General features: G+C 40.3%; 2 protein-coding genes across 2 annotated transcripts; one reads left to right on the top strand and one right to left on the bottom strand.

The window, feature by feature from the left end:
* Window positions 1-6,045: 6,045 nt before the first annotated feature.
* On the bottom strand, window positions 6,046-28,871 carry DNAAF5 (dynein axonemal assembly factor 5). Its single transcript, XM_069870450.1, has 13 exons — window positions 28,340-28,871; window positions 27,724-27,908; window positions 26,791-26,915; window positions 26,268-26,383; window positions 22,954-23,186; window positions 21,758-21,970; window positions 20,027-20,170; window positions 17,355-17,523; window positions 15,087-15,234; window positions 10,563-10,713; window positions 9,139-9,295; window positions 7,591-7,782; window positions 6,046-7,079 (listed from the first exon to the last, which is right to left on the bottom strand). Exons 1-13 carry the CDS (start codon window positions 28,869-28,871, stop codon window positions 6,940-6,942), a joined length of 2,505 nt encoding a protein of 834 aa, XP_069726551.1. The 3' UTR covers window positions 6,046-6,939.
* Window positions 28,872-31,120: 2,249 nt separating this feature from the next.
* On the top strand, window positions 31,121-124,525 carry PRKAR1B (protein kinase cAMP-dependent type I regulatory subunit beta). Its single transcript, XM_069870474.1, has 11 exons — window positions 31,121-31,205; window positions 31,753-31,956; window positions 44,399-44,569; window positions 48,339-48,430; window positions 84,657-84,718; window positions 85,448-85,494; window positions 91,644-91,802; window positions 100,391-100,451; window positions 103,755-103,876; window positions 121,599-121,680; window positions 122,112-124,525. Exons 2-11 carry the CDS (start codon window positions 31,780-31,782, stop codon window positions 122,282-122,284), a joined length of 1,146 nt encoding a protein of 381 aa, XP_069726575.1. The 5' UTR covers window positions 31,121-31,205; window positions 31,753-31,779; the 3' UTR covers window positions 122,285-124,525.
* Window positions 124,526-125,177: the final 652 nt, after the last annotated feature.

The raw sequence follows: 125,177 nt of genomic DNA, 5'->3' as shown, positions 1-125,177 counted from the left end.
CTCACCCAGACCCCCACCCAGACCCCCCATCTCACACCTCCCCTCACCCAGACCCCCACCCAGACCCCCCATCTCACACCTCCCCTCACCCAGACCCCCCATCTCACACCTCCCCTCACCCAGACCCACACCCAGACCCCCCATCTCACACCTCCCCTCGCCCAGACCCGCATCCAGACCCCCCATTTCACACCTCCCCTCACCCAGACCCCCACCCAGACCCCCATCTCACACCTCCCCTCACCCAGACCCCCCATCTCACACCTCCCCTCACCCAGACCCACACCCAGACCCCCCATCTCACACCTCCCCCCACCCAGACCCCCCATCTCACACCTCCCCTCACCCAGACCCCCACCCAGACCCCCCCATCTCACACCTCCCCTCGCCCAGACCCCCACCCAGACCCCCCATCTCACACCTCCCCTCACCCAGACCCGCATCCAGACCCCCCATTTCACACCTCCCCTCACCCAGACCCCCACCCAGACCCCCATCTCACACCTCCCCTCACCCAGACCCCCACCCAGACCCCCATCTCACACCTCCCCTCACCCAGACCCGCATCCAGACCCCCCATTTCACACCTCCCCTCACCCAGACCTGCACCCAGACTCCCACCCAGACCCCCCATCTCACACCTCCCCTCGCCCAGACCCCCACCCAAACCCTTGCCCCCTCACTTCATACTTGCCCTCACCCAAACCTGCACCCAGGCCCCCATCCCCACCTCACACCTCCCCTCACCAAAACCAGCACCCGAACCCACACCCCCCGCTCCACACCGCCATGTGCCCAGATCTGAATCCAGACCCTCACCCCTCCACTTCACACCTCCCCTCACACCTGCCCTCCCCAAACCCACATCCAAACTTTCACCCCCCTTCACACCATCCCTCCCTTCTCGCCGCCCCTCGCACCCCCAGTGGGGCTCTCCTGCTCCTCAGCGGGCACCCCCCCCCCCCGGCTCCCCCGCTTCGGGCTCCCCCCAAGCCCCGCAGCCAAGCTGCCTCCTGCCTCGGTTTCCTCCTCCGCAAAATGGAGCCGTGGGTGTCCTTGGAGTGAGAAATGCTGAAGAGATGAGGGGAGTTACCTCTGGTTTTCACTTGGGTCTCTGCTGGATTCTCACTTACTTTCCTAGTATTTCTGTGTCTCTTCTGTTTCCTTCCCGCTCAGTCCTTTTTCGGTTTTCTTTCCCTTTCACTTGCGCTTGCACAGTGGGATTGAAGACTTTTGTATCTCATGTATTGCTCAAGCCAGCTTCGCCACAGTGACTGCTGGACAACCACACAAAAAAGAACTGTCACCAGCCTGCTTTCAGCAAATAAAATGGGGTGAAGCAAGCCCTGTTGTTCAAATACTCGGGGAACACATGTGAATACGTTCAGTTTGAAATTGGTGTCTGAGCCAAGTTTGGTTAAACCTTTAGTCTGCAGGCAAGGACAGTTCAGATGGCAGTAAACAAAAGAACAGGGAATGTGTCACTGGAGAAAGGGTGGCCAGGCCAAAAACTGTTATTTACTTGTGTATGCGGAAGAAATGACTCAGCCTGCTCAGTCTTAACTGGGTAATAAATATGCATCAAATAAGTAATTAGGCTATGTGTACTTGTTTGGGAGCCAAGCGACTAAAAGCAGATAATCCTTAAACAGAAAAGGATGGAAAATAAAGACATCCACGTAGGACACTAGCTGGTGTCGATGTAGCACTGATTTTAGGTAATTACTGTTTATAAACCTTTGCTCTAGCAATGTGCATGTTTTAAGATCCTGCAGCCGGTAACGCCGTAACCCTGATCGCAGTTGTGCTGGAAACCAGCCCATCATTTGGTGAGACCTGCAGCCCTCGCCAGCCGCCTCTTCCTGGCCAGCAGCTGAACACGGTCACTTCTCTGACCACCCCTTCTCTTCCTGTACTTATTCCACACCTTTTTTTCTTCTCTGTAGAGTAGATAACGTTTACAGGCTTAAGATAATCAGAACAAAATCACTTCCTAATTTAAATCTCCCTGAAATTCCTTGGTACTGTAAGGCCAGGCTGTCTCAGGGTGTTTCTCCCCCCACCACGCTCCCCAGCAGAGGCTTCGTTCCGCTCTGGCAGGATCAGGCATGTTGCGCTCCCCGGGCATTGCTCCAGCTTCCCGCGCTGCTCTGACTTGTCCCGAGCAGTTGTTTTTCCATCAAGACCAGGCCAAGAGGCTGGAGGAGGATGGCTCAGGCTCAGCTTTCCCTCTGCCTCTCAGCTATGAAGAACAGTAGAGCCTTTGGCTTCTAGGATTTAAGGGGAACCTGGTCAGATGTTCCAGTTTTGTTAAAAGAAGCTGGTACAGACAAGAGTTAATTCTTCCACGTTTTGGAAGAAACATCTCTGAGGCAAACAAATTCAAAGTTTTTCACTATCCGACAGTGAGCTCTGAACATCAAGTGGGCTTACATAGTTTTATTGGCTAAGCTGAAGTCTGTAGAAAAATGCTCAATAAGTATAAAAATGGATAATTTCTAAAAACACTTAAGTTTTAATGCTCTAGAGGTCAGTTAGAAATTTATAGGCAAAAAAGCTTTCTTAACTAATACCAAGTACAGCGAAACTGTAATACAAGGCCAAACTGATCCAAGGTCCACATGTCTTTAGTATTACCCCTTCTTTCCATCCCTTCCCACTGAGATTCCCACGTTTTAATTCTTTCCCATCACAATGCCCATTCCCAGGGCACTCCTGCACTCACACCTAGCAAACCTGCTCTGCTCTGTGTTCTTATCCTTGCTGCAAAGGATACCGATGCCCACAGTGATAGAAGGTACGGACTGAATGTGACAGAAACCAGCGTGGTGAGGTGTTTCTGATCGGTAACGCTGGGAACTGGGCACCGCATGCCGCTGTGCTGGTTTGAAAGGGTGAAACACTTCCCAGGGTTATGGAGGGCCAGCACTCCCTGGGTATGAACATCTGCATTGCACTTTATGGGTAAACTCATGAGGGCACTTTCTCTGCACCATCCTTACTGTCAGCCAAAGGCAACGGTGAGCCTTACAGAGCAATTAGGTGATCGTTTGGAAGGGGGCTGCAAAGAACTTCAATACCACTTTGCCACTAGGTCCAGCCGTTGTCCTGACTTACACGGGATTTCAGACATTAGCAAGAAAAGCCGATTATATTCCAGGCAGGCTGACAGAGCAGCCGTTCTCCTCACAGCTCTCATCTGCTGCTTCATCTCAGTTGATGCTGTTGGTGAGCTACCCTGGGTGATTCATCTCAGTAAATGGACAGAAGCCTGTTAACTCTAATTTTTGTTGACCCCTCAGCTACCTAATAATGAAGATTTTTTTTTTGCTTTACTTTTTTTTTCTCTCTTTTTAAAACATGCTTAGAGCTTCACTTGAAGAGCCAGACCACAGAGCAGCCCATTGTGTATCCACCAGGACCAGCTCTTATCCAGTCTGCTAGCCAACAGTTGTTCCCCTTTCCATGCAGTGATGCTGACACAGATTCTGCAAATGATACAAAAACTCGGCTCCTCTCAAATCAGCATTTGCCTTCCACGAGCCAAGATACTACTTTATTTCAGGGGCAATGCTCTAATATGTTTGTGTTGTACGGACAAGGGTTGTACAAACATTGGAACTAGAATCTAACTTATATATTGAGAACTATAGCTATCATAGTATAAGAACTTATAGTAAAGAAAATGGTAAATAAAATAACTTAGAGTGTAATAACATAAATAACTATTATGGTTATAACAGTATAGTTTTACTGTAGTACAGTATATAGTACAGTAAAACTATACTATAATAATTTTTTCTGTTTATTTCTAGTTATAACCGGAAAGTTATTATACTATAATATAATAGCTAAAGTTTTATATGTAGAGATTAGAGTTCTGACAGGTTATTATACCTCATAATAACTTTCCAGTTATAGCTGGAGTTTAGTCTTCAGGGAGCACACTGTGTACAAGCCAGCAGACACCTAGGTGCATTAATGCACCTTTATGGTGTGCTCAGATGGCACCTGCAGAGAGAATGTCTGCAAACTGCTTAAAGTGTTTCTGAGGAAGCCTGCAGATGGCCTGTAAGGATCTGCGTGGATGAGAAGTACCTAACCTCCAGACTCTCCTAAAAATGCCCTCCGACGCAGACTTTCTCTCAAAACGCCTCATTTGACAGTGCCTTCTCAATGTCTGATTAGTTGATTCTATTTAAGGTAGCCAACAAATACTTAGAAGATTCCATATTCAGTTAGATGAAAGCATGCACGTACCAAAAAAAAGTGTTTTGCTGAGAATCCAAGTCCCAGGGTCCTCCACAACAGGTCTTCCAGCTCACAGGGACAAAGACAGAAGCACATCTGTTCCTCACAGGAAGGGCAGGGCTAGAGCCTGCTTATCTAAAGAGTCTGAAAGTTCTAGATAACTGTTTGGCCCAAAAAAATTGTCCTTGCTTAAAAGTTACGTAAAAATATGATCCTAATAAAATTACACAGTGAACACAAATAAGAATTGTAGAATAATATATTAGTATGTAATAAATACAATCTAGTACATATAATAATTTACCTAGCAAAACAGAAAAAAAGAAGTAATAATTCTAAATTGTGTTCTACTGATGTAGTAAAAGGCTGAAGCTGAGAAAGCTGAGTCTCACAGAAAATAACTTTAAAACTCAAGTTCATATACCATCCACAGCAGATTTGATAATAGAGAGATTTGAGACATTTGGGTTATATACGCTGAAGTATGACACATTATAAGCAGTGTCAGCACATTGCTCCAGACCTACGTCTGGAACACTTTCTAAGAAAAGAACATAGAGGAAAATATCCAGTTTGTCACACACACATCAACTAGGATCAGGTTGCTGTTTAACATGTCTCTGGAGGGACTATTAGTTTATCCAATTCACAAAGCTCTCCTGGCTCTGAAGAAAAAAGCTGGCTTGTTGGACGATGCGGAGATTTTTCTTTGGGAGGCATCCCACGATGGCTTGTTCTGAAAGATAACAAAATGCTCGCTCTGCGCAGAAAAAAAAAATTGCCCAGCCTGCTGAAGGTATCAAGCTTGACGAATACTTCAGCTCTTAGTTTTTGTGTACCAGCTTTAGAACGTCTTGAAAATCTTTGATGAGATTTCACCTCAGCTAAGAAGGTGCTCTTCTTTAATCCCATGTTTGAAGATGGGTTTTCAAAGATCTTTTCTTTAGGTCACAAGAGTAATAAAGAGCACCTGCATAACATTTGTACTACAGCTAGTGTGGGGCTGCAGTCAGTGGTAAAGTAAAAGTATCTAGGTTTTGCCACCAGAGGAAGCTGAAAATATTTTGCCTGTAGTAATGTTGGCAAGTAGGGTTTGGTGGAATTTCCAGGGAACTTTGCAATAAGAACTGGGTTCGTGTTGCAGCTCTGGGTTGCATTAGAAGAACCTGCTCCTTTGTAGCACTTTGAAACATTATTCTTTTGAGAAAAGTAGTGAATGAAAACTCTTAGGGCTCTGCTAGGATAGTTACATGGTCTATTTCCAATATAATTAAAGTGGCTTTTAATCATTGATTAGACTAAGAAAAAAAATTCACAGAATAGCTGAGGCTAGAAAAGGCCTCTGGAGATGATGTAGACCAAATCCCTGCCCAAGCAGAGCCAGGTAGAACAGGTTTCCCAGGACTGTGTTAAGCCAGCTTTTTAATATCTCCCAGACTAGAGACTCTGCAACCTCTTCACTCCATTTAATGTGTTCTAGGGATCTTTATTTCATTCACATTGCACCTTCTAGGAATTTCAGCTCTGCTGTAAACAGGTCATGCTTTGGTTAACAATTATGTCACAGTTCTGAAAAGGTAAAGTTAGCTCAGAAGGATAAACATCCAGACTTCCTACAGCATAAGGAGTATTATCAAACCCCAGGGAGTCTGTTTTCAGACTTGGCACAAAGCCAAAGCACTCCAGAGTCAGAAGCCACAGCACACTTCTTGTGTGTAACACAGATAATAAAAAAAAATAATCAAGATCCTGATTTTCCATGATTTGTGTGTGCAATAAATAGCACGCTACCCCACAATAACTTATACAAGAAACTTGGAGCTCACTTACTTTATTACATAGCTGAGAATATGAGACGATTCTAAAACTTACTACAAAGGTCTTTTAAAAAAATAAATCAAGCTTCAACCTCATACAGGAGAATTTCATTTTAAAGTAATACACAAGCAAATATTGCTTGCTTTCCAAGGCACAACCATATAAACAAAAACTGCAGATGTGATATATTTAATACAAAAATAAATACTGTTAATCTAAATGACAAAACAGCACATTTCCTCCCATGTGTAAATCTTAATTTAAAAAGTTTAGCTTTATTCTCAGTCATGAGATATAATGCAAGGACAATAAAAACTATTCTTTTAGTGACACCTACTCAGAACATGTCCCTATTATACCAGCACAGTAAACATCAGTACCTAAAACATAAAAAGTTTGCTGCATTATGGAAAAGAAGTTTCATTGCTTTTTTTCTGATAATACTGATCCTCACATACCTGACTCTGCAAAGTCTGAGTATTACCCAGAGTCTGAAATGCTCCTTGAAAGACTGAGTCCTCGCTGAATTGCATTAATAACTTTGAGCTTAGGCTATTACGTTGTTAAATAAATTACCTTTCATAATTATAAACAGTGTCAAATTCCTGAAAAACATTCTTCACCTTTAAACCTTGAATCTGAAAAAGTTCCAGTGCAGAGTGAATTAAAACATTGTTTTATTGCTAGCAAGTACAAAGAACTGTAGAAATAGCAGAGAACATAAAATGTGCCAATTTGACTTTCAAATGAACTTAAAAAGAAAATAAATATATTTATTGTTCAGCCTTTCCTCAGCAAATGAAAACGCAAAAGTAATCCAGATCATACAGATTTCACGTACAGCTCGCTAAGAAGAACATCAGCATTGATTCATGAAGCTGATTCTCCGGCTGACCGAATGTGATGTAGTAGTTGATTACAATAGGCTGGTGTTCGATGTTTATGTACAACCCCTTCAATTTCTTTCACAAGCAGTTCTGGGTATAAAACACTTCCTTCTTTTAAAACTTCTGTAAAACAAAAATATGTTTCATAAATCATTAGCCACTCTGGGTTTCTCTACCTAAGTTCCTTCAAAGCACCTGAAACCTAACTTGGAAGTTGTTTTTCTACAAGTTGTGCAGTCACGGCAACGTGATTCCTCCTTCACTTGCCAAGGTCTGTATGTTGATGTTCATGTACTTGAACACAGACACACTGATGAATTCCAAAGAAGCCATCAGGCAAGCTAGGATACGGCCACATCCTGCTGTGGTTAAGTGTTTGTGCTCCATATCCTGTTTAACATCTATGAAGTCTTCTAATACAAGCAGATATGCTGATGTTCCACTCAGGTGAGTGCTAGATAAAACATTACAATCTGCAGACAGGTAAAAGGGCTGAGCTCATACTCACTGAAACCCAAAGGAAAGCTTCCAGCCTGTTAGGAGTAGCCTCTAGTTGTATGCCCAACTTTCATATAACACCTGAAAACATGGTTTTAAAAGCGCTGTTGAAAATACACATGACTAGAAGTCTTACCTAGGAGTGCATTTTGAGTGTTTTGATCTGGGTCATCGAGATGTATCAGCAGTTCTTGGTACAGAAACTCAATATGATTTTCCATCGCAAATTTCACATCACTGTCCTTGAAGCATTTAAACCAATTAGTTAAGGTGTGAGCTGCTGCCAGTCGTACATCAGATGAAGCATCATCCAGACGCTTTAAAACTTCTGAAAAGGAACACAGACATAACCAAACAGCATTGGGAGCAGTGAAGTGATATTTTGCATTATGTAAGAAAACAAATCAGTCTTTAAGATGCTGAGTTTGGGAAAGCCCAATTTATTCGTTTATACCTCTGAGAACACAAACCCTGTTACACAGCATAGATTGTACTTCTGAGTCATTGTTTAGCATTTAAACATCATCCTAAGAAGCATAACAGATAACTGCTGACATTACAGCACTCTAGCTTAGGGTTTTCTTCCTTTTCTTCTTCCAACTCAATACCTACTCAGGTCTATTTACGGTACAATGAAATGGTTTGCTCTTGGCACTCAAACACACCAAAGAGAACAACATGACTACCATTTATATAATCTATTACTGTTCTGCTTTCACTATAGTTAGAACATTATATAGTCTAAACCAGGAAGCGATGAAGATGAAATACTAGCAAGCCTTGTGAAGACCGTAATATTGAGTGAAGTTCCATCTAGTGGTCTAATGCATGAAAACGTTGAGAATACTGCTCAGTTCTCAACTGGGAGTGAAGGCATTTCCAGAGGACGTTAACAATGTTATGCAATACACCAATTGTATAAACCAATACACCACCTCAGTGAAATGAAATACTGCAGTTAGAAAGCAGAAAGGCCTTGCAGGAAGCGAGCGCTGTTGCAGTCACACCCAACACCACCTACTCAAGCGCTTAACACTTCGATTTTCTAAAATGTGTGTCCTTTACATACTTAAAGCATTCTCATGTATCAGTTTAAGACCGTGTCTAAGTCTCTGCAGGATTAAGACATTAAATTGCCTCTCATATACAAAAATACTGCTAATGGTATGATTTTGTACAGCACTTTACTTTTTCAATTTATTTAGTATCTATAAAATTACTGTGGGAGAACTACCCAAATAGTTAAAATACCAGATAAGAGAACACAGAAATAGCATTAGACTTTATGTATGGGAGTGAAGTAAGAATGGCTGAGAAACTGAGCCTACATAAAATCTGCCTCTATTTGCACCTCAAACTGTTTAAAGCCCTTTTGCTTGCTCTTTAGGTGGGATTAAAGCCAGATGCCAGTGACATACAGCAGTTTTTGTCATTCCCCAGCCTGCATTAGTGCTTTCACTGTTACCAGCTGCAGTGAATCTGCAGGTGAGGTGAACAACCTGCACAGTGAGTCTTAAAACTATACAGTGAATCTGCTCACTGCTCCCAGACAATGATTTTCATCCTTAAAAGCTAAGCTAAGCTAACTATGATACTTCAGGTAAAAAAGGAACTGTAATTCTTCAACACAGAGAACCTGATTTAAACAAACAAACAAACAAACAAGCCAAACTTTTACACTTGCCTGTGTAAGTGTTGGTAAATTTATCTTCATCAAACTGCCTCCCACAGACTTTTAAAAAAACACCAACAATACGACAAGCCATCAGTCGAGCAATTTTAGAGTCTTCATCCATGGCAGCAATAATTTGGGGCATTAGACCATCTTTGACTTTTGCGATCTACAATTAACAGGAAAAGCATAGAAGAAAGATTTTCAGTTTATCTAAACAAATACGCTTATTGGTTACATCAGCTACCGTTAGGTCTCACCGATACTGATTTGCTTAATTTAAGAAGTTAACTATAAGAGTTAACCTGAAAATCTTGGAACTTACACGGCTCTATTTTTGCCTCTAAGCAAGCTTGGGAAATGAAAATCCACCAGTCGATCACCCTCTTCATGAATGCTCAGTATATATGCAGATGAGCTTTATATAACTTCTAAAAGCTTTAAACTTGCTTGCCTCTTTATTAAATAAAATTTGTCGGCAAAAATGTAAATAACTTGGAGATGAGGATTATGTTTATTTACCAGTAGATGGTGCTCTTATTCTAAAGGGAAGCTTTTAATTAAAGACTTGTAATGCTATGTTTTAGTAGGTTTCACTTTAATATATGCCTTTTGTATATGTTAACGTAAAAAAGGCATTAAGGCACTGATTCAGAAAAAATGCTTAACTAGAACAGTATAGGAGAACTCAACATGTTACTTGTTTTAAGTTCAATTAAGGTCTGATATAAAGACAATAAATACTAGGAACATTTTATAACATATAATTCTATTTATTTTTCAAAAATGCCCTTGTATGTAACAGATTTCAAGTGCATCATTTCCATATGCTTTGTTAGCAAAAAAACTTCAACCCCCCCCTCAAATTCAATTAATCCTTAACCACTACAGTGGGTAACACTTCTTTCAGTGTACTCCTAGTTAGCTCTCCGTTTCAGTTTCTACAGATACCCCTGAAGCTCCACCTCAAATCCTCCTGCCCCTTCCAGGATTCTTTTAGATTTTATTTTCCTGAGTGGACCTGCGGGCTCCAAGGCAACCAGACAACTTGTCTTGGACACTTTGTGTAAAGGCGTGTCCTGGCTAGTTCCAGAGCTGCTGCAGAGGCGCTAGCAAGGCATCCAATAATGCCAAGTACCCCAGTTGTGCTAAAAGCAGCTAGTGTTTTGGGTTACAAAACTGATGTTCTGCTAGAGCAAAGATCTACAAAATCTGGCGATGGTCAGTTCTACAGCTCACCACATAGTTGGCCTCAGGTCTCTTATCAGGGTGTTATCATCCCTCCACTACTAACGATTTAAATCATTGACACTTACGAAATCTAAAAATATTACTTACAAGAATGATTTAGTCTCCCACCCCCCTCCTCCTCTGCATTTAATTTGTCTTCCTGCCTAAGATATTAAAGTACATTTGATGAGAAAGAGAGAATTTACCTCTTCTGGTGAAAGCATTTCACTGTGAACAAGAGCCCAAAGGCATGATACAGCTGTAGTGCGGATGGCAGCTGCTGTTCTTCCAGCATGCCACTGCAGATTAGGAGCGAGGATGTCTTTTATCAAAGTCTCAAGGTAGCTAGGGAACAGCCTGAAGCCAAAAATAAGAAAGCAAAAAAGCAAAATAAATTAATGAGAAAGTGATAAAGAGACTGACAGGATCTAAAAGACAGTTTTCTGTCATGGAAACATAGGTAGAAAAGAAAAAAGTACTCTGAAAAGAAATAAGAAAAAATTATATAAGCCAAAGTGATACTAATGCATGTGATAAGATTTTCATAACTTAATTTTTCTAGATAATATTTAAACAAGTACCTAACATGCATGGAAAGGGGAGGCCAGACTTTCTCGCACTTCAGACGATGCCCATGACTCACTGTGTTATCTTGGTAAACTACTTACCTTCTCTGTGTCTCATTTTGTCCATCTGTGAAGTGGAGATAACACCTCATATGAATGCTGTGAGGCTTCATTAATATTTGTAAAGCCCTTTGAGACTGTCCAGTGAAAAGTATTTATAATGTGAAAAGTATGAATGCTATTGATGAATACTGATACTGCAGGGAGTCTGCATGGAACACTTCAGCTTTCTTTTGGCTCAGAAACTAGTCTCCCTCAAGGATGAGAGGTCTGTAGGACTTTCTGATAGTGCCAGTCCCAATACTGGGGTTTTTCACTACAAACACACAAATGCATGATATTTTTGCTAATGTTTCTTCCCCATCCAGTACTGAATGTCTTGTTATAATACTAAAAGTTGTTGCAAGAGTCAGCAATCCTCTACATCCATTTTATTCCAGCTCAAACTATTTTAAAATAGAAGAAAGATATAGATCTTACAAGTTAAAAAAGACTTTTCTGCATTAAAAAGACACGTGTGCCTGGCCTGTAACTACATAACTAAAGCTGTAGTTATTCACCGTGCCTTAGAAAAGCAGCCGGCGGTGTGCAAAACAGACTGACAAATAACAGGCTAAATCTATATTGACTCATGTCCCACTCTGTTCAAACTTCCCGCAGACCTGGACTGCAGCCACCTGAGCGCAAACAGCACATCCCTGGTGCCTGGCAGAAAGGGAAGAAACTGTTGCTGACTTTAAAAAGAAAAATATCCTGCATTTCCAGGATGAATAAGTGGCTTGTGTAGAGTTGTGCCAAGCCCCAGGAGGAACATAATGGGTAGATGTTAACAAAAAACAATTATCATCAAGTACTTAAAAAAAAATCCCCACAACAGCAAACCTGAATAATCCAGCAATGATACTCTAGCATTAAAAACTTCCATAATATAATATGATATAATATTATACTATTTTTTCAATGTAATACAAAACATAATTGTATCTACTTCTTCCCTGTAACTACCCTTTACCCACTGCAGTTAGACCTGGTCATCCAGGTGTAATCTGACTAAAGTACGACCAGCTAGCCTGCCAAATCTTAATCATCTGTTGCATATACACAAACCTGAGAATATTTATTTTCAATCTGATGAAACCAGATATCCCTGGCTGCAGCTTAGCCCCTTGGCCAAGTGAGCATTCAGTGTCTGAGAGTCAGAGAACCACTCTTGCTTCCCATCCAGCAGATGGCACTTAAGATTCAGTAATAACAAGAAATCTGATGTCCCACTATACATGTCTAGATTTGTCAAAAACCTTTATTATTTTAAACATTCTTGAAAATTAATAATTTTCTATTTAAAAAGTTGCCAGAAAAAAATACAACTAATGATCGCTATCATTCCAAATTTCCTTTTAGCTCCTAAGCTTAACCTGCCCCAAACTATCTGTGCTACTGTGCTATCTGACCAGTAGCCGCTTCTGTTTTCAATAAAGCCTTTCGTTAAACTGTGAAGAAACACCAGTCCATCACAACATAAATTCCATCACCATTATGTTAACCATAATGCTATGCTATTTGTGAGAATATTTGTTCTAATGCCTTGAAATGGAATCAGTAAAGCAATACCTGGCAATTATGTGACTCAGTTATTTCAGATGCAAGCAAAATTAGATGACCATACAACTGTGTTTAGCTTGATAAGTGAAAGCCTTCCTATCTAAACTGTTAGAATGTTTTTAAGGAGCTAAACCAATTACTGCCAGCAGTGAATGTAACTGTGTAACCAGAACTCATTACTACTTCACTACACTATCTCTCATTACCATGAAGTTGTATTTTTTGCTGTTGCTGATGCAATTAAATTCTCCCTCTTTCCATTTTCAAATCTTACTGCTGTAAATCTGTGTAACTTAATTCTAAAAGCAAATAATTTCCATGAAAGAATATACCCTGCACTATTTGTATTTACAGAATTGACACTTTATTCTCAACTGGATATGAAATAACTCAAACGTGACCTGTGCTTACAATAATACCTAGCTCTTTAGCAGCTATAAAAATCAGACCTTGGGCTTGCATTAAAATTGCTACTCCCATTTTATGGACTTACATACTTAAAATTTCATTCTACATTAATTATTTTTTATAGGTTTTTCTCTGGACTGGCTTCTTTCTGCTTTTATGGCACTGCTGCACTTGGCTTTATATGTTTGTGGATTGTTGCATTCTGGTTATTTTTCCTGTGTGTTTTTCTTTTTTCCAAACTTAAGAGCCCAAAGCTAGGTAATTCTAAACAAAACTGGATTTGCTTTTACAAATCAAAACCTCCAAAAATGTTTTGGAAACAACTCTTCAAACACAGAAACTCTATATGTTCTTTCCTGCATTAAAGCATTTGCTTTGACAAAGGTAAGTAGGATCAAGACTTCAAAGAGTCATTTAGCTCCCTCTCCCGCTTTTTAGCTTCTGAAGATAAACCTACCGGTAAAATTCATTGCATTGCTCTTGTTCCCAGAGGACAGGGAGCCTCACTATGAACTAGACCGAGCCATCCTTAGCCAGGAGTCCTTCTTCACACAAACAGGTCGATTAGCCTCACTGGATGTACCTAATCTTGACAAAAGGCCATTCACTCTCACCACCCTGAGCTAAACAGCTTCTGCTATTGCTGTCTGTGAAGGGCCGGTGTGATGTATGGCTATATTCTCCAAGAGCATTACTTTGAAGCATATTCTTCTATTTTTTCCACACTGGTAATTTCCTTTTCCTGGGAATCCTACTGCAGCTGACACATCATTGGGTTGGTTTTCTTTCTCCCCTTTTTGGTTCCTTTATTTATACAAATGACTGGGTTGCAGATGAAAAAAAATAATTCATTCATCCTATTTTCTTGAACTACTGCCAAAACAAAAGTTTACTCTTCGATGATATTCTCCGTAGGGCCCTGATTATCTCTTTCTACCAGCGGTACCTACATGACCTGCCTTAATATACTTACCTGAGTATTTCAGATACAGTCCTGCTGTACACGTGAGAAATAAAGAAGGGCTATGGCTGTGTGTTAATGGAGTGGCCCTTCCTACTTCCTTGCCACCCTAGTCAGGAATGCTGCGGGTCAGGACTCCATAGCATCCCACATTATTCATACTAACATGGCCTCACGGAACCCAAATGAACATTCAATATACCAGAATCACCAATTTGCTCATCAGAACCGTGCAAAGAAATTTCAAGTATAAATGACCATTGCTAACAAAGTGCTTTTAAGAAGAATGCTTACTGTGATTGATTTTTATTGGTTTTTTTTTTTTTAAAGAGTTTAAAATGGAAAAAACATACGTCAGAATACTTTTCCATCCTAAATGCAGCAGGCAGTGGAAAAAGCATAGCAGACAGTTTATGCATTCAGGACAACCTTGCAGAAGTGTTTGCACTACAAGTTGGCCTAAATTAATGATGACAAAAGACTCAGTGTTGGCACTATTATAAATGCAGGGGTTTTATAAGCACTGTAAATTATAGTTAGATTGCACTTGCAATGCATAAATAGTGGAAACAACAGGAGATTTCCATCATCAGTCACTGAGATTAATAACAGTTCCTTATCAAACATTTTAAATACTCTGCTATATCATGGGCATTTTTACATGCTCATTTTGGGGTGTTTTATTGTTTCCTTACAATGACTACAGGCAAAATTTAAGGATTTAGGAACTGGCTGGGAGGAAAAGACCACCTCTCCCCCGCTTTCTTTCTTAAGAATCTCCATTTCAGCTTTAAAATATATATTATTTTCAACTACAGCTCTTTATTTTTTGAAAACTATCCAGATCTGTATGACAGCCATTTTAATTCTCCACAGTGGCAGAGGTAGGAAGAGTGCAGTGGAGGAAGTCCAGATTTCAATACTTTTAAGTTACTGCACTCAGGCTTTCTAAGCATTGTTAAAAAACACTGCAAGAAAAATAAGCTGTGGAAGATGGTGGGAAAGTCTTTCTTATCCCAGATGTGCTATCACGGACACAATTATAGGGGCTAAATGCCATTGCATTAAATATCATTTCTTCTGATTGCCACTGTAGTGTTCAAATAGCTTGGCAAAATTAGAACATTGCTTACCCCTGAGAGTTGACCGTTTCACTCGCTTGCTGGAGTAACTGTGATAAAACAGTGAAAAGTTTTAAACGCATCTGGGGATCTTTATTTGGCTGAAGGCACGTCTTCAGAATGAGAATAAAGTTATCTAGAGCTTCACCTATGACAGGACCTAGAAAATAAACACATAAAACTTATTGCAAAGTACTAATAAGTTCTATTTAGATGTTCAATATGTGAGTGCATTAAAATTTGTAATATGCCTGGTATTAAAACAGTACTTAACTTTCCAGTCCTGCACAGCAGCTGTTGATGTATCCCTGTTACATCATATTAGGCAGAGTACAATCACCCAAGCTAACTCTCCGTGGGTTTAGGTGCCTGTAGTCTTAGCCATGGCAGCATGATGCTCCCTGAAGATTGGTTTACCCCACATCTCACTTCATAGAATGATAGACTGGTTTGTGCCCAAAGGGACCTTAAAACCCATCCAGTTCCAACTGCCCTGCCATGGGCAGAGACACCTTCCACTGGACCAGGTTGCTCAAACCTGGCCTTGAACACCTCCAGGCATCCACGATTTCTCTGGGCAGCATGTGTCAGCACCTCACCACCCTGACATCAAAGAATTTCTTCCCAATATCTAACCTAAACCTCCCCTCTTACAGCTAAAAAATTTTACCCCTCATTGCATTACATAGCATGGACATATACAGGCCATACACATGCTTTACTCTAAAGCTTCTTGCTGTAGAATGCTCCTTCTGCTCTAGGTCTGCAACCAACTACTTTCCTTTGGGCTCTTCTTCAGCTTTGCCTCCTTGTGATGCACATTCCATTCAATCCCAGTCACTCCGAAAAACCTCCCAGAAGGAGATACGACACTTTGGCATGCCCGATGACAAGAACATTCCTCACACATAGAATGGACAGACTGAATCCATAACAAGTTCACTAGCTTTTAAAATAGCTGGAAATTTAATGTTTACAACAATAATACCCCAACACCCCCCAAATCTTCCCTGTCTAGACTGAAATAATACAGGGTGTTGAACTGCAGTTTGCTAATTTTCTGTGCCAACAAATAGGTCTTTATTTGCATAGCACTTATTCAAAATACATTCATGTGAGTTCTGAGACGTTTAAAAGATAATACTATTATATCCAACTGATAACACCAAATTCAACAGATGGAAAATAAATAAACTACATTGCTAATTTCAGCTTAAGCATACATTCCTGAAAAACAGTAAAACCAGAGAAAATTGTAATGAGTAAATCCAATTACATTGATTAAAACCAACATTATATGTCAGAATGAAAAGAAAGAAAAAAAATAGGTCTAGGAGCTGCTGTGTCAGACAGAAAACACAGACAACAGCATATTACCAATATTGGATGCAAGCCAAAATGTTTGCCCAGACATTTGATGATTTATTTAGCATTAAGGAAAACAGAGACAACTGTCTAGAAGTCCCTCGGTCACGGAAATGGAAATGCAAATATACAGAAAAGTTGGCCTCTCAGATCCTGCACCGAAAAAACCTTTTGTTCTTTCCACAGATTCAAAATGAAAAGTATTTATGCTGTTTGCTGCACAAGCCAGCAAGTGTGTGCTTTACATAGGTTTGTTGAGGATTATTAGAGGTTCAAGGATCAAATGCAGATGATACAGTCCCTTAAGACATACCTGTCCACATTTAATTATCTCCAGCAGCAATAATATGTCACCTGTAACTCAAGTAGCTGTCTACATCCCCTTTTTAACTAACAGAAAGGAAAAAAAACCCCAAAATTTCCATTTTAATCATCTTAAAATGGGTGTCTAGGTGAAAAGAACTGCCTATCACTGCATCCCTTGCCTGTAGATGCAATCTGGAGAGCTCCATCAGAGGAATGTTCACTGCACAGATCTGAAGTTAGGTGAAATGTATGCCAAAGTTTCACTAACCTAGATAACGTAATGTGTTCAAGAACATAAGTGAGGAAATGTTCATACATATGTATATATATATAGTACCTTTTATAAGACTAGTAAATAGACTGAATAATAGACAAATCTATGGACACATAAGCTACTTCAGTTTGTCTTCCCATAATCCTTACCTGTTTCATTTACCTGTAAGCGTACTGTTCCTTGCAGCCAGGAAGTCTTTCAGAATTTGAGCTGCTTCGACATTTTTGGTTTTGCTTACCATCGTATTCTCGTGAAGTTTCTAAATGTTATTACTGTTGTCTGCAGGCTACAGAGATTGTTACCTTATTTTTTTAGAACTAATAAATAAATTTTACCTGAATGCGTTGCGATGACTTCTAACTGTAATATTTCTGGAGAATAGCAGGTCCAGCAATCATGTGATACTGAAACCCATTCCATAAGCTGATTTATATGCTGTTTGTAGAGATAAAGAAAACCATCCAGTTGCTGCACTTCTGCTAATGAAGACATTGTTTCCTCTACCTGTTAACACAGAGACAGGATACAACTTAAAAACCATCACAATTATACTACAAGAAGAGAAGGGACACAAGATTTCTATAGTTTCTACCTGGACAGTCAAGACTGTAAATGTCTGCCTATACTACATCCATAAACTTTGATTAAAAGTGAAACAATTACCCTGATTTAAAAATGAAATCCTAAGGAACACAGCAACATAACAACAAATCCATATGAAAATCTATCCAAAAACTAACCACAGTTCTCTCTAGGAGAGGAAAAAAAAAAAAATGAGGTTTTGCTAAGGACAAAGATTACTTTTAAGCAGGTTTGCCTGCTTCAAGCACAATAGATTTCTCCTTTCTGGAAGCATTCTGCCAGCCAGCCAAAACCAATTCAGGATAACTTATAGGTAAAATATTAATTTATCTGTAAATTAATTGGAACATTTTACAGGACAGAATATGTCAAGATGGGAACTGTTCTCCATTATTAATCCAAACAGAATCTGCAAGATGTTTTAAAATAAACTCTTCAAGTAGTTACAAGAGTGCAATTACAAAAAAGAGAGTAAATTAAATATGCCAATAGACTGATGCATATCTTCTCATTAAGAAGGGTCTCACAGTTAAAATAAAAACCCAACCAACCCCCCCAAAAAATAGCAAAGGTGATTTTCTTTCCTATATTTGAAAGCTAACTAGTTTAATGATACATTATGTAGGTGCTAATAATCAACCTGTGCTGCAAGAAGAGCCAAGATAGCACAGGCTACTGATAATGAAACAAAATCTTATCTTTAAGTCCCAGCTAAACCACTGACAAGCCCACCACAGGCTTAACAGGCTCTAACAACTGATATGGCTACAGCCTACTTGAGGCTGTAAACCATGCTCCTCATCGCGATACTGAAGTGCTCTGTTGGTGGTCTTGGTCTTTCTCCTTTGCCCCTGGGAACGAGCCACACTGATTAACACAAAGCAAAGGGGCCAAAAATCAAGCAAATAGGACGAGTAGCACCACTTGCAATCAGGTCACGTCACTTGTGCTCTCTGATACGCTTGTGATCTTCTTTCCGTCCCCTTATAGTAAAGCCTGAATTGAAGTTCTGTAATGCAAAGTTTTGAATAACTTATATCTATACTCAAAATCTTTTGATCCTGAACACAAACTATCCTGAACAACAAATTTATATCTGTGACGCTAGATGCAACATGTTTGTTTTTTATGGTCTTAAGCTATTTAACAGGGATGACTTGCTTTCTGCAAGTTGTACATCTTACTTTGAGGTTTTAGAATGGTCAGTAACTGGCGCATTATGTTTATAAATCAAGTCATATTTGTCTTAGAAAATCTGGCAACAAGATTACATAATTGCAATATTTCAAATTTGTCAATCTCCTAACTAAAAGAATGGCTAATGAGAAAAAGGATTCCCTTCCAAAGTACTGTCAACTTTAAAAATCATCTGTAACTGCAGGAACGTCTTGAACCTTAAGAAATCTTCAGAGATTAACTTCTCTGTATATGAAAATCAGGATTTATCTCCATGAAACTGTTTTCTTTGTAGGAGTATAAATTTGTAAGGTTTTAAATAGATATTACTGACTTCATACACTACCATAGGACTAAATGGATAAGATACTGCAAAATATACCAGATCCATCTGTCCAAGGTTTACTTGGACAGTCTGTTAAAAAAAACCCAAAACCAACAAACCAAAACTCAAAAAATCCCACTCTTGTACTGTCTTTCCATAAGACATATCCTCAGGCCATACCTCTCTGGCTTGCAAAGTCTTTTCAATACGTGTTTCAAGCTTTGTTCTGTTTTACTTCCTTTAGAATAGGTTTTTATGTGCATGCCTCCTTAGAGGTTGTCTGACAGCTCTGGGGCCATAAATACTGATGCTATGCAGGCTTTCAGAATACCATGCCTGGGAGCAAAAGAAAAGGAAGCAGAATAGCCATCGCTATTTCAGGCACACGTTTGATAGAAGACAACCTGGATAGGTCACAATTGTACTACATAAGGACGGCTTGCTGATTTATTTGATATTTAGCTTGGGGAAGAAAAAGGAAGAGAGAAATAAGGGGGTGAGATAATGATTAGCCAAAGAAGCTCATCTGTTATCAGGGTATCTACAGATGTCCTCGATTTTAAAGCATTCCTGCAACTTCTAAGCTTTTGGTTCTCGTGGGGAGGTAAAAAGGTCAACTACTGTAAAGTCAGTCTGATCTTTGCCTAAAGATAAAAAAACTGATTATGAAACTGTCACATTTTAAGGTTAGTAGTGCTCTTGATGTACTAGTGAATTGTTCTTTAACAGTCAGAAAATAAATTCGAGCTTTTCCCTGGCTACTTGTTGATGTTAGTTTATATGCAGGAGCACACAATAATCCAGTGATTTATATCCACCTAAAAAGTACGCATCAACTGTTCAACCTAGACAACCCAAACAAAGTGTCTCATCAATAGTAAAAATCAGAAACACAAGGAAACATTAAACCAGCTCACAGTTTACCTTTTCTTTAAGGTGTTGAGAACTTGGTACTGCCATTATTGTCACCAAAACCTTCATTAGCTGCAAGCTAATTTCTTTGCAGTCTTCCTGGCATACTTCAATCAATGCTTGTATGCAACAAAGCAACTGCTCCATATAGAAGACCTATTTTGTAATGAAAGCATACATTTATTATGTTTTGTTAGAAAACACAATATTCTTTTAAGGGACAGATATGGGAAAACGTAGTAATAAAATCTGAGCACTGCATAATCCCCTAAGTGGGTGACATTAAAAAAACCAAAACCTAACGTGAAATTATCAATTACCTACATTCTGCTTTCTATACAACACAATGTAATCTTCCTCCCACACCACTTATTTGTAATTACCTTGTCCCGTTAACAAAACAAATGACCCTGCTCTTAATCACACAATGGCTCCAATGTGAACAAAACCAACAGCATTTGGAAGGCTTACTGATAACGCTTTCTCTTTCTGAAGCGCAATTTGTTGATTAATAACATATTTTTTACAACTCTTTCAGATTTTATTCCATTTGACTATGTTGAATAGAAAAATAGTGATTAACTATATAAACCAAGTAAACCTGAGCATCTGCTTTTCTCTCAACCAATTAATCCCATTTGATGCAATATAATGCACGTTATCTTGATCCAGCTGATACCAGCTGAAGTCAATATTGTTGTCAATTAGTTTGCAATAACTTCTATGACGAAGCGCATCAGATATTCCATGTAGCTGTCAGATTACATTCAACGAACAGAATGTGCCATTGTTACAAATTACCTTCCAAAAAACAAACCAAGTCTAGGAATAGGTTAGCTCTAAATGTTATTAATCTCAGGGACACGGTCAGTCCTTAGCTAGCCAGTGGCTATGCAGCATTTGCCATCTAAAATAGAGAAAAGATTGTTTTCCAAGACCAAAGGCTAGAAAAATGCTACCAAATGCTTTGGCTGCAAATGAATGTGTCTACTGTATCTAATGCCAAATGGAAGTGGTAAGCTTAAGACCTCATAGCAATTTTGCAGATATATTTCAGGGAATTATTATTTGAACAATCAGGTTATAGTGCTCCCAGTTATATGAGTTCTTAATCAGCACAGACCTCATGGAGATTAAGGTTAATTCCCGCATCACTGGTACATATTCCATTAGGGAGAGAAACTAATGAGGGAAGAACTTCAAACGTATATCTGATATTGGCTCAAAAAGACAATTACACTAGGTTCAGTCTACACACATGAGTAACTGTTTTAAAGGGAAGCCTGCATCTGACATGAAGTCAGTTTTCTGGCCTTTTTTTGTTAATCTTAAAAGCAGAGGCCTAACAGGCTTTTGGTGGCCAATACAACATAAAAATAAGAGTACATTTAGAGGGAAACTTTCCTGGGAAATCTGACATGCCTTTTCACTTCTCTCTCACTATCTGACACCTTTTGCAGCAGTTCTCAAACTGAAACCAACACCTGCAGAGAGGATGGAGGGCTAACAAGGTTTTGGGAATAGCAGATCTGACCAGGAATCCACAACACAGATGAGGGAGGACAGGGAAGCTCCTGTTTTGTCCCAAGACACATGTCCACAACTATATCCTGAGATAGGGCAAGGTAGGTGTACAAGGGAGGGATAGGAATGAGAGCATTAGGGAGAACACAGGGAAAAAATAAGTTGGAGAATGACCAGTCTAAAACTTTGTTTCGTTGTGTGTTGTCCAGTTATCCTTACCTCTTCAGATTGTTGACAAAGTCCACCTCGTGACAGTGTGTTGCCAAGATCGGTCAAATGAGGCTGTAAGATTTCTTTTGGGCTACCTCGAACCACTGCAGTTAGAACCATGATACAAGATGGTTTAGCTGTCTTCCCGAAGGCTGACGTGATTAATCTCAATGACACCTTAGGGCTGACAAATGTTCCAATCAATTCTGCTGCTGTCACACACTGAAAAAAGAAGAGGAAAACCTGAGGATTTTCCTGAAAACACAGACCATTCAACATATCATGGGCTTTTTCTTGGTTCCATATCATGGTTCCAGCTGTTATTTTAAATGCTTCAGCAGTTGCCTTTTAGGCCTTTTCCACTCGCTAAGTAATGATTATATGCGTGAATAAATTTTCTTGACATGTGTTCAGTAAGCACATAATAAGGCATGCAAGCAGTCTTATCAGCATCTGACAAACTTTCATGAGAAAGTAATGTACAGAAATGAAGTGTACAACTTCCAGTGTAAAGAAGTCTCTAGTTTAGAATAACCAGATGTTGCAGATTTAGTGGTTTAGTGTTTTGTCCTCCAAATGCTGTTGTGAGGAATGCTCTCAATGCACCCACCACCCGTCTATTAAAAGCAACAACAATAAAACCTTGGAAGAGGAATTTTTTTGGTTTTGTACTATATTTTGACACTGACAATACAGATCTGGTTTAGGGTGGAAGCACTACCATGAGTGAACCGCCCACTGCTTTCAAACTCTAACTTCAACTGAAAAAGTTTAAATTATTGTGTATTCCCTGTGACATTCACATTAACTTGAAATTAACTTGAAAGGGTGTGACCTGCACATTTTTTTAAATGGAATTTGTTGCCCCAAGGCTTTTATGCTTTAATCCACTGCCTATGGTTTTTAAGGAGATCATTATCAATGCTTCATGAGGTTGGCATATAAACTAAACAGTATTTAATTAACCTTACTATTGGTATTCATACCAGTAATACCATAATACATTTATTTTAACATAGTAAGTATAACATTAACATGTTTTTAACATCCATAAAAACCTGAGCCTGATCCTTCAGTCATGGGCAATTTCCAGTGACCTGAGGTTCGGTCAAGCCTCAGGAATTAGGTTAGGTCCTAGACTTAGAAATATAAAAGATAGAGTCTTAATTCAGTGTACAATAGATACTTTAACAGATTAAACTTACATTTTTAACCACACTACTTTCTTCATCCAAGCATGCTTGGTACAAAGTCCTAAGCAGCAGTTCCATGTGCTGCGTTATGTGATCCTCTGCATGTAGCAATAACGTATACAGAAGCTGAGATGCTTTTATTCTTGTGCTTTCAACCCAGTCTGTTATATCATGACAGAGACCTGGAAGAATTTTGGAGAGGTTTCTGGACACAAGTTCCCGACAACCTAGTCCTGGCCGGGCCACTAAAAGGAAAAAGTAAAACAAAACAAAGAAAAATCTAAGGAAAAGCCAATGCACATTAATCCTTAGAAAAGTTTTAAGGCTCCAAGAGAAGAGCCTTGTCTGCTTCAGCATGGAACAAAATATTCCAAATACTGCCGAGGAGTTTACCTGTGCAAGCTGTATTTCTTTAATATAGAGTGCAGAATTTAAGCTCCACACAGCTCTCTGAAAACTTATAAATTTACTACTGGATGGTGATTTAGATCACTTGTTTTGAAATGTTTACAGAAGGGGAAGAGAAAGAGAACTTGAATGAATATGGAACATTACCCACTTTGGAAAACACGATTTAATAATTTCCTTTTAATTTTTATAGCAACACAAATCCCACTAAAAAAACTGAAACACACGAAAGCAAGACTTTTGCATACAAACATCACAGTAACACGAAGTTAAATGTAATCTGGAGGGAGAAAGAAAGGTAGAATTTGCAAATAATGTAGGAGACGTGAACTGCAGTAAACCAGGCATGTCAATTGTGCCCTCTAAAGGAAAAGGTTAAAAGCGTACCTAACAAATTAAAAGCACAGGTGCTGTGTAATAGGTGATACTATTATTTTATTCTAAAATTCACAGCTATTTTACAACCATCAGCACACGAATTGTGGCTTCTTTTGTCAACAGATGATAATGGTTTGTATTATGAAAACTGACAATGAATAGCTAAAGGTCAAATAAAGAAATCGACTTGAGACAGCAAATACAGCCTGGCATCCTATTTGGCCTGAGGGACAATTTTGTTTAAAGAATTTGGACCATCTTTATCAGTAGTTCTTTAATTTCAGATGTTTAAATGCTGGCATTTATCCCTGTAGCTACTCCTGTCAAAGACTTCCCTGCTATAAACTCTCTGCACCTTTATCCTAAGGCAATGACTGCTGTTGCTCAATGGAAAGCTGCTCAGTTGGTTGGATGACAGCAGGTATGAGGTCTAACTCCACTCTTCCCCTGACCTGCAAGATCTGTCATCCTGAGATCAAAGCATGAGGGGCCCATACGTCAGCTTCATTAGGCTGACAGATGGGCAGATAGTTAAGTAAAATGTATTATAAACTCACAGTCATAAAAAGATAATTTAGGACGTTAAGTAAGTCAGAAGAACGGACAATAAAGTCAATAAAGTGTTAAAACACATCATTACCATATTATAGAAAAATACAAATGTGCGTGGAGGGGAAAGATGAGGGAAGGACTCACATCATAACTCATTCATATACAGTCTGGGGTATGATACCACAGATTATTACGTAAGACTAAGATACACTAATGCCTTTGATAAAGTTTCATATCTGTAAGACTAAGTAGCCAATCACCTTTTCTTCTAATTTTTCTTCTCTTTTGACACATAAAGCCTGACTATTAATAAAACATACAATATGTAAGTAAAGATAAGCAGTAGGAAATTATATCTTAGAGTCACCAATCACTTTGGACCCAAAAGAAAAATTATCAAGTCATTCCTTTAAAATGTACGTAAACACACACACATATATGTCACATTCAGGCCTTAACTGCATCATCCTATTGAGCATGATGCATGAAAAGTCAATTAAATGCTGGGCTGGAATGTTGCCCAAATTTGTGAAGCATATTCATAGTGCCAAGAAGATTATTTCAGAAAGTACATATCATTTAATTATGATGTACTTGATAGATGTCCCTTTCAAAAAAATCCCAAAAACAACAACAAAAAAAACACCACAGAAAAACCCCAGTATACACACACAAAACCCAACACAGACCGATAGAAAACTGAACAAGTTAACAGTATTAGCAACAGAAATGCAAACAACTGTTTCAAAGAACCACACAAGAAGCTTTTATGAACTTCATTATATCATGGTCATTACAAAGTAAGTGACTGGACTTCACCAGTTTATGTATGTTAAAGAATTCTCTGTCTGCCAAAAGAAGAAATAAGTTTCTGCCATCACTAGTGGAAGTAAAAGCATTCTTTACCATTTACAAATCCCTAAGGTAGTATTATACATAAGGAAGAAAGGAAAAAAAAATGGAAAGGATAACAGATCAACTTGACTGTCTTCAAAGCTAAACATCTCTGTCAAACCAGTCACCATTATGAAGTGTTTCCCCTTTCATTCAAGCATTACTGAGTAAAATAACTTTAAAGAGGAGGGGGAGGAAGTGCAATTTCAAAGAAGAAAGGACTCCGGAACCCACTGTCATGGAAAGGATTTTGCTGCTAGGTACTCTGTGATGTGATTGTCAGGTAGGCACAAGTCAAGCATGAACCTGTTCTTTCACACCAAGAGAGTTTTTGTTCTGTTAAACATGAATGTAGAAATCAATAAATGACCCATTTAAATCCTCTCTCTTGCCAACACCCATGTGCGTATTTTTAAACATTAACTTTATGAACCTGAGACAAGAAAAAAGCTTCAAGCTACTGCAAACACAGTTTTAAAGCTACCTATAAATCATATGCTACTATAAAGAAATCTCTGCTGCATATCTTGGTTTTTTGTGTGTAATAAAGGAAATTGCTTCTGTTCTCATGTGTTCACGTACGCTGGTAGATTTTAATTACTATCCTGGTGTCTTAGAGAGAAGTTTGAAATCATTCTACTGCAAATTTTCCTTCCATGTCAGTTCCGTGAATCATTAATGCTGTGTCTGGTTCTCATTATTCAAGGACTTATCTCACAGGTTCTTCCACCCTGCCCTCCTTTCTGGCCATCTCTATGCCCCTTCTCCACCTGGCTGCTGACTAATGTAGAACTGCTGCTCTGCATCACTGCTTTACCTCTTTTTCAGCACAGGCATTTTCATTTACTCTCTCCAAAACGCATTTTGGAATTAATGGAAAAAATGAGGGTAGTTAGTGAACAAACGACTTTTAAAATTAATACAAGTAATTTAATGTACATATATGCTATATATTTGTATATACATGTTACTCTTATACATTAAATAATATTATATTGTGTAATGAATATTACACACCTTGCCCTGCTGTCATTACTGCACTGCAGCTCTCAGACTATTCAGGAAGTAAAAGTCACTTTCAGTGCAACACTTACCTCCTTTGGGATAATGAGATGGTGAAACACTAAAATCCATCTTATCTTTCAGATCTTCTTCATTCTCTTTCTCCCACTGCAAGCCTATCTTTTCCCAGTAAGTCCAGGCCAATTTCCTAGACATAACATAAAAGTCTTATACCATTATGACTCCAAAGTAAAAACATTCTAAAATGAGACTTCCAGAAACTCTGACTTCTTAAATTCAAATGGGATGATGGGAAACATTCCTGCCATTTAACCTAGATGCATCAAATTGAGAGATTATATTTCTTCTGCAGTTGGTGGACAGAGGTTATCACTTCCAAGGGACAATTCTGTCTCTGTCTCCCTCTCTGTCTTCATCTCTCTCGTACTAACTTGAATGTAAGGACAGTATAACAAAAGTTACTGAAGATAATGCTATAATTTTGGGTTTAAGGAAAAAAAAAGAAAAAAATGGGGTATTTTTTCCTCCAAGCAATATGTCTGAGAAAACAGAAACACTTCCATATGTGACAGAAAAAAAAAAAGTTCTGCTTACATATTTTCAGGAATTTCATCAGTAAAGCTGCCAAGTAACAAAGGGATCAACTTGTGAAAATAGGAATATCTGTCTCGTAAGTGCAACAACCATTCTCCAATGACAGTTGTCACAGCGTGCCGAACCTACATGGATACAGAAAGACGATATCAAATATGTCAGAAAAATACCAGAAAAAATAGTATTTGCTTTTAGTTTAGAAGACTTGGTAAAGTACATCAATAGTCACAAGAAATGACAAGAACCCAGAATTTCCTCATTTGCAGCAGTTTCCTAGGCAACACACAAGGTATCATGCTCCCTCTTGTGTTCTCACTCTGGCTTAGTCTTAGACTATGTGCTGCACAAAACCACTTATTTGAGAGGAAGACAACACATTGGCCTAACTCAAAAAACTCTAAACTCCTGTGGCCAATACCTCTCTGGGAACGTACAAAATGTACGTTTCTCTGGAATTTGATGCTTTCCTACCACATCTCCAGAAGACAATTTTCTCTTTTCATTACAAAGGAAGCCTAACAAGTTAAATAACGTGAATATATCCTCTCAAAATTTAAAATATTTTAGTTATGATCAAGTTGCATATTCTAATATTACTTCTTCAACTGCATCTAAGGGATCAATCCCATAAGGGTTTGCTAAGCATCTTAAAAGGACATAGCTACAGAGAGATTTGACAGAATTAAAGGCACCTATTAAAATAAAAAGGTGCCTACAAGCTTCAACAGCCTGCAGAATAAGACAGCAGCTGAATTGATCATACTCCTTGATTTTGGATAGCTTACAACTGACAAAGCTTGTATGCAATACATTTAAATATTTTGACTGAATGGATGAAAGTTAAAAACTAGGGGAGAGGAGAAGAGGAAAACACACATGAACACACAAAAACCCAAACGGATTTAAAATAAATCCAAGAGAAAAAAAACACACCTTGGGAATCTCATCAAATAACCTCTGGGCCAGATGAGACAGAACATCATCCACAGACTTTCCATTTCCAAACTGTATCACTGTTCCGGTAGCCTGAATTACATCAACACGAACTCTGTAGTGCTGGTGTGAAATTGTTTGCATTAAGGGTTTTATCAAAGATTCTGACTGCATATGGAAGTGCTCTGTTAGGGCAGAAAGACAGAAACTTCTTTCTCTATGTGGGTGACAGATCCTGTGCAACATGATTTCTGTAACACTATGAACAGCAGCCCACTGAACAGCAGCCCACTGAACAGCAGCCCGATTAACATTTCTGCATTTACACAGCGTGCAGATTTAACTTCATTCTGTGTTAGAGGTGAACATTGGCCTGCTTGCACTCCCCTAACCCCCTTCCACTATTACCCACAGGCTGTAATTGCTCAGCATCCATCCCTGGAAGGGCTCTTCTCCAACAGATCCTCCACGGCCTGCAGAGCACACCTGCGTGTGCCACTTCTCATCTCCCTTCCTCTCTCCTGGCTGCATCCCTGCACCCTCCCACCGGTCCCTACCCGTCTCCCATCCCCTCGGGAGGCCGCAGGCTCCCCCCGCTCCCATCCCCAGGCCCCACCTGGCACGGCCTGGGCGCAGGCCACGGCACACCTGCAGCTCTCTCGCCTGACCTCGGGGTAGGGGTCGAGGAGGGCGGCCTGGAGGACACCGATCACGTCGCTGAGGAAGGGCCCCACGGAGGCCCCGCAGCGCCGCAGCAGCAGCCCCAGCAGCCGCACGAGGCCGAGGCGCAGCTCCTCGCTGGGCTCGAAGCCCTGCGGCGGGCACAGGCGCTGCGCCAGCACCGGCAGGAGGACGGGCAGCGCCTCGTCGGGCCGCTCGCCGTGGCTGAGCCCGTGGCTGAGGAGCTGGAGGGCGAGCTCCCGGCACCGCTCCGCCGCGTCCCCCGCCACGCACCGCGCCAGGGGCCGCATCAGCTGAGCCACGAAGACGTCCCGCACCGCGGCGGGCTCCTGCACCTCGGCCCGGATCGCCTCCAGCGCCCGTACCCGCGCCGCTCGCCCGCTCTCGGGCTCCTGGAGGCAGCTCAGCGCCCGGGCCAGCGCCGGGGCCCCCTGGGCCAGCGCCGGGGCCCCCTCGGCCGCCGCCATGCCGCCTCGTCGCTACGGAAGTGCGGCGCCGTTGCTAAGGACGCGCGAGGCTTTTACGACGGCGGGCGACCGCTTTACGGCTAAGCAGAACTGGACGGCAGAGAACGGCAGCGGAGGAGGGGGCGGCTCCGGTCTCGCCGCGTCCCCCGGGCTCGGAGAGCCGGGCCCGGCCCCGGCTCCAGCCCTCCCGCGTCCCCCGGGCTCCGAGAGCCGAGCCCGGCCCCGGCTCCAGCCCCGCCACGTCCCCCGGGCTCCATGAGCCGGGCCCGGCCCCGCCGCACAGCAACGAGGAGGCAGGGTTGAGGTTTCCGTAGGTACCGGAGGGAGAAGGACCCGTTACCCAGCGGGCAAAAGGAGGCGCAAAGCCGAGAGAAACCCCCGTGGGGATGCGCAAGGCACAGCGCAGCGCCGGGGGAGGGAGGGTGTCACCGGGGAAGCCTGCGCATCTGGCAGGCTGTTTGCATCACTTTTCCCTTGTGGTTTTCTCCGGAGGGATCGGTGCCGCCGTGGCAGTAAGTCACCGGCTTCTAGAACAGAGTTTCAGTGTGTTGATGTGTCTCTGCGTTGCGTTGGTGTTGTACTTGCCTGCCCTGCACAGAGCATCGTGTTTCATGCAGTGCTTTCGTGACCCTGCAGTCAACAGATATGAACCTCAAAGGGTCATCAAGGTCTTTTTCTTGACTAATCATACTTTCAAATGCAATAAACTACATAACTAATTTAAATTACCCTTTTAAAGTAGCGTTGTATTTACTTCATTGTCTTGTTATGCTGCGTCTAGCCTGGCTGCAAACCTTTGGATTTACAGAATCATAGAATCATTTAGATTGGAAAAGACCTTTAAGATCATTGATCCGGTGGGTCTCTTCCAACCTGGTTATTCTATGATTCTATGACTGTAAACCAAACACTGCCAAGTCCACCACTAAACCATGTCCCTAAGCACCACATCTGCAAGTCTCTTAAAAACCTCTAGAGACACTGACTCAACCACTTGCCTGGGCAGCCTGTTCCAGTGCTTGGTGAAGTAATATTTCCTAATATCCAGTCTAAACCTCCTCTGGCACAACTTGAGGCCATTTCCTCTTGTCCTATCATTTGAGAGAACACCTGCCTCACTACAACTTCCTTTCAGGTACCTGTAAAGAGTGACGAGGTCTCTCCTCAGCCTCCTTTTTCACCTTTATTCTGTGGGAAACACAAGTGTAAAATCCCTGGGAATAGAGGAAATATTAGTATGTGTTGGAGTACTCCTGACAGCATGCACTGGTCTCTAGCCCAGCAAAAGAACTGGGCTGTGGAAGAGTCAACCCCCTCCCTGGGCAGCCTGTTCCAGTGCCCAATGACCCTTTCTGTGAAAAATTTTTACCTGATGTCCAGCCTAAACCTCCCCTGGCGGAACTTGAGGCCATTCCCTCTCATCCTGTCCCCTGTCACTTGGGAGAAGAGGCCAGCACCTTCCTCTCTACACCCTCCTTTCATAGAATCATAGAATAACCAGGTTGGAAGAGACCCACTGGATCATTGGGTCCAACCATTCCTATCAAACGCTAACCCATGTCCCTCAGCACCTCGTCCACCCGTCCCTTAAACCCCTCCAGGGAAGGGGACTCAACCCCCTCCCTGGGCAGCCTGTTCCAGTGCCCAATGACCCTTTCTGTGAAGAATTTTTTCCTGATGTCCAGCCTAAACCTTCCCTGGTGGAGCTTGAGGCCATTCCCTCTCGTCCTGTCCCCTGTCACTTGGGAGAAGAGCCCAGCTCCCTCCTCTCCACAACCTCCTCTCAGGTAGTTGGAGAGAGCAATGAGGTCTCCCCTCAGCCTCCTCTTCTCCAGGCTAAACACCCCCAGCTCTCTCAGCCGTTCCTCATAAGGCCTGTTCTCCAGCCCCTTCCCCAGCTTCGTTGCTCTTCTCTGGACTCGCTCCAGAGCCTCAACATCCTTCTTGTGGTGAGGGGCCCAGAACTGACCACAGGATTCGAGGAGCGGCCTCACCAGTGCCGAGTACAGAGGGAGAAGAACCTCCCTGGCCCTGCTGGTCACGCCGTTTCTGATCCAAGCCAAGATGCCGTTGGCCTTCTTGGCCTCCTGGGCCCCTGCTGCCCCGTGTTCAGCCGCCGCCACCCACCCCTGTCCGCACGGGGCGGCGCTGCGCGGGGCGGGGCGGAGGCCCCGCTGAGTGACGGCGGCGGCGGGACTTCCTGCGGGCGAGCGGCGGCGGGGCCGGAGCCTCGGGGCGGGGGGAGGGTCCCCGCGGGCCCGGGACTCGCTAGGCCGGCCGGGCAGCGTCCTCGCTCCGCCGGGGAGGGACAGAGGAGCCGCCCCCGCCGCTCAGGTATTTCCCGGCCGGGCCCGGGGCCGCGTTGTCGCGGGGCGGCCAGATGCTCGCTGGGGGGGACGAAGAGAGGGGCTCGGGGTCGTTCCTTCCCCCCTCTAATTACCCAGCTTTGCTCGGGCAGCTCTGCCCCGTCTGCCCGGGGAGGGTCGCCCGTGGTCAAAGGGGGAAGGTGCTGAATATCCAAAAATCCTCTAGTGCCCCAGACTGGGTCTGTGGGGATGGGGAGGGTGTCCCTGTAAAAAAAACCAGGTTTTACGCCGTCTTTTAACAGCTTGTCTTTGAAACTCGTGGCCTTGTATGATTCATCGCGCCGTTATTTCCAAAGGCGAATGCCTCGGAGTTAAAATGCTCTTTTTGTGTGTCGATTGTACAAAGATGACACGGTTCAGCATCTCCACGCACCATCCCTGGATGTCCCAGCGCTCAGAATCAATAACCCTTCAATAGGCTATATTAAAGCATCTCTGCTGCTTCAGATCTCGCCGACAAAGCATTTGGGAACTGTCTCATCTCTTTTTTTTCTTTGCTCCATTTTCTTACCTAGGTCTGTTTTCTATTTACAAGCCTGAAGATGGCTGCTGCTTCTTCCTGCAGTGTGGAAGAAGACGAGAGCCTGAAGGGATGCGAACTCTACGTTCAGAAGCACAACATCCAACAGATTTTAAAAGAGTGCATTGTAAACCTCTGCATAGCAAAGCCAGACCGACCCATGAAGTTCCTCAGAGAACACTTTGAAAAATTAGAAAAGGTCAGTGATTTTCAGGTGGTCTATAATTTTTTATTTTTCAGCTGAAAAAGATTGTTTAAAAAGTTTCTGGTGTTTTGCTACATTTTTCTTTTAAATTAGAATCATAGAATAACCAGGTTGGAAGAGACCCACCAGATCATCGAGTCCAACCATTCAATTCTCATGCTACTGTTAAAAACAGTTTAAAGAAAAAATCCAAACCCTTCATTTGCTAATGTGTACTATAATATTGGCTATTATATACAAATTTTTGTACATAACATCGAGACTATATCCTTATCAAACTGAGCTTGTGAACATGATCCACAAGATTATGAGCGTACTTTGTGTTACGATACATCATGTCCTGAACTTTCAGCTATGGGAAGAACCTGCTTGTGGGAGCAAAAGATGCTGCTCTCTGCTTATTCCAGTGTCAGGTGATGCGTTTTTCCCTTAATGCAAAAACTGAACAACGTTAGGGAAACGGCAAGTTTGGAAAACTATGGCACAGTTTGCTGTTTAATTTTACTGCTCTCGCCTGTCTTTAAGGGTTATCGCAGGGTTCTCCAACAAGAGATGTGTTCAGAGAGACTCCATATACTGTGGCTGCCTTCAAAGCAGTGTAGAGGGGAAAATGTTTTAAAGCGTTCTCAGACAAATTCTTACTAAAGCCTATGGGTGGGTTTTGCAGGAAGAGCATGTTGTGTGAGCGCAGCTTTTCTCTCAGGATGAGATATCCCTCCAGAAATAAAGGGGAGCACAGGGCTGCGAGTGTTGATTGTACAAGTCCTCAGTCTGCCAGAAACTTTATTCCTATACTTAGTTTAAGAAGAGGATTATTAGCTTTTTTCAAAGAAACATTTAAAGTGTGTAGGCTTAAGATATGAGTTTTATGTAGTTTTTCATTCTAGAGACAGAATTTCGTAAGGATAAACTAAGAACAATAACTAGTGAATAATACATAAAGCTGATATATTACAGGTGATATAAGCATTTTATTCATCTCGTTGTCGGCTCTTCAGGTAAATTTTTATATAGGTGAGTACATGCCAAATTTGTGTTGCTTTAAAAAAAAAAAAAAAAAGCAACCATTGAATTTTGGCGGAAGCCTGGTAAGAATACCTGGAAGATCAGGGAGGGGCAGGAAGTACAAGATGTCTTTTAACTGGAGTGCTTATTATTAAGAAAACCCCAAACCCTCTTAGTTCTATATATTCTAAACTTCTGAGAGCCAAGATCCGTTTTGAGGGAGTGAAATACGTTGAATTTCCTTCATCATGTTATGAGTTGTTATCCATCTCTATATGTGCAATTCTGGACTTTCTGGCAAGAAGGATGAACACCATTTTTGCAAAAAATGTTGAAATATTCTGTAGTTTTTTAGAATATTCTCCGTATCTAGTGGGGTAACTCCAGTTGTACTGGGGGAGTTTGTATTTATTGATCTAAACACAGTACACAGAATTGAGACAGGAAGGCAGTTTCTGCCCTTGAGAAATTATATATTCTTTCACGTAATTTCCTATTATTTCCCAAAGAACAGCAGATACCAGAATTCAGTAGCCGGACGTTGATCAGGATGCAGTCTCAAAAGCTGATGGATATCATTTGTCACAAACCAAAAGGAGGTGATTTAGAAACAACCAGTCTCAAGATATCAAATTCAGCAAATATCATGCTTAGTATGGAAGGAAGCAGTCTTGCTGCTGACTCCTGTAGAGGAACCTGAGATCTAAGCCTGCTGAGTCTCAAGGCCTTGGGATGCTTCTGGAGATTTCCAGCATTCAAATTCTTCTTCCTACAACAGCTTGACCTCCTTGCCCAACCACCTTTGAGGACTGTCTTGAAGGGACTTGCACTGTAGGGGATTTTCTGCTGCAGGATAATATTTTGACTTGATTGGTTGAGTAATAACAGTTGAAGGGAGGCTTGTAAAGACAGAGTAATAATTTCAATAGGTTTCAGTCTATTTTTGGAAGACACTTGTCATGTGTAGATACTCTGAAGAATCTTAATTGAATTGTGAATTTAGCAGTTGACTGTTAAGAGTTTTTTGTATGTGAATGAGCAATACACTGACGTGGCATGTTCGCTATAAGCTATGTTAATTTTGGTTCTGTGTAGGGAAAGGAGTGAAAGTCTTTGGGTTTAAGCACAATTTTCTTAGCAGTCATACATTTTCCCTCCTAAGTGTGGTATTTTGGGGGTTATTTTCCAAACTCATTAAAATAGACAACGTGTTCCACTGAAGAGAGCAGTAGAATAACAGTGTATCTGTCAAAGCATCATGTGTGCAGTTCAGAGGTGGAGCGTGGGATATTTTCAAGTGATTAAAAAGGGAGCTTATGGAAAACATGTAGAGCTCTATCCTCATCAGTGTACTGGAGCTACTGAGGAGGTGAATACAAATGTTTATTTCATTTTGCTAATTCTTAACTACATCTCATAAAATCAACTCGGAAAAGCAACAGTTATTGTCATATGCAAGATCAGACCAGATCATAAGTGCTTTTCACCTTACTTTTGATGACATCAGAGTCAGGTCCGTTGCCTTCAGTCTTCATCTTGCTGCTAAATGAAGAAGGGCCAAAGACTCACCTCACAACGCTGACTGGCCCCAAATATAATTCTTTGGCCTAACATGTCTAGGAGCAGGTTTGTTTTGGCAGGAGTTGGTATGAGCAGCTCAGAATTCAGCCAGAGAATGAGCTAATATGTTTTGGGCTAGTGCACAGGTCCATAGCTGGGCTGTTTTTTTTATTTTTCACAGTGTAGACATGGCCTGAGAGGACTGTAAAGTGAGAACGTGAATAAATACTTAGGAATAAAGTGCTGTGGATTGAGGTTTGATGTTTGAGCCTGCAGCCGTTGTTTTCAGCTGGAGAAATGCCAAGGTTAGGAAGAAATGCCTGATGCCTCTTTAAGTTTGCAGCTTATTTGAATCAAGTACTAATATTAAAAAACATAACTCTGAGAATAATTGTAGGAGAGCTTTAGTTGATATTTTTCTGTTCACTTTATACTGGCAAGACCTGCTTGTCTTAAGATGCCAGTAATTGCTGGGAATCAGGTGAGTTTATTCTGAAGTTTGCAAGTCATTTTTCTTATGCAGCGACCTACAAACTTCAAGATGTCATCTACTCTGATCACATTAACGGTTATTTTGTAAATATCTTCAATGTTCCATTGCACACAGAGAAGAGCTGAAAACAGTTTAGATATGTGAGATTTTAAAAATTAAGTAATGTTTGCTTTTTAATAACTTGTTTTACATTTCCTTGTGAATGTATAGAACTTCATGTTGTTGAATGGGGAGAGGAAAACCTGTCCCTTAGGGGTGTTAATTGGCTTTTTTTTGAGTGGAAAATAAATGTTAGCTAAGAAACTGTGGCATTATTTTAACAGCTGTAATTAGGTCCTTCTTACCTGAGGACTAAAGAAGCATTGGTGAAAAAACAGGGAACCCGTCTTTTATCTCCAGTTCTTACGTTATATGAAAAAGTTAATTACTAAGAAGTTGCAGGCAAAGCCTTGTATTTCAGCTATACCAAGACAGCAAAAATTTCATTAGTGTCAGGCTGTTTGGTGCTGCAATTATATGATCAAAGGTGGAGTTGTCTTGCCAGGCTAAGACAGACTGTTTTTCAGCAGAAAAAGAATTAATAAGGACCAGAACTAATGAATAAAATGGCACAAAAGAAGGGGAAGCAGCAGGGATCTGCAGGATATGTTTAGGCATTACCAAGCACTTTGAACAGTGTATTTCAGAGCAGTGGCTTTGCTGGCTGAGCTAAGTGGTCTTCATTGTTACCTCCTGGACATCAGCTTTCTCCTGGTCCCTTCTGTTGCCCTGTGCACATACAGGAAATACTTGCACATATTGAACTTACAGTCTTGGATTGCTTTGGGTTGGCAGTGTTTTTTTGGACCCAGACTGATGCTGCGTGTCTTAAGGTACCATTCAAAAAGAGAGTTTTAGAAAAACCTGGACTCAACTGTCTGTAATTAAACAAAGCAAAATGAGATTATCTGCGTAGCACCACCTGGTGATGTTAGACAGCATCGCACATAGATCCGATCAGAAAAATAAAGGCATCTGTGTGACAGGTTGGTGTAAATAAACACTGAAAAGAAAATGTGTTGTAAACTAGGAATTCATTCACTGTTGGTAAAACACAGTTTGTTTATTTATCATAAAAATTTCCAGGAACAAAGGTATAGAAGCATCAATTTGAGCATTGGGCTTTTCTTCTGCAAGGGTCGTCTTTCAGAGTGTTTACATTTTGTCACAACAAGAAAATTTTCAATCAATAATTTATTGGCCAAAACAATGAAATTAAATTTTAAAAGTACAGGTGATTATGATAAGTCTAACTCATTCCTTCCAGATAAGCTGGAGAGAGGTTATGGTTTGGAAGGAAAATCCTACTGAGGAAAAGCTATTGAAAAAATGCATTAGCTAAGCAGTTTGATGAAGGCTAATAAGACAGATACTTCTGTGTCTTTCAAAGCTGGTGGAACAGTGCAGGGGTATCTGCCCAGTGGTCAGAAATGTTGTTAAAGCCTGTGGGAACATACCAGAGCTACCCGAGATGCTGATGGCAACGCAACTGTGGGAGCACCGGGCACCCTTGCTGTGTGCCTCTGGTTCTGAGTAGACTTGGGCAGCCTCAGCTCCTGCCACTCTTCTGATGTCAGTACCAGAGTGAGCTGGAGACACATCAGCTCAGGTTGGACCTCTCTGATTGCTGTAGTCAGCCACAGGCAGAGTCACAGGAGGTGATGGTTTTCGTGGGTGAATTTTTCGTAGGTGAATTTTTAAGACTCCTCAGTCAAGCTTTCCTACGTGCTGGAGGTTTAGGGAATGGTCAAGGATGAAGGGGATGAGAGTGGAAAGAGGAAAAAAGGTTTCTTATGAGCTTGTGCAGAACATGTTGGAGCATTGCTGAGCTCCCTCTTACTTTGTGTGTCTACAAGTCTGACAGCTTTCCTGGTCTCAAACTCAAAAACTAACAAAAATGGAGCACATTGATGGAAGGAGCAGGGAAATCTGTGTGGTTGTCATCTTTGTTTCACACCTCAAGCTGTCATGTTTTACATTCGTAAGGATACTTAATCCATGTTAATCTTTAAGCATCTAAGTGGCTTTAAAGGAACAGGTTCATACTTAGCTTTAAACACAGGAATGAAGTACCTTGCCAAGTTTGTGTAAAGTTAACAGTGATGCTGGGTTGGGCGCTGTCTGATGGCAGATTTCACTGGATCACATCAGACTTTGGGAAATCTCTTGATGCTAATGGGCCTTTACAGCAAGAAACAGGGGCATACACATATTTGCCCCCAGCTGACTGCAGCCTTTTATAGGTTCCCAAATAGATGTAGGGGCCCTTAAGCCTTATGTTACCAATCGATTTTTGAAAAAGAGTTTGCCTGGGCTTAAATCCTGTCTGTGTTGAGTCTGTGGCTGCAGAACTGGCTGGGTACCTATCTCCCTGCTTGTCTGCCGCTCAGCAAATCCCTCACTAATCTTTTGAGACGCCTGTCAGACTGCATAGCAACTTGCCTCGGAAGAGGCAGACGTCTGGATTCAGGGATGGGAGGGTTTTGAGCTGCACTCCTGTGATTCCTCCTCATTCTCTGTGTTTACAGTCATTAGAGCATCGGGCAAGGCTCTCTGACAGCTACTGACCCTTTCCATTACCGCTGACACCTTAGCCAAGGCGAGGCAGTAGCTCTTCTTGAAAATTGTTTCCGCAATAATTTCTTCATAATCTTGTCTGTCTTCCCATAGTAATTATTCTAAACTGAGGGGCATACTGAGTAGGAAGGATAACAAGAAGGACTAAGTAAAAAAATGATACAAATCAAACCACATTTCCTGTATGAATTTTGGTTTTGCTCTGTTTTTAAAGTTAGTTTTCCAGTATTTCCTTGTTAATATTCTACATGCAGAAAAAGATGACTCCTTGTTTTTAAACACCTTTTTAATTCTGCATGAATTCATTTTAATTAGGCGAGTAGCATGGGGGGTGAGACTGGGTAGAAACTGCAGTTTTCCGAGCAGCTTTAAGAGTATTTGAGATTTGACCTTATTTCAATTAAGAAAAGGACCTTACATTTTGAAATGCTGGAGGCAGGGAAATTAATTGCTTTCCAGTGTGCTCCGCTGAGGTCTGTGCCTCTGTGGTTGCCCGTTTGGCAGCCTGTGTTGGAGCTGTACCCTGACAGCTTTGTAAGCTCAAGCTGTTGAGGTTCTGCAACTCCCGGCAGCTCAGCCTGCCAGCTTCATCACCCCTGGGCAAGATGTTAGGGAGCTGAGAACGTGAGCTATGGCAAACTCAAAATAAAACCACGTCCATTATTACTTTAGCTTGGATTTATTGCCAAATTGTGAAGAAAAGAATTCTTAGTGAGTTGTGAGCATTCCACTGGAGGGTTAAGGAAGGCACGTGATTCTTGCCCGAGCAAGCAGTTCAAGTTGCTACCTAGCCTTAATACTCCTGTACCACTGAAGGCACTCAGTGAAATTGTTTTGGGTTTCAAAAATGAAATGCGTGTGGAGGGGAGGAGGTTAAAAGAGCTTTTCTACAGGAAAGCTGGGGAGGGGCCCTTTGTCAGGGATATAGCGATACAAGGAGTAGCAGTTTTAAGCTGAAAGAGAGGAGATTTAGTTTAGATTTTAGGAAGAAATTTTTCCCGTGAGGGTGGTGAGACACTGGCACAAGTTGCCCAGAGAAGCTGTAGATGCTTCATCCCTGGAGATGATCAAGACCAAGTTGTATGGGGGCTTTGAGCCACCTGATCCAGTGGAACGTGTCCCTGTCCATGGAGAGGGATTGGAACTAAATGACCTGTAAGGTGCAACCCACACCGTTCTATGATGCTGTGATAATTTCTTAGAAGAGAGAATAAGTTGAGTAAAATTTTATTGAAGAGTGGAAAATGTGGAAGTGTTTTAGAGACAATTTCCACTCTGAAATGACTGAGGGAACACAAGGTTTTGAATAACCATCCTTGCTGTCAGTGGCACTTTTGATCTAAGGGAATCGGTATGCTCCTAGATGTTAAGAAGCCTACACAAGAGAAGTATTTTAAGGAGCAAAAGGGCAGATAGCATTTGTGATTCCCTCTTTGTTGATAACCTCAAAAAGCAACTATCTCTTCCTATGCTTTGACGGTCCATTTCTGACTCTTATATGTAAGACTCGCTGAAGACTGGTGGTGTTTCTCTTGGATTAAGGGTCTGCTCTGTTAGAAGGCTGGAATAAAAAATAAATAAGCAGCTTTGGCACTACATATCCAATGATTAAAAACTTCAGAGTGACTTAGGTGTTTTGTTTGTTGCTGAATAATATGGCATAATATTTAGTATTTTAGTTTAAGTTACGTTTGTTTAGTAGAGAGAGAGCTTTTCTGTGGGCACGTTTTTTCTTATATAAGGTATACATGCATACATTATTTCGCTGGATTTTAAAAAAATGGAAGGGTTGGCTATATTTGATTTTATAAGCTTTTAAGCATCCAAATTATGTAACATAACCTCTTGTACTTTACTGGGAGGATATGTGAAAAAGTAGGAAAGAGGTGATGATGGATTAAGATACTGCCAGACACTGGGGTGGAAGGCAAGAAATGTTAACATGTTGCAGGAGGTAAAAGGACATCAGTAAAGGGACACAAGAAGGCAAGCGATGCTGTCAGAGCGGCAGAAGGGTAGGTGGATTTTTAGCAGGAGGATTTTGCCTAGATTGGAAATTGGTAATGAACTGAGATGCAGAGAGGCCACCGAGGGAGCAGTCGTAGTGGTGGATAACTATGGCGTGGATAAATATGTTAGTGGGAGGGATGGATGTTAAAAGTATTTCTTAGTGATGCTGTAGGGAATAAAGTGGCATTTCACATCGGGAAGACTGTGGAACAATAACTGGGATTGTGTGAAAGTCTCCGATTACAAGGCTGAATGGTCATGAAGATAGTAGTGTTGTCCAGCGCAACAAAGACAAGGCTGGAAAAAACATTAAGACCTCCCATATTTCAGCTTTCAGTGATGGGATCAGTCAGTCCTGTGCTTCCAACAAAGCGTAGCACTTTGCCTTTGGCCTTTATTAGTTGCTGTAAATCATTGTGTCAGCCTCCAGGAGTGATGGGGCGTCGTTAGAAACCTTCCTGTATTGAGAGCATCTCCCTTGGGTCAATTCCAGTGCAAAGAGAGATTAGCTATGTGTGCATGAAGTATCCTGCCCATTTTCTGTGCACAAATAGAAAGCAGATTCCAGACCTGTCAGTCAGAAAACTTTACAAATGCACTTGTGGGGAAAAAAAAAAGAAAAGAGACAATCTTTCATTTGGAGTGTACCTTGTCTTGTTGCTTTTGAATGCAATGAATAAATTGTAGGAGGCAGAGCAGAGATAGTGAGCAGTGATACCAGTGGCTGACTTGCTTTTAAATGTCTCTTTGGGATGGTGTTGTGAAGCTGCACCATGATTTGGAGTCTTCTTAGGTACTGTCCTTTCTTCAATTGAAACATCTGAGTTATCAGGCAGTGCCAGAGCCTGAAAGGAGAGACCAGGAGAGGAACAACTGGAAGTGGACTTCTGTTTGGAAATGCTTGGGCTGGTAGAGAAGAAAGCTTCTGGGTCAGGGAGCATGTGTGTTCTTCAGCAGTGGTCTGAAAGGAAGGGTGAATGTAAAACCTGTCTTGGCATTGTGGCTGCTTTGCAGTTTAAACTTGCTGAAAACTTGTAGAAACATTAATCAGGAAAGGCGATGACCCCAGACACTGAGAACAGCGTGCTAAATTTCTGTTCTATACCCTGGCCTCTTGTGGGACAAATGTCTTAACTGAAGGGAGACATTCAAGAGATAAATGGGATGCTGCAGTTGTATTATTGGTTCCTCTTTCTTTCTTTTAATTTGGGACAATGATTGTATATTGTTTTTCCTTTCCAGCTCATTATCAGTGAAGTCATGATGGCATTTCAGTTTCACCATCTATCTCCCACAGAAATCCCAGGAAAGACATTTGTTCACAACTTTATATAGGTTTTTGGTCACTTGCAACACGGTTTGAATAGAAGTAGGATTAGATTATGTATATATGAAACAGGGTGTTATTATCACACAGCAATGCTGGCTAGTAGATTTGGGGTGTGCTAATAAATCATCATACTGGGCTGTGACAGTGATGCTGGAGGCTTCAGTCAGTGACTTGCATGTGGTGCCCTCCTGCCATTTAAGACTCTCTAAATTATGTGTGTTGTCCACTGGGGCTGGTAGATGTGACACAGGACAGCTTGTCCTCCTCAACTGGTAGATGAAACATGAGCAAGGTCACTCAAAATGACACTGGACTACAGATAACTGGATCAGACCCTGCATGTTCTACAAGTCCGGAGTGTCTCCACTGAAGCCAGTGCAGTTACTGCTGTGAAGGGAGGATTCTCACTGAGACTTGCTCAGAGGCAAATTACACTGTGTTGCAGTTATGTCTTCCATGTGTGTTTTCTCGTTTTAAGATGGACATAATTGGGCAATATGATTGTGAATTATCTGTGCCATCCGAATCGAGAGTGAGATTGCTTGTTGTCATGACAACAAAAGATGGTGAGGTGTTTACTTGAAAGTGAGTTCTGCACAAGCCTTCACATCAAGCTGTGTCTGAAGATCAGTGTTTGAAGAACTATTCTTCAAGGAGAGTCCATTCCTCCTTTAAAATATTTGCTGTATTTGTGCAGTATTACCCCAGGATATACGGAAGATGGCTTTTTGAAAGCTTAACCCAGGACAGAGCATATGCTTTTATTTTCAAAAGGCACTTTTTAGTTCGGTAATGGAAATCCTACCTAGACTACAAATAGCGGCATATGGAAAAGCCAGCCAGTCCACTATCTGCTGTTTATATAAAAGGAGTTTGTAGCGAAGAGACTTCCTTTTAAAATGAATCATATGGTAACTCACTTTTATAATCCTTTAATATCTTTTTGGCTTTAAAAGGTATTTGGGTTTAAGAGCATGCTTTGTGATATTAATTTTATCTCACTGAGCTTTCTTTCATGTATAAATCTGTGCTGAGGCAGAGGAGATATTATTTATTAATTCCTTGGAAGTGCCTTTTATAGAATGTGTACTGAAAAAGAAGTGTGTATTTGATATTCAAATGGGGCAAACTGCTCCTCTTCTCTATGAGTATATATGCTATGTATAAAAAAAACTGTAAGTGCTGCATATTGTTAGATACCTGATTGCCTTCTTGTTTTAGTTACCTTTTAGTATACTTTCAGCTGCTTACTGTCCAGAGAGTTCTTCATTACATTTCAGTTAAGCTTATGAAGAAGGTACATTTGGTTGTGTTTATTTAATTTAGAGAATATTAAGACTATCAAAGAGATACGTAAGCTGTAATAGCCAGTAATATTATTTGAGATTCTTCATTCATACGTTTGGTTTCAATAAATAGATATTAAAGATAAGGAGTCTATGCAGCACACATTTGTATTTTAAGTAGTTGTGTTTCTACAAGTCCATAATTGTACTTAAGGAACCTAGAGACGGAGAGGAGTTGGGAAGAAGTTGATGAGAATGTTTAAATAGGACTTGCTGTTCTTACATTATAAGAAAATCTAGCTGAGTCATTTTTTGCATATCTAATGCTCCTATCTAATATTTGAATTGGAAATGAAAAAGTTTCATTGAAGCTTTAATATATCTGAAATCAGGTTTTTTTTTGTTGTTGTTGTTTACAGCACCTGGCTCAACTGTGTTATGGCCCAGGAGTTGTGGTGTTGTAATCTCAATTTAAAAAAAATACTTATGTCAGAAACAAATGGGCACTTTCTGAGCCAGGTCAGGACCTTGGAAAGTCAGATCTTTAGTCAGCCCTCTACATCTGTGCTTGTCTCTTAAATGTTTCAGCAGTCAAAATAAGACAACTTGCTGCTTTGAATTGTGCGGCATGGGATTACTATTTAGTTACATATTTCAAGGAGCAATAATAGATCAAAGATTGGTGTCAAAGGCTCCTTAGGCTAATGAGAGGGGCAGTGTCTGTGATGGTGAGGAAAGGAACTGGAGTAAGACCAGAAAAGACAAGTGGCATAACTGGATTTGTCAGACATTTGTAAACATCACTGGCAAAACATATATTAATCATCTGTTTTTCTTGCAAGCTTAAAAATTGTGAACTTGTGCCAGTTTTCTGTACCACTCTTTTATGGTGTCATACCTGATGAGTTAACTATAACTCATTTCCTCTGTCAATGAGACCAACTGGCTATGTTGGTAATCTGCCGCATGTCTGGCTCTGGTGCTCCCAGATCCTGCCTCGTCCACCGACTCCACGTGTTGGTTCTGATTGGAAAGTCTCCTTGGAAATTAACTGTGTAAACCAGAGACCAGGTTCTAGCATCTCTGTCAAAGGAACGTTGGTTTTATGGGGAGCACAGGGACCTCAGCGTTACTGCGTTTTATTTTGGGTACCCTGCAATGCTGCTGATCTGGATTGTCTCAAAAGTACTGGAGTTGTTTAGGGAGTTGTTGGATGTGTGCATTGATGAACATATCCCTCAGACTATCAGGATGTGGGTTATAGAATCACAGAATAACCAGGTTGGAAGAGACCCACCAGATCATCGAGTCCAACCATTCCAGGCAGTATAATATGTGACAGCAAATAAAATTCTGGGACTGTTGCTACACAAGACAGCTTGCCTCCTCACTGTGCTCGTGTCTCTCCTGCATGTGCCCTTCAGTTCCTCGGAGAAGCTGAGGACAGGACACGTGGTCCATCCCATCTACTGTCTCTTCCCTTTCATATTTTATTCTCTGTTCCATGAGTGTGAAATTTGGAGAATAACCTCTCTGTTGGCCAGCTGATGCTCGACCAGGCATAATTTTTCATAGTCCTCTGGAGCCCACCTTGGATCTCATTTGCTTGGAAGAGGTGCCATTGATTTTAAGTCTGTTATATGGTAGAAACTCTGGAGTAGGCAGCAGCTTTGTTCTTCCTGTTGATAGTAAGCCTGCAAAGCAAGATGAAGAAATCTAATATAGTCTTTTCTGAATTCTAATATGTTCTCTGTGCAACCGACAAAGATCTGTACAAGGCGTACATCACAGCTGTGATGTTGGGCAGTAAGCTGAAGAGGCTTGTTCTTTTGCTTTCTCAGCCAGGAGTAGCAGCAAAGATGTGTCTGAACTTTGTAACACATTGGTTTCCAAGAGAAAGTTGAACAGGTCATTTACTGGAGTGACGGTACCTGTGCACACATTGCAGTGTCAGCCCTTCATGCTGCTCACATTAAATTTTGAATTTTCTTTCAGCAGTATGTGTGTAGATTGACAGTCATCCAAATGTAGAAAGGAAGGGGTTGGCGAGAGTTGTAAAAGAAGAGTGAATCCAGCGTAGCCAGCAAGTTAACCACATGGATAAGAGATGTTTCATTGTCTCTTTTTGCTTTGCAGGAAGAATGCAAACAAATACTGGCTCGTCAGAAATCCAGTTCCCAGTCTGATTCCCATGATGATGAGATTTCTCCTCCTCCTCCCAACCCAGTGGTAAAAGCCCGACGCAGGAGAGGTGGAGTCAGTGCAGAAGTGTACACGGAGGAAGATGCTGTTTCTTACGTCAGAAAGGTAATGCTTTGCCATCTATCTAGTCCTGAGATGTACAGAACAACTAAGTGACTCATGTTTTACTCACAACTTGAAATCATGGGTCATCCTGTAGGACAGTGTTCTTATGCTGGCACAGGCATGCTTGACCGTCTTCTACACACTCAAGTCCTTTTGCTATCTCCTTGACTAAGTATTTTCCCCATCAAGGTTGCTTCAGTATTCTCTGTTCTTCTTGAGATGGGCTGCTTAAGGTGTTTTCCACTTTAAGAGGGTGGGTAATTCTCAGCCCTTTTCTTGATATTTGGACTTAATCATCTTCTGAGTTTTGCCAGAATCTCACAGTTTTAGAAAACAAGCCTTTTCTATTGCTGCATTTCCTGCTTTTTTTCCCCAAAAAGTCACTTTTAGCTTAAGTTTTCTTTTAACCTAGGTCATTTAGGTTCCCTAGACCATTCAGGCACATGGTGCCCATGTTGATTGTGTCCCACTGAACCCATATTTCTGTGATTTTACGTGACCAGTCTTTGAAGAAATGTCAATTCTGAATTAGGTAACTTCAGTAGGAACACTAATTTGGGCTTCTTTTTTTTTTAAGCTGCCTTTTTCACAAAACTACCTAACTATATTGTATCGTTTAAATCTTAATAACCCTGTATTTTTTTTTAAGTGGCCAAAGCTTTCAAAGGTTATTAAAAGACAGACATTACAGTAGTGTATGTCATATTTGTTTAGGGAGTGAAGCTAAAAATGTATTTCATAAGGTTGACAGATGCTACTAATGTGCTTTTGTGCATGCCTGGAGTAGCTTTAACCCAAAGAGCTTTTTATTTTATAGGAATACATTTTGTCAGTCACTGTTTTTTGGCAGAATACTTTAGCCTTTGCAGTCAGATGTGCTTTTGTCATCCGTTTATGATCCACTGACTGCTCTGGGGATTTCTGTCCCGAGGAACAAAGAATTAAGAGAGCCTTTCATCTGAAAACCAAGTATGGAAGAGTATTCTTGTGGCAGTTAATTCTTGCAAGTATACAGTAAATTTTAGCCACACTGTAGTCAAGCTATCGATGCACTACACTTAAAAAAACTTGCATGATAACTTAAAAGCCACTTTCAAATGCTTTTATTTCTGTGCAGTTTGCTAGAGCCCCTTTAAAAACTTCCATGAAGAGATCACATTTGTTGTTGCTTAATATGGACTGCATCTGACTCTTCTGACAATCAAAGAGAATATTCCTTCCTACACCCCTGAGTAATTCTGTGTTTATAATGGAACCTGAAGTTAACTTCTTCTTCCTTTTTCAACTGTGATGCCAATAAGCCCTGACAGTAGGATGGGTAGGCAAGAGCCAAAAGCAATACAGATCATATTCTGTGTGTTTTGTGATCAGGGTTGTTACAATTTTAATTTCCTAGGAACTGACTGAGCTTAAATAATAATAATTTAGGGGATGGTGTCTTGTCAGGCTACAGATAGTGCAAGGAATATAGAGCTAGCACCGGGGGGGTTTGTTTCAGTGCTTTGTCTTCTGCCATCAGCAAATGAATCCCATAATGAATCCCATGGACGTGTGTTTGTGACAGAGATTTCTAGAATATAGTAATAAAGGGAGACGCTGAAAGGACAAATTATGAAACTAATTTAAAAGAGTAAAAAACAAGGCAAGGGTTGTGTTAGACTATTGCAAACAGATGGATTTTGAGATAGTAGCCAGGAAGAACCATTGGCTTGAATTCAGGAGTTGGATAGAAACGCATCTGAGTCATAAGCCAATTTAAAGGATCCCTTGAAGGGGTGAGCTATAGGCTGGGTAGTGCTAAAGGCAGCACACTGAGTTATGTCACTGGAGAGAAAATCAAAAGAGGTTTAGCTTTGTGATTTGAGCAAGCACCTGGCATGTCTCCATTCTGAGAGGCGCAAAAGATCTCTGTGGAGAGTTATTTCGTTGCTTCATTCCTGACACTAGAGAAAGCAATATTTGTCAACACATCTGACATAACGTGTATTTATCAACTAACAGCATAAGAATCTTGCTGTAAAGAGGGTTATTGGCTTGAAAAGAACATTCAATGATTACTTGGAAGTGTGATACAAGAAATGGTCAAGAGTTTCTTCCTGCCATTTGATTTCAATCGGATGCCCGGTTACTATGACACCTAAAGAATCTCTCCTGTGATTTCTGTGTCCCTGCCCCAACAGACCCACTGTGGTCTCTGCCTTGTGACTTTCATAGTTTTTCAAGGCTAGTCTATGCTATCCATAATCAGCCAGAGAGGCTGGAGTTGAATGTCTTCGTGATTTCATTATCTGCTCTCTTGGCTCATCAGCAGTGAGCTTAACAGCTCGGGTATTCTTAATAGAGCAAAGGTTCAGGACTGCAATTCAGTCCAGGCTTTATGTGATAGGGTGAAGGCCAAGAATAAAGGGGCCAAATGCTCATTTTATTTAACACCAAGGGATCCAAAGTTGTGGTTAAATTAGATTGTGTTTCTCTCTGATTCATATACACTAGACCTAATTTGAGTAGCCTAATGACTACAACAGTCAGTATAAGTTATGTTTGAAGTCAGAGTTTAACTCTAGATCTTCACAGGGCAGTATTTTCCCTTAAAATAAATCTAAATAAATTCGCTGTGAGAAATAGTTCTACATCAGTTGTCCCATTTGAGATATCCTTCTTTGCTTGGATAGGTATCTTGCCTTGCCAGAATGAGGAAAGGACACTACCTACCTACACATCAGCTTATGTAGTAACTCAAATCAGACAGGTATGTTATTTCTAACATAACAAAATGTGAGGGATAAATGCCCATTATCAGACCTTTTTTGTATAGTAATTAAAACAGGCAAATGGGTGTTGATTTTTCAGGTTGGAGTAAGGTTTAATAAACACTTAAAAATTTTGCGGGGCTTAATTCTGTCCCGTTATAATCAAACTATTAAGGAAAATCACAGTACTAAAGTCAAAAAACATCTTTTATGAATCATAATCTTGTTACAAATGTCTCATGTCTTTCTAATCACAAAGTCTCTGACTGGCAGAATGAGACGCTTGGCAAATACGGAGATACAGTGTCTTTACTAGTATCTTACCGAAATGCTTATCAAAATGGAAAGCCTAACTTGCAAAAGTCTTAAAAAAGAACTTCACTTAATATGAAAACATACTGCTGAATTTCAGCATGTAGAGCAAATCATCTACAACAAGACTTTTGCCTTCTCCCCAGTTAACAAATAAAAATGCCTCCTCATTCTCAAATGCAAGTCCTTCTTTACCATGAATCAAAGGCACAGGATTTTGACCCAGGTAGTGCCATTCCTTGTACCACAACCAGTACAGAAAAATATGGTGTGATCAACACACTTTCACATTTTACCTAAAGAAATGTTGCTCATTCTGTAGTTTTAAAAATAGATTGCTTCTGATATTGTTTGTGGGGGAGGAAGAATATGAAATATGTTTTCCTCAGTCCAAGAGATTTGAAAGAAGACTACGTAGCTGCCAGTGCCTGCTAATTATAGTATTTTATGGATGTCCTTCTCCTCACTCATCCTGGATCTTACATTTCTTTCCTGGTTGTCATACTAAGAACATAATTTCTTATCCTCACATTATCAAAACTGCAATTTATTACTTTCTTAGTGGCTTTATATTATAGTCTAATCCTGTCTCATTATTTGAAATCAAATTGTATCCTTTATGTTGAGCAGCGGAATTTTCAGCAGATTTCAAGATCTATGAAGAAATACAACCAGGATGTAATTACCCTTCATTCTTTTCTCTACAGGTTATTCCAAAAGACTATAAAACTATGACTGCTCTGGCAAAGGCCATCTCCAAGAACGTGCTCTTTGCTCATCTTGATGACAATGAACGAAGGTATGAGGCACTTCATGATTTAAAGGAATCTAAAGCTTTACGTGAGAGCAAGAAATTAGATTAAATTTTAACTGAAAGATCAGAACTATTCTCACTAAGGTATTTGAGTCATACTAGATGCACGCTCACACACACTTATGGTATTATGACAGAGGGTAGAATCACAAGCTAATAAAGGCCAGTGACAGGTTAGAATGTATTCATACATGTCCAGTATCTTCAAATCAGTTGTGCCTGGTGATGTTCATTCTAAGTTACTTAAGGAATTGGCTAAAGCAATCTCAGAAGCATTCGTAGGTACTTCTGAGAACTCAGGGAACACAGGTCAAGTGCTGGAAGAATGAAAAGAAGCAGCATAATGTCTATAAAGAGGTAAGAGAATAGCAGTTAAATTATTTTGTTCTTTGAAAAACTAGAACAAGCAAATTAAGTGTAACCATCTGAAGGAGACCAAGGAGTTCAGTAACAGCCAGTGTGACTTTTAAATCTTGAAAATGTCTTTACAACTGAGTAGGAGGTCTTGTAGCTAGGGAAGGCACAACAGAGAGAGCAAACAGCTTGACTTCTGGTAATGCTTTCGACATTAATGCGTATGACAGTTTCAGAGAAGTATACATAGTCACGAAGAACACCTTTATAACTGTAAGACCATTTTCCAGTTTTGGTAGTTCCTTGAAAAACTCTGTGAATTGTGGTCTGAACATTAGTCCCTAATGTTAAGCTGCTTTGAAAATTCTAGTGCTTTACTGGGATATATAAACAGTTGGACATGCAAGATATGGTGTTGGAAAGATTTCAACTGGAACACAGTGTCCAGTTTTGGGCACTGCTCTTCAAGAATAAACAGTTGGATGAAGTTCAGGGAAGAGCAGTGGGAATGATCATGGATTTAGATAACATCACTTCAGAAGAAAGAATGGGATTGGTTGGCCTACAGAGGAAACGTCAGGGGCAGAAGGACACGATAATAGCTTGTAATTGTGTATGAATAATGGTATATGAGGAATAAACTGCCTTGTGTGCCAAAGGGTAAAGAATAACAGATTTGAAATGAATCAGAAAGGAGTCAAGATACTAGGAAGAGGTCTCTGACTGCTTGGGTAGGTTGTGGAGTTTCCACCACTTGAGGTCTTTAAGAAGAGGTTAGACTATGGTCTGCCAGGAATGACATAAGTAGGGTCAGCCCTGCCTTGCAGCAGATAGGCTAGGTGATGTTGCGAGTCTCTTGCCAGCCCTGCTTTTCTATGATTCTTTGGTTACAAAGGACGAAGACTTTGTCTACTCTGACGTTTTTAGTACTGGCAGAACATCATCACTACAGTTCTTTGGTGGGGCTGCTCACAGGCTTTCAGTCAAAGTATGTTCCAAGTGAGCAGATTTTGCTCCCCCTTGCATGCATTTACACAGTTTAATTGCTTTGCAATCCCAATTACTGTGATATCACATTAGCATGCAGATTTCTGGAGTAATTAGAAGAGGATTAACTTTGCAAATTACTTCTAACTTTTTCACCCACAGCAGAGGATTCTTGTACAGAGCTAATGCAACAAGCACCGGAAGGGTAGGTTTTAGGGCTGGCAAAAGGACATTTTGGTACTATGTTATCACAGTAGGATGAGAAAGAAAAACCGAAGAAGTGCTTTTTGCACAGTCCTGATTGTACATCATGGTCATGGTCTCTCCTATGTTCCTCATGTCCCATTTTCCCCTGTTGACCAGACTGTCCTATTATGGATATGTGTTAGGAGCAAAGAGATGTGCACAGATTCCCATGCATGCTCTACAGATGGGTTGTAGACTATCTACTTCTGCAGTCCTCAAACTGTGGCTTGACCAGGTGTACACTGCCTTTGCTGTCAAAAGATTTAGAAGCTTCTTGGTGTCTGGGTTGTGCATTGAACCGTATTCAGCTATATGCCATCTTCCTTGCTCGTTCAGGCCTCGTGATGAGTGCAGCAAGCTATTCCTGACATTAGGAAAAATGGAACTCACAGAAGGACACATGCATTCTGCTTTTGCGGACAGGATTGTGATGAATGAATAAATTTTTCTCTCTTTGCATTTTACTGAGCTCACTCTTGACATTGTGCTATTGCCCTTGTCTGGTTTTGTTTATCAAGTATGGAGAAGTCTGCAAATTGGAGCATACCATTGCCGTCATTTTGAGTTTGCATCTCGTTGATGTAGTTCAGTAAAGCATGTGGAGTTCTGTCCTCTTGCAATAATGGAAGGGTAGGTGAGGAAATTTTGTTTTTTGTGCTGCAGTGGTGGTGTTTTATTTTCCTCAGCACTCTCTACCCTGAAGACAATATCAACATTTCAATTATTTTTTGTGGTGGATCGTTTGCCAAGATATAGGAGGTGTTCAGGTGGGGAAAGGGTGGACTAGCAGGGCTTAGTTCCTCATTTACAATGGATGACTTACATTTTTCCTTCTGCTCCGAAAGGATATTTATGGTCGTCTGCTCTGTGGCTGTGCAGGCTGTGTGACCTGTGTTGCTCTTGCTGCTTGGCAGCTCTGAAAGTCCATACATTTGACATAACCCCCTACTTACAAAGGCACTGTGTATTATCTCTGTGTCAAGTATTCCATGTGAATGATTAATTGCATAAGAAGTCGTGCTGAATTTAAGTATCTTTTTGCACTGCTGTCTGAGATAGTTTTGTTCAAGTCTTATTTTAGAGAGCATCTTTTCACGTGTTGTTCCTAAAAAAGAGTTGCCATCTATCACATGCACACACACATGCAGAGTCTCTGGTGTAAAATGACACTGAAATGTGCAATAAAAGGAAAACTATAACTGCATCAGTACTAAAAGCAGTAGAGCTAGTTGTCAGCAACTTCTGTGAAAATTTTCATTTCAGGAGTTGTTAATTTTCTAAAGGACACTGCTGCTTTGCAAAGTGATGTGACAGCCCAGTGTTTTCTTGTGAGACTCTTCAACTAACTTCAATAAGAGCCTGATTAAACTCTGGAGTAGGGTCCTGGTTCTCACAAAGCCAGTGGCAAAATGCCCATTATCTGAAGTGGAAATGTGCTCTTAACTGTTAGGGAGCTGCTGTTCTCATTTACTAAAGCAAGAATGCATGGCTTTTTAATTGTGTTTCAACATTGTGTACCTATTGTATATTTTATGTGCATCCTCCCTTGCCTAGCACCGCTCTGTTACGTGCTCATTGACAACAAAACCTCTGATTTACATGCATTTATCACATGCTCATTATCCAAAAGTTTTTTGAATTGATGAGCAACTGCTGTAAAAAGTTAAAGCAAAATCAAAGCTTCACGAAATTTTTATCTTATTTGGTTTAATAGGTATAGTTTGACTTTGATCATTTATTAAAGTATCGCACATCTAACAAAAATACTGTGAAATAGTCACAGGCAGGGTAGATCTTTATGAGCTGTGGGGAGTAGAGGGATTTTAAGGGATTGATGAGCCTAATTATGAACTTAATGGCTTAGTGATGCAGAGAGTACATGGATGTGTGTCAGTGTGCAAACCTTTGGGCTTATCCTTGTTTCTTGTCTTGTTATTAGCCCAAACTCAGTTACAGTCTTCTCAGTGTAGCCTCATGTCATATGTGCTCTCATGGGATTTGCTTCTGTGGTTTGGATGTGTGGCAAAGCCCTTTTACTTTGTTCAGGCTTGATGTATGTACTTTGCAGTTAGGATGTATTTAATGTCTGTGAAGTCCAGCTTGGATTTTGATAGTGCTATCATCCTGCAGGTCCTTAGGCACATGTGCTCTAACTTCTCTCTCCTTTCTCCCACCCCCTGTGATGGCTTACTGGATGGCTTTTGTCCACATGGGGTTTTTCCCCTTCATTCTGTATTTCTTCTGTACTCCAGTTCCTTCGTGACTCCGTTCAAAAATGCTTGGAAGTCTGCTCAAAGGGTTTTATGAGGTGGGCAATGGAGCTTGTCAGTCAAGCTCAGATGTGAGGGCAGCAAGATGTTTTGGAAAAGCTTAGATCATGCTGGTGTGCAAACATGCAGAAGCTGTGAAGATAGTCACCAAGGGAACGGTTTTCCCAGACAGAGAGAGCTCTGAAGACCTGCTAGTTATGATTGCTGCAAGATCAGCAGCACCATTCCTATCTGGTCTTGACTTGGTGCTTACAGAAGCCTCGCATGTACATGCACAGTTCTTCAGACCAGCTTGTTGTGTGGTAGTTTTGAAAGAGCTCCTTGCAGCACAGGATGACTTCTGATACAGATGGTGGTTCTGTGCAGGCTAGGGACCCAGAAGAACTAGGAATTGCTCTGCAGTCTGTTCAGGGATGAACAGCCTTGAGAGAAAACATCAGTGGAGCTGGACCTACGGCCAGGTAAGAGGCGTTCACCCTCTCTTTCATTACACTGGGGAGAAGTGAAATGTCAATATTAAGTGTGAGGGATTTTTGCATTATAAGCATATATTTTTTTTTTTAATAGATTATGCTCTTTGCAACAGTTTGTGGTTAGTGTTGCCAAAGCGTTGTCTTAGGTGGCTGGTGCTGTAGATTCTAATAGCTGAATAAAGGCAAGAAGTTCCTTGCAGATCTTATCGTGATCTTGTGATTCAGGTCCATTCTGAAGATGATGAAGATTCTGCATGAACTTTCCCCTTTCTTTTGGTCTGTGACGCTTGAATTTTGCATATGGGAGAAATCAGCAAGGCAGGGTGCATTGCATCGATGCCCTCTCTGCTGTTTTGATTTTGTTCAGTCAGCAAGCAGTAAATGTTTTCTATCTGCACAAAGATAGAATTACACCCATAACTTGGCAGCATTTTATTTCCTTTCCCACTCTTGGATTTCCAGCAGATTAACATCCTGTAAGGCTTCCTAGTTGTGAAATGGTGTATAAAGTCAAAACTGGTGACAAGGGACTAGTCTGATTGTCCTAAAATCTTCTAACCTGACAGCGTAGCTAGCAAGAATTTTTATGGGTCAGCATGTAATTCTGGAAAGCAGTACACCCATTTGCCTTTGGCATGATAGTAAAGAGGAGGAAAATAGAAGAGATTTTTAATTTTTCTTCTGTGGATAAAGAGAAAAGATACTTTTTCATCATTTCATTAACAGGATGTTCTGTCTCTGCTCAATGGGAGCAGCCACTGAGAGAGGAGCAATGAGAAGGTTCAGAGGTGACATGCTGTGGGAATGGAAGTTGAACCTAAAGCTTATAATTGGCAAGGAGGAGAAAGAAATAGAGCTGAAGCATAACCAGTGGGTGAGAGAGCAGGACTGAGAGCAGTAGGAGTGTTAGTCTTGGTGCCAGTGCTTGCCTGCTTTGCCTGCTTTACACCTAGGTATTGTCTTCAAATTCAGAAAACACACTCTTTATCCAGGTCAGTAATGACCTGGGTACATTTTTTGAGTACAGGCATAATCTAGCATGAGAAAAGTGGCTATCGGTGGCTAACAGATGCATTGTAATTGTTTTCCTGTTGATCTTAAAATATTCTGGAAACTTCTGGTGATCAGTGAATTTCAAGGACATTATTATTGCTATAAGCTTTATTCACTTCTGCATAATACCATGTTTTATTAAAGCTCTGGCTGCAGGCCAGCTGGAAAGACTCATACATGTGGAAGAAACCTAAGACGGCACCATTCAGGAGCAAGATATTTTAGAAACAGGATGCCACGGTGATGACATATTCATTACACATCCTGTATTTTCCTTGCATATGTAACTTAACTCTGTTGTTAAAAAACAAACACAGACCTAGCTTCTGCCTGTGCTTCGTATGTGCAGAACACTGCAAGAAAAATTCCCTTCTCATGATACTCCAGTAGTATTTCTGTATCTTCAGGAGTCTATGTTGTGCTAATACCACATGGATGTTAAGGGGGGATGTGTGGTGTGCTTGCTGTAGATGCTCAAAACACCTCAGTTAGGAGCCTCAGTATGGTTTCACTATGGATTTAAGCCAAATTCTGAGCTGGTTCCAAAGGAGGAAGTTAACACAGTGGACCTGACTGCATGTTCCTATTGCTCTCATGGCTGGGGTTAGCCAGATCAGCTCTCCGAAAAGTGGTCCTCCCCTGGAGGGTTAGTTTCCAGTCAGATCAGGTCATTCCTTGCACTCTCTACCTGGCTGCAGAAATACTTTGGCTGGCTAAAGGGAGGTGGAGGAAACATGCGGCTGGGAGAAGAGGGCAGGGCAGGACCTTCCCTTTTTGCAGTAGCTGGGGCTGAAATAAAATTCAGTGATAGTAGAGCTGTGCCTTAATTTTCCTTACTAGTCATTGGACAAAGTCAGAAGGTGGAAATAGGTGGTGTGAATACCTGTACAATGAGCTATTGCTTCTTGCCTCTTAGAAGGCTCAAAATTTAAAGCTAAGCCACTCAGATGATGAGAGGTGAAAAGAAGATAAGGCATGGGAGAGAAATTGCAGAGCAAGGCATAGCAGAGTTGGGGCGGAGGGCTTCGTAGAGTCAATAACATGGCTTCTTTGGGTTATATTGGGATGTTCTATGGCCAAAGAGTTTGATGTGTTTCTTTCCCCTCCTTTTTGGGAAAGAGAAGGATGATAGCATCGTTCCAATGCAGTTTGTGCAGGGTGCACAGCAGGGTGGGCTGCTTTGGAGAGGTGTGAATGTCCCACCTGTAGTGGAACTCCAGGAGAGGGTCAGCAGACTGAGGTAACCTGGGGAGATGTGTATATACAAGTTATAGGTACATGGAACAGATTGGGTACTGAAGAGACTGGTGCAAAATGTCTCTGTGTGAGTTTTTTACTGATCAGCTTGTTAGATGATTAGCCTGTTCTTTGAATTCTGCTTGCAGGCAACCATTCACCTCTCAAATCAATCAAGGCATGCTATACAAAGCTGTCCCTCTTTGGATAGCACCAGGATGTTTTCCAGGTAAACTGCTCATCAATTCAGCTTTTCTTTGTGCCTTTTATGCCTTGTTTATGGCCTTGATTCAGTGTGATTGTTTAAAAGAGCGTGTTTAACTGCGAATTGTTCCATTGTTATGGATGTCAAAGGAACTCTTCATGTGTGTAAATGGAAGCACCTCCAGTCCAGCTGAATTGGAGCTTGCCAATGAGGAATACTACTTAAATTTGCAACACTTACAGATTTTTGAGACAATTGTCATCTGGCAGCAGAGATGGAAATGAAACCAGGTGGAATTGCCCAGCCGTTTGGCAAATAAATGATCCAATTCTCTGTTCAAGGATTAGCCATGAATTTAACACTGACTTTATTTTCCAGTTTTCCATCACATTTACCCAAGAATTATTGTCTTTAATTGGCATTGTGGTGCCTGCAGGCAGCAGTCTTTAAATTAGTTATGCAAAAATTCTGCTCTCAGCAGTTGTCAGGAGAGATTGTATCTGCTTTAGTATCAATCCCCTTACAGCAGCCTGACAGTGTACAGACTTGGTACTCGGGATGTACTTTTTGTGATGTCAGTTTTTGGCCTGGTAGATAGTTTATTCTCTTAAACAAACTAAAAGCACACACGTTTGGTATTTATGGGTATTTTTATCTTGAGAAACAAATACTGTCAGTTCATAGCATTTTAGAGGTTGTGATTCAACCTCAGTGTTTTGTTAGACAGTTTATGCTCCTCATCACAAATGCTAGCGGCGCCATTCCTAATGGTAGTTATTTTTAATTCTGCATGAAGTAGTGGTTTCGTACGGGCAGTATGTCACCCATTCTGAAAAACAGAGTTAAAGCAGAAAAGGAATTTACATAAATCCTTTTTAGAAATAAAAAAAAAGCCTGATACAAATAGTATTGATGCATGCTCATGAAAAAATCTTAAGTCTAAACTTATCTCTCTCTATATATAAAATGGAAAAATTAAGGCTACTGCAGAGTTTACTAGGCCTTGTAAAATCTTCCTGCCACTGCAGTATATATGATGCCTTTTTGTGCTTCTTTACACAACAATTAGCTGGCAATCGTTCTGAAAACGCGTTACTCAATGCTAAGTCTTTCCAGAATTAAACATAAAGGTTGAATAAAAGAACATCCACTCTTCTCAGCAAATCTTTGTCTTCTGTGCCAGAGCAGCTGGAAGCTTGTTGGGAGCAGTAATTTGTCTTTGTGCATGGACGAACAAGGGTTTATTTCATTTAAAGCCCTATAAAACGATGCTTCCTTCCTCCCTGCCTACCACCAACCCTGAAGGATTGTAGGTAGCCTGTCAACAGTTACTCCTACTCTAAGAACTCTTCGTTAGGTGACTGAGTCTGCAACCTTGCATGGCTTTGAAAGCCTGCGTGTCTTCAAGTGGGTGTATTAGTGGTACCGGTGCTGGAGGATCAACTGTGTGATTAAGTTGCTTAGTTATGCATTTAGAAGAGGATGTTCAACAACCTTAAGGGAACTAGATATTCATGTTGATTGATATATAGTGGGAAGTGAACATTTAGCTCCTATCAGGTTCTCTTGAAAATCCCTGTCTTCTGTTGTGAATGGTTAGACCTCTGCATTTCCATTACGAGGTGACATATGCTTAGTAACACTACGTTTGCGAAGACAGAAAGAAACCGACCTTCAAACAAAATATAATCTATAGTACTGTGAGGTTTAGTGGTCTTTTTTTTCTTTACAGGAATAGAAGATCCAGCTCAGCAAGCAGCTGAAATTTCTCTGTCATTTCAGTGCACTTAATAGAAATACCGAGTATAAATTATTTGACTATTAGGCTGCTAGGTCTGTTTTAATGAAAAAAAAAAAATCTGAAAACCCAAATAATGATTTAGTTCTTGTTTTACAAGTTCCTTACTAAAGACTTTGACCTGAAGTATATCGCATCTTGTGAGGTAACAGCTGGTCTATCATTGTCTTTGGGAAAAAGTAACAGTTGCTAAGATTTCAAGAAACAAAGATGGTCTTTGAATCAACTGGAACAGCTGTAAGGGACTGACACACCATGCACTGTCAGCTGCTAAATTCAGATGTTCAGACTGCCCGAAATGGGATACTTTAACCCTTTGGCACCATCAGATTCCTTTTCTGTCTGTTTTTCCTTTTTAAAAAAGCCAGAAAAATAAATTAGGATTTCAGTTTGCCTTCTGATTTCAGAAATAAAAGAAAAAGTACTCACTTTCTTTGTAAGGATTTTATTTTTTATATTTATTTAACTTCTGACTTATAAGCAATATGAAGACATGTTTTTTGACAGATGAAAAAGTATAACACGTGCCTCTGTGTGGTGTGTTAAATAGAAAATATAATAGTGTGTATCTAGAAAACAGTGTCAGATGCTATTTTAGAGCATTCAGCATCTTCCCAGTTTTGCATACGGAGAGTATTTAGTTTAATGAAGCAGAAGGAAGATGAATTGATCATATCTAGTAGGGAAAGGTGGAAGATAGCAATGGTCTCTTTAAGAGACAGAGGCATATGAGATCTAAAAGCTGGTGGCTGAAGTTGGGTGCATTCGACTGGAAAAGTTTAGTTTTTAATTTTAGAGTAATCGGGGAACTGATCCATAATTTGAATTAGCTCGGTATGTGGCAGATTTTCCATTGCATGAAGTCTTCAGATCAAGCTTGGCTCTCTGCTATTGCTGGTTCTTGCAGCACTGTCTGAAGTGCTCCAGAATATGTGGTTTGTTTTTTTTTTTTTTTTTTTCTCTCAAAGATGGCAAAATGTGATGACATGAAAATTTATTTGACTTAATGTAGAGTCAGCAACCATCTCTTGTGAACAAAAGGCTTGTATGACTTTGGTACGCCTGAAAGCCAAGCTGTTACAACTTGGAGCCTGAGTTTTGGACGCCTGAAATAGGCACATATTGCGTCTCTTGCTGAACTATTATTTTAGTCCAATTAGAAAGGATGGAATAGTATTCAAGAGCCCATGAGATTTTGTAGTCTGTTAGATAGCATCAGGAAAGCTGTGGTTGTCTTAGCATCTACTCATCAGTTAAATCTCAGTGCTGTGCTGCACTTTATGTAAAAGACTCATAAGAAGACTTTGCTGCTGTCTTTGAAATGTTCATTCTTCTCTTCCCTAACACAGTCACATCACGATCGTAGGAGATCGATGGGAATTACTTCTTAATATCAGAAACAGGCCTTGGCCTTTTGACATCCTAATAATTCCCAGAACAGCCAACGGAACCTTCACCGTGATAGACTGAATTTGCCATTAAAATATTGTAGTGGTGCCCCGATTCCAAGTGCTGGCAGTTTCATCACCGTGCTTGACCTGTGTTCCTTGTACAGCTCCTTTCAGCAGTGTGGTTACAACATCAGTATGGATTTATCTTTGCTTTTAGAAATTTGGTTTAAAATAGTGATTTGACATAAGCTGTGTCTTGTCCAAGTTTACTTGCTGTTCCGTAGTGGTGTGTTGTGTGGCATGTTTTCTCTCTTATTAAATCCCGTGCTTTGACTAGAATTTATTCCCCAGAATATGAAATTATTGCTCTGTTATTAGAACATAGGGTTTTTCCTTGACAGGTTGACAAGCGCTTTGCAGCACGTTGCAGGAACAGCCCTTCCTAATCAAAATTGTCCTCAGCCACATCAGTCGCTTTACCCTGGTACTGAAATAAAGCTGATTAATTCCTTGGGGGATGTGTTATGGCACCTGGGATTTAGTGGTCTCCTTTTCACGTGCACCCCACCCTCTAATACTGACACATGGTTTTTTAATGTCTGATCCCTTACATACATGTCCTAATCGAGTTCTTCATAGATTCCAACATCTATCAAGTTTTCTTGGCCCCATTAATATAGGATCTTGGTCATCTGACTCCTGGCATTGTTTGGTAACTAGTAAATTACATTTAGACTAGAAAGACAATAAACCTACTAATTTGTCACACATTGGAATCTTCTTTATGTTGCTCTTAGGCCTTGAGATTTCCTCCCTCTTCTGGTTTAGGTTTTTAGCCAAATTCAGCACTTGAAAGCTGATCTTCACGTTAAGGTGCTCACTGTAGGCTCTTTTTAATTGCCCGGGCTATATGTCATTATATCAGAAAAGCTAAGATTTCTTTTGCAGCAACTTCCTATTAAAACAGCTGTCTGATGAATATGTTTATTGTGAATGGGAATGATGTGCTTTTAGAATAGTTTTCGAAGGATGCTTTCATGGAAAAGAATGCTAAATTTTGATAGGAATGGTTGGACTCGATGATCCGGTGGGTCTCTTCCAACCTGGTTATTCTATGATTCTATGATTCTAAATTATGTGGGAACAATGGAGATTCTGCAAACAGCTATAATAGGTAGTTCCTTTCTTCCTCCCAATACTTAGTGTTAGAAATCAGAGCATGAGAGGTACAGGGAAGAAAAGGAAATGCAGAGTTATATTGTTCTTAGGCTCCAGAACATGTTCTTAAAGACCATGGGTGAAACAATGAACGATTCTTGCAAGTTTACATGGATCTTAACTTGTCCACACTTCTTGTTTATGAATTTTGTTTGTTTTGTTGCTTTGTTCTAGTGCCGTAGTGACACCCTCTGGTAATGGCAGGATGGTTCCATTGCCATTAGGGAACTCTTAAGCAGTTGGTGAGCAATCTCACTGCAAAGGCATCGGCACATCCTGTGCTCCCTTCCCTCGCAGAACTAAAAATCCCATGTAAAGTTAATTAATGTTTTATATGAACATGATGGCTAATTGATACAAATTAAAGTTCCATGTAATAAATAGTGTTCAGCAGCTTTTTTTTTTTTTCTTGTGGTGAGCAGCTTGAAAAGTCTCCCTTTGTACTTCAATTAATTTGTTTACATCAACTCTAAAGCACGCTTTTCTCTGCTGCAGTGCAGCCACTGAGCAAAGCCTTACAGATGCTCTGGCTACTGCATGGCTCAAACCAGAACAGAGGTGACTCATTGATCCATTCTACCTGTGAAATAAAATGCATTTTTCAAGATTGAAAAGCTTATGTGAGTTGGCTGCATACCGTTAATTCTGTATTTTGCATTCGTGATGCCTTTTTTTCTGCTGTTGTACATTATGGGTCACAAAGTGCAAACTTCAGGCAGTATAATGAGAAAAACTAGTAAACCTTTGAGGCTGCTGAAACAGTGAATTGGGGTGACTGAAGCTTGGAGGAAGGTGTTAAGATGAGTCTTATTAAAATCAAGGTATTGGAGAACACTTAATGTTTTTTGTTTGCTTTGGGTCTATGTCTCGTTTTGATAAGCAACTTCATGCATGTCCATAGGGCAAGATGCTAATGCAGAACTACCTAAATGATCAAGTTAGGACAAAGCAACTGCCTGGCCAAGGCAGCGTGAGAACCTGTGGTGGGTGCCTAACCTGGCTTCTCAGCAGCTTGAGTTAGCCTAGATACAGAGGTTTTGCTGCTGGACTCCATCTAGGGCTCAAGCAAAGTTGAAAGCTGTGTTGTTAAACTTCCATGCATGAATGGGAAATGGTGGTTCTAAGATAAAAACCTTAACAGTACCTATTGCTCTGACCCATAAGGACTTGGACTGCTTGGAACAAACCCTCCCCAGTCCCATGGTAGGGACCGAGCTGTCTTGGATGGGCACTGGGGAATCTGAGTTAGGACACAGACTTCTCAGCCTCCTGAGGAAATATGAACGTCTGGCTCAGGTTCAGAAAGCAGCCAGCGTTGTATCTGCCACCTGGGGTCACTGTGTTCAAGGTTATTAAAAAGGAGAAGTATAAAGTAACAAAGAAAATATAAGCAGTAAAAACATATTTCCAAACCCTAACTGCCAGAGGCTAAAATTGAGATTGCCATAAGTATACAAATTACTTGAAAATTTTATTGCCTGTGAAAAAATGAAGCTCTCTGTTTCAGTGTGTAAACAGAGGTCTGCTTAAAGGGGTCAGAGATTTGTATAATGCAAGAGATGAACTAACACAAGAAAAGCATTCTCTCTTGTAGACATTTTCTTATTGCATTTTATCTTAGCACTTCTACCTGTTGGTTCATAGTGTATTACAACTGACTTTAAAGATCTTTGTGGCAGTGTAATTTTGTGGTTGAGAAATTCAGTGGTCTTGATGCTGATCTTGTTTTACACTGGAATTACTGCACGTACCTCAGTGGCTTTTCATATTATTTACACGCATGAGATTATAGGTGAGTCTAGTATATATTTTTAATCTGCACCCATCCTACAGAAATTCTTAAGTGTGCTATTATTTAAACTTTTGTCTCAGCTAACCCCACATGATATATTATGTACCTGCAGTACTTCTTAAAAGCACTTTAGCTGAATTTTCAAGCTGGCTAGGCTTAAAGTTGTCAAAATAGGTATTTATGTTAAAAATCTTCAGAATCTTGCTGTGGAGGTGCTGCATTGTGAATTAGAAAAGACTGATGGTGCACTGGGAAAAGAGCAGCTCCAGATGATGCAAATGCCACTTCAAACCCCATTTATTGTCCTAGTGGCATCAGCAGTGAGTATGCTGCTCTGAAGCTGGATGTCCCCAGTGCTCTTTGAGAGTCGTCTCCATCAGCAGCTGCAGAACTGCTGCCTAATGGTCTGAAAAAGAAAGTCAAAGCTAAAGCAGTAAGGGACAGAAACCCTTTTCCACTCTCACCAGTTCACAAGTTCTTTTATAAAGACCTGTAGGTACCCAGATAATGTATTTCTGCTTCAGTACCTGGCTACTCAGTGGCCTCCATTAGAGATGAAGGAGATAATGTACTTCTATGGAGTGCATCCTTTTTTCCCCTCAGCTAAATATTGCTGAAACTTCTAGATAATGAGGCTATAAAAGACATTGCGTGGAATTCAGGCTGTCCTTTTAGTATGAAAAATTGGTAAATCAATATTTTGCCCCTTGTTTGTCATTACTATTTAGAAATTATGTTCAGAAATCGCTTACTGCTTTTGTTGACGTGTCTGTGCATTTGATTAGATAAGTATTTTAGGTATAGGAGAAGGACAATAGGCTGGTGAAAACAGTATTGCACATAGTAGTGTTTCTTCTATAGCTCTTGTGAACAGAAATGATCTGTTCTTTGCAATACTGAAAGGTTATGTCAGAATTGCCTTACTCTGCCTTTTCAAATGAACTTTGCATCACTGTCACTATCTCTAAAGTTACTTAGCATCTTTTATAATTACGTTGTCTTTAAAGCATCTCTAAGGACCACAGTTTAGTCCTATTATAATCAGTATTCTTTAGAGTAATTACTTATATTATCATGAGGTCAGAATCAGAACATTATGTTTTCATCTCTTATAGTAAGAAAGCTCCTTATAGAGGGAGCTACATTGCTGTACATATAATTAGTACTATATGAAGAATATAAATTAACATGTTAGTTTTGATGGGAATGTTGATGAGGTTGGAAAGGCATCATTAATATGCTCAATAGTGCAAAATAATACTTCTGATTTTAGCTTCCTTTGCTTTTCCTTTCAGCTAGTTGAGCTAAAAATATGGCACAGCTGCTTTCCCTTTACACATGTGAAAATGCGTGGAATGTGAAGAGAGAGAATTTCAGCCCTTTGGGTGAGAAAACACAACATTCAGTGCTGAGACACCAGTCTCATCGGCTGATCATGAGAGCAAAACAGGAGGGTCAGTGGTACCACTTGTCACTGCAGAGACTGGAGGGTTTGCTCTTCCTGACGTAGCAAAGCAGCATGACTGCAGTGGGATGGGTTTTGTTGGTTGGTTACGTTTAGGATGGATTCCTAACTCCACTTGGAGTTGCTAACTGCACTTTTTCCTTCTCTGCGGCCCAAGTTTTAAGCACTTGAATTTGCGTGGTCCCTCAAAAGCATATTGTCTAGTCCGCAGTTAGTTGCTGCTAATGGATCAGATATAAGATGAAGGCAGAAGTTGGATGTCCTTATGGATGTAAATCAATACTTATTAATGATATCTAACTGTGTTAAGTCTCAAGAGAAAGGAGAATCCAGCTATAGGATCTGATCTGTAGTGTGATATAAAGTCTGTGCAAGAACCCAGTAGGAAGAATGAATGGCAGTGAAAAGCAAGTGATGGAAAGCTTTGTGAAGTGTATTTATATTAATAGTAGTTGAATGGTGCTTTTAAATGGTGCTTTCTGCCTTTTGTGCTTTTGGGTTTTTATTAAAAAGGGTGAATAACCATTATCTATGTTGAACACTTTTTGCATATCCTTTGCTATTCCGATTGATGAATGAAATTATGAAATGAGTATCTGATCTTGAAAGTGGATCTGTGCAAACAAGCCTTTATAATCTAGAGGAGCTTGGTAGACGTCAGTGGGAGCAGGAGGATTGATAGATGTTAAACTGATGGCAAAGTAAAGGAACTATGGACTAGGAGCAAAGCAACAGAAAATATTGGTTAGGAGCTAATTAAATTGTGCTCTTATATAGCTCTTGTGTAAAATTAACTAAATATGAAAGTCACTAATTAGTTTTAACAAATTCTGGGAGCGATTTGAACTTGGCTGCTTTTCATAGTTACTGGAAGTCTTGTATGAATGCATTTCTAATGTGATTGAATTATTTTCTTGTTACTGGAGTCTGCTTTTTCCTTTCCTTATTTTTGTTGATTTAATATGCAGGAGCATAATATTGCCTTAGCACAACATTGCATAAACTGCAAGCATGTGACTTTAAAACCAGTACATTTCTGAAAATTTCTGACTTTTCTTTTAGTTTTCTTAGTGGTTTTTAGTTCTTTGCTCTCTTCAGACCCTTGATAGTAGGGGGACACAGCTTTCCAGTCATAAAGGCATGAAAAATCAGCACAGTTAAAAGCCATATATTAAAGCAACTTTTAAAACAATTTGCTTTTCTAAATGACTACGAGAGAAGACTCACTATGTTTGCTGTCTGCATTGCTTGGCAAAATCCATCTACTGCACTCGGACATTTGGTGATTGGTAGGATATTGCAGTTACTTTTATTAAAAACTCGGAGTTTAACTCACAGGACATTTTTGGTTCCTGACTTACGTGATTAATCATGATTTCTGGTCAATTTGGATTCTTTTCCTATCTCTATTCCCCTCGTATTCACGGTGGTGCCACACTACCATTCTCTCTTAAATCCATCAGTTGTATATTCTGGTAACTTTCTTTTTTCCTTCTTCTCCTGGCTCTCTGTGCTGCCTTACGTCTCTCTTCGACTTTGCAGTTTCTGATTTATTTCTGGCATCTGTTCAATTTCAGGGAAAAAAAAACGAGTCCATGAGTCTTTAAAGGCAATATGAAGTCCATTTTTATCCACGTTCATCAATTAAAATCTGATATCACCAAGCCTTTTTATAAGTAACTTGACTTTTCGAAATGTATGTTGATAATAACTTATACCATTCATTCCATATATATCACACTTCCATGTGGCAGATGAGGAGAGATGTTTCTGTGAGACTATATAAATACAGAAATAAAATCCATTGACTGCACCCCAGTGCCACACTTGCTGTGTGTACGCTCACACTTACACACACGTGTGCATCAGTTGTTTCAAATGATGAACCTGTGTATGAATATTTGATAAGATATAAAAGTGAAGCTTGAAATCTGGGCTGATCTCTTGAGTTTTGGTTCAAGGCCAGATTCTGGAAAATTATTTGAGTTCTGATTCAGGCAAAATCCATTGAATATGTTTTTCTGGCGATATTTTTGAGAACAGCTGATCTCTTCACATTTTTTTCCATTTGGGTTGGAAATCTCGAGAGAGTAACCGAGATGCCACTGATGAGAAAATGCAACCCATCTACATGGTGCCATAAATTTTGGCATTTTCCTCTGGTGTGCCTCCAAGCTCTGGATGATAGATAATGACATTAAGGATGGTAAGTTGAAGTTGCAAGGCGTTGCTTATTAGGTTTGAAAGAGATATAATCACAGGGCATTCTAATTTCTTAAGACACTGATTAATATAACAGCTACGGAGAAAAAACTGGCAGTGATTATGCTTCTAGGGAGTTTGCAGGATGGCTGGTTTATGCATTTTCTTTTACAGCCTACGCAGTTGGAGATAATTCAGAATCTTACTGTTTAAGAGTAAGCCAAGTATCTAAAATCTTGTGACCATATTTAGGGATGGTTGAAATGTTTTGGTTAAAATAGCTCACACTCCCCTACACATGCCCATATTTCTGTCCGGTCTTCAGACCGGTGAAAGGAAGAAACAAGGAGACCTCAGAGATTTACTTTGCAGTTTTTTTAATCCATCAGCTAAGTGTTAATGATCTCACACTGCTTATTCCAGTACCCAAACTCCTGCCTTCCCTCCTAACCTAGTGGAATCACCCAGTGCCCTTACCGTTTTGTGTATTCATCCGCAACTATTTTGATTTAAACATTAGTTGAAGCTGGAGAAACATCTTGTGGCACATGGCGCTGGTGTCTCCTGCATCTCAACCAGCATGATCCTAGACTATGCCAAGTAGGGTTGTCTCCTGGCAAGGATGGAAGAAAAGGGGGAAAATACAGAAGATACGGAAATGATAGCATTATTTGGGTCTTAAACCTTTTTTCTTGCTGTTCCACTTCCCCAGTTACTGTCATTCCCTGTCCATCTGGCATGTTTGTCTGGATAAAGGCTGTCTGCATCTCTGGTAGGAATGTGCAAAATGTGGAGAGGGTTAGTGCAGTTTAAAAATAACATTTATTAGCAGATAGATTAAAGGCTGGAGAAGGATGTTTGATGGAGCAGTGAGAAAGGCAGTCCCAAGCTACATCTGTAATAAAGAAGTTCTTACAGTAGTCTTCAGACAATCTGCTCCCAGTATGTACCAGGGCATACAGCATCACCCATGGCTGTGCCAAGAGTCTGAGCTCCACGCATCTCCTGATATTCCGTAATTCCCGTAATTCAGCAAACCACATGCAGTTAGATGGATTCTTCGGCTCTAATTGAAATCTAGAGGATGCTCAAAAAACTCCTGCAGCAAGCAAAATTAAACAGGCTACAGCTATACAAGAGGTGCATTCTGAAACTGCCAGTGGCAAAATGGAAATTTGGTTTTTTGGAGAAGATGTGTCATTCCTGACCCCGTCTCCTTCCGTGTGAGCCCAGGGGAGAGCACTGATGCCAGTCCAATAGGCATGCTCAGCAGATGTCCAAGTCTCTGGTTTATATCCAGTGATACTAAAGGTTGTTTATAAAGGCAAGACGTTATTGTTTTGAGTGTTTGGCACTGCCTCTGATCTCTTAAAAAGTTGGGAGGAACAAATCTGATGAAGTTTTCAGCTATTTCATCTCTGTTATGAGAGTGTGTCATCTCTGACAGAGATCTTGCACTTGTTTTGCTCTTTGTTGCCCTGCTAGGAAACATACTTTTGCTTGTCCTTGGGAATACGGTCTGAAAGGGTTCACTTGAATTGAGTTCAGCCATCTGATACTATAGAAAACCAAGTTGTATGATCTCTCAGATAACCTAAACTAAGAATTTTTTTTTGTTTTCTCCAATTTATTGGGGTACAGTTGTTGGAAAGCTGCTCCGTTAACACTACTGTTCCCATGGCAAGGCAGCATCTCATTTACAGACTAAATGTTTATATGTGTTAATTTTCCATGCCCTCATTGTTCATTAGTTAAAATAGCTCTTTTTCAGCTCTGACGTTCACCCTTATAATTGCCTTTTATCTCTGTGTAAGAGAGGCATCTCAGCTCTATCTCATCTCTATCTCTATTTTTAAATTAAAACTATATCTGTTCTTTACTTATTTCACTGCTGTAAATGATTCAAACTGTTTTCTTCTTTTATAAAACGTAGGCTCTCCTTTTCACTTACCACTGAGAATACGTTTTTCTGCATCTTTTTCAATCAAATGCATCCTGTTTCTTTGTTTCTTTTGCATGTGATTGATTATAATTGTGTACAATATTGAACTGAGATAATTTACAGAAGTGATTTTTATAATGTCATTAGCACTTCCTTGCTCGCTTGGAAGCCACGCAGTTTATGCTGATATAGAGTCGTTTTCTAGCCCAGGGTAAAAAGGGTAGCTTACAGTTAATCAGTGAATTAATAAATTCAGATTAAAGTAGAAATTGCTGCTGTAACTTCAACTTGCATGGCCTTTCATGATAGATTACTGAATTTCATTCCCACTTTATTACTTTAGTCATCAAACATACCCATTTTTTCCCTGTGATACTCTGTGCAATACCTCTGAACACAGCAGCTCCACTTCTTAAGACGGAGCCTTGAAATATTCTTACTGAAATTACCTCTGGGCTTGTTCTTCTACTTCCAATATCAACTGTTGTTAATCTATCTGAAATTATTGCCTTAAACACATTATGGTTGTTTTTTCTAATCAGCTTTCCCATTTTAACCTACAGTTTACTTCATAACACTGAACGTGCTTCCTTGAAAAACAAATTGATTTATTTTGTCTAGAATTTCAGTTATCAAACAAAGGGAGAAAGCAGATATTGCAGTGTGTCTCGTTTTCCAATTATCTCTTTCATTATTCTGGCCTTTAAAATTTATTTTCAAGCGTTGCATTACTGAGGTTGGACTAAAAGTGAATCTATAGCTGCACAGGTTACCTTGGGATTACATCAGTCTCTAGCCATCAAAGATGTTGAACAAAGGGCCTTTTAGTTCAGTCTTCTCTGAGATGTTTAATAAATGGTAAGACAATCATGCTGCAATCCCGTCTTCACATCAGGAAAAATATACCTTCCTGAGCCTTTCGGAATAAGAATTTCAGACTAGGGAATGTCTAACAGATTTAGTTTTCAATGGCAAGAAAACTAACTATTAGGCTCTCTCCCCATCTAAATGCTGGTGAAGTAGACAGTATTTTTAGAAATCTCTACTTCTAATTAAAAAAAAACCAAACCAACAAACCAAACTGAAAGAGGCTTATGCGTCTCCATTTTTTCTCCCAGCAGGTCATTGAGTCAGTGCTTCTCTTAAAACCTCATCCAAAACTTTCCTCTTTGTTTCCCCATTATTTTGCATGCTGTGAAATAATTCCCATATAAAATGTTTCACCATATAAATGAGTTCAGTGTAAAATGTGTGTTGTATAGCATTTTAGCCTTGAGAAGAGGAGACTGAGGGGAGACCTCATTGCTCTCTACAACTGCCTGAGAGGAGGTTGTGGAGAGGAGGGAGCTGGGCTCTTCTCCCAAGGGACAGGGAGAAGCTCTGCCAGGGGAGGTTCAGGCTTGACATCAGGAAAAAATTGTTCACAGAAAGTGTAATTGGTCCCTGGCAGAGGCTGCCCAGGGAGGGGGTTGAGTCGCCTTCCCTGGAGGTATCTAAAAGGTGGGTAGATGAGGTGCTCAGGGACACGGTTTAGTGGTGGATAGAAATGGTTGGACTCAATGATGCAAGAGGTCTTTTCCAACCTGGTGATTCTATGATTCTAAGAATCCATAGTGGGGTCTTCACAGTAGCCAGAAGAACTTCAGTTTTAAGGAAAAATTTTTGGCACCGTTTCAAAGGGAAAGGAACATTAAATGTAAATATTCTGAATATTATAATTGTTATTGCTGTTCTCTGATAGTCCCTTTTACATGCATCCTTGCAGGGTTAAATAGTTTGCAAGAAACAATATCTGCCTGTTCTGGATGCAGCTTCTACTCAAAGGACACAGCAGTCCTTTTGCTAAGCAGTTCAAAGTTATGCTTATTCAAGTTTGTTCTGGCATTATATTATCCTGCGCAGGACTGTACTGAAATTACCAGTTCTTCTGAAAACCCATAAATGTGGATTTTTGGACTCTAATTTTGAAAATCTTGGCTGTAAGTTTTATATAGCTATTCTTTATGTCGAGAGAACTCTTAGCCTGAGATCTCATCTGGATTTAGAAGACAGACTACAAAGGCATTTTGTCTTTTGCTTTTCAGTTTATTATCTTCCTTCCATGTTCCAATTTTTGTATCGTTGAAAATCACTTTCCTTTCTTTGCAAGCTAAGCTAAGCAGCCATTCTGCCATTCCTTGAATTACAGAGAACGCTAATAAAATTTAATAAAATAAAAAGTGTTTCTATTAATGAGACTTCAGAGACCTCTAAAATCTTTGGAGCAATAATATTTCATGGATTGTTTTGGAGTACTCTCTGTAGAGGTCAACTGTGATACCATCGCTGAAACCTGTGGCTGTACCGTAGCCTTAGGAAACCTACGTAAAAATAAACCACATCGCTTTGATAGACCAGAGCAGCCAGCAGGGAATAAAGGCAGAACTGTACAGCTCCACACACCGGTGACTTAAGAGAGGCCATTAAAACACGTAATATAAATGAGCCTGAGATGGCTAGAAGACCTGCAAGGTGATTAATGCCTGTGGTGACAAGTTGGAGGCATAGGAGGAGATTAAAGATTAAGTTAAAGGTAACAGTGCTAACAGGCCTTTTCCTGCCCAGGGCTTCTAATTGCTCTTCCTTCCTGCAAATCCAGTGGACAGCACAGTCTGCACAGCGGCGCATTCCTCCCTGAGACTTGTCGGACCGGTAGATTAATGAAGACTTTTTTTGAACACTTTGTTCTGCTTTTTTTTCCCTCCCCCCCTTTTTTTCTTCCTTTTTTTTTTTTCTTTTTAATTCTTGCTGTTCTGTCATCCACTGGATGCATAGGAAATAAATTAAAGAAGTCATGTGGAAGCTGTCCTTTTGGCTTTAGGCAGAGTCCTGCACTGGGATGTAAGTTTGTGTTGGTCCAGACCAGCTCCCTGCTCCCAGGCTGGTGCAGTTTATGAAGGGGAGGCCACCAGGAGCTACAAATTTCTCTCACTTGGCTTTTCAAACCAATTGTTCAAAGAACAAGAAAAACCTAGAGCATCAAAAAAGCCCAGGCTCCTGAACCATTAGTGCTTAGTTGCAGTGTATCTATTGTCTTATTTGCAGAAGGTTTTAACACTTGACCTGAAAAGTCAACAAAAGAATCACCATCTCCCATCTTAATAAATTAAGTTCTATCTTCTCTAATCACCTCCTACAAACACACAAAGTCATCTGTTTCCTTTTGGCTTAGATCTTGTATACTGTTTGGAGGGAGAAGGTATACTTTTGTCAGCACTCCTGTTAAATTTATTTGCCTTTCTAGTTCAAGGAAAAAGCCTGTAACTCTGAAAGTCATCCAATGCTTTTATTTATTTATTTTGCTCAGTTTGATTGATACCTCTTTGTTCTGAGCCCGTACAAAATTGACCACAACTACAGTAAAAGTGCCTCTCATTAAAACACTTTCAGAATATCCACGTTCCCCTCCTGCGCTTCCCTTGTGTGGGAGAGGAAACTTGACCTTAGATGAAGGTGCATTGAATTCAGAAGTGCTCCATCAGAAATCTTTCTGGCTGATAAGTCCAGAGCTTGACAATTATTGAGACTGCTTTGCGGATATAACTGCTTCTTAATTTACAAGCAACAGCTCTCAAGCAAAGATGGAAATAGGGCAGCTAATTTGCATTTGAGGTCCTGACTCCCCTTTGTGTATTAGAAACTTTTCACCTAGTTCAGTGGGCAAAGGGAGTCACTTGGAGAAGCAGAAATGTCACCCTTAGATATCATCAGTGCTGACATATGCAAATAGATGTATCTAACACTGGTTCGTAATTGTTCATTGGTTCTTTCTAGCATAATTCAGGAAATGTGCTGTAGAAAATGATGTCGATGATCATTCTTCAAAATAATTTGTGTAAATATAGTTATACTTTTGCGCATGAGTGTGTATATATATATGAATATATTTATTTCTTTTGTGTTTCCTAAGCCACCCAGATTTATTTTCCTTGGTAGTAAATATTGACCTCGGATTTATCTCAGTCAGTGTTTACCTCTTAGGCCAATAAATCTTGCGGTTCACCTTAACAGAAGTCAATATCTGCTTAGTGTTCTGCTCCATCATTAATATAAATATTTTAGTGACCTTTGCATGTATTAGTCTATTTTTTAAAGTCAAGTCAACTTGATGTTACAAATCCTATGGCGCATTAGTAGTTTATTTTTCAGATCTGTTTATTAATTTAAGATCTCTTTTTAATAACCTCTGATATTACCGTCGAGGTGTTGCAAGAAGTGTGTAATATGTATTTGAGGAGTATCTCAGGAATGTGAGTGCATGTTGCGATTTCAAATGGAGAGGGAGGTGGTCCGTAATACCAGTGTATATTTGTGTGGTTCATCCTGCTTTTACCTGCTACCAGGGTCTCAGTGGTGCTTTGATAGGTGCCTCTTTTCTCAAGAATTTCTTTGTACAAGGAAATCTTCCTGAGATCAAGTGTTTGCTTTTCTGTATCTGTCACTGAGTTTGGGGCTAGCAGGGACCTTTAGACCACCTGGTCTGACCTTTTTATCTCCTGCCACCTTTATCTTCTCTATTTAAGAGATGCTTTTTGCCGCCTTCCTCTTCCCTTCTCTTTTGACTCTGGCCAAGATGAAATTTCTCTGAGGTGTTGTTATTAAAGTTTTATTTTTAACTTGCAATTAATTTGGTGTGATAACATCTCAATCTGAACTCAAACTGAGGTGTCCCAAGGTCCGGAGCATCGCTTTGTGAGTCTCTCTGGGATGTACCCCCCAAACACATTAGATGTTGTCCATTCCTATCTCGGAGCTGGATGTGGTGGTTACCTAGACATGAATGTTGCATTGAAATATTATCTCAAGCCTTTCAGTCATGGCTGGGCTCCTTCCTGATATCCTTCTCCTAAGGTGTGAGATGTAAAGTGGGGTTTCAATGCCTATGACTTGTTCCACCTCCTCTGGCTACAGTAACGTGTAAAGAAAGCGCATGATGTGGGTCTGGAAATCCTCTCTATAAAATAAAGCAGCTTGAAGGCAAGGTTTTTACAGGATCTAGGACAGTTACTTAATTCAGGCACTGAGCTCAAAATTTTCCTTATTATTATTATTATTATAGCATTGTAAAGCACATCTGTAATACTTGTAATTACAGGCCACTTCACCAGCACAGCTAAGAGAGATGCCCTTCATCCCAGAACATTCTTACTTCAAATCCCTGATTCTGCCACCCCATTTTCGTGAAATTACTCCTTTTATTTCAAGTGTAAGTGCTGACCACATGGATAAAAGCTTTCAGGGTTAAACCCTTTGTGAGCCTATAGAAAACGCACTGTGAACGTGGAGAGGCTTCTATTGTTCATTAGAAAGGTGCTGTCAGGGTAAATGGTTTAAAAATGTTGTGCTCTGGAGCATTCTGATCCTTGTCACATGAAACAGCATAAATGTCAGACTGGGGATTTATATGAATATTCCTTGAAAATAAGTAAAGACAAGGAATTAGTTGTTCTCTTGTCCTATTTATTCCCTTTAATTGGATTTATTTTTAAGTGGGCTTTAGTATAGAAATTTCTGCTTCATTTCTTTATTGTATTTTGGAATTTCATATCAACACAGATAAAGCCTGTTTGCCCTACATTAAAAATATATTTAAACCAGCGGAGATATGTTTCTTAAACAGCAAAATCTTCCTCCTTTTTGGTACTGTTTTTCAAACCTAACCTAAATCAGTTCTCAGCTTACAGACAGCGTGTTTTAAGGTGGCAGCGTTGGAACAGTTCACAGCAGTGTATCCAGCCAGGATTGAAGGCTCAGAGCCTGCAGATACATCGAGTCTTCCAGAGAAGGAACTGTGAAGCATGTTTTTTTGGGGAGCGATTTCTACGTTACAGGTCATATCATAGCTGGTTTGTGTGCGAGACCTGATAGAGCAAGCACAGCACTTGGCTGTTTTTCAGTACATGCCTGTAAGTCAGACTGAAGAGCAGCTTACTGTCGTCAACGTTTGATTCATAGAGTTGTGTAAATGGGCAAAAAATTCCTTTCTGTCATGCCAGAGGCCAAATTAAACAGAAATCTGTGAACCAGAAGGGTTATTTAGTTGGGAGGAAGCAACATGAGTTGTGTGGTCATGTACTCCTGCAAGTTTTTTTGCAATTTGTTTCGGGGCTGAGTTTGCCCTGGTTTATTTAATGCCATAAAATACAATTCTTCCTGCTGAGGAATTGCTTAAAAATCTTACCAGCGTGAAGACAAACACAGAGTTAGCAGAGACAAGCAAAAAAGTATTTGAAGGCTTGAACCAAGAGCGACCGCAAATGTCTGCGTTCCTACTGATCCATCAGCCTGCCCAATGAGTTCTTCATGTTCCCTTTCAACCAGGTATTTAAAAAATGTACTGCAGATATGCAGGAAGGCATAGGCAACGCTACCTTTTCCCCTCTCACGCCCTTGCAATGCTAATGAAAGCCCAGCATAGCTGAGATTTCCAGATTTGCTGTGACTGTGGCAAGATAAAAGGAGACTCGAGCACGTTACAATTGCAGAATTCAACATTGGGCACTCTTGATTTTTTGCATGTTTGCAGCAGAATGCAGAAGAGGGAGAGCAGTGCTATGTTTGCAGGCAGGTTTTTAATACACAGCAAATTGCTGAGGAATCAGCGCTGCGATGTTCCAAGTAGCTGGTGTTGCTGCCAGTGGTGTTGCTGGGTGTCTTCAAGACGTCTTTAATGTCCACTTGATTGTTTAGTGAGGGCTCAGAAGAAAATTATTGACGAAGATGGAGCAAAGTAATGTAACTGTGTCTGAATTCATTTACATAGGTATGAAGAAAATGCATCCTTAGGTCTGTGTTTGTGCAGCTATAGATTTAAACAGCTTTCTGTGCTTAAAAAGCTTCCTTTCTTTCGGACCCCTGTGAGTACAGATCACTTAAGATAAAAATACATGTATCATCTCATCTAATCGATCTCTATTTTCTCCGTCTTTGAATTAGTGGAGATGTAAGTAAAATGAAGCTACTTAATTGCGATAGATGACTAAAAAGCTCTTACAAAAGGAGTATTTATTGTCTAGAGAAATTTTATCTCTAGTTCGTTTTATTGTAAAAGATTCTATCTCAGAAATGCTGTGAATCAGAGATGAAGGGGAGTAATGATAAACTTAGGGAAAACATAAGGAAAATGTGTGGGTGTATGAGTTTGCACATGTCTGTGAGCTATAATAGATATGCAAATAGAAAAGCAAGTGCTTGTGGACATGTGGTTTTGTGTCGGCTATGAATTTTATTCATCAGCTCTTTAACACTAGATTTACACACTTTAAAAAAAATCGTTCTGACTCATTCTAGTGAGCCTTTATCAGCTGTTTTATAATGATTTCATTTACTGATCCAATTACAAACTCAATTGAATCCTATCCACTGACACAGGTTAAAATGTTTTTATTATATGCAGCTGCCTGGTATCTCCAGGTGTGGGAGCACACAACAAGGATGGAAATTAATTAAGCAAGATGTGGGAGATGCTTGCAGCTGTATGTTATGTGCTTGTCAGCCAGTGGAGATGCATGTCAAACACTCCTTGATTAGTTGCAGCATGCGTCCCTCTGACTCGCAGCAGACACGCTGCTGAGTGACTTGGGAACTAGAGCCTTGGCTTCAGTCTTTTAAGCACTTCCAAGCTTTTCCAGTGCCACTGCGTATTGATACACATATTACCAGAATTACCCTAGGAGTTTCCTGATGTACAAAACTATTTTTGCATGAACATGATACCCCCACCCCTCATCTGCATTTTTGTGGAGCATTCTTTATCATCGCGTCATTCTTCAGCATTAGCATCTTCAGTATTCTTCCAGTGTCCTGATTTTGATGTTAATGGCAAGGGCCACCAGGCACAGAAGGGAAAAGATTTTAACCTAATGCCTGATAATTCTTATCTATTTTTGTTCTGATATAGTTGCCAGGCACAGGTGCTGTCTTGTGGTACTCAAGCTTTTCTTTTACATATAGAAGCTGTAGTCTTAATAATAGTGCGTAGGAGCAGTAAGTATATGATTTGAACGAACAACCATAATTATCAAATATATTTTAATTTTTCTATATTTATAGAAAACTGTTAGAAGTGACTTGCACAGAGTGCGAAAAAAAGTTAAAATAGAAGAAAATAATGAAAATAGATGTATATTGTGCTCGTGTCCTATGTCCGCAATCTCAACAGTTTGTAGACATACTCTGAATAGGAAAATTGAATGAATTATTTAGATTAGATTATTTAGCTTTTAGATTTCACAGAATCACAGAATGTCCTGACTTGGAAGAGACCCACAAGGATTATCGAGTCCAGCTCCTGTCTCTGCATAGGACAACCCCAACATTCACACCACGTGTCTGAGTGCATTGTCCAGATGCTTCTTGGATATTGTCAGGCTTGGTGCTGTGACTGCTTTGCTGGGGAGCTATTCCAGTGCTCCACCATGCTCAGGGTGAAGAACCTTTCCTTCATGCCCGACCTAAACCCTCCCTTGGCATTCTTTCATTTTGCAGTGGGTAGAGGATCAGGCCTTCGCATTCCTTTGGCAACAATATTCATACCTCTTCTTTACGTATAAATGCTCAAACATATCAATAGCACAAAGAGATTTTGGGAAAAGAACTACCAGAAGCACTGTAAACTGATGAAACCTTGTACCTAACTGCAATTACTTGGTACCCAGCAAGCGAATGAAGCCAACTCAATAGAAGGGAACACGGGGTGCGATGAGCATCAACTGCTGCCACACACATGCCAACAGGCAGTGAAGTCTGGGAGCGCTTTATTCTATCTTTCTCTGTCACCAGTTTGCTAGTCATAGGGGTGCAAGAAAAAGTAACTATATATAATTTCGCTTTCATGAAAGAATGTCCTCAATCTGAAAGGCAAGACAGAAAATGCTATTACTGTTGCGGGGGAGGTATTTCGCTTCACTGCATAATGTAAACAGTAAGGTCATGTACATTGTATAGTTTTATTTGTATTTACTTATGGTTTATCATAGTTCATTATTTAAAATGATGCCCTATATCCCTATGTAAGGATATGCCTTGGGATATAGGTCCTACGTTGAGGGACATCGCCTCCATCATCTACTCCAAGAGATTGCATAGTAGTGTATTTATAACTGCAGACCTCTGGGAGTTCTTTAAATCTCAGCATATACTGTTATATCTTCAGAGGACTTCAGCTGTAGTAGCCACAAAACTGGGTCAGGGTGATGAGCGATCTGTATCAGTGCCACTTACCAAGAGCTTCTTCAGCTGTATTACCTGATTACTAAAGCAAGGATGAGGAGTAATGTGTAGTGACTGTCTGGCTTCATTGGGACAGTCCAGAAGAGGGAGCTTGAAATTAAAGAGTGAAGAGGTTTAAAAGTACCAGAAATTGTTCAAATATGGGAACTTTGTTATGGTCTCCCTTTATCAGCGGTGGAATTTGCTTCATATTAATATCAACAGAGATTTGTTTTGGGGATCATAATTATTCTTGTGGTGGTGTCTTTCTGTCCCACTAGAAGCAATTTTCTTTCAGCTATTAAGTTATTTATTTGATTAGCATGGTACCCACCATAGCTTTTCCAGAGTGTTTGAGAAAATGACGAAGTAATTAATTACGTGGAAAATCTAAAATTGTATGTACTGATCTATGACTTAGAGGGCTGTCTTCTTTAGTCAGTTCAAGTACACCTACCTCAAGCTGGTGACACCAGGGATGGATTTGTCCCGCTTTATCTGAAGCACGTGGTTCATCATTGTGTTCAGGGCTTCCCCAGGTCACTTCTGCAATGCCAATATATACAAATAATGCCTTTGACTTTGTTACAGCCTTTGACTTCTGTGCCTCTTATTATAAGGTATTTGGAGCTTTCGCAAAGCAAAAGCTTCAGTAGAATATGCTTGCAGCAATGCTCTATTCTCATAGTATATAACCTCTATAATGTCTCTGTCTTTACATTAGAGCCTGATAGCTGCTCGCTAGCAAAGGTTCCTAATCACTATATTGTACCTACTAAAACAGAAAGAACAGAGTGCAGTCTGGTATGTGTGCTTCTCAATATGTCTACATATATACTTGTACATCATAACTAAGTAGAAAATATATTTGACTGACCCAAGTTTCTCTTGGTTTTCTATTTTGCTTGGTTTTTCTTTTGGCATTTAAATGTTTTCCTCATCTTGAATCTTCCAAGATCAAAATCTCTCAATCTCTGTTCATAAACAGAAAACAAGCAAACAAACGTGATTAACTTTCATTATAATATTGTATTCAACAACAATGTCATATTTTGATTTTAACCTTTTACTGAGAAATTTAATCCTGAAATAATTTCATAGTGGAAAGTAATCCTTTGAATATAACGCAGTAGGACTTGTAGATGAGTTTCGAAACTTTAAAGATAATTTTAAGTGGGAAATGACATCAGCCATTTTCCACAGGAATATTCAGTTTATTAAGCTATTTTTTTCTGAACACTCCCCCCCCCCATTACCTAATTTCTAATCATGGCCTCCTGATAGGCACAGACTTTGTTGATGAGCAGTGATTATTGGTGATGTGAAGTTGGGCTGCAGTTTTGTTGCAGTTACTCACGCAGAAGCGCACAGATATTCCTACATCCAGTGTTTTTTCCATGCATGATGCATGGGTTTTCCTCCTGCTGGCCTCCTGACTCATGCTCCCCTGCCTCCCGGGTGTCTGCGGCTGAGCGCAGGACCACCTCATCTCTCCCACTGGGAGGAGCTCAGTGCCAAACCCTGGGCTTCTGGTGGGTGGAAGGGGCTTCCAGAGATACCTACTCCAACCTCCTGCTCAAAGCAGATCTGGTGAGAGTTGTCTGGTCTAACCAAGAGCCTTGCCCAGTTGAGTTTTGAAACAGCGACCCTTCCCTGGGTCCCTCTTCAGTGTTTGGTTCATTGATCAATGAAATGATGCTTCTGAGGGGGTCATAGGAAGAAAAGAGAACAAGGTGAAAGCATTGGGGGAGAGTGTGGGGTTGGTCCTTGTCACTCTTGAGCTGCAAGGCTTGGCCTGTTTTTGCACAAGAGTCACCCTCTTGTTGCCGTTGGCCATGGCAGATGGTTTTCCAGATGAAGGTCTCCGCGTGCACACTTTCTCTTTGAAAGTTATTATTAGCATGTTGAAGCTGATGTGAGCCATTGACACGTAGATGTATAGGGTCTGTAAAATGAGTTGATGCTCTGCTCATAAAGTTTCATTCCGCTAGTTCAGTGTAATAAGTCATGAACCTATAAAAGGACTTCATAAGCCAGTAAAAATGGAAATACTTCACAGAAATATAAGATGACAATTTTTTATTTCTTTCTGGTTCACATGCCTGCTAGTTATGTGGGTTTGTGACTTAATAAACGTTATGGAATTGGACATGGACTTTAGTTTTAACCTGCCATTCAGAATGCCTTCTCGTGTTTGACTTCAAAGACTTACATGGTCATTACAGTAAAATTAATGTATGTCTTAATTGAAATAATACCTAAACATTGGCCATTATCCTGAAGTAATTAAATATTCTCAATTGTTAATAGCTTTGTATGCTGCTGTAATTAATTTATTGCTGTCCTGACAGGAAAAAAAATAACAGAAGTAGATGGGTAATGTTTTCATTAAGGTTTCAGTGTTATGCTCCCTCTTGGGTACATGCCTGTGACACCACCTATTTGCTTGTAGCAATTGTAAGCTCTGGGCTGTTAGTTAAATACCTCTGTAAAGGAATTTTTTATTTTACCTGTGTGCATTCCTTTTATTCTCAATAGTCAGTACGTAATAATAATTGTTTCTCAGGGGTTTCAGTATCGTACATCAGTAAGGACATGCCCGGTTCCTAGGAATGAGCAGTGTGAATTGAAGCCTTATACTTAGGCATAGCACTGACCCTCACATTTTATTCAGCGGTAAAGTACTGCATTTATTCCTTCACTACATAGATGTTAATTAAAGCCAGTTGTTTGGTTTCTATTCTGTGCCCTTCGTCCGTACAGAGCAGAAGTGGCTGTTAGAACAATTGCTAGAAAGTTGTTATCTTTTCAGGAAATGAATCATAAGGAAATATTAGACGTACACGAGGAGAAACCCTCCCTCCCCCCCGACTTTAGAAATCTTAAAATAGTATCCAGATATAAGAGCTACAGCTAAAGAAAGACAGAGTTACTATCAACTATGTTTACTAAACTTCAAAGGTACATAAGTAGGAAGGGCTTAAAACACTGGAATCCTCCTGCTAGGGTAGCCTCACTCCACGAAAATGCTGGATGTCATTTGTTGAATTATGCCAGAGCAGCTACATATCTTCTAAAGCTATCCTTCCCAATACAAGACTTGCTTTGTTTTGCTAGAGATAGCAAAAGAAGAAAAAAACTCTGTATAGTGCACAGAGTTATATAGGCTTTCTGAGTCTGCCTGCACAATAAGTTGTTCTGATTGAACTCTGAGAAATTATCACCTGCAGGTATAATGAGGATTTTCCATTTTTGCCTAACACACATGCATTTTGTCTCTTCCATTTTTCCTTTCCTGCAATGCATTCAGCCCAGCAAGGTCTGGAAAGAAATCTGATTGTGAAACTGATAAATTGTCTTGCATAGTTTCCCTATTTTGGCCATTGCCATGGTCTGGTTCTGAAAGTGCTTGGAATCCTCCTTCTCTCATTTTGTTTTAACAAGCTGCTTCTTGGTTGCTTATTGCCAGTGCTATTTTACCTACAGCGCACGTTATTTTTTTTTTTTGTCTATCTCATATTCTACGTTGACTCCAAGCAGCCGCGGTGTAAAAGCAGATGAGATGGTTTATTTTTATCACTCGCTTTTTCTCATGAGAAAGAGAACCCCTTGTCCCTCCCTTCTGTACTGGCTTCCTCCGAGTGCAGTCATTCGCGTCTTGGCAAAGGGGGTCTGTAAAATGCTACTGAATTAAATCAGCTAAGTGTTTCATCATATTTATTTTGCAGTCACTGTGATAGACTCTTTGCTGCTCTAAATAGTTGCAGTCTCATTGATTCAAGTGGTGTTGCCCTTCTTTGCATGAAAAAGGACTTGGCTCAGCCTGGCCAGGTGGCCAGAAGCCACTGCAGATGATGGAGAGCAAATCAGCCCCTGGGATTTCAGGTCTTATCTCAGTTGTTTACAATTCTGCACCCTCATAGGAGACACTATATGTGTTAAAACTTGCTGCAAGCCTTTGATATCTTTGACCTTTTAAAAAAAAGTCTTCTAAATTTTGATATTCCCGAAGAAGACAGATGGTATTTTTTGATTGAATAGATAGAGATTTCATGTCTAGACGCATATCTTGGTTTCACTTTGTTGGACTTGTTAACTTGTATGTTCTGTGGTGCTCACAATCTTTTCTTGTGATTTGTTTTTGCATGCTAATGTCAAAAATTAACAAAGAATTAAATGTTTAGAAATTCTCCTGGAAAACGTTAGTAGTGTCTTGCTAGTGTCTCCGCTTGGATCCAAATGTGGATATTGAGGTACGTGCAGTCCCACCTGCAACAGCACTTCCAAGCCAAAAATTGCCCTTGATACCTTCTGAATCAGGACCAACGTTTGAGTCCAGGTTCCATGAGTAACCAGAAACAGATCCTCTCTAGGTAGGGAAGCTGTGAAAAGATTACAAAGCCTATCAGAAGCTTTGGCTCTGGAGAGGGTGAGAAAGAGCCCTCCATGTACTGATGCTGAACTTGAGATGCGCTGAGTGCAGTGGTTGCAGCGTCAACGTCTCATGGTCGCAGTGTCATGAAACAACAGCTGAAATACCAGAACTGGTGCCCTATTTTCTTCTTCCATCACCTGTATAAGTCATCTGGTAACAGGGCAAACAGTACGTTTTCAACAAAATATGGAAATCCCTCTGAGCAGTTCTCATTTACAGCTCAATCATAAAAATCTTGGCAAAAAATCAAACCTTTCCCTGTCAGTTCAGCACACAGCACTGCTAGCACAGTCGGTGTCAACAGTCAAATAGCTGATGCTGGGGCAGAAGACAGAGGCTGCTGTGTTCTTTCTCGGTGCTGCAGCTCAGACAGAAGATGAAATCATGATAGTTCAGCATTGGGTGAAGACTTAACTACTGATTTTCTGGTGTTCTGTTTAACACTAGAAAAAAACCCTGCTGGTGCTTGAAAAAAATTTAGTTGTTAGGAATCTGTATAGGTATGTCTGGCCCTAATTATTTCACAAAACCTTCCAACTCAAGAAATACAACTACCTGTTTTTGCAAAGCTGTAGAAGAACGTGGCTACGGTCTTTGCTTGATAGTGAAATGGGTTGTAGCACTCGCACTGTATTTGTAAGCAGTTTGTTTTTCTGTAATGGTCAGAGTGATTTTGAATGACTTGGAAACAGGTGCCTGGTACAGGAAGAAAACAACCAGTCATATTTTTGGCACTTGCCATATTATTTATGCCTTTAGTGAGCGCCACTTCTTAACTTACTCAGTATTTAAAGATTTACTTGTTTTCTCTCTGCAGTACAGATCCAGGGCACATGTCTTAAATGGCAAATGGAGCATAGGACCTTTATTGGGAAAGTGGGAAATATATCTGCTTATTGTAGTTTCGGCTTTTGGCTGAGGTTAGGCACAAATTTTTCAAATTTTCAAAGTATTTTGGCATGTTGACCCTTGGGACGTTTTTGTGTTTATTTCAGACCCTGTGAATAAAGACAATATGGAAATTTTCCAAACAAATTCTACTTTTAGTCTGAATCAAATCAAAAGCCAGCTTTCATACAGGGACCTTAAGCCTTTGGTACTTTAGGAGATGGCAATTTCCAGAGGGTGGTTTTCTTTGGTGGTATTCTACATGTCCCAGTTTTTGGTTGCTAGACTTGTAGGCTGAGAAACTTTGAAGTTGCCTGCTGATCCATGTAGTCTGAAATCCGAGTCTATTTAATGAACCTCAAATTGAGCATCCAAAAACTCCAATTCATTAATCACTGTGAGAGACCTTGGCCTAACCGTATCAATTAAGAACTATTGTTCCCTAGCAGAAAAGAAACATGATGATATGTTTCCAGTGACAGTCATGATATTATTGTTCTTTATCAAAGAAATGCCCTTGTTTCACTTTGGAAGTGTAAATAAGCCTCGCTGTGACTTTGGGTGTGTTGTGTGTCTGTGTGTGATATGTGGTTTAGGCTAATGTTTGATGAGATGTCCTTCAAAGGTCTTTTTAAAAGTCCAAGTCTTGGTCTAGTAAGGTGGAGACTTCACTGAAACACGTCACAAATGTGGTTCTAGAATATTTACAGTAATACTTTAGGCAGCAGAAGATTACTGTAAAATCGCTGTTGCTGCTAATAGACTTTGGGTTTATTATACCATCAGCTGAAATTTTTAGTCTGTGAGTTTTAAAGAGTTCTTTTGATAAAACTAAGACTTGTTGTAGAAATGAGATGGGAAGCATTTTTGGAGAAGGACACGACGCTATACATAATTTATTTGGCACTGTTTGTACAGTCAATTGTTAAGTTATAAATAAAATACAGCCTTAAAACAAAGACGAAAGACTGAAACTGTGGGTACTTATTTCCTCTGTATTTCTATTTTTAAAAAAGTTTCTAAGTTTGCTCAAACAGTCACATTTTGGTTTGGTTATCGATATTCAGTATTGTGTCTATTTTTGGGTATATTGTACTGGACATTTCCATCTTTGCCACGTGGAGTCCTTTTTCCTCCAGTAAATTTTCCATGGGCTGCAGGATAATTTCTAAAGCTCGGTGAAGTTCCCAGTCGCAGCCAAGGGGAAACCAGCCACAGGGAGGCAAAGGAGCCTCTGTCATACCAAATTTCCAAGTCCCAGAGGTGCTGAAGAGCAGTTAGACTTGCCTTATTGACATAAGGTCCCTCATTCATTTCACATTTTGATTCATTCCAGTTTGGCACCTACCATCAAGTACTTTTCTCTTGGAGAAATGCTGAACCCATTAAAGAAAATGGGTTTAGTGGATTAAAAACTACAGTCCATATACTTCTCTTTGCACTAGTGCTCAGAATGATTGAGAAAGAGGTTTCTTCTCTGAGCTCTGAACAGGCTTTTTACCTGTGATGAAGGTTATTTCCTGAACATGAGTAGGAAGAGCGCAAGATGGGCCTGATGAAACAACAGGGGTGAAATATATAATTTCGTTATAGGTCACAGACTAAACATCGCTTGCAGGTACTGTGGAGCAGCAGGAGGTGCCTGGTTTGAGGTCTCCCGGTTCTCCTGTAAGTGGTGCTGACACAGAGCTGAGATAATGAGCATAAACATTGTGGGTGCTGAAGAGGAAGGACATGAACAATTTGAAGTTCATGGTGAAACATTTCCTAGAACTGAGTGTGAACGAATTCTGGAACAGTTGAACAGGAAATAAGCTAATAATGGGATTTTACGATATGTGTTTCCCATATAAGGCAGTGAAATGTAGCATGGATCGGTTTGCTAGTCTTCTGGCTATTTTGATGAAACTGTTAGGTTTCTTCACTGTTTGTGCTCCACTACCTTTGTGGGGACTTTGCTTCATTCCAGGCTGAAGCATTTCATCTTGCCACTGTCATCGGTGGCCCCTGGATGGACCATTCCTCCACCAGACCAGGGAAGAGACTAGTTAACAATTCCTCCTTGCTGCATTGTGTTTGTTTCAGGGAGCCGTTTCCTTTAGTCCTTGAGTCTGATGCATAGGAAGGGGAAGAGGGATGAGGAGCACCCGTCTCGCTGTGGTTCATGCTTCTGAAAGTAAGCTCCCCAAAATCTGATGTGGGGAAAGGAAGCCCTGGCTCCACGGAGCCTGCTGACTCCCTCAATAAACAAAGGACTGGGTTTGGGCAAGTTGCCCGAAGTGTTGGTGCCGGGTGCGTTCCCGTCCGTACTGCTCTGCCTGGCCTTTTAAGGATATGTGTCAGTATGCTGGAGACCACGGTAAGGTGTGTAATTCCGCGATGATTAATGAACACAAGGCTCTTCTGCAGCTTTGGTCTTTATGTAGCATTGGTCAAATTCCCCTCTCATGAACGACTCCCTAACATTTTCAGTGTTTGGCCTCTTCTGCACCGTGAGTGCAATCTCTTGCCAGGTCTTATGCTACATTAATTTAGAGCCATCTACCTTTCCAAACGGGCTTTGTATTGTGGAACAGGTTTTGCTTGTAAATGCAAGGCCAGATGTTCAGGAGAGAAACTCCCATTTAGGCATCTAGCAATTACTGCTGTGACACGTACTGATCGCAGCTGAAAATCTGAGATCTGTCTGCTCAGACAATAAAATACTCAAGCTTACTGGTGTGTGCAGTGCTATAAGAAGTGGCCTATATGCATATAATTCAGGAGTTGTTTCAAAATAGCATGCACTGAATCACAGCCTCACTTAGTTTTAAACTACAGCTTGTGCCAAACTAGTTATTTTGATTTCTTGCCAAGCAGGGGCTCACTTTCCAGTTACAACTAACATTTTCCTTTTCTTTTTCTGCAAAATCTGTTAATGAAGGCTGAACGAAACAATGATGGTAGGTCTCCTAGTTAGGTAAGAAATAGATCTGATTCATTAATAAATGTTTCTTTTCTTTTCCAGTGACATATTTGATGCCATGTTCCCCGTCACACACATCGCAGGAGAAACAGTCATACAACAGGGTAATTCTTCTAGTTTTTTCCCCTTGTGTTTGCTAAGATTGTGCAATTCACATCTGTCTGTTTGAGATTTCACCTTCTTTGCTTAATGGGAAGAATAACCATATTCTAAAGGAGTCTCTGTGTGCAGTTACATCAAGAGATCATGGATGCAGGTTTTCTGCTACATGAGCAGGGTTCTCCTACAAAACCGTGCTGGTGTTTCTCCAGGTTTTCAAAGTGCTGCAGTTAAACACAGATAAATAGCACTTCAAATTAAAATGTTCATTTCTTAACTGAAGGCAGTCAGGAAGTCAAGCACGGCTCAGAATTCATAAGGATGGCACAGGCTGTCTGAGAGTAATTAGAGATGGAAAATATTTTTATGGTTGTTAGGAATATTCAACACCTCATTGTGCTGTATTGTAGTTATCACACTTGGCAACTTACCTGCATGCCTGCAGCGTGTTGTGAAGGACTTCGTTACCCTCAGGGTGTGTTAAACCCTCTTGTGTGTTTACACTGAATGAAGTGTTGAATCAATCCAGCGAGATAAATTAATGCAATTGAAAGATATTAATAGGAAGAAATGAAAAGCAAGTAAGCAAAGAAGTTTCAGTAAATTAATCTCTCCGTAAGTGATCTGATATACCAGCCTGTGCACGTATTACAGGATTAAATCTGGATATAGGAAGTTAATGAATATTTTAGCAGACCTGCAGGAAACAATCACCTTTTGTATTTTGCTTCCAGGTGATGAAGGAGACAACTTCTATGTGATTGACCAAGGCGAGGTAGATGTAAGTACACTCTTATAGTATAATATTTATTTTGAAGCTACATAATAAAACCGTGTGCTCTGGCACACAGCTTGATCCAGACATGTGCTGTGGTTCTGTCTCCTTTCTTCTTGAAAGGGATTTCACAGGGTTGGTCTCATTCCTTTGCTTTTGTGGTATTAAGTCATTTGTGCATAATTTTGTATTTGGCATGTTTTACAACCTAGCTTATTTGTCCATTCCAAGCAGGAAAATATGGTATCAAAATGAAGCAAATGACATTATCTTCAGAACCCTGACTGCACCTGGAGGTGTTCACTCTTTGGCAGAGCAGGCCACCGTGCTGGAATGCACCCGAAGGTTCAGAACGACCATAAGAAAATTTTTTTCTTTAATCAGTTAGCTTAGCTCATGTGTTGAGGTTTTTTTTCCTCAAATTGAAATATATCCTGAGGCAGCGAGTTTCGCCTTAGAAACCTTAATTTTCTTTTAATATTGGGTCCAAATATATGAACAATGCAGCATATTAATAAAGCAAGGATTATTATAAGTGTAAAATGATCTGTTAGACCACAAAATGTTTGCAGGAATATGCAGTGGATTAATCAGCAAGTCTTCTAAAAGAAACTTATTTCTGACCATGCCTTCCAAATTGTAATCTATTCATGGCTTATCATTTTTATCCCATACGAAGCTCACTCTTTTGCAGTTTTACTACTACTGAATTTTCTACACGTACCTGAAACAGCCACAGTGGTTGCTTAGTTCAGTCTTGCTTATTAGCAGCATTGCCCTTCGGATGCCCAGATGAGTTTTGTTTGGCATATTTAAAGAAGAAAGTGATTTATTTTAAATCCGGACAGGAGGCATACAGTTATTTTAGTGAAAGTTATTTTTTTTAGCAGGCTGTTTGTGTTAGGAGACCATCTAATTGGTATTGTTGGGAATTGAGAAACCTCACATGCTGCCTCTGCCTCTGGAAGTTGCTCCTCAGGAAATCTGTCTGACTCAGTGTTCCTATCAGGCATACCTCTCAATAGCAAACATCGCCACATCCACAGGGCCAGAAAATGAAAGGGCAATATTTATAGAACAGTGGTAAAATTTAGTTTTAAAATAATTGGTTAGGGCCCAATACTGAGCTTAATGAATTCACCGGCTTTGAATCAGACCCACAAACATATGCAAACGCACATACTGAAGTTACAGATTAATCCTCTTTAAAAATAATGTGTCCTCACTCAAAACCTTTAGGAAAGTTTTCTTCAGCGTCTGCCTCAGGGGCAGTGGGGGACTGAATGACATCAGAAAGCACTCAGCAAAACCTTCACAATTAGTTGCAAAAAAAGACAATCTTCCATATCCACATATCACTTCTACCACGCAGTGATAAAACGGGGAAATTAAATGTTCTGGGCAGTTAGTGCAGAGTAACTTGCTCCTGTGTTAGGCAGCAGCTCCCAGATCCCATAGGTATGTACTATCACATCATATATAGTGCTCCAAGAAAAAGACTCCTTCTACTTTCTGGACAACAGTGCGAGAATCCTTACTGTCTGAAGAAAATCCAGACTACTAGTGAGCGAGCTGCAGTTCATTTAAGCTTTGCCAGATAGTTTTTTGGCATGCTTCCACCCTTCTCCAGGAAAAAAAGCGACTTGGAGAGTAGACAATTGACCCTGAGACTTTCATGCTTCAAGCCATTTTCTGCCTAGTTCAGCTGGTGTTGGCACACGCATGGAGGTTTTTAACCCCTGACCAGGCTGTCTGCCTTCATAATTTCCCAGATCTGCATAGAAGTGGCAGGTATACCTGAACTGATGGAGCAATTTACTCTGAGAACATCGTGACTGATAAGCTCCCAGGTTTTCCATACACATGTAAATTTATGTGTAAGGGAGGTCACAGTTGCCATCATAAAATTCCCATCCTCTGGAACAAAGTTATGGCAAAACAGGAAAAGAATCTATCAACAAAACAACCAAAACCAAACAGAAACCACCACCAAAGCCAAAATATCAAAATCATTGTGGGGTGTTTTGAGTTTCAAAACCTGCAACATTTAAAAGTAATTTACTGTGTGACTTTCGGCACCCAAAGTGCAAGTAAGAGCATTCAAATATTTTCCCTTTAAAAATATTCTGAGGCAAATTAGAAGTACAGTAAAGGATTTTTAAATATTGTAACACTTTAACCTCAACTCTTACACTTTCTTAGGGTATAAACAAGCCCTATTAGCATATCCATAGTATAAAGTGTCTGTGCATTCTCTTGTGGTATTGATGCAATACCCTTCAGTTGGCCACTGCACTCAACGTGGACTATGAGCCAAGGGAAAAGGGCACAGATTTTTGTGCGTAAAAGAAACGTTTTTAGAAATCAAGAAGAGGTTCAGAGCTGAGGAGAATTAACTCACGACCCAGCCCTGTGTATGGATGTGTATATAGTTTACACTAGGTAGACGAGGGCGTGAAGTCTAAAGTCTTAGAGGTCAATTATCTACTGGAAGCTTTTCTTTTCAGGCAGAAGTCAATGTATGCCAAAAAGCAGCTGGCAAAGTTTAAATTATAGTTCCCAGTAAAGATGTTGAAAGTACCTACTAAAGTATGTGTCTTGCAAAAATCTCTAATCCATATTTCTAAATATAAAAATGACTTCCTGTTTATTATTTTAATCTTATAACTTCACATTTTTACTTGAAAAAGCACTGTCAACTACCTTTTTAAAACGGATGTATTTTTTTTAGACTCAACAACTTCCTATTCTATTTAATGTCACAGCAAGTTTCTCTACAGTCATTCTCAGGTTTTCTTCTTGTAAAACAGCAGCAGCTAAACTATAGTAGGATCATAATCAAAATGAAAACTTCTCAGTATTTTTTCTTAAATAAGTTCTGTATTTACTGTATAAAGTTATATTTGGAGCAATAAATTAATATTGTGGACAGTAGATAATATTATTTTTTAATTGTAGGTGAAATCTTCTTGAAGCCCTTATTTGTATATAGACATTGTCTGATTTGTATATGTAAAGATGAAAATTACAGGGTGGTTTGTGGGACAACACTGTTGGATTTTAAAACTGGTAATATTTTATGATTAGACTCCGTAGATTGCTTTTTGTTTGAATTCTTCCATAAATAAAGTTCTTTCTAATTTCAGAAGTATGCTTTTTGAAATTTGAAATTGAACAATTTAAATGTGCTCAAATTTTTAAGATTCTCAAGGCAGTCTCCATGTTAATATATTCTATTTATTTATATTTAAGGAAAGCACATTCATATGACAAATAGAGCAAGTTGTGTGGTTTTCAGTCACACAGCAATTGCAGTGCTCATACTACATAATGAAAAACAACAGAAATCTAAAGTGCTTTTTATCTATGGAAAGTAGGTGGTCCTAATGGCTTGGTCATATTTGGGCATCTGCAGGTCTATGTTCCTCCTCAGGTGCACGAAGAAACTTCCAGCTATTATGGAGCTGTGATTGGCAGGTCAAATAACAATTAGGAATAATTTAGTTATGGACTCGCCACTTCCCACGAATTCACAAATGCCTAAAACTGCCTGAGCCAAAACCTCAGCCCAGCATTTTTAGGATAAAGGAGGAGATCATCTGAGCTGCTGCCATATAACGCTGGCTTTCATAAGCTCTTCTGAGCCTAAAATAGCTTTACTTCCTGCACCTTACAAACAGAGCTACTTTCCTTTCTACTTATTTTTTTTGAAAATCTATTTTAAAGGGTTTTATGGTGGAGCTGAACTCTGGTACAGGGCAGAACAGCTTTGTAATGTGCCATCAATGCACTTTAACTTCATGATGAAGACAAAAGTTGATTGTTGACTTAGGCCTTTGCAGATAATGAAGTGCAATGGTTTTCCTCCTATAAAACAGTAATTATTCTCAAGCTGTTTTCTCTTTTGGAGATTGATATTGGAAATGGCATTTTTATTGGGGGAGTGAATGCTCGCCCAAAGACTGTCAGATCAGTGATTTGGTTTCACCTTCGTGTACTTTCAACTTGACACCCTTGGAGCGGTGGAGTGACTGTTTGCATAAACTGTTTACAGGCGAGATGTCAAACATGTTTTGGGGAGTCTTTTCAAGTAAGACAGCAAAATTAAAGAAGTCGCAGAGCAGTGTCAGGCAGTAGCCTGTCTTTATATTGACTGTGCAGCAGTAAATACACACCCTTCACTTCCTCTGCCTTGAGTTTTACCAGAGTAATTCCCCTCTCTGGGCTGCGTTTGTGTCATGCCTATTGCTCTAAAAAGAAGTGTCAACGTATTGCTTAAAAACACATATGAAGGAGTGGATTTATTTCCCGCTTATAATTCATACCCTTCTGCAGGAACAAAAACTGTGTTTTCAGCAAAATAGCATATAGTGTAACTTCGGTGTGCTGAAAAAGAGTTAAGGATGCAGCATCAGTTTACGTTCAGAATGTGGTCCAAAACTCATTGGAATTATTAGATTTCCCTGTTGTCCCTGAGACCTTTTATGGAGGACATGAATTTCTATACCAAACCTGGGTCCATCCGGGGAAATCCTCACAAAAAGGGAATATCCCAACATTCAAATATGCATCTAGACAATTTTGCAATGGGGTAATTGAGTTTAAAATTTTTCACGCATTCACATTATGGTACAAGCCTTTCAGAATCCTAATTTTATTCATCCATTTCTTCTGCCTGTCTCGCAAAAACAGATCTGGGAGCCACAGTATTACCTGCTTGTTTCACTGCAAAAATGCTTGGGTTTGTCTAACTTCTTTGAAACTTCTTTTTTTTCTTTCTTTTCTTTCTTTTTTTCATCATGAGGAGAGTCAAAAGTACATTTAATGTTCTGTGAGATTTTCTTTCTGTGGTGAGTGTCAAAGTTTGAAAGGAAATGCTGTTGTTCTCCTCTGTGATATTCTCCTATGTGACATTCATTCTGTCATGGTGAAGAAATGAATCTATAGCTTTTGTAGCTTGAGTTCTTTCTTGGCATTCTGCTACCACCTGCCTGTTTGGGATTATTTTTACCCTTTATTTCAGCCTCTCAATCCTCAAATGCTCCAGGAACACCAGGGGACACAACAGTGCCTGGAGTTCAGCAGTGATACTATTACTGCTCCTTTTCAGCTGATACCCAAGAGGTATCTTGATTAGCTGAACTGTTCCATGGCCCCATCTATCTCCTACTGAACCAGCATTTCACTGACCTCAGTAGGAGCAGAATCAGGTCTTAATTGAAAATTGTGAAGAGAAATAGGGATTGATTCCAATTGTAGTTTGTAATACGCCTTTTCATCATAAAAAGAAGATAGAAGTAAAATTAATACTTACAGTTTGTTCAATTTTCACCTCAGCTCATTTATTTTGGTCTTCATCGTATACCCAGCTTGAACACAACTCTAATTCTTATATTTTTTAAAGACTGCTGGACTTTTACACAGTAATTGGTAGTAGGTTATGGTCTTTTCCTTTACTGTAGTTTTCTGCTAAATAAAAGAATAAGCTTCCAAACAAGCTTCTGTAAGTGATCTGTGAGTCAAATACTGCTTTAGATGTTTTGTAGAGCTGGTGTTAAAGATGGAAGGTAATTCTGAATATAGCTTCTCAAGTCCAAAGCACTTAGTAGTCTTTACTAAGGCAGAAAGAGATCTCAGTAGTCATAGTTGAATGGTAGTTGGAGGCACAAGGCTTAGGGAAGAAAAAAATGTTCCTTTTCAAAAGGTGTTTCTCTGTTTTGACTGTTTTTCATTTCATGGCCATGGTGCTTTTCAGCAAACCTCATTACACATATCAACAAATCTCCTTCCTTTCAAGTTTGACAGTGTTAATAAAAAGCCAGAGTTGTGACAGTTCTGCTTGTTGACTGTCTGAGCCTTGAACACAAGAGGGTAAACACGATGCCAGTTAACCATGGGAGCTGAAAACCTAGAGAGTAAATACAGTCATTGTACTGAAGCAAGACGACTTGAAATTCTGTCTACAAAGCAGGTTGTTGCCCTCTTTGGGGACCAACTGTGGAAACTGTTATGCCCTTGTTTTCCTTCAGAGTCCCCAGCACTGATGATTAGAAAAGAAATTGTTAATAGTTTTTTGGGTAACTGGCAGCAGGAGGAAAACTGCAACTAAATACTCAACGTGGTTTTTCTTCTCATTTTGTCTTGTGCTGTGGTAGGTTTATGTCAACGGGGAGTGGGTCACCAGCATCGGAGAAGGAGGCAGCTTTGGGGAACTGGCATTAATCTACGGAACACCTCGGGCTGCCACCGTCAAGGCCAAGACAGACCTAAAGCTCTGGGGTATCGACAGAGACAGCTACAGACGCATTTTAATGGTAAGTTTATGGAGAAGGGCTTGTTCATGGAGCTGATATGTTTCACTTTCTTTTGTAGCGCTAGCACTTCTTTTCTGTGTTCAGAGTGCACTGATGATAGAAGGCTGTGTAGTCTGTGTTTCTAAATAAAAGAGAAACAACATGACAACAACACTGAGTAACTAAATTAAATGAGCTGAAGAAAGAGAGGACAAGATTCAGTAGAAAGACGCTGAATCAGAAATGCAATTGAATAACATTATGTGTAACTATTATACATGAATGAAAAGCTCAGGAGGCCTGCATTACCCACCAAAGCTATGCAAATCCTCTCCTTATCGTGAACCTCGAAATGTCTTTCATCACTACCCCTTGCCTGTGAAGTCTTTGTCTGAACTTGTATTATACTCTTCAAGGCAGGCAATACAAGGTTAAATGCAGCTCCTCTTAAAAAAAAAGGTCTTGGCTGGACTGTGCTCTCCATCTTTAGTAGGTAGCACCACATAGTCACACATATTGTGGGATGGTAGCTGCACGTTTCAAAGTCCCTCATCACTGCAGCAAAGCTCAACAGACTTCCTGGGCACTCAGGGTGCCTGCTAGATTGTGGATTTGCTGTTGATTCTTATAATGGAAACTTTGACAGATAATTAACTTCAGCAATGTCATAACTTTTTTTTTTTATGAGTTTATTTCTGATGTCCATCTGCATATATTCCTTCTCCATAAAATATTCCTTTCTTTTGCATAGTTAACAGACGTAACGCTCTGTAAAGCTTCTTTCTCAATAGGACTTGTCTCTAAAAGCTGCATTGTTTAATTCTGATCTGAAGGAATGAATGCTCTCAGAATGAAAAAGGAGTGTGCATTTTCAGATCATCTGTGTTTTCAGTGGATGTCATAGATAACAGAAAAATCAGCAAAAGAATTGAGTTGATTTTATGCTTAAATGATTAGTTCTTAAGTAACAGAGCGTAAGAGTGATCTTTATTTATGCTGTGCGATGACTGTTGGATGTCTGTATGAAGCATTGCTGTTTTTCACACTGTATTTCATGGGCTCGGTTCTGTATCACGTAAATGAACATCACCCTGACATCTAGGAGAGTGCACCTGATGGAAATTTACTCTGTCTCAAAATATACAGTCTGATTGCTGAGGAATAATCTTGAGAAGGGTACTGCCTTCTCTCTTGTGGATAAGCAGGGTGGATAGTTTTTTAATACTTCCAAATGCAGGGAAGCAGGCAGTAGTAATTGAGACCTTTCTGCAAGATATTTCTGAAACATAGAGCAGGAGAATTTCATAACAAATTTAAGAGGCACACTCAACTTATTTGTCCCATGTCCTACTTGGATGCACTGGTGCAATGAACCTGCACGCTGCGAGGAAGAATCCAAGGTATAAAAGAGAAGGAACGTAGGAGGGAAATGAAGGTCAGGACAAGGCGCATATTCCTTGGCTTTTTAAGCATAGCTTTATACAGCTGCCTGTAACATTGCCACTAAGAACTGAAGGGACAGATTCACAGGTCTTGTTGCCTTTAGGTAATCTCAGTTTTAGCATTGGTGGAAGTAGTGGTACCTACAGCTGTCAAACCCTGTGAGATTTCAGGGTTGGTCATGTGTCCATCTGATAGCAGCCTTCAGAAGATGAATATTTAATGCAGAGACAGGGTTTTACTAGAAGGGTTTAAAGTCCAAAGTGGAAAAGACTGTGTTTTTAACGCTAAGCTTCAGCCATAGCCTTTCTATTTCATTCTAGTGTAGGGCTAAGTGCTTTTGAAATTAATTTACATATTCATCGAATCATAGAATTTTACATATTCTCTGAGCCTATGGCCACGGTACCATACCTAGCAAGCTCAGTTTCTGCAGTTGATGAGACCTTTAACTTAACACGGGGGTGTTTTCTCCCCCTTCTTGTTCTTTTTTTACATCTGAGACCATTAAAAATTGGTGGTCTGTAATACCCAGAAAGTGTAGTAATTGCATTCCCAATATTTAGATAGGAAATATTTCTGGTATCATGGTGAATTAATTGCTGCAGGTATAGAAAATATTCGATTTGAAGTGCTGTCCTTACCCATCCAGACTACGTGAAGTCTGTCATCTTTTAATTTACTTATAAGTGCAGCATGGATAATTTCTTTGCTGTAGGTGAAATGAGACACCTGTCTTTGTGCATTCATGTGAGGGCAGGTTATAGTGGCTCTCTGCACATTTCCTCAAGCCTAAGAATTAATTACATCATGTTTCAGTGGGTGCATTTCATACTTGAAGCTAACTCCACTGTTACGTGTCTGGTTTGGCCATGCTTAGTTTCAAGATGTGGTAGTAGCTGCCTTTCAAGTCTCAGAAACACAGTTTCCTGCTGTTTAGCCTCTAGCCTTATATTTCTAGAAAGTTGCAGGATATTTTGGATGTAGAAATGCCTCTGCCTTTAAATAAGAAATAGTAATGGTTAGGATATATTTTGAACTATATAATTTAAGATGGTTTTAAAACTTGGGAGCAAGTAGGTTTTTATTTTTATTTGCTGTTTGCAAATACATTTGTCCAAGGGATCAATGACCATTTTCCAACAAAGCTGTGGTTTTTTTTCGGTAGTAAGATAAAACCTTTCCATAACCCAAGATAGTTTTTTTCTTTTGTCTGCATTCCTTCCTGGCCATGACTAGCCCCATGTTTTCTCAGTCTGGTGTTGAAATTTTATTCAAGTTGTAAATATTTATTTGCATATCAGCCTTCAGATCCACACTTGCCAAAAAAAAAAAAAAATTACCCTGTTATGAGACACTTGACTCTCTACCTTATTTCTCTTTGCAGGCTTTTTTGATTCTCTGCTTCAGATTTAGTAACTTCTAGTTTTTATTTCTGCTTAGTGGCGTTTTCCCTACTTAGATGTCTCATTGATCCTGAGTGTTTTATGATATAAATAAAATGCATCTCAGGAGGTTTTGGGAGTTTGGGTTTTCCTTTTTTCGGATGGACAAAGCCTGATGCAAGTTCCTGCTGGCTTTTAGTTACAGTTGTCATCCATATATTATTTACCCTCTCCCAAAATAAGTTTGTTACAACAGATATATTTCTTTATATTTCATTGTCTCAGCTAAGGTACCCTGGTGGCTTGGAGGTCACATTCAAGTTTGTTTTAGCAGCTGTGATGATTGTAAATGTTAGGATAGTTCTTTTTGTCAAGTTTTGCAGTGAAGTTCCTTGGCTTTCACTGCAGTCCTTGACAAAGTAGTATAGCATGAAAATCATTGTGCTAGATGGATTACAAAAAGCCACTTCAGTGTGTTCCCCCCTCAGTACACTTTCCAGCTGTGTGTTCCATTTATTTCATAAAATTATCTGTGCTGAGTTGCATACTTTTCGCTCTGTAGCAAATGTTTTAATGTATATGCTCTCTGTGTGTGCACACCCAAACACACACACATATTTATGTATATATTCTATATTTATTTACTTACATTCCTCTGGGAGAGATGCAAAGGAATTTTTTGCCATAGGGTTCTCATGTAATTCTGTTGCTAAGATGTTGCAGCTCTCTTCTTTGCAGTTGGGATTCAAGAGCATCACGGAGTGGGGAACATCCCAGGGTAGTACAATATTTGTATTCTAAATATAGCAAATACCACAAATACCAGAGAGGCAAATGTCTGTATTCCAACATCAAATTGATCCCCCAGACAATTCGGTTCCCAGACTGAGGAAATTTGAAGTATTAATTTCTTGTAATTTCTTCTTTAAGGCGGCTTGTTTCGGGTTTATTTAACTATCCTGGAGATCCCATGGTCCAAGATACCCAGCTCTGAGAGCAGAGTGGCATGGGATACAACCCTTTTTGCCTATTTGGCAAACTTTGCTTGCGGAAAGTGAATTGTAATATTGGGATATAAGTCATAACAAATCAAGGTTAGTCAGCTCCTAATATTATGCCTCATTTTATTTATGCTATTTTGGCTTTATCTTACTATGTTTTCACAACTTTGAATCTGAGGACAACTTCTTTAACAAATGCCTTTTTCCTCTCAGACAAAATAAGTCAGCAGGCCTTTGTGTTTCTGTAAAATGTGGTTGCATAGTGGCCAAAACATAAAGCAAATCCAAAGCCTGCAATCCATCCCACATCTGTGCTGTGTAGCACCGGGACCTTGCGAGCTATTTTGTTTTCAAGGGCAGTATACAAGGTGACTCTTTGTTTCAAGTTCCTGTAAGAATGTACACCCACAGCATCACTCAATATCAGGTTTATGCAGGGTTTAAACGGGGCTGGAGCAGCCCAGAAGCCCATTCTGACACCTCCTGCCAGGATAACTCTTTATTTGAAACGTGGGCCATGCTTTGCCTTTTGGTAGCCATTTGTTTGGCTTCTTACTGAAGGGATTTTTAGGAAGGACCCAGTCAAGTCCACCTGAAAAAATGAAGCAAGAAAGAAGACGTGAAAAGCAATGAGGGGACAAAGCACAGAGGTGAGCAGAGAGGAGGAAAGACAGAGGCTGGACTGGAGGAGTGGAAAGGAAAAAATGGAGAAAACAGGGAAAGTGAAGAAGGAACAGTTGGAAAAGAGATGCAGTCGTCCTATTCAACACGACTTGTTATAATCTCTAGGGCATTCATTTTTCCTAGCCTGTATATTGCTTAAGCTAAGCCTAGGGCTTGCTACATTTTTCGTGGTCTTAAAACTAGCTTTGAGCTGTTTTCTGGGTGGATTTGGCAAATGCAAGTGACCTTGTTTCTCTTTGGGCCTATTTCAGGGAGGAGCACTGCAGCTTAGAATATTAACAAGTCTTTGTAGTTAGTGTGAACCACTGTCTTTACGATGAGCTTGTGCGTGACAGCTCAGAGCCAGGGAGAAAGTGAACAAAGGAAAGGAGGAGAGGGAGAAGCAGCAACTATTGAAATAAGATATTAATAGGTTAGAAAAAGAAGAATTAATAAAGACTTTTTAAAACATGCCATCAAGAACCCTGCCAGTGCAGAATTCTTCATGTACATTTACTATTGTTTTTATCTGGCTCAAGCAGTAAGATTTCTACTGCTTCCTTTGGGAAAATTCTCTGCAAGAGAATAATTCCGAAGTTGGGAAAACTTTTTAATATTAATCTTAAATTAGATTTTCTTAATTTTCTCCTATTACTTTGAGTTATGTCAAGTTATGCTGTGCTAAATTGCCATCTCTTTCTGTCATGCATCTGTAGATTATGATCACTGTCTACTTAAAACCCTTGCAACACGGCATTCTAGCTATGAGCATGACATGCCTGTGATCCAAGCATTCAGGCTGAATTCTTTTTGCTCCTTCCTTACCAGCTCTCCCCAAGTGTTTTAGCAGTTTTTCAAGCTCTGTTTGGTGTCCACTTTTCCGGAGAAGAGGTACCCTGCTAGAGTGTAGCACGCCAGGCGCTGACACATCTGTGCCATGGAGACAGAGCCTCTAAACTTCATTCCTAGATGATGTCTCTGAGTATACAGACCAAAATAGCCTTGGCTGTATTCTTGTTGCAGTCTGATGTTGTAAACTGGGTCTCACCTACCGTCTGTAAATCTCTTCCAGCTTTTCAAGTTGCGAGTCTTCTTCTGTTCGTCAAACATCTGTGCTTTGGATTTTTTTCCTTTGCATTTCTTGGCTCTGTTTTCCAAACAGAAGCTCCTTCTATTATTTTGTACTTCAACTTCCAGTGTCTCTAGGTTCTTTCTTGTTATTTTCCTGTCTTGGCAAGCTTTCATAGTATCTCCTAGTCTGCAGATATCGTTACTGTCGGATTTGTTGCTGCTTCTAAAAGATCCATGACAATATTGCATAAGAACAGACGTAGCACATGTCCCAGGGAGTGTGCTGGTTGATGCTTCTGCAGAAACAACTTGAAGGTTAGAAGAAGAGGTTATGATGGTGTACATGCCCATGGCCTCAACAATTTGGGTAAAGCAACTGGAACAAATAAGTACAAAAAGGACATTAGGGATCAGATATGACATTATGCTTATGGGAGGGGATGAGAGGGGAATATTAGGCTGATGAAGGAAAGTGGGGAGTAGGCATGCTCTTTTTCTCTCATGTGGAGGAAAAGATGATTAATACCCATAGAAACATGCACATGCTTCTGTGTCTGCCTGGGCATTCTTAGGTGAAGCTCTGCTGGTGGTGGCTTGTGCTGCCCAGTAGGCAATTGTCTCCTCCAGGATGGACGGAGGGTTGGATGGAGCCATCCTGCAGGTTGAGTCATGAGGTTGAGTTGACTCACCTCGTGATTCAGTGCGTGTGTTGGGAAATAGTACTACTAAGTCTCAACCATTAGTTCTTTCCTAGGCTCTTGTTCTCCCTTACCTTTGTCTGTGTTTTCATTCTGAGACATGGGATATTTACATTAAGTGGAGTCCCGCTGTGGTTCTAGACACTATCATAATACGAAAAATGATAATAGCACATTTAATCAATCCTTTCCACTTCAGTTTTGCCTTTGCACTTGTCTTCACAGTGAATTCCGTATGACCACCCTGGCTTGGTTTAGCTAAGAACCTACACACTCATCTTCCTGTAGTAAGTGATGGGCTCTTGCTCTCCAGGCCAGGTGGGATGCCTGCAGTTCGTACCTTCCTGGGTCTGCATCTCTAAATACCCAAAGCTGTGGTCAGGCGTCACTTTTGGCTGTTGATTACTGCTTCTTAAAATTCATCTGTGTCCGCAAGTCATTTAAAATGCATTTTCCACATCTGTCCGTGGGTGCCCCAGCCCATCAAACTAAACCACCAATCTGGTTTTCCACAGCTGTCAATTTTGCTGGTCTCGTTTCCACTTGATTGCAGGGAGGAAAGCAACAACTGCACAGTGTCGTTTTCCATTCTTTGTCTTGCAGCAAGCTGTCAGGATTTGGCATGGTTTGCAGAGCCTCCTCTGTTTGAAGTTCATTTTTTTTGTCTTTCTGGCACTTCAAATGTTCCTGAGGGCCCCCGAGGTTGAGAACCAGGTTTGTCAGTCAGAGAGGTCAGACAAGGGTTACCGATGCTATCGCCGAGAGGTGAACTGTCATCACCAGACTCAGAAATTATGAACAGAGTGTGGAGGGGGAGACCTTGGTAGCTGATTCTGCTGCTGATCCAGAGATACCTGGGAAGAGTGGTAGCTCCTGAAGGTGCTGCGGCTGTTCTGGAGCAGGGGTGGCTCCAGGAGAGGGATGCAAGTGGGATCCGTCCCCAGAGGAGAGCACCTGGCAGCTTCTGCTGATGCCAGACCATGTTGGTGTTAGTGGAAGGATTCCTGCTGTTTTGGTGATCAATGGATCAAGCTCCACCTATACAGTGTGTGTAGGAAGAGGGACAATGTTTAGTTCTTAGTTATATCATTGCACTTGAGTGCATCAGCCTTTCCCATTTTCATACTTTCATGTGGTCCTGAATACTTCGGCAGTGGAGGGTAAAATGTTTCTTCTCCTTTTTCTTTGTCTGTCACCATGTTCTGCCTTTGTTTCCAGCACTTAGCAGTACTCACGGTGAGAAGGAGGGATAGAAAAGTGGCTTTTTCTATAGCAGTTACTGACATTTGCTTCTGTCTTTTCTGCCTAGACTATAAGAAAATGCCAGCTTTATTTCCCCTTTCTTCAGAAGACGAGTGTATCATCTTTACAGTGCACTCCTGCCTTGTAGATTTGACTAGCAGACAGCAGGCAGCCTTTAACATCCTCAGAATCCTTCTGCCTAGGCAGAAATGATGCGGGCTGTCATATAACAATGTGGAATAAACTGCACAGTCCCAGGGAAGACCCTGGAGTTCCTTTTTGGTTCCTAGGATGGTTTTCTTTTCAAGTCATTTGTTTCACTGCAGGAGTTAAGGATTAATTAATTATTTTTACATTGGTAATACTGCATCATATTTATCCATAACTCAGTCTCCTTCAAAAACATGTCCTGGAATGGCTGCTTATGGTTTCTGTCTCTGGTGATCAAACACTGTGTAAGTAGAAGGTTTCTCAGTAATTTATCACACAGTGAAATCTTAGTAGAGTGAAAATTACTGTGCTGGTGGCTGCACATACATTGATGGACTGTCTGCTCCAAAGCATTTAAATCTTGTTAAAATAATATGAATAGGTTTCTCATCAGTTACAATACATACAACACTCTACAGAATATAATCCGGGCTTATAGGTAAATGCTTTGGCGTTAAGGAGGTTTTAACCTAAAAGGATGGGACCCATGAGAGGGACATTTTAAGTTTTATCCTACTTTGTAATTCTAAATTACAAAGCTGGGCCCTCATAGGTAACAAGATATATATTGAATTAGCTAAACAGTTAATTGATGAAACTCTGGCTTTAAAATGAGTGCCTGTAAACAATAGGTACAATTCATCCACGGTGTCCAGTAACACCAGTGAAGTCAGTGAAATTACACCAGGATTGAATTTGATTCCTTCTGTCTTTGCTTATCAGCGATATAACTTGCCCAGACATTTTATGGGGAAACATTTGCCTTGGGCTGTTTATACTGGCTATGCTTAAGATTTGGAAGGGGAGGGAACAAAAAGAGCAGCTGTAGGAAGAAATCACAAAAATACTTTGTGTAATGCTCTACCTCCTTTCTTTTTTTTTCTCTCCTTTAATAACAGGGCAGCACGCTGAGAAAGCGGAAGATGTATGAAGAATTCCTGAGCAAGGTCTCCATTTTGGGTCAGTTGCCCTTTGGACTTGCCTTTTAATTCCTCTGTTCTATGTGTTGGCAGAATGAATTTTGCTCTTTGGTGGCACGATGAAAGCAGTGATGGTCAAACAGGAGGTCTCATGGTTGCATCATTTCCAAAGGAATGAAGGCATACAAGGCACTTTTTAGGATGTTTTTCTCATTCTTTAATATGTACTGAGCACGTGTTTGAAGGACAAGCCTTTCCTTAAATATGGGAGCAGGCATACGCTGGTAACCTTTTGGTAACTGCTATTTCAGTAAAGATCATATGGATAGAAGAGAAAGAAGTGCAGAAATATGAATTTGTCATAAAGTCTAGTTACATCCTTCCAGGTGACAGGTGAGAAGCTTTTCCCTGCGAGAAGACTGTATTTATGTGCACTAAACAAACTAACCTTCCAAATCAAAATGGAGTGATTTTTTTTTCTTCTGTGTGTTTTACAGCCCCTGTCTCACATTCTTAAAACATCTGTTTAGTTTCTTGTCCTTGGATTTTGTTTCCCTTTGATTAATGTGATAGCCACGAAATTCAGACGTGTTCTAGATGGCCTTCAGTAGGAAAAACAACAAACCCATAATGCCTGACCAATCAATCACCATTAAGAGAACAAAAGCTTCTAATAAGGAGAACAGTGCTAGACAGTACAATGAGATGTTGATGCTGTTAGAGAAACATCATGTTTCTGTTGGGGCTATTTTGAAAAAAAAAAAACCAACAAAAACCAGTACAGTATTAATTTGCTCTGTAATTAAAATACTTCTATTTAAACAATTTTATTTTCTTGGTTTTGGTATTCCTCTGCCATTTGAGCTTATTTACTTGAAATATGAGAGTCTCAGTGAAAATATACTTGAACTTCTGAGAGGCGCTATGCGTGAAATTTTCAATTACATCTGTGTGCTTAAAGTAAGGCCAAGTATGTTGTTCACTTATTAATCACGTATTCATCATTTAAATGTCTTCTTTTATGCTTAATTTAAGTCTTCCTAAATTAAGAACACAAATTATACCAAATTACAATGAGTATTTAAAGAAAAAAGGATCTCTGCACCTGCACTAATGAGAAGCAATTACAACAATGAGACATCTCAAAACAATTTCAGAGTGGAAAGGTTATTCAAAGATGTGCTTCCTTAAACATGCGGTTTGCAATATAATTATATCTTAGTTTGTATTATGGCTTTTCAATCTCAGTAAAAAATGAGGTAGGACTTCTGGATTTGAACTGTTTTAAGTACAAAAAAGCACCTGACAAAATAATGCATCATTTCTGGAGCACTGAGAATTTAGGTGAAATGTGTAAGGATCTATTTCACGTGTCTAAAAAGTAAATCACAGCTGGGAAACAAGAAAGGTATTTTAGAAGTCTTAACATAGCACCAAGAATTCACCTTCACTTCATGCCTTGATGTGGTCAAAATCTGGTGATTTTGTGGTTGAAAAACCTGTATCTGCTTCTTATATGTTTTTTTCAAGCCTTGCGTGGTGTCTGTAGCCAGAGAACTGTAAGAGCCTTTTTATTTAAAAAATATAAGGCTTTTTTTAGGTTATCAGTAGGAGCTTATACTGTATTGAACAAGATACGAGGAAACTAATTGTTAAAATTCTTTCTTCTGGAATTTGATTAGTTGTAGAGCCATTAATTGATATGTACAAATTGGAAATTGCAAAAAAATGCATATCATCTACTTTATTTGATGCTTGACTTGTAACTCTGCAACTCAAACTTTAGGAGTTTGATCATGTACAAGCTAATATATAATGCTCTGTTTGCGAGAACCATTAACCAATGTATTTGTAGAGGCACAATTCCCTTAGAGAAAAGAGAGATGCTTCATGACTACAGGTAGAATTAGTTTTGATTTTGTCATAGAGCCAACTAAGGAAGAAATTTCTAGAGACTCGTTCTTCTCATTGTTAATTACTGAGTTGTTTTTTTTTTTTAAAAAAAAGCCTACTCCAGTCTGTATGGAAGAGTTTTATGTTTGTTTTTCATCAAACAGAGCACTTTTGAATGTTGCACTGACAATATAGGTGTGGATTTTGATACTGATGCTTCTGCAGCAAAGTACAACAACTCTTCCACGCTCACATAATACCTCTAAGCAATATTTTGGACAAAAATGGGAAAACTAGAATCTGAGAGAACAGCCTAGATCTAATCCTGGTGTCAGAAGCTGTGTCTTGACGTACAGTAATTTAATAATTCTTAATAAGTAAGAATCAGCAGAGCTCCAGTACATGAATTTTAGCCCAGCCCAGCAGTTGAGGTTACATCATTGTATTATTTGCTTCTTTTAATAAGTTTTTACACGTCACCTCTTTCAGTCTAATCTGGTAAAAGTACAGAAGTTCAAGTACGAATCACTGTGTGGAATTTGCTAGCGAATGGATGGAGAAGAGAGACACAGGTTGTCACCCCTCCTCTCTTAGAGGGTAGGACAAGTAAAATTAATTCCTTAGCAAATGGAGGAGGAAGGCAGCAGGACAGTGAGCAGCCCTGGATGAGCCACTGTTCAGTCTGTCTTTTGCTGTGTAGGCATCACAGGGGATTTGTTGCAGCTGCAGGTGTCTGATAAGGACATCAAGCCACAGGAAGCAGTCTGTGTTACTCATAAAACAGACTGGTAGTTTTTTTGTTTTGAAGTTGGAAGTTTTATAACTTTCCCACTAAGCAGAAGAATGAAAAGAAAAATACTTTGTAAGCCATCGTAGTGGCGAATGTAACAGAGGTGCCACTTCAAACACCCGTACTGAGCTCTGGTCCTACTGCCATCCATGCTACCAGGGACATGCCCTTGGCTTCAGTGAGGAGGAAGAGTCAGCTTTTGGATCGGTACTTTTGCATTGCTTATCTAGCAGTCTATTGGTAACCAGCTGAGAGAAACTCTTGGAAAAAAGACAGTAGGACTTGTTCTGACATCTGGTGTGGGATGTGGTAAGAGGATCTCAGCAATCCTGTATCACTGGTGTCTCCAAACAGCTCCTAAGCTGTTCCAGTCTGCTGCAGCATCAGGGCAGTGCAGATCAGATCGCAGGCATGGGGAACCTCAGCCAACTTTTCCTGTCTAACTTTTAAGATTATTATCTGGGTGATTACTAAAGTCTAAGACACATTGCATAAACATATTCATATTTCCCAACTGGAGGTTCGTGCGAAGTGCCTGGATGAAAGAAATGTTTCTTTTATAACAGAACCAGGCAGAGCAGAGCTGTCAGTTTAGATATGAATCTTCAGCCAAAGTTAGAGTATTTTTATAATAAAGCTTTATGATCTTCAATATTTTAGAGTCCCTGGACAAATGGGAGCGGCTGACAGTGGCTGATGCACTGGAACCTGTCCAGTTTGAAGACGGAGAAAAAATTGTTGTGCAGGGTGAGCCTGGTGATGACTTCTTCATTATTACAGAGGTAAGGTTGGCATTTTGATAAGCTCTGTCATTTCCTGGTAAAGATAAGACTTCATATTAAAGAAATATGGGTTCAGTTTAATTTCTTACTTCTGCATAAATCTGAACTAACTCCACTGAAACCAGGAGAGTTGCTCAAAATTGAAAGGAATTCAGATACCAGTTCTACAGAAATGTCTCAAGAAGGATGATGCCTGATTTCCAGTAAATCGAAGATGCAGAGGAATTTTGAGATGTGTCTAGTGTCTTTTGAAGGTTTGTTTTCTACATGAGATTTTTCTTGTTTAAATTGCCTTTGACAAGGCTGGCCAGCCACACAGTGCATTGATTATTGTTCCCAAAGGGACTTACAGGGGATATCACAAATGAACATCTGTAAACTGGAGCAGGAGACCTGATCTGAAAATGGATAATTTGTTCTTTGTTTTGCCTTAAACTCAGTCCAAATGGCTGAGCCATTTTCTTGTTTACTCTCACACAGGCAGACAGATCTGTCAGGCAGCTGAAAATGCTGACATCTTTTTGGAAGATTATCTGAAACTTCACTTCTACCATCACACTTGGGCAAACAAATGCTGACGGGGTTTTTCCTCATTCTCTGACATAAATATTTGGATCCTTGGTATCTCATACGAATACCTAAGTGCTGTGATACAAGTTATAAAAAGGTATTAGAAAGGCATATCTAAGAAAAACAAGATAGCATTAGGGTATCATTTTATATGTATTGGAGCAGGAGCTTTTCAGTACCAGCTATGAGTGTTCATACACAAATATATAGACTGGGAAGGGCCAACATAGGTTTGATAGGAATGGTTGGTTGATAGGAATGGTTGGACTCGATGATCCTTTGATAGGAATGGTTGGACTCGATGATCCGGTGGGTCTCTTCCAACCTGGTTATTCTATGATTCTATGATTCTATGAACATCTGACTGTGTGGTGACAGCTCAAGTGCAAATCCCAGGCCACGTGTTACATGGCCAGCAACACGGCAGTGGTGGCACAGGAGCTAGGAGGTAACCTGAATCCCTCACTGTGGGAGAAGAAGGTCAGATGGATGTAAGGAAGCTGGTATCATTATGTTGCCTTGGGATCCAGTTGTGTGCACACAGAATACATCTGTGGCTCCATCAGGCTGCTGTGTTGTGACGTGAGGGCTACAAAGATGATTCGAGGGCTGGAGCACCTCGCACAGAGGACAGGCTGAGAGAATTGGCGTTGTTCAGGCTGGAGAAGAGAAGACTCTGAGTTGACCTTATAGCGAGCTTCCAGTACGTGATTGGGGCTACAAGAAAGCTGGGGAGGGACTTTTTACAGACATATAGTGATAGGACTAGGGGCAATGGCTGTAAATTGGAGGGGGGCAGATTTAGACTAGACATAAGGAGGAAATTCTTCACAATGAGGGCTGTGAGTCACTGGCACAGGTTGCCCAGGGAAGTTGCGGATGCCTTGTCCTTGGAATTGTTCAAGGCCAGGCTGGATGGGGCCTTGAGCAGCCTGGTCTAGTGGGACGTGTCCCTGCCCATGGCAGGGGGCGTGGAATTAGATGATCTTTAAGGTCCCTTCCAGCCCAAACCATACTATGAGTCTGTGATTTAGGAGGAAAGAGACCCTGCCCTGCTCAGGTGATAAAGGATTTATGCAGTGCCCATTCCAGATGCTTTAGAGGCCAACAGGTTTTTCTTTGCTTTCTCCTTATCTGTGAATTTTTGGACAGGTGCCTCTATCCAAGGCAGCCAGAATATGTTTCATAATCAGTATCTGACACTTAAAATTCCATCCTTCTTCCTCTTGAGTGTTGGAAATACGTGTTTGATTTATAAACGTAGTTTTTCTTCTGATGGTCACAAAATTGTCAGTGCAAAAGACTGCACCTGTATATCACACAGTTAGACACTTAAGGAACTTGAAATATGATGAGTAGTGCCCCTTGAAAACAGCAGTGCCAGAATAAAAGAGACTAGATGTTAGATAGGGAATTTTTTTTGTTAGCAAGATAAGAAAAGATTAGGAAATACAACTTTTTTTCAGAAATATGGAATTTTTATTTGTACCAGTGTTACTAAGTATGTTATTACTCCTTGCGGCAGCGCAAGACTAGGAAAACCTGATTTTCTTAGCCATCAAATCCCACGTGGAAAATTGGCAGCTTGCTTAAGAATTACCAAAGGCCTTTATTTTTCCCCTCTTCATGGAACGGCTGTTAAGAGTTGAATAGGTAGAAAAGTATTAACACTGCATACTGCATAATCATAAAGTATCTTGCTCACCTCACCCTTCCACTATAAATCTAACATACTTTTGCGCTTTGGAAATTGCCTGTATTTTTCTGTGTTGAACAGTCCAGTATCAACTATTTCTTGTGCTGCAGAGGTATGTGTGCCCGCTCACACGTAGTTTATATTTTGTATTTTAAACCTGATTTCACAGGAATTCACTTCTTTGATGTTAAACTTTTCTGCAGGATGGCTGATGTGAGCTGCCAGGAACGCATTATTCTACAAACCAGTTGAAAATAGTTTTGGCAGGTTTGTTGTCACAATCTGTTGAAAACTCATTAGCTTCTTTTGTATGTTTTGTGATGTTTGTGGCCTTATAATCCAAAACACTCAAAATGCAGCCAATTTGTTTGGCTGCTATGTATGCAGAAAGCCTTTCGCATATCACCAGAATGCAGCCTACTTTGGAGTACCCTGTCCAGTAGCATAAAGCTAAGCTTTGCTATGCATTTTTGGAGTAAGGTACTAATTTCTTATAAACCACGGTCATTCGTGGCATGTCTTAGTCAAATCAGTTACCAATTTTGAAAGCTTTGGGGCACCAGCATCACAAGTACTGGTTCCAAGTGGGATCTTGTGACTCCTATCGTAAAAGCTTCTCTAAGACACTCAGGGCTCACACGTGGATTTTAAATTGTTAGCACAGTTTTGTATGAGCTTTATAAATTAATCATTCATTAATGATTAGCCTGCAATACTGCCTTCCTCTGTGACATCCTTTGGGATACCATCTTTTAAGTATATTCGTTCTGCAGAAAGAACTAGCCTATAAGGTAATTGGCCCCTTCAAGATCTGCAGACTGAAGTGCAACCACGAAACCCTTTTGAAACTGAGACTTCCAGCCTCGTTGATGATCAGAACAGCAATTGCTGCTTTAAACCAGGAATATTGTCCTGGTTAGTATGCACAAGAATATTTAGTCTCCCCCTTCTTTTAGGTAAGCACGTTCAATGTTTCTCCTTTTTTCTTCATATAATGTTTTGTGTGTGTGTGTGTGGATTTCTGTCCACCTTCTTATCTCCAGTGTTGCCCAGATTGTAGTAGGGTGCAAGTTACTTGCCGTGCAGGCTGTATGCATGAAAATGCTGCAGTGCCCCATGGTGAGCAAGGCTGTAGCAGGAGCTCAGCCAAATTATTACAATAACAAAAAATGTGCGCAGGGAAGTGTCAGAGGAAAGCAGGGCTTTTCAAGTTCACTGTTCAGAAAGCTGTTTATGGTTCATATTTGTTAAAAACTTTAATGAGAAAAGTATTACCCTGAGATTCCAGGACAGCTACAGTTTTTCTGTCACCTTAAATCTTCACAGGCACCAGTAAGATGTTTACTTGCACTTGTTTGGGTGCTATTCCATTTAGATCTCAAGCAGCCTTCAACAAGATTTAGTTTTAATATTTAAAGGCTGTGGTCTTTTTCCAGAGATAGAATTATTTCCATGTTCACACCGTATTCCTTAATTTGAAGATAGGATCAGAAGTGAATGTCTGCTTACAAAAGCAAAGTAGCCGCTTCTGTGAGATTGATTTACTACACTTGAAACCAGTAATTAAAAAAAAAACAAAAAAAGAAGCAGCTCTGCAGTTTCTGTATTTTCAGATATTTCCAGGTTTTATTTTCCCACTCCAGTTTTCACACAACAAAACTCAGGCTTTCCCAGACCAGACAGATGTGGAATGTATCTGCTGGATTCCAAGGTCATGGAATTATCCCATATGAGATTCCTGGCACAGAGGTGAAAAACTTTAAGCACCATGAAACAATTGTTGCCATAAAGAATTATGTTTTGGCAAGCGTAAATCATAACAGATGTACAGTTTCTAACAAATAAATTTGCAGTTGTATTATACACTGCCACTCTGTGTACCCAGCAGCAGGGAGGATTTATTCATCTGACTTCAGATAACGCAAATATTTTTAGCTAGCATTTTAAAGTGGTAGCTTGCAAAGGCATGTGAGCTTTGCAGAGTTAAATATCCCAGCAAATGTTAAGTCTCTTTAAATGAAATGTCAGTTGAACGGGGGCTGATTTTATTCCTGACTCGTGCTTTGCCACTGATTTCAGCTCAAACGGTAGTTCAAACTGGTATAGTAGTGCTCAGAAACTTGAAAAAAATGAGGTTTTTGCTGTTGTCTAGGTTACTGAGAAAGGTAGCGACAATAGTATTGAAAATAGCGGTTATGATCACCTAGCACTCCCTGAAGTTCAGCTTTGAACTTGGCTGGATGGCCGAGCACCTCGACGTCCGTAACCTAGGTACCAAAAATGTGCAGACCTGCAGCCATGAAGCGCCCTGCTGGGTTTTCCAGCTCCCACCCCTCCCATGTCAGATCATTTGGATCTACTTGTCATGACCAAGTGCTGTATACAGCACATGGATATTGTCACGGGACTCCACTGACTGGGCTCAGGGAGTCTTTTAATCTCAGCTGCATACTGAGAGCTGGCTGAACTGCTGCCATATGGCCCTAATACTCCATAAAGTTTGACATGGCTTAAGAAAAATGCATGCACAGACACAAACGTGTGCAGGTGTAGGAGGAGTGAACAGCAAGAGGTTTATAAGAGTGCCACACTGTGCCCAAGGAGAACAGCTTGTAACTGTCCTTTAAGTGTGCTCTCTGTACCCTGTCATCTCTCGGGAGGCCAGTTTGGTTTAAGTGGTGCAGAAAGCAAAGAAATAAAACAGCATGAGAAGCAAAACATTTCCAATTAATAGTTGGTCGAGTTGCCCAGCAATAGCATGCAGCAGCCTAAAAATAAAAGGCCTAAAAATAGAAGATAATTCACAGGAGAAAATTCAAGGAGAAACTGACCCATTATATCAAGTAGTTTCACATTAGATTTTTGGTTTTAACTTTAAAAACTAGTATATTTAATTTAGTGCTAGGCTACAGGGGGTAGTTGCACCCTCGTCTGCAACTCCTTTGTGAAAAGCACTTCAAAAAAGCTGGGGATTTGCTCTTTGTTATTGTCCTGCTGTGTAGGGAGTCAGGGTCCCTGATTTTCCGTCTTACCTGTGTTAGTCCAGGCTGTGGGCAGAATGTTACTCTCCCTGCTTCCCTGTCAATGGGAATCATCCTAATGATGCTTCATGAAGCTGAGCAAAAGCTTCATGGGAAAACACATATCTGTTAGTACTGAAACCAGGCAATGGGAGTAGCAAAATTGGCAACTAAGAGGAAAAAATTCATCGATAGTGCAGAAAGCCTTCCAAAATTAATGCATACAGCTGTCTGATTGACAAAAATATATCTAATTAATTGGTAATGATTATTTGTGCAGCACTATTCTTGGCTGATTACACTGAAAGCAGCCCTGTAATCCTCGGGGGGCTGCTATCTTTCATGCTGCTGTTGACATTTCAAGTCAGGGCCAGAAACTAGTTCCATTCTGGGCAGGATCCGTTGTGAGTTCTTGCTGAGAATGTACTTGAGATACTGAACCGTAGGTGAAATCAGTGTTTCCAGACTCACTGACACTCTTGGCACGCTACGGAGCGTCTCTGCACAAATGCAGTTCAAAGCCTTGTTAGGTGGAACAGTGTTTGTAAACTCTTCGTGCTATGGTAACGTGCACCAGCAGAGGAAGGTCCTCAGTCCGACTCGGAAGGGCTCTTCGTTCTTCACAGAATTGGGTCTTTTTATAGGAAAAGTCGACTTGACTTTTAAATTGCACAACAAGCATCTGAAGATTTATGGTTTAAAAGCTCCTTAAGAAGGAAAAGAGAAAAAGAAAAATAATAGCCCAATTGTTTCCTGCTCTAAATTGTTGCTCTTTGACTTTCTAACCTAAGAGAGACCCCTTTGGCACCTACCCCTGCGACAGGCAGGAGAACTACAAAGTAAACTTTTTCCGTATGGTTAATGAAGTCACTGCCTTAGGCACACTCTGCTATCACACCTGATAATCTCTTTAAAAACACAGTGTGATTAATTATTAATTAGGAAGATGAATGTTGTCTAGAAAAGGAGTTTCAAAGGCTGCAATCTGAACTTCTTAGTATTACTGGGATTTTGTTGATACTGAAAATGTTTGTCAAAGGCAGTCTACAGCAACTCCTGATATACCTAATAAACAAAATATACCGATAAATAGAGCCGGCAGTCACTGAGGGCCCTGTACTTAGCTTATTTTTAACTGCAGAGGCATTGTTTCCCATAGAGCTCGTACCGGAAAGGTAGATTCAATTTTCTTAATATCACCTGGTTGTGCTGAAGCAGTTGCGTTTCGATTGGCTCCACTTTAGAGTTCATTGGTGCTCAGGATGGCCAGCTAACGTCAAAGATCGACAGTTAGGCATGTGATTGGGTCCCATCCTGGCTAAGAATGGAGGTGGCATATTTTGCTGAGTCAAAGAAACTAAAATATCAGTTTAGTCCAGCTCTTGCTGAACTCAGTTCAACTTCGACTTTAGCGGGCAGTGGATCAGGCTGCATATATATGCAATATCAATATATATTGAGCGTATCCTGATCTGCCCTCTGCCAGGAAGGGACAGTGTTTCATAGGAAGCAACAGGCAGCTCCACTTCTTCCTCCCACCAGCCGTGGAGGACCTGTCAGTACTGCAGCTTTTGGCCCTTCCTTCCAACTACCTCACTAATAATCACCACAACGCAGTCACCTCTGGTAAATTGTGCAAAGTCCAAAAGCTCAGAAGTGATGTACGATGGAGCTTTTTCTTAACAATTTGGTGAAACTTCAGATTATCCAATATTTCTAGTCTATTTTAGAACTTCACAGATTTTGTTCCTCATTTGTGGCAGAAACCAGGACAACTGTATGTAAATTCTGTGAGTTGCTATGAACCAGGAGACTGGAGAATAATGTATAATAGTTTAAAAATGTACGGTTAAAAAAATACCGTCAAACCCAATCATGACTCAATATTGAGTCCACAATCAGAATTAAGTCCTGTTGCATTATCCTTCTCCAACACCATGAAGATCATCTAGCTTATATATTATGAAAATGAACCTTTAATTTAAAAGACATCTCATGAGTAGGACAACAGATTAAGAGCAATGTATGCAGCCAATATTTTCTTATGGAAAAGAATTCTTGATTAGCGTATCCATTGGTATTATTACCAAATAATTTTGAAAGTCTTTATAACTGTGGTATATAGTATAGGTAACATTTTAACCAGCTTATTTTATCTTAACTACTTATCTGTCTTACATGAACATCTTATAAACTTCATGGAGTTTATCCTCACTAGACCTGTGTGATGAGGTGTGTGAAACAACCTCTGCATTATATGTTGTGGTGTGAAGCACAGGCACAAAACTTAAGGTAGTTCTTCATTCCTGTTGAAGAATAGGAATTAAATGCTTTGAAGGTCTGGATCTTCATCATTTCACACACAGAAGGTCTAAGGCAGAGAACCCTTAGTGTCAGAAATGTTAGTGCTATGGACAGAATCCCAGGCTAATACATCAACTGGCCATCCTTTTGCCTTTATCTTAAATTTTACCACCCAAAAATGATGGTTGTTATTTTCTGACTGCAGGTTATGTGGAAGTCACTTGCTCTTTGTATTGCTGACTGGAATTTGTTTATTTCTTCCCTTGTTTTTGTATAAAAGTCTTTTACAAATCAAAGGTTGGCAAATAAGAAACCCCCAAGATTACTCACTAACTAAAGGAGTATTTGCAGTGTCTTTGGCTACATAGTTCAAAGGATCTGCCTTCTCTTGGAAAGCAGCCCTAGAACTGCTGATTCTTAGATGTAACATAAAAGCTGTCCCAGAAATGATGCTATTATTTACCAAAGAGTGAAACGGCAGCTGAGGACTGATATGCTAGTAGTCTTCGGGACATTGCAACTGAGAACATTGCTTATGCCAGCATCATAAAGTACTTGCAGGACTTGTGTTACTCTGTGTCACTGGGGTATTGGTAAGCTTAGGTCTTCAAGTAAAACCACTGGGAGGTTGCAGTGTAGCCCTACTATTCTCAAAGGCTTAAGAGCAGTTTTCATAACCTCTCTTTTTGCACATGCCATACCCAGTGCAAAAAATGTGTATGAATGTTTCCTCAGTTCACTTCTGACATGACAACTTGTGTAGGAGTCTTCAGTCTCATTCAGCTGTAATTTAAAACATCTGATTTGTAAACCCATAAAATTGAAGTTTATGCTGGAAATACAGACACACCCTGGCCTCTTACCACTATAGGATACATGGAAAACTGGGAGATCATTTGGTGTGCAGAGAAGTAAAATCCAGAGTTGGTAATTGCATAAAAATTAAAGTGCTAGGTTTTCTTTCTTCAAAACAGCCTGTGACTTTTTATTTAGCTAATGTGTACTTTAAGGTATGGCTGATGCTTTGGCTCTTCTCCGTTACTCTTGTCCAGTAGCGTCCTTCTACCGTGGAAATCAGCAAAATCAGCAGAGGTTCTCAGGTAATAAAATACTGTGTAAGTAAGGAAAGCAGCACAGTCTGTTTACCCCTCGAGGTTTTCAGGAGGTTCTCAGGATCCGTATAAGCTCTTTTGGCAACGAAAACTGAGCTCACAAGCCCTGATTCAAAGCACTTAGTCAACATGACCAAGAACTTTATAGCCTGAGGCACATTAAATCTAGACTGAAATTGAAGGCATCTGCTGTCTCAGGAGATGGGAGCTCTGTCCTGAGGAGTGCTTCTCCATCTTTAAGCAAAAATACTGCAATATAAACAAGAACTCAAATATAGTGGTATCCAACCTGATGGAAGAGGAATGGAGAATTTACTGTTCCCTGCTGGATTTCATCCCTTTCTCTGGATCGTGTTAAAGCTGTCCCTTACTGGGATGGCTTTTTTCTCTCCTCTGCAGAGGTACCATTGAGATGACTGCAGATTTGCTGAAGGAATATGGCCCTGAGGGCTCAGTCAGTAGCTGTATAGTGTGGATTTTGTGGAGTGTGCAAGGCTTTCTGCAGCATGATTCAGGAAGAGGCAGCTTTGAGCACGAGGTCTTTTCTCCTGAGTTTCACAATTTGTTCCTTTTTGAATACACAAGATTCAGCAGCTGAAAGGACTTAAAGAGAGCTTTCCATGGGGGATTTTCCTGATCTTCACGATAAACTCCCATTTCTCCTTCCCCTAGTTTGCTCCGAGTTTTATTTCTTGCTCAGAAGCTGTTGCCCTAGCTGGCCACAGCTGCTTGCTCAGCCCTGGTCACCGCATTAGTTATGAGACTTCAGTGATGATGAGTGTCTCAGCCTTTTGCTTGGTCTGGTTACTTCAGCATCTACAGAATGTTTTCACAAAGAAGCAGATGGTGGTAGGAGTAATTGGGCCGTAAAACAACATTAACAGCTAAAAACCATTTTCACCAGAAAGGATTTTGCGGGCAGGGTGAGGGAGGTTCAGCAGTGTTTTCTTGTTTTCTCTCCCGTACATTCAACTCTGGCCCTGCTGTAGGTGGTAGCGCTCTGCTCTGTCTGCTTCCAGGAGATGAGCCCTGACAGGTCAGTCACAAATATGAACAGTTGATGAATAACCCATTATAGAGTCACTTTTATGTTGACTCAGTGGACGTTTCCTGGCTTCAGAGAGAGTTGAGATAATGGCTAGCTTTGTAGAAAGAAAGAATCTCTAAAATGCAACATTTTTTTCCCTTTGTGACTTTTATTGCTTTGTACGCTGACATGTCTGAGGGAGGAAAACAGCGCCTTGTTGCCAATAATCCACATCGCTTGGCACAGGCAGTCTTTAAAATCTGGCACTGGGATGAATATTAATTTGGTTGTTTTCCCACAGAAGCTACTGATTAGTCAAGGCCAAGTATCACTGAGATGATTCATTAAAACCCAGCATCTGAGCCCACCTTTACTGAGCAAAGCTGCTTTTTGTCACCTCTGTGACAGGTAGATTGAATATGTCATAAAAGGGACAACTAAAATCCTCGAACCGAGTAAAGCTAAACGTGCAGAGGGACCCCGAAGGCTGGGTTGTGGTGCAAGTGCCTCCCAGCCTTTGGGCATGGAGCCAGGACAGCTAGCCAAGGCCAGGGGCTCCTCCCGTGGCTCAGAGCTGGTGTCCTAACCCCTGTTGTCACCATCCTTTCACTCCCAGCCTTCTTGGTCCCAGTTGGCAATGGGTGGTGTGGGCATGAGACCACCGTGGCACTGAGGCTGGGGGGGACAGAGGCCGCTGTGGTGTCCCTCTGCCTGGTGATGGGGATGAAGATGGTTATCAATGAAGCAGAGACCTCAGAGCCTCTGTAGGACACCTGCGTGATCAAGCCTGGTGTTAGCTCTGCTGCTGTGACTCAAGGGCAATGTTTTGAAGTCAAAAGACTATAAAACTTAATGTTTTGATTCTGGAAAGCCTTTCAATGGAAAAGGCTTAACAGAAAAAAAAATATGATTTTTTTATTCTTTGTACAAAGCCCACTTTATTTTGCCCAAGAATTGGCTTTCCACTATGTCTGTTGGTCTCTCTCTGCCTGAATCTTGTCCTCTTTCATCTCAGAACAGTGTTTCTTTTGCTTCAAGGGGAATATATAGGTACAGCACAGGTGTAATGCAGACCGTATCAAAGAAACATTGAAGGGGAAGATTGTCAGAGATACTGCAATAGGAGGATGAACAAAACGATCGAAAAGGTCTTCCCTTGTCAAACATCTATGGTTTTAAATACTGAACTATCAAGGCAAAGGCGTTTCCTGGTGATTAATGATGGGTTGGGTGTAGTCATGTCTGGGCCTTAACCCTGGCCTCTCGTATATCCTTAGGAAATGCCCTGTGGCTCAGTTGTTTCTGCTGTTTTAAGCTACACTTGGTTTATGATTGATTGATTGTCGTTTTTAAAAGTACCTTTATGTTTGTGGCTATTTTGGTGTCTGCTCTAGACAGTTTTGTTCCTCTCTCTAGGGTCTGGATGTTATTCCTAAACTAATATAGATGTGCCTAAGGAGCAGAAGCGATGGAAGTTTAAACATATATATGGTAGTTTCATGCAGGTGTGATATAGCTGGTACACGTGGTGAGCTGCAGATTGGTACCAAGCATGGCTGTAGAGCTAAGGTATAGCCAGCAGGGTAGTGCTGTTTGTTTTCCATCTTTGCTAGATTGCAGTGTGCATTATTGTCATTGAGAATTACAGCCAAGAAGAATATGTTGCATTAAGGACAACATACTGATAATCATAGATTGACGCTGCAGTTGAAAAGCTCAAAGTGTAAAATGTTGTATGCTTGTTTTCAAAAGCTCTCGGTAGCTCATTAGCTTGGGTGTTGTCTCACACTCAAATGTGTAGTGAACCCTAATGGATGCAGACAAGAACTCCCTTGCTAGAGATAAGCAAACCATCAACCCCCAGCTTTTCAGTCGGTGCAGACCTGGGTATGTCCTTGTAGCCTCTACTCACTGTCATTACATCAGGGGCATCATAAATGAGAGTCATAAAAGTGAAGTTTGCTGAACTGGAACAAAGTTGTTTGAGGTTTCACGTCAACTGATTTAAATGGTCTTTTTTTAAAGTGGAAGGTGAAACATTAGCTGATGGGTCTTAGCAGATTCACCAGACAATCACCATTTCCCAGAGTTTTGTAGAATCAGGAGCTGCAGCTTTTGACTCTCCTTGATTTAAGGTAAGATGCTCCATGAATGATTTAATCAGGTGCGTGAACAGGTAAGCAGGCAAATATGATTAAATGAGGTGCAACATTATGGTTGTAGCTATTATAGTGTAAGAACATTGCCCAGGGAGTGTTTGTAGATAGGTAAGTTGTTACTTTATTAGATATATCTGGAGAGATAGATGACTTGAAGAAAGGCATGTGTGCTCAGGAGCTCTTTACCTTTTTCTAGCTGTACTTGTTGTTCTAATAAAAGATATTACTTCCTCAAACCTCATATTGCCTGCAATGAGATAAAATGCTCCCAGAATCATACTGTGTGAAAGATCTTTTAATTCATTTCAGATCTGTTATAGCTTCCAATAAAACCAATAGGAGTCTTTGCATCCAGTCCCGTCTGCTTCACCCTGTGAACAGGAACATTTTATAACACTTCACAGCTTCTTCCTTCATCTTTTGTAGTAACTTTGCAAAGATTTAATAGCAACATATAATAAGGGTTTGTGTGACTGTGGAGTGAGGGGAAACTTACCTTTTGAATGTGTGAATTACAGAGTGTGCAGATTAACAAAGTGAGAAAGAGCAAAGGTATGTTCATAGCAGCAATTGAAAGGGTTCATAGGAGTAGCAGATGGATCAGCTTGACCTTTTCTGTATCTAATTCTATAGACCGCACTGCGTTTTTCTGGTGGATGAGGAAAACAAAATAGGCTAGAAAAACTTTCTAAGCTGAAAACTAGGATAAAAATATAACGTTTTGAGGGCACAGGGAAAAAAATCTTCCATGCTTTTCTTTAAAAAGCAGTAAGCAAAAAAGCATGAAATAAAAAGGGAGACAGAAATACTAACTTCCTGATTATAAAAATTAAAATTCTTTAATTAAAAATGTTGAAATTTATTCTTAGTGTATCAAAAGCATATAGATGCTGATGTTGCACACACTCAAGGTAGAATAAATATTCTTCAATTTCAGTACTGTGAAATATGTCCTTTGTTACAGATGGAGCCTCATGATATGTTTTACTGATTGCTGTATCTTTAAAATAGGAGGTTAGGCCAGCAAGACCAAAACATCATCAAGACTGACTTTTACACCAACGAGTTTCTAAAAAAGTGCTGAATTTCCCTTCTCACCCACTGCCCCTAATGAGCTGGAATACAGGAAAAAATACAGGATCTCAGTTTTTAGCATCATGAACACTTGTCTTTTGTAGCCAGGCTGCTTGGGCTGACTGCTGCCTATAAGATTCATACTTAAATTTAAAAACAGTGCTCCTGAAGCCATTAGCGTTTATAAGCACATGCAAGATAAATCCTGGGAATTCAGTGTTGAATGTCTCACTCATCCCTGTGATCTGACAGTTTACAAGAGAAACATCTATCAAAATCACATTACATTGGAGAGGATGGGAGCTCTAGGATTCTAAGCCTTAATTTACTTTTTATATCTTAAATTATGGTGCTGTACCTAAGCCATAAATTTTTACAAAACAAACTGCTGATGCATTTGAAAGAGTCGAATAAATACTCTCAGCCCTGCGACAGAGGAGGGAGTGAGGAGAGGTGCGTGGGGTGAGGACGGCAGGGAGGTGGTGATGGCACGTTGCTTTTGGAACTGCTACTCTTGTTGTTTTTGCAATGAGATGCCTATATTTACTTGGAGGAAAGGAGAGGAGAGAAGGTTAATGATATCGGTTCCTGGGAATACAGGCACTCCCCAGTGACTAAAAGAATATTCCTGGATCCACCAAAGATTATAATTTCACTCCCAAGTGTCTGCTAGCAGAGAGACAAGCCTGTCTGCCTTCAGTTTAATATTATCACAAAGTGCTCATTTATTAAATGCTGTCAAACTTCTTGCCTGTGCTCTGTAGCTTTTACTTGGTGGTGTAGGAGGCTGAAATGGCTATCAGTGTACAAGACAGCATTTTAAATTGAGCAGCATTAAACAGCCTGATCCTGCAAATCTAGGATTGTGCAGTTTATTTCAGAGAGACTGGTCTTGCCAAGTTCGTATGCCATTTAAGAGGAAATCTTTCCCACCAAGTCCGAATGCTTTTGGGAATAAGAGTGATAAGCCCCTTGAATCCTTGCTAGATAATGCCCGTACCTTCTGGGACAGCGCTCAGGAGATTTATTCAGTCGTATCATTTACAGGAGGTAGGGTTTGCTAAAGCACAAGAAGGATAGGAAACTCAAAAACTGCAGCAGAAAGATTTGACAAGTAAAGTAAAATGAAATACAGCCATAAAACCTGTGGTGGGAGCAAGGGTAGGGGTCAGCACTGCATTCATTTAGTATGACAACTTCGTTAAGTATGTGGGCAATAAAGGATTGTTTATGTAGTATTTTATTCTGTATTATTTTATTTCTGTATTATTCTTGCCATGGTTACACAGAGCACCTACAATTGGACTCTTCCTCTGATACATACAGTCAGAATAGAGTTGATTCCAGAGATAAGACTTGCAAAGTGAAGGTGATACAGATAGATAATTATAAATACATCTTCTTTGTTTCATGGTGTGGACAGCCTTCCCTTTAAGGTCACTCTGACAATGCTCCAGGATGCACTTGTGGAGCTGGTGACTGGTGCAACGAGAGGCCAAGCTGCATAATCAGTTCTTGCATCTGGGTGCTCGTTGTCAGGGTTTCAGGAAACTTCTTTTGCTCCACGATAGACCAGTTCTCAACGGGAAAAGCCTATGTGACTGTTAAAACAAGAGTGGAAAAATATGTATCTGGAATATGCATTGCTTTATCCTGCCAAGCCAAGTGTTTATTGTGGAGGCCAGACATATCTGTCCTCCTCCAACAGATATCATGGTGTTTCTTGGATTAAAAAAGGCCGACTGTAGTGGAACAGTGGAAGAAATTGCTTCAGAGGACTGACTTCTTTGAGTCCTATATCATAGGGACCCTGTCAAAAACTATTAGCCACAATAAAAGCTGATGTTTAGGGAGATGAAAGAATTGTTGCTTGATATCACGATTACCTTGACAGCAACACACCCCAGGTGGGCAGTGGGGAACTGAGTCCTTTCTCCGTTTGACCTGGGTTTGACGATTATTTTGGGTTTGTTTTGTTTTATGTAATAAAACATCTGTAATAAAAGGGTTTTTTTTAAAAAAAAATAGTTTTGGGAAATAGACTTGAGAGATGGATTGCAGACAACTATTTGGGTCAAGGGGTTAGGTTTTTGCCAGGCGCTCCAGATGGGGATGGAGAGGATGACAGGGGCTGGAAGTCATTCTGAAGCTGAATCCATCTATGCTGCACAGGCAATAAGAACAGTATCAGTTTAGTGAGCTGCACCTGATGCTGAGTTTGGCAAGAGAGCAGTCGATATACACATTATTCCCCAGTATTTCCGAGAATGCTGCTTGTGAATGTGTGTTTGCTCTGAAAACTTGCAGTAAGTGCGAATAACAAAACTCATTACACTGTCTTTGCGTTTTCATGCCCTTGCAGATTTACTGGAAAAATCTTGGAAAACGGCAGCTTTGGCGGAACAATTTAGTTATATCAAGGATTTCTGCTGGAAACCTGACAGGCACCAAATCACTTTCTTACATCCAGTTCTTTCAGTTACTTCTGTGGACAGCCTTACACTTGCTGTGGACAGATTTATAGGCATGGCGTGTGTTAATGGTAGATAAAAACCCAAGCAAACCCCACAAAAGACCGAAATCCAAACTTCCCCTATATATTTAGCTTATTTTTGAACAACCTTGCCCAGTTCAGGTGCTCATGCAGACTGTGCCAAGCACGTGGCTCTGTATCTTCTGCCATCAGCTGCCTGGCATATTAAGAGTGTAGGCATTGAAGCCGAGAAGAGTTTTGATTGTTTTCAAATGGTCTTGAATTTGAAGCCCCAGTGTTTCTTCAGTATTTTTGTAATATTTGTGTGGCATGATAGGGTGGAACAGTAAATTCTCGTGACCAATGTAATGTTGACAGTCTGATATCTAGGGATTTATACTAAGCATGGGTTACTGCTAATGGGCAAAATGAGAAATTAGAACTTCTGACATGTCAAATTAACATCCAAGTAGGTATAAAAAACATCACGTGCTTTGCATGTACCAAACAACACTTGCACATTATTCAATTTTGGTTTGGGTTCCTGGCATCAGCAGAAATAAGTTTTACATCTTTTTTTTTATAGAGCACATAAAGGCTACATTATAAGTTAACTGAGAGAGTGGCCCAGAGATTTGTAAAGTTATTAAAATAACCCTATTATGAAATAGGACATGATGCAATACCATGTTATTACAGCAGCTTATAGGGTTTGTTCAGAAGAAAGCAAATTATGATCATTTGCAGTATAATAATGGGTGTTCTACCACTCTTAGTTATTCCTGGGCTTCTAAGGTCCTAGAAAAATGAAAGGCAGACCTGAAGCAACCTTACATTGTTGTTCAGATTTGCAATTCAATGACAATGTTTGTGATACTTTAATGTGTATTTAAACACAGTGCAAAGATGAAGGGCCAGTTCTGCAGGGTGCTGAGCAGCTCTAACTGGGTAGAAGCCAGTCTCGGGGTGCTCAGTGTCTCCTCAAGCCCCAAACTGTATCCTGAGGGACACAAGTTTCTTGTGTTCCAGGATGTTTGCAGCCAGTGAATTTGCACTGGGTGATCTGCACTGGAGAGAGGTTGATGCTCCAAGCCAGGGTGGTCATGCAGCCAGTTACAGGCACTAACAACGCCAGTGAACGAAGCAGTGCAAGACTTGAGTGTTGAACTGCAGAGTGAGGGCTGTGATATTTACCAATAGCTGGCATCAATCTTCCGAGCACAGTCCACAATACTGTGTCTCTTCAACTTCCCTGTCCTGGTTGGGGCAGGATCAACCTGCATTACTTTCCAAACTAAAAAACTTAAAAAAACATTGAAATATTGATGTTCTCCAACTGCACTGTCGAAAAATGGATCTCCATTCTATTTAAAAATCTTGGCTTTTAAAAATATTTTTAATTTCAGTTCAAATAAAAATATGTTAACATTTTTCCTTTCCCTATGCTTTTCATTTGGATTCAGAAGATAATTTCATATGTTACTGTATTTTTAACCAGAAATGCAGCTACCTTCTGTATTCCTCTACAAAAGCTTTATGCCACAATAATTTAAGATTTCCTCCAGGTTAGAATATTTCTGCATGTAAAACCTCTTTGAAGGTTTAAATAGACTGTAACTGACTTTTGACATGTATTAGTACGTGTCAAGTACAGCAGTAATTAAAGATAGTGGAGACAAGACACATTCCATCTCTCCAGGGACTGACTCACAGGTGTCCAGATCACTACAGGCCACGAGCGGGCAAAGCCACTGAAAACAAAATCCCCCTTTGTTGCAACAAGTATTAAAAACTCCTTTTGCCAGCTATTTCAGTCATAGATCTAGGGAATGATCAGGTGAGGAATAAGCTCTAGTTGATGTATTAGAAAATTATGTCCCAAGACTGTGACTGGGAAACTTGCCTTTTTATTCATTATTGATGTAAACGTTCTCTGCATCTCTTGCAAGGTTCTGCACCCACCCAGAACATATTTATGAATTGTATCAGAGCATACATTTGAACAGCATGATCTGCATTAGTTCAGTGGGATTTACTTAATTCTGTCCTGTTCTTCTTCTTTTCAGTGTGAGCTGAGTCTGTCTGCATCCAAATAATTTGTGAGAAAGAAATTGTTAGCTGTACTGATGGATGTTTTTAATTCCTTTCGTTCACTTACAATGTCAACTCCTCCCCAGCACAATGAAAGGAGTGTGACGTGCAAAAGGAAATACTCGGGACTCGATACTTTTTTAAAGCACAGCAGGTTTAAGCAAAGCTGACTGACTTTCTCTGTTTCTCTTCCCAGGGCACAGCTTCTGTCCTGCAGCGCAGGTCTGACAACGAGGAGTACGTTGAAGTTGGAAGACTTGGTCCATCAGATTATTTTGGTAAGAAAATTCAGCTGAAGTGTAGTTTGGAAAGACAAGCACGTGGACTTGCATCAAATAGTTATAGTCTTAATTAGGGTTCTGCTCTCTTGCAAGTGAGGGGTTACGTGTAGGTCAGCTGCTGCTTTCAGTGACACTGAGAGATTTCAGTGGAGCTGAAACCATTCCTTGGTTTACACCAGTGTAGCTGACAAGAGACAGATCCAGAATCAGCAAAACAGTCTGAAAGCGTTTGTTTTCAAAGGCATTTTACACGCATGCATTATGCATGTGTAATGCATTTGTACTGTCAACAGAATTATGTAAAGTGTCTATCAAGATATACATAAAGGGAGATGTTCTACAACCCGATCAACTGGATGGTGGTTGGAATATGCACCCTCTGAAAAAGAGGCGCGGGGGTGTGACGGTGTATTTGTCCCTGTTTCCAGGTGAAATAGCGTTACTGCTCAATCGGCCCCGAGCTGCCACCGTGGTGGCACGTGGACCCTTGAAGTGCATAAAGCTGGATCGGCCCCGCTTCGAACGAGTGCTTGGTCCTTGTTCCGAAATCCTCAAGAGAAACATTCAGAGATACAACAGTTTCATTTCACTCACCGTCTAAATGATTCCTTCTGAAAAGCTGCCTTTGTGTGACCTTGTGCACTTAAATTTGCTCTGTGCAGCTCCCTAGCTTTATGAAGAAGAAAATGAAAGGTGTGCATTTTATGTGTATTTTTTCTGTTCATGTCACATACTGGATGTCAGTTCAAATCTCATGTGTCGTCTAAGTAGGAAGACAACAGTTTGAATAAGACTAGCTTGGGGGAGGATTAGGCCCTTGGCTTGCAGGCAAGATTTTTACTTATTGTTGGATCATATGGCTTAAAACTGTGGTTTTAACTATTTAAAATACACATGAATTTCTATTTCCCTCATTATCTTTAAAGTTGGTCTTATTCACCTCTTGCCAGGCTACTTTGATCAAGCGATGTCCCTCTGCCTGTCACCTTTAAAAGACTTTTCACTGGTTGTGGACTGGACATTTCTGAAATCCCATGGGGTGAGTGGCAGTCATGCAGCTGGAGGAAGGTTTTGATCATTCCAGCAAGCCAGGGAAAAGTAGAGCTTTTGAGTCATTTGGTTTGTGGCTTAGATATAGGGGCCATATTCCTCCGTGTCACAAGCCCTTTTGGGTCTACTTTGTAGGATATGCTGAGCCAAACAGCCTGCTCCAGTCTTCTGGGTGAAGAGGTCAAGGGATGATGTTTTGTAAGATTCACATGGAGCCTTTAGGACCTAAGTTATTTGTCCTCAGCTTTCTTTAATTGCGGGTAGGTTAGATCCCTTAAAACTCCAATGTGAACTTCTCTGCTGCATTAAGCTTTGAAAGATGTTTATCTGCAGCAGAGTGTTCTCAGCCACGTGTCTGAATATTATATGAGATGCTGAAGAGATGGTGCCGGGTGTACATCAGTGGTAACAAAAATAGTTTGTTTTTGAGGAGGTCCACTTAATTAAATTCAAATGCCTTTCTTTTAGTATATGGCTTAGTTTCAGGATTTTTAGGATCTTCTGAAAGCCAAATACATGCTGCAAAATGCTGCCTCTTCTCTGAAAGCTGTGTTGCTTAACAAAAAAAGCATCAGGATCTTGCAAGAAGCTCCTAGGGCCCAGGTCTCTTCGGGTGTGTGCAGATTCGATGGCTGCTGTTGCTGCCCTGCCTAGACACGGGTCTCCTCCTGAATGGAGCTTTTTGCAGACCCAGACCTTACTCTGCTGTGCAGCCCTCAAGGATGGGATCCTTTCGATTCTTCTTTGGGAAGCTTTTCCTTTGAAGGATCAGGAAGGAAAACTTGTCTTTGCTAACAGCAGCAAAGGTCTGCATCCCAGCTACCCTAAATAGCACTGCCCACTTTTCAGTTGTGGGAAAACTCCATTTCCTCTTCATGATAATATTCTTCTGAGGAAAGAGGAACTTCATGTACCTTTTACATGCCAAAGGTTATGCAATGAAATAAGGCAGCAATCTCCCTTTTGAAACTAGAGGCATTAGTGTAGAACGTGGCTAAAATTACTCCTACTGACAGGCAACGCGCTTTCTGATTTGGAATTAGCAAAAACTAATTTGGGACTTCCCTATCGACTCCCACCAAGAGGGCCCAATATTCCAGTAGCTGCCCACACTAGTTTTTATAGAGCAGGCTGCTTCTGGACCTCAGACCCCTCTCATCACTTCAAGGTGCTTAATTTATTTCAACAGGTTTTCAGTGGTCCTGTCAGTGTGTATTTGTTGCTACTATTTATTATGATTACATTATGCTTCTTGCACATGTTATTATGACCGTTCACATTTTCCAGCCTTGCCATTTTTACCATGTACATTTCTATAGGCAGACCCCATTATAAATATAGATAAATGTATGTGCATTTGCAAAACTTTTGATTTGCTTCACTGTTTTTGTATTCTCTTGTGCGATTTTTAAAAGAAAACTTTTTAAAGGTTACCAGTCACTGGTGTGTTCTTTACCTATTGCATTTCTGTTGTATTGGTAAGAAATTGTGAGTGTTTTGCCTAATATGCAAGACATTTCTCATTAAACACCAAGTATTAGCCTCACTGTTTAGAACTTACTGAAGCACACACACAGAGATTCTTTACTTTAAACCTTTACAGCTCATGGAAAATGCCTTTGAATTATGGTTCTGTTATAAGCAATCTTAAGAGAAGTGTAACCATTTAACACCAGGATTCCTATGCTTTAAGTGGAACAAAATTATATTCTATGACATTTTAAAGAAAATTGTAATATTTGCAGTGGATGGTGGGACAGGATTAAGGTATGAATAAAATTCTTCTACATTATATGTAGCCAGTGTGGGTTTATTAATAATGGAAGTCTGTATGAATAGAAGTCATGTTCTAGTTAAAATCTGCATATCATAATAAGCTTGAAGGCTACTGAAAATAATCAGATGCAAAGGGATAAAAAATAGAGCAAGAGTCCCAGTGCTATATATAGTAATGGAAACCAAGCTGGTTTTCTGGAGGATTAGCATGAAGAAAAAAATTATTCCACTTAAATGTAACCACACACGTCTTTATAAAGAAATAGGGGCTTAAGGTGTCTCTTGGACCTTCATGTTGTTGTTTAGATGCCAGTTTAGTGAGGTGTTTAATCTGGATCATGAAGCATGTGAGCTGGTCGTAGGGACCCCGTGGAGAACTTTGAAACCCACAGGACTGCTGATGAGTCTGCTGTGCAGCCAGCAGGAAGACTTGGGAAGAACAGGCTCGCTCTTTCTCAAATACTAATGTTGCTCCTTTTTCCCTCAGTATCATAGACAAAGCCCTAACCACACTGGGGATCTCTTCCAATCATTCCTCTCAACTCCTGGCCATGCCTGGATTTTAGAAGTGCAGCTGCCCTGGGACTGAAGCACAAAGCCGTTTCTGGCACTAGAGCCGCGCTTGTGCTGCTGCCATGGCTTGTGTTCACCCAGCGCGCTGGCCAAGA

The sequence above is a fragment of the Phaenicophaeus curvirostris genome, chromosome 16 (genome assembly GCF_032191515.1).
Source record: "Phaenicophaeus curvirostris isolate KB17595 chromosome 16, BPBGC_Pcur_1.0, whole genome shotgun sequence".
NCBI lineage: Eukaryota > Metazoa > Chordata > Aves > Cuculiformes > Cuculidae > Phaenicophaeus > Phaenicophaeus curvirostris.
The sequence above is the reverse complement of the archived record's forward strand: the minus strand, read 5'-3'. Positions and strand labels throughout refer to the sequence as shown.

Bases quoted from the DNA above. Each gene is read 5' to 3' on its own strand.
- DNAAF5 (XM_069870450.1), bottom strand. From the start codon at position 28,871: ATGGCGGCGGCCGAGGGGGCCCCGGCGCTGGCCCAGGGGGCCCCGGCG. The intron at 27,909-28,339 runs GTGGGGCCTGGG...CTGCCCTAACAG, and splicing joins CTGCGCCCAGGCCGTGCCAG to AGCACTTCCATATGCAGTCA. The intron at 17,524-20,026 runs GTAAACTGTGAG...CTGTGTTAACAG, and splicing joins CTCAACACCTTAAAGAAAAG to GTAGAGGAAACAATGTCTTC.
- PRKAR1B (XM_069870474.1), top strand. From the start codon at position 31,780: ATGGCTGCTGCTTCTTCCTGCAGTGTGGAAGAAGACGAGAGCCTGAAG. The intron at 48,431-84,656 runs GTATGAGGCACT...TTTCTTTTCCAG, and splicing joins CTTGATGACAATGAACGAAG to TGACATATTTGATGCCATGT. The intron at 85,495-91,643 runs GTAAGTACACTC...GTGCTGTGGTAG, and splicing joins TTGACCAAGGCGAGGTAGAT to GTTTATGTCAACGGGGAGTG.